This window comes from Diadema setosum, chromosome 19 (genome assembly GCF_964275005.1).
Source record: "Diadema setosum chromosome 19, eeDiaSeto1, whole genome shotgun sequence".
NCBI classification, from domain to species: Eukaryota; Metazoa; Echinodermata; class Echinoidea; order Diadematoida; family Diadematidae; genus Diadema; species Diadema setosum.
In genome coordinates, this window is record NC_092703.1 from 809,719 (window position 1) to 923,334 (window position 113,616).

At 39.1% G+C, this 113,616-nt stretch overlaps 6 protein-coding genes across 8 annotated transcripts; 3 read left to right on the forward strand and 3 right to left on the reverse strand.

Moving 5' to 3' along the window:
- Positions 1 to 33,654: 33,654 nt before the first annotated feature.
- LOC140242868 (uncharacterized) lies at positions 33,655 to 42,690 on the reverse strand. Its single transcript, XM_072322614.1, has 5 exons — positions 42,522 to 42,690; positions 37,321 to 37,387; positions 36,626 to 36,748; positions 35,496 to 35,595; positions 33,655 to 34,281 (listed from the first exon to the last, which is right to left on the reverse strand). The coding sequence occupies exons 1-5, from the start codon at positions 42,688 to 42,690 to the stop codon at positions 33,748 to 33,750; spliced, it is 993 nt and encodes a 330-aa protein (XP_072178715.1). The 3' UTR covers positions 33,655 to 33,747.
- A 474-nt stretch (positions 42,691 to 43,164) lies between these two features.
- LOC140242806 (uncharacterized) lies at positions 43,165 to 60,759 on the forward strand. 2 transcript variants are annotated; one of them, XR_011902153.1, is made up of 4 exons: positions 43,165 to 43,975; positions 45,350 to 45,422; positions 46,350 to 46,655; positions 60,026 to 60,759. XR_011902153.1 is itself a non-coding variant. In XM_072322562.1 (3 exons), exons 1-3 carry the CDS (start codon positions 43,317 to 43,319, stop codon positions 46,530 to 46,532), a joined length of 915 nt encoding a protein of 304 aa, XP_072178663.1. In that variant the 5' UTR covers positions 43,165 to 43,316; the 3' UTR covers positions 46,533 to 46,662. The 2 variants fall into 2 exon arrangements, 1 of the variants encoding a protein (XP_072178663.1); XM_072322562.1 differs by lacking the exon at positions 60,026 to 60,759 and having other exon boundaries at positions 46,350 to 46,662.
- A 2,520-nt stretch (positions 60,760 to 63,279) lies between these two features.
- On the reverse strand, positions 63,280 to 77,196 carry LOC140242869 (DNA helicase B-like). Its single transcript, XM_072322615.1, has 11 exons — positions 76,929 to 77,196; positions 75,704 to 76,183; positions 73,929 to 74,098; positions 73,015 to 73,555; positions 71,993 to 72,397; positions 69,994 to 70,167; positions 68,782 to 68,866; positions 67,361 to 67,565; positions 66,205 to 66,363; positions 63,618 to 63,833; positions 63,280 to 63,309 (listed from the first exon to the last, which is right to left on the reverse strand). The coding sequence occupies exons 1-11, from the start codon at positions 77,194 to 77,196 to the stop codon at positions 63,280 to 63,282; spliced, it is 2,733 nt and encodes a 910-aa protein (XP_072178716.1).
- Positions 77,197 to 83,300: 6,104 nt separating this feature from the next.
- Positions 83,301 to 94,391, forward strand: LOC140242870 (zinc metalloproteinase nas-6-like). The gene is made up of 8 exons (XM_072322616.1): positions 83,301 to 83,379; positions 84,061 to 84,294; positions 86,686 to 86,748; positions 87,267 to 87,470; positions 90,294 to 90,414; positions 91,460 to 91,580; positions 92,203 to 92,521; positions 94,110 to 94,391. The coding sequence occupies exons 1-8, from the start codon at positions 83,301 to 83,303 to the stop codon at positions 94,385 to 94,387; spliced, it is 1,419 nt and encodes a 472-aa protein (XP_072178717.1). The 3' UTR covers positions 94,388 to 94,391.
- Positions 94,392 to 96,674: 2,283 nt separating this feature from the next.
- On the reverse strand, positions 96,675 to 102,278 carry LOC140242657 (LYR motif-containing protein 2-like). Of its 2 annotated transcripts, none has more exons than XM_072322414.1 (3): positions 102,218 to 102,278; positions 99,731 to 99,871; positions 96,675 to 98,499 (listed from the first exon to the last, which is right to left on the reverse strand). In XM_072322414.1, the coding sequence occupies exons 1-3, from the start codon at positions 102,260 to 102,262 to the stop codon at positions 98,422 to 98,424; spliced, it is 264 nt and encodes an 87-aa protein (XP_072178515.1). In that variant the 5' UTR covers positions 102,263 to 102,278; the 3' UTR covers positions 96,675 to 98,421. The 2 variants fall into 2 exon arrangements, with proteins under 2 accessions (XP_072178515.1, XP_072178516.1); XM_072322415.1 differs by having other exon boundaries at positions 99,731 to 99,853; positions 102,218 to 102,269.
- Positions 102,279 to 105,582: 3,304 nt separating this feature from the next.
- Positions 105,583 to 110,822, forward strand: LOC140242255 (uncharacterized). The gene is made up of 4 exons (XM_072321999.1): positions 105,583 to 105,918; positions 106,710 to 107,114; positions 108,983 to 109,613; positions 110,548 to 110,822. The coding sequence occupies exons 1-4, from the start codon at positions 105,583 to 105,585 to the stop codon at positions 110,820 to 110,822; spliced, it is 1,647 nt and encodes a 548-aa protein (XP_072178100.1).
- The last annotated feature ends 2,794 nt before the right edge of the window (positions 110,823 to 113,616 follow it).

Below are 113,616 nucleotides of genomic sequence, written 5' to 3' on the forward strand. Positions count from 1 at the left end.
ACAGCGACAGTACGAAGAAGCTCGGGATGTCAAAATTCCTTTGCGATGTCACAGTTGCTTTGTTGTGGATCACAGAGTGCAAGTACGAAGATAGCGTGCGATCTCAGAATTGCTTGGTGACGTCATTATTGCTTTGTTACTAGTACATATCGCAAAGTGGCCGAATGAGGCACCAGGCAATTTAAGAAGATGTCATGTACTTTGTCAATGGCATATAATTCCCTATCGGTTATAATCTCCCAAACCAATTTAATCTCCCGGTTCTTTACGTTTTTGCGTCTTGTCGTGCGTATTTTGTATTAATGATGAACTGTTACAATTAAACTATCTCGAGAGTATTGTTCTATTTTTACGTGAGTCATGTCCTACAGTTTCGCTTTTTAGTTGATCATTCTTTTCTATCACTATATTAACTTCTCTTGCTTTATATATATATATATATATATATATATATATATATATATATATGTAATATAATATTTTATTACATTTTATGACGCGCACTTCTTACAAAATGCTAAACAATATAAATTCATCAAAGTTACTGGTTGGGAAATAGAGTAATTAAACTGAAAAAAAAAAAAAACAAATCCTCGAACTTTCACTGATGTGTTCTACTGATTTTGCTGCATTCTCTTAGTCCTTGTGTATATGAAGATGGATTTAACCTTTAAATGTTAGACGTTATCCATATCGTACTCGCCCAGACTTGTAGACTTTTGAAAATTTATTTGTATACAAATTAAATTAGCATTGGAATGATGTTCACTTTCAAATTGTCCACTGATTTCTATGTGCTTTTTTGTCAGTTTTCGCGCTGTTAAGTACATTGATACACTAAACCTCAGGACTTCAAAGAACTGTAAAAACTGTACGCATTTACCCCAACCCCTACACCATTCTATTTAGAGACAGAAGAAAATTGTTTTAAGGTAACAGAAATATGGAAAAAACAATATAAGCAAAGACATCTAAGATGATGACGATGATTTTTACACTGATAATGATAATGCAAAAGAGAATACTATTAAAAAACAAACAAAACAAAGCAAAACGTAACCCGGAACATGCGGGGGGGGGGGGGTGGGGGTGATAGCATGCCATCCTTTACCTTGAGTTGGGGTGTGAAACACTGTACAACCAAGTACATCAACAAGATGTTTTCAGCCTATACGAATGGTTATATGGTGTTACAAATCAGAATACTGAAGAAAATAAAATCGTCTGTCAAGACAGGTCGAAACTCGATTTTGCAACCACATACACACACACGCACACACACCAAATCTTAAATGAATTAAAATGGTTGTGTGAACATCCTTTTCTTAATGGTCTAAGTTGATACCATTATGATATCGCCAATTATACAACGGTCAAAACCCACTAGACATAACTTTCTGCGGGCAGACAAGAATTTGGACTAGTTTCCAGTGTGTCTTACCTGCTGGACACTTGCTTACGTTCTGCTGACGATCTAGTCACGGACGGCATATGGGCACTGCGAAGTACCAGCGTTACGTTTTACCTGTGTGGGAGTTGCTTGCGAAGTGCGGCCGCTACAAGCCTCCTACTGGTGTTCTGCGTGGGGAACTGCGGGCAATCCCCGCGACTCACCCGTAACAGGTTTTGACCATGCTCAAGGGCTTGTCACACCTTTGCGGGCAAGCATTACTTGTGACTTGCGGGGGACAATTTTTAAAACACGGAGATCCCGCAAATGGCACGCACCTGACAGAAGGCATACTAATCACGTATCTCGCCCGTAGTTGCCAGGAGGCCCGATTTACCAGCAGCCAAGTTTTCAGTATGCTCAAAACTTGTTCCGGTTGAGTTGCGGAGATTGCCAGCAGAAGTCACGCAGAACACCAGTAAGAGCCCCGCGTCTACCGCAAGTCACAGGCAGTTAACCCGTTTAAAGTACAGCAGGATGCCCACGGATCTGTGCCTATGCGCCGGACACGCGCCTTCTTATTTGCGGGCATTCTACGAGGGTAATACGGGTGTTTCACTGGCAAGGAACGGTGTTGATTTAACCAATATCCGTGTAGCTTGTCAGTTCTGCGGGCGTGCAGCAAGCAATAAGAGCAAACTGCGTGTATGCTGAGGGTCAGTTACTGCCTTTCTGCTGGTTAGTTGAGAGTCGACTGCGACCAAAATAACGACATTCTGTTAGACCTCTGTCATGTCAATCCTTCAGAGGTATTCCTTTCCAAGAGTTGTCAGCACTCATGCGCTACCCATGCGCCTGACACGCAGGTCACAAGGAGTACAGGCGAGTAGAACGTCAGTAGCATTGGTCCAGCAGGTAAAACGCATGCGAAACTTGCCCCAATCCTTGTCCGCCAGTAAAAGTAATTGTCATGCTGGAAAATCCCCATACACAACAAGCCCGCGCAGCTTGACAGGAAAGGTGTGACAGGGCCTTAAAAAGGAGACCCCGAACGATTTTCAGACTTTTACAATTGAACAACTATAGATTAGTTATACCGAGTATAGAGTTCAGAAATTATAGTGATTGGGTTGAGGAATAAGAACGTTGTCAAAATTTACATCAAATTGCATTGAACAAGGATGATGACATGGCAACCTCACCATAAGAATGCGTGAGTTAGGGCTCAGGAAAGTAGAACAAAAGAAGATGGCACGCATACATTCTACAAAGGTGAACTTTGTAAGCGAGAGGTATTGTAATGGAATTACACTGCTATATTTCTGAAGTAAGCCCCTATATGTCATCGACACTGTTTAGAGTAATTTGTTTCAGATTTTGCAGAGTATTGTTTCTCTGCTCATGGACCACAATAAATCAGACAAATCTATACATGGAGCTGTTGATTTGTAAACTACAGGATGTGAAATTATGAAATCGTCTGGAATGCCCCTTTTTAACTTCAAGCGGGTAAACAGAACTTGCCTGCGAAACTTGGGCAACTATACGAGCGAGATACGTTCTAGGTAAGTATCATGCAGGTTATCATGTGCGGGTCATTTGCGGGGACCTCCGGGTAGCACAAAGTGTTCTTCGCAAGTCACAGGCAATGCTTGCCTAGAAAAGGAGTGACAGGGGCCTTTAATAAAATACAATGTACATCATAATTTTAAAACCATCAGCGTAATGTTAATAGGTATCCGCTTAGGTTTTGATAATTAGCGTGCAGACGAATATGGTTGTACATATCTTGGTTTTACAAGACATTACAGCCATTAACACCGCTAAAATGTATTAGGTTGAAAACATTTCCAATAACAATATTATTGATAACACCAAGAAGACAAGCCGATATACAATGTAAGTGTCATCATTTATTTGTGATTATAAACATCTACAGCATGCTTTATTCTAACAGGTGAGGTGGATTGTTTCTCGGATTGTATTGTGCTGCGATCTCAGTTAAATTTTAATATCTATTCTTAAATATCCTAACTTTTCTCATTGCTATCACACGTCTAACACCATACTGATACGTTGGACTGATCAATTGATTTCATAACAGTCTGCATTGTTCTATAAACATTATGTACATTTTGTTTGCTCCTATCAAGCTCTTAACACTCTATACACCTGTAAAAGGAACTCCTCTTTGTTTCTGAGGAATATTGGGCCGTATGCATAAATGGTAGCAAATGCTTTTAAGCAATTGCTTCAAGCACAAACACAATTTTTCATTGCTTGTCAAGCAAAAGATCAAGTTTTAGCTTAAGCAATAGTTCAAGCTCGTTTTACAGAGTTTGAAATGAAAAAAAAAAACACCTGAGCAATTGCTAGCAAGAACAAGTAAAAGGTCAGTTTTATGCATACGTTTTTAAGCAAATGCTTGGTCTCTAATGCTGCGATTACACCATGTTTCCGCCGGCCACGGCAGCCTCGCTTGCTCGAAATGTTGTGTGCCGTGGGTAAAGTTGTTTGATGAGACATTCACCTGTTTTCCGCTTCGTATTATAGTCTTGTTCGTTCCAGTCCTCGATCGTCCCGGTAAACATATAGCTATCAGACGCTGTTCACACGGCGTCTGGTCAGGCTCGACCATCAATATTTTTCGTCTCGTCCCGCTACGGACCGCCTCCAAGTTTTGTTACGGCCTATTAAGTGCGGACGTGTTTCGTTGCGTTCATCCCATTTTATTACGGAATACAAAGTTTCTCATTAGCAACGGGACTGCCGTGAAAAAAATTGTTGACAATATAAAAATCTGACACGGCATCCACGGCAATCACGGCCTGTCACCTTTGCCTTTCCCGTCTCACCGCGTTATTTCAAGTCCATCCCGTTTTGTCCACAGTGGCCTGAAACGTGACTGCCGTGGCCGCCGGGAACGGAATTGCTAGTGGGCATCAAGCGATTGTCTGTGCTTGCTATAGCAACAGCTTTTGCTCGCAAGCAATTGCTTGTTTTTATGCATAGGCCCTACGGATTCAGGCAAAATGCTAGCACAAGTAATTGCCAAAAACACATGTACTTTTTATGCATACGACCAGCCTCGTTTATACATATTTTACTATGATTCAATGCATCGTATTGGGCGGTGAGTTGGCTCAGTCGGTAGCGGTTCTGCCTCATGATCACGTGGCCCGGGTTCGAACCCGAGTCTGGACTGAGCAATGTTGTGTGTAAGCATACCGTCCTCTCTAGCAAGAGGTAAAACACTCTGTCCCTCGGATAGGACATAAAATGGAGATCCCGTGTATGAGATAGTAACAACTCATGCACGTAAAAGATCCCGCTTCATTCATTCATCGTAAAGAGCAGAGTGTTTAACCCGGTGAAGTGGTCCCACCTCAAATCCAACTGGACCCCATAGAAGACAGCTTAACGTAGCTGAATATGGGCTATCCAGCCATCTTCTCAGATGGAAAATGAACAAACAAACAAACAAACAAACAAAGAAAAAACCTCTCCGCTCCTCCATATGACAGAATCTGTCTTCTTTCATTCATTTTGGTAATATCTTATGATTAATCCAATCAATCTAAGCTTGTCTGTGCCTAATAATCATTTTCTAGGTGAAAAAGAAAAACAGTCTACATCAGACAAAATGGAACGCGCACCTGCAATGATTATTACGTGTTTCAGCTCCCTAAAAGGAGGGGCTTAAGATTCTTTTGGCTGCTTCCCGAGTTATGCAGGTCTTTCAAACAGTGAAATATTAAACGAATCAAATTCATTAGATTTCGCGTCGTTTTCTTAACATTTCATTGTGATTTAACTCCAGTTATAGGTAATTATATCTGCTATCAACTAAGTTCGTCCTCGTAACAGTTGTCATTACGTGCACCTCTAAATTTATGCAGTGTTTCTTTACCTTCAGCACATTTTTAATATATCTTTTCCAAGATAAGATCGCAAAATGCATTCATCAATCATGAGCAGGAGCTAAGAGAAGTCTTACTCGTGAGTGCAAAATTTCACATTGTGTAATTAGAAATTCTTCTTAATAAAACACCGTTTGGTCATCACGGTAACTGTAGCCATTTATGAAATGACATAATTAATAATTACTTTATCCTGTGATTGTGTGAGAATTGCCATGTCAACAGTGACCACAGCTCTATGCCTAGTCGAATATTGGAAACCAATTTGTTATGTTTTGCCTCTTAATGTCACTCCGGGCAATGATTAACATTCTGCTGTTCCCTTTTAAAATAACGCAGATGTGCCTTTCAAATTACTTCACAACGATAATATCAAATCCCATGGCATGACATTCTTTATTTTCTCTTGTGACTAGCCACATTTTAACAGACAAAAGTTCGAGTACATTTGGGTAATCCATACCAGGAATTAATATGAACATTGAATATCTTGCAATATTCAGATTATACAGTAAAAACTCTCATGACATGTCAGGCTTCTCAGGAGCTGTACATACAATCATCGTTTTCGGTTCACTTGTGCACAGAGTAACACACACGAAATACCACATTGCTCAGTAGGTGAAAGAAATTGTACATAATAATGTGATGATAGTGATATTCCCTATGTTTATGAATTAGTAAGAATTCAATGTTTTTCAAAAATCAAGAATATATGTGTAGCATTCTATCATACATAAGATTATGGAGATCAATAAGTGTAAATAATCGGGTAAGAATGTAGATATGCTTGTTTCCAAAATACTTGTATACATAAAAAATCACTTCAATATTTATTGATACCTGATTACGAGCTTTGCCTTTCAGGTTATAGTCCAAGAGTATTAGTTTTAACCTGTACATTTTTGGTAACAAGCTGATTTTTTCAGGATAAGTCCAGAAAAATGTCTAGAATAACATACTAAAAGTCCTCATAAATCCTTCTTGAGCGTTTTCCGCAATCCAAGATGGCGTCCAAAATGGCCGACATTTCCAGAAATTCTTGTAACTTTTCAACCAGAGAACCCAAATACAAAATTTAAATGTCTAAATATATGTTTTAAATCATGAAGAACTCAATAAAATACAGATCAAGAGATTTTGATGCACGCAAGTACCGAAATCCAAGATGGCGTCCAAAATGGCCGCCATTTTCTGAAATTCTTATAGCTTTTCAGTCAGGTAACCCAAATACGAAATTTAAATGTCTAAACATATGTTTTGAAGCATGAAGAACTCATTGAAACACATATCAAGAGATTTTGATGCACGCAAGTACCGTAATCCAAGATGGCGTCCAAAATGGCTGCCATTTTCTGAAATTCTTATAACTTTTCAGCCAGGTAGCCTAAATACAAAATTTAAATGTCTAGATATATGTTCTGAAGGATGAAGAACTCAATAAAGAACGAATTAAGAGTTGTTGAAGCTCACAAGTACCGTAATCCAAGATGGCGTCCAAAATGGCCGCCATTTTCTGATATTTCTTTTTTCATAATTTTGCAAGTAGATGTCAACTATACACACTTGGAATGTCGAAATATACGCTTTGAGTCTCAAGGAACCAAATTCAGAGATTTTGAAACACAAATAAAGCACTTGAGCACTTCCAGAAATCCAAAGTGGTGTCCAAAATGGCTGCCATTTCCTGTTTTTCTCATAACCCTGCAACTACGTAATTGCGATACGCACTTAAATGTATAAATATATATTTTAAGACATAAGGAACCCAACGAAATACTTATTTAGAGATCATGAAGCACATAAGTACAAATGAAACCACGTGAGTTCTTCCCGAAAACCAAATGTTGCCCAAAATGGCCGCCGTTTGTTCATCAAAATTTGCTGTTTTTAGCCTGTTTCAAGAGACAAAGAAATTCAACATAATGTTCGAGATTCAACAACTCAGAAGGTCCAATGGAATCTTTCCCTTAAATGTGCACAAAACGGGTATAGGTTGGGTTGGATGCATCCCCCCCCCCCCCTTCTCCGTGGGGAAGGTGGTGGCCTGTACAATCATTATTTTCCAAATATTCAACCTGAAGTATTTGCACTTTGTCATTCAGTTGCAATCATAAAGATGCTAAACGTCCCTCGCTCGGCCCCTTTTTATAGACTTTGTACACTTTTGAGATTAACAAATTTCCGAATCTGTCATCAAAAAGTGTGCACTAGATCTTCCACTTACAAAATGCAAAAGTTAGTTCCCTCATATTGAAGGGTAATTTGCCCTAACTCTTCAACTGCTCACTTCCCCCAATGTATATTAAATTCCCCTTTTGATTAACAATTCCCAAATATTCAATCAAATGTGTGTAAATGATATAATGAATTCATTTCTATTCAAGTGTAAAAGCTCCCTCTTTTCGATGGGGGATGGGGATAATGAGACTATCATTATCTACTCTTCGAGAATGGATAATTTTCTCCATATAACACCAAGGGTGCATTAGGCCGTTTAATGACGATCATCGAAACGCAAAACTCCCTCCAGTCGAAAGTGACCCCCCCCCCCCCATCATCTACTAGTTCATTGCCTTGAATATACTAGTCTTTATTCTACTTACACTTTTTAATAGAAACAAAAATCTAGTATTTCATCAACAGAGCGCACCATAAAACTCGTAACCTGAAAAAAACAACAAATCTCCATTTTGTGGGAAGGTGCATCACCTCATACGCCTCCCCCGCATATTTCCATAAGTATTATTTTCTTACTTTTAGGACAAAAACAAATCTCAGATATTTCACCAAAGAGTGCGCTAAATCTCTGAATTTCAAATTGGAAAATACAAAAATTTCTGAGGTATGGGAAGGAGTATTCTCCTTTCACACTTCTCCCTCCCCGACACTTTCCTGAATATATATTTTTCCTCACGTTTTCAAATAGAAAACAAATATCGGGTATTTCACCAAATGGATGCAACAGCTCTGTGAAAATACGAAAATTTCCCTCGTGTGGGAGCAGGCAACCCTATAACCGCGCACTTCCATGATTGTATATCTTTTTGTTCCTTTTTTGATGGAAACAAAAATCTAATATTTCACCAATAGGGTGCATCACGATGTCTGAATATCAGGTCTGAAAATGCAAAATCTCCCTCATTTTTTTTTTTTTTTTTTGGGGGGGGAGGGGGAGGGGACCCCCCCCCCCCCACACCCTTCCCTAATCATATTGCCCATTTCCCTGAATACTACTTTATATCCAATTTCCTACTCTTTGATGGAAATAATTCAATATCTTACCAAACGCTTGCACTATGTATTTCACTTTCGAGTAAAAAAAAAAAGAAAGAAAAAAAGTCCCTCGTGTGGTGGAGAAGTATCCCCCCTCCATGCTCAAATAACTTTGCTTTTCAAAGAATTGTTTTTACTTCTCAAGTGATAACTGACAGTTTCAACTGGAACTCACCTCATGATAGACATCAAATGCATTGGTAATAAAAAGGGGCTAGCACTAAATTTTCATCTCATGTGCTTAAGGTTACGAAAATAGACCATGTGGTAACGGATATTGCCTTCTAGTAGGCTTTCTGTTTAGCAACAAATCTGTTGGTGAAACATTTCTCTCGTAACAAGGACACACTCCTTGACGTTAACATGCAAATGCTTTTATTTGTATACTTTACACATAAGAACTATATTTTAAATAAAATTTTTCTTATAAAATATATTGACATTTATTTACATAATTGTGAGATAAAATTGGGACATTTTGCACCCCATTTTCCATATAAGGAAGAGCTCGAGCGTTAAAATCAGCACATTCGTGTGTCTAAATCTCTTAATATGTATTTTATTGAGTTATTCATGTTTCGAAACGTGTAAAGACACTTATATTTTGTATTGGGTTCTCTAGTTGAAAGGTTATGAAAATTTCAGGAAATGGCGGCCATTTTGGTTGCCATATTGGATTACGGTACTTGTGTGCGTCAACATCTCTTAATATGTATTTTATTGAGTTCTTCATCCTTCAAAACATATATCTAGACACTTAAATTTTGTATTTAGGCTACCTGGCTGAAAAGCTATAACAATTTCAGAAAATGGCAGCCATTTTGGACGCCATCTTGGATTTCGGTACTTGCGTGCAACAGAGTCTCTTGATATGTGTTTCAATGAGTTCTTCATGCTTCAAAACATATATTTAGACATATAAATTTCGTATTTGGGTTACCTGACTGAAAAGCTATAAGAATTTCAGAAAATGGCGGCCATTTTGGACGCCATCTTGGATTTCGGTACTTGCGTGCATCAACATCTCTTGATATGTGTTTTGTTGAGTTCTTCATGCTTCAAAACATATATTTAGACATTTAAATTTTGTATTTGGGTTCTCTGGTTGAAAAGTTACAAGAATTTCTGGAAATGGCGGCCATTTTGGACGCTATCTTGGATTGCGGAAAACGCTCAAGGAGGATTCATGAGGACTTTTAGTATGTTATTCTAGACATTTTCGTGGACCTATCCTGAAAAAATCAGCTTGTTACCAAAAATGTCCAGGTTTAGGCCTTTTTTCACGTAATGCTCTTGCACTATTACTCCACAACGATAATATCAAATCCCATGGCCTGACGTTCCTTTTTTTTTCTTTTGATTAGCCACATTTTAACAATCTGAATCCAACGGTTCATAAATAAACATTTATGCATCTTACAATATTCAAATAACGCAGGAAAAACTGCCATGACATGTCAGGCTTGTAACGAGCTTTTCACACAATTAGGCCTATTATTTTCTGTTCACTAGCGTACAAAGTAACATACACGTACAATAAAACTTCTTAGTAGATGGAAGAGACTGTATGTATAAAGTGATAATGGTATCTGTCAAATGTGAATGAGAAAAAATTAAAGTTTTTTTTTTTTCAAAACCTAAGAATACATCATTCTATCATATATAACTGTGGAAATCAATCGTAGACGATGTGAGTACGTGCACATATTCATACACACAAATTATGCACTCTTACTTAACTTCGAATGTCGGTATAAGTGTAAATAATCGGGTGAGAATGTAGAAATGCTTGTTTGCAAAACACTTGTCTACATAAAAACAACTTGAATGTTTACGGACACGTGATTACGAATTTTGCTTGTATTTATTCCATTTTGAGCCAATAAGAACCAACAAATGAGCAAAGAACACACCCAATAAAACAAAACAAAAACACATACAGTATGTAGGAACATTGTATTGGGTCAAAGCAGGGACATTTATCATTCAGTTGCATTAAAACAATTTGACGCAAACATTTTCTTAATTTGAATATATATACGCAGTACCTGTTGCATGAAAGATTATAACCAGCACCAGCTGTTAGACGGTCTAGACGGTCTTGATGGTCTAGTGGTTAAGACCCCTGTCCGTCGATCAGGAAGTTGTTGGTTCGATTCCAGCTCGAAATTATACCCATGACTTTTTTTTTGAAATGGCTACTACTAAAACCATGAACAAGAAATTCCTTTTATGTAGGTAGATGAATAAAGTCACTTGTCAATCACTTACAGTAAAAATGATTAACTCTACCCAAGAATTTCATTAAGTTGAATGCTGACTGTCGCAAATCATCAAGTCTTCAACTGTTCGTAATGATTTGTTAAAACAATTTGACGCAATAATTTCATTAACTTTAATATATACGCAGTACCCGTTGCATGAAGAATTATAACCAGCACCAGCTGTTGGACAGTCTAGACGGTCTTGATGGTCTAGTGGATGAGACGCCTGTCCGGCGATGTCGTTAGTTCGTATCCAGCTCGAAATTATAGGTCTACCCGTGACCTTTTTTGAATGGTTACTACTAAAACACTGATTTTTGTAGGCCAATGTGTAGGACCAACTGTCAATCAGTTACAGTAAAATAATTAACTCCACCCAAGAATTTCAAGTTTGATGATAACTGTCGCAAATCAATAAGTCTCCAAATGTTTGTAATGATTTGTCTTTGTTTTGTTATCGAAATACTGTACATTGTATAAGCAGAAAATAAAATCAAGCGGTTTAACGGTATGTTGCTCCCTCCAAGCAACCGAGTCGTTGGTAAAGACGCCCTGATGTCACATCAATACTTTACTTAGCAGATCATACAAGAAAGAGAAAACTGTGGAGGTGATACAACCCACGGCGGACTCTTTGCTACTGTCTTTCCTTTAGAAAGGTCTTTGCCTGAGGGATTTGAGTATGAGCGACACTCGATCTCCTTAACTCCCTGATTAGTCAAGGGGTATTGATGCTTCAGTTCAGGCGATGACTAAAAGGGACATGACGAGGTAAGAAGTTGGTTATTCTAGAAAGGACGATGTGTAAATGTTGAATAATCTTCGACGATCCCATCCTGTCACTAGCCTTGTTCGATACCTGTCTGAGTAAGTCATTCGTCGTACGGAACGTCAGGCAACGTGTCGGCACTTCTTCGGCTATCTAGAAAACTTGAGTGTGTCACTCCTTGCCGAATTTCACTGAGACCTGTGACATAAAAAGGACCTATATAATGTTATTGGCGTAGTCATGGTCGGATACGACTGAAACATCATTTGATCCGGAGTATTGCAAATTCTCACTCAGATCCGTGACATAGAAAGGACTGTCACAATCGGCAAAGCTGAAGTCCCGGCCAGTTACGAGCGGAGGATGAGCGTTTGACAAATCTTTTAATCCAGCATCTTGAACTTTCTTACTCAGATCCGTGATATAGAAAGGACTGGGATAATTTGTGCAGGTGGAATTCCGGTCAGGTACGAATGGAGGATCAGTGTTTGACAAAACATTCGATCCTGGGGTTTGAAGATTCTTACTCAGATCCGTTACATAGAAGGGACTGTGATATTCTGCATAGGCGTATAAGTGCTGCTCTGGTACCTTGGGAGAATCAGCTTTGGACAAGGCTTTCGATCCTGGGTTTGACAATTTCTCCCTGAAATCTGTGACATAGGAAGGACCGCGACAATCTGCATAAGCGTAGTCCCGTTCTGATATGATTGGAGTATCAACATTTGACAAATCTTCCGATCCTTGCTGTTGACGCTTCTTACTCAGGTCGGTGACATAGAAGGGATTGTGAGAATTTTCTTTGGCGTAGTCCCGGTCAGGTACGACATAACAATGAGGGTTTGAATAATCATTCGATCCGGACTCTTGAAGTTTCTTACTCAAATCCGTGACATAGAAAGGACTGTGACAATCTGCAGAGGTGCAGTCCTCGTCAGTTACGACTGGAGAAATAGCTTTGGACAACTGTTTCGATCCGGATTCCTGAAGTTTCTTACTTAGGTCGGTGACATAAAAGGGACTGCGAGAATTTTCATTGGCGTAGTCCCGGTCAGGTACGCCCGGAGATTCAGCGTTTGACAAATCACTCGATCTTAAGTTTTGCAAGTTCTTACTGAGATCCGTGACATAGAAAGGATTGCGATAATCTGCAGAGGCGCAATCCTCGTCAGGAACGACTGGAGAAACAGCTTTGGACAAATCTTTCGATCGAGACTCTTGAAGTTTCTTACTCAGTTCGGCGATATAAAAGGGACTGCGAGAATTTTCACTGGCGTAGTCCCGGTCAGGTACTACTGGAGAATCGGTGTTCGACAAATCACTCGATCCTGAGTTTCGCAAGTTCTTACTCAGATCCGTGACATAGAAGGGACTGCGATAATCTGCATAAGCGTATAAGTCCCGGTCAGGTGTGACTTGAGAATCAGCGTTTGACAGATCATTCGATCCTCGATCTTGAAAGTTCATACTGATATCCTTGGCGTAGATGCGACTTTTATAATCTGCATAAGCGTAGTCATAGTTAGATACGACGGAAGAATCAATGCTTGAGAATTTTGTCGATCCTGGATTTTTACGGTTCTCACTGAGATCCGTAACGTAAAAAGGACTTTGATAATCTGCATACTCATAGCCATGGTCAACTGAAGAATCGGATTGTAAGAAAGAGGTCATTTCCCTTGAATGTCCAGCAGCAATGGGTCTTAGATATCCGTCATAATCTTCTTCTTTCTCCTCGCCCTGCTGATGATGCTGGCTCCTTATTGATCTTTTATTATCTCGCTTATCATCTGAGCGTCGGCGCCGACGAAATATGACATTACATGAGATCGCGGCGAATAGAAACACCAGACAAAGACAGCACACGACGACAACAACTTGCCAAGAACCCTTGATAAACTGAACAAAGTTTAATACTGTGGGATTACCTGCAGAAAAAATCGTGGGTACAGTGACTACTGTACTAGAGCTGTTCGTGCTAACAGTGTAAATTTCAGAAAGTTCAGTTATCGTGATCAATGTCAGTTGCATTTCATCAATGAAAGCCCACACTCTCAAAACTTCAGCACCAATAACCACGTCACAAGCAATCAAACTCGTTTGATTAAGATCTGATGTACGAATTACGGATGTATTTCTTTGATCTACCTTGTTAACGTCACTGTTAGCCGAAAGATGGTCACCATTAATGTACCACCTGAAGAATGGCTTTTCTGTGTTTTCGGAATCGAACAAACAAGTGCAAGCAAGAATACCGACATGTTCATCATAAATTCCAGAAAGCGAAAGATTCTGTGAGCCAAATTTATCGGAAGAAAAAGTCACGGATCTTGGATGTTCTTTTGAGGGTTCAAACTCGATGGAGCTCTGCACGTTTAATTTTGCTGAAGAAGAAGTCACGTAGTCATTGCCACACTCAGCTGTGCACGTGACATTGAACACTTTATCTTGTGATGGGAAAGGTCTTGAGGCGTTAGTGTACAAGTTAAGTTTGTCGGTGTCACTGCGGCAGCCGTAAAGGAAACCCTCAGGTTCACATGTCCACGAGTAGGAGCAGGACGACGATGACAATCCACGAACTTCACAAATGAATTCGGCAGAGTTGACCAACCCCTGGATGATAGAGTAAGTCTCTGGGTTAACTCTAGCTGAGTGAACAACATTTATCAATCCATGGACACACGGATTAGCTGGGAGTGCATCAGTATATGACGCCCCATAGCAGAATATAATCACGCCATTAAGCTTCGGGTCCCACGAGAGCTCCGTCGTTATATGTCTGTATCCACCTGAAAGCCAATTCAAAATCAAACCGAACCTAAGCAATCTTTCGACATATGATATTACACATTCTGTTTCCAAAATTACATTTCTTTAATGGGGGGGGGGGGGGGTATTACAGGGAATAGGTTGAGGAAGAATAGCAGAGATATATGTATTTTTCGGTGTGTGTCAGATGATTAAACTACATCTATTTCACTTTGGTAATTTATAGCTCATTGACGCAATACCCTTTGAAGATCAGGTAATAATGGTTAGTTATTCTACTCCACCGCAGCTCTAGTTATGACATAATAGGATGATGTTCATTTATCTTGGGCACTAACTCACCCTCATCAAGTTTCGTAAATTTCAGGAGCTTCGCCGGAAGATCTCTTGCGTTGTGAAGGGCCTTCCATCGGGGTTCAGGAATAGGGCTTATCCTCGGACCCTTGCAAGTGATTGACAGATCTCTGCCTCCTTCATACAGATGAATAACATTTCCTTGTCGAAAATTAGGTGATAGGCATGCAAGATTTTTATCTACTGTTTTTAAAGCTAGAGAAGCACTAGAAAAATTAACCAACGTTTCGGTATGTTCATGGTCATAGGCTTCGCAGAAGTACAGCGCTTGATGATGCTGTCCAGTATTTTCAATTGTCAACACAGAGTACACTGTTCTGTCCGTGCTGTTCCAGACGACAGAGGCATACTTTTCGAGATCAGTCCAACTCCTGTGCACGAAGTACCAGTCGAAGTCGTACACCGAGTCCTCATTTGTACGATGCATGGACTCCCATTTGATCCGGTGACGACTAATGTCGACGTTGCCAACCTGACAACCAAAGGTCACAGATTCCCCGAGAGAAGTAACCACACTTCTTGGCTGTTCAGTAAAGAAAACAGACGAAGATTCTAATCTCTGAGCAGCGGAACCCATTACAAGACCAAGGAAATAAAGGAATTTAAAAAGAAGACCTGCTTTCGGTGACATTTTCTGATGCCTATGGTATTAGTTGTCAAGAATTATATGGACTTAAAATATGACTGGATCTAATGCCTGACGCACACACCACTGGCTCTGTGACAGAGATGGGTAAACTGTCCGCATTTTAGCGTTACAAAGATGTACAGCCTCAAGAGCACCTCTTCATCAGCGGACGATGTAACATGCTATGTGGCAATTGGTTCTCTCCTTAATTGACCGTTGAAGATACCGTTCTCAGTGAGGGTTGTATTGAGTTTCACATACCTAAATGTCATTGGAAGGTTGACACTTCTGATTGCAATACTCTGAAATATTTCAAGGAGTTTCAGCAAGAGTAGTGATGGGACATGGCGATACAAAGCAATGTCCTCATGAACTGGAAAAACTTGTTTTGCCTCTAAGCTTTCATGTATAGCACCTCCTTTCACACCAACATCAAAAGATTTGAAACCATGTCAAACACAAGAGTTACATTTTAAGTGGGTTTTCGCTCAAGGATGCTCTACAGTTTTTGCTTTCTATATTGTCTGGTGAAACTGAAAGTTTTCCGTGGCAATAGCGAAAAAGAACGCAACAAAAACAAAAACAATGTGTTTGCTTCATTCTGTAGATCCAATGCAAATAATACTCGTGATCTATTGACCTATTGGTCTATTTGGGATTAAACCGCAGGAGGAGAGAGGGGTGCAGTTCTATTCAAACAGACATAGACGTGGTTACAATGCAGGCACGTGATCAGCGAGCGGTGGGTAGGCCTGATTATTCTATTTGGATTACTGCGCATGCGTTTTGAGTGTATCAAGTGAATGTTACTGGGGATATGTCGGGGTAATGTCAGGGTAGTTACCCTGGCTGTCTAGTGTAAAATCTGGCTAGAGTTGCCATGACAACGTCCGAGCAACATTTTGCGGGGACCATTTTAACAGCCAGTGGAAAAAAAAAATGCCTGAACGTTGTAGCGGTAACTATGGTTTGAAAGTCCTACGCGGGCGAGTCCTGTGCTGAGGGGCACGAGTACCATTCCTTGTCTTCTGAAGGATGTGTTCTCAAATCCATATTTTGTTTGTCGTCAATATCCGATTTGCTATCCGACATAGCAAATCGCAGTTCATACATTCAAAATCGGTTCCGAATGCGAAATCCGTGACTGAGACGATATTTTGATATAAAAACAACAAAATCAACAAAATCCGAACTTAGATGACAAAAAACAAAACTAATCACTTGACAAATGGATTCAATACCACTGAACATGCATTTCAATAATAGTTACGGTCTTCTGAATCTATTTATGAAATCCATTAGTTTTGTTTTGTTTTGTTTGGATTTTGTTGATATTATTGATGAAGACTTGTTTTACACATTCAAGTTCGACATTATTTTGGATCAACACTCGATCATAGGAACAGGTTAAGCCTACACAATTTGAACCGAAACAAAAGCCAACGTTTAAAAGCTTTAAAACTGCACTCGACAGAAAATGTTAATAGATTTACTTTCCTCAGTTTTTCTTTGCCTGCACTTCTCTCCTTATCTCCTCTCTCTCTCTCTCTCTCTCTCCACATTAGCACGTCTCGTCCTTAATACTCACACTCTCTCCTGAACCCTCCTTTGTTTTTGTCTCTTTCATTCTAGACTACGGCGATGTACTTGTATGGTAATTGTATATGGATATTCTTAATTGATCATGTTTATTTCTATCTAGAGGTATATATATATATATATATATATATATATATATACATATATGCCGTATATGTAGTTTCCTCACGTTTGTCTGTTCTCCGTGGTTTTTTTTTTTTTAAATATATAAATTTTGTTTTTCATTTCTGACACATTCATTTCGTATTCTATCCGCATGGAATCAAAGTATGAGCCGTGCTTAAATACAGGAATGAAATGAAATGAAATGAAATATACACTAAAGCGGTGTAGATTTTCGATGGACTTATGTGCGTGTGTGTGTGTGCAGGTGTCTAAACGCTGACTAACGAAACGTCATATAAAGAAACGTTGTTTAACAAAACTAGGGTCCGAGAATCGTTTCGAACTGTAACTTGGTAACAATTTACATGTGTCCGGAATTACCCAATGTAAGGCGATCATACCACTGTCAAACTAAAAGTATTCGCGATATGAAAGTTTCGCAAATGGGAGCAGACGGCCTTCTTCGTGACGTGAAATTTTCACGTTTTCTGGCATACAAGGTATAACAGTGTAGAGAAGGGCTTCCGATTACATTCTAATTTCGCAAATCTTTACTCCTCGCGAAATTGGCGAAAGTTCTGGTTTTACAGTATACAAGTAGGTATACACTTTGCCTTGATTTTTTTGAGGGGCCTCCAAAAAATATATCGGGTTGCGCCTTCAATGAATAGCACCATTTTGAAGTCACCTCCGCCTTAATTTTAACAAGAAACTCGAAATCATAGACAGAGTATATGTATTATTTGACAGAAAGGAAATATGAAGCAAGAAATCATGTAGTTGATGCGATGTTGTGGAAGGATGTTGTCAGAAGATGTCATATACTTTGTTAATGGCATAATATCCCCTGTCGGTTATATATCTTCCAACCCATAATCTCCCAGTAATTTACGGGAGGAGAGTAATTTCTTATTTTGTAATTAAAGAAAATATTACCCCAAACATTGCCAAAGCTGTTTTTTTTTTTTTTTTTTTTTTTTTTTTTTACATAATCCCATCTATAGTTGATCTACAAACTCGTAATGAATTTGAATTAGATCGTACTCGTCTTTGAGATTGATGTCTGTGGGGAAATCTATTTCGTGATCATTTATTATAGACGGTATCGTATACCTAGCAATACACAGGAAGTCACATGGTGTAAGTTTTCGCCAAACTTTGGCTATTTTATTATTACATTTTAGAATTATGTAACTACTTACTTTACACAAAAGTTTATAATACACGCATTTCCGGTATTGCAAGTACCAAATCTAAGACTGAACATGTTGAATGTTTTATTACAGTTGCTGAAACTTTTGGCCTTTTGTATAGACATGAAATGATTATTAAGTTATATTAACAAGAAAGACGACTGCCATGGACGTCATAATGCGGCTGCAATTCTATCTTAGTTGCAAGAAGCAGTATGAATAGCTTTACAGGTCGTGTTTTTTTTTTCATTAATTTTGAGCTTTTTTTATATGTGTGTAAGTGTGTGTTCAATAGCAGTAAAATTCTGTTGTGTCTTCTATTGTGTATATTTTTTATCAAGTCACTGACAATGTATATGCGCGTACAATGTATTCATTTGCGCAGATTAACAGGCCCTCATGAAGGAAAGCGCCTCCATCTCAACCGCGGCTGGGGGGGGGGGGGTCTGGTAGGTAAATAGGTAAGCATGAATAACAGATATAATGTTTGTACACAAAGATCAATAAAACATTAATCATACGATCAGGAATATGTGTTTAGAGACGAATAATGTTGCATATTCAAAAAATTCGATCTTCATTATATCCCTCCCATCATAAAGGGGAAATTAAATGTTGCAGATTTACCATTTCTGACAGAATAAAATCACAAAAAGGAACTTCCCTTATAAGCAAATCATGTAGGCCCACGTATAGACACTCGCAATATGACATTATTTGCATACATAAATAACTGTAATAGAATATTAAGCTGCTGTTAGCTTACATTGTTGTTGTTATCAAATTCTTATATCTATCGACGTTGAAATATTCCACTCACTGTGCAATATACACTATTATGTACGAAAGGTTTACCCTGGCTTATTCTCATTCCTGTTTGTTCGAGGGGCACTATCTAATACATAGCATGAACAGTTTGCAGTATTGGGTACAATAATTGTCACATGAAACGACAACTTAGCATCCCATCACACGGTAAACATGGAAATTGATGTCACCCCAAATAAAGTCATTTTTCCACTTTCTAATGCTCATGATTTGAAATTAAACAGACAGCGTCATTAATAAGCTGGAAAGGAAAATGATTAACCATGATTCCTCTTTCTTTCGGCTGCTTCGCATTTTGGGGAAGCAGAAAACAAACTAACTGACATAATGCACCAGAGCAATCTAACACACCGAAACATCTAAAATATAGGAATCACTTTCGCCGCTTTCTTTGATTTATCACAGATATGTTATCGACCTACTGGGAAATTTTAGCGACAGATGCAGATCAGAGTTGTATTTTTCGCCTCTCCTCCTTCCAAGCGACCGAGTCGTTCGCATAGACGCCTTGTTCTTTAGCATCAGTTTTAAACTCTTTTTGTGGTAAATACAATCTTCTAAGTTCAGTCGATTCCTGACGGTGTTCTTTAATGTGAGGAAGAGAAAAATGTGGCGGTGGTAATGCCCTCGGAGGACTCTCTGGCGGTACCTCTCCATCATCAAAGCTCCTTGCTTGACAGGTTTGAGGGTAAGCAGCACTCTCATTAAAGCTCTGATGAGACATGTGGTATTGGTCCTTCGTTTCTGATGATGAAGTCGAGGGGTTCCAGGACGAACTTGGAGGGTGGTCACTCCAGGAAGGCCGATGGGTGTGTCTACTGTGAGTATCGTATCCTTCCAATGACTGTTGGTGTAAGTAGGGGCTGGATCGGTCATAATAGCATTCATCAGTCAGAGTGCCAGCCAATGCGTCGGGGCTACTTCCTCTGTCTAAATTTGAACGTGACTCCCTCGGTCGATTTTTACCGAGATCCGTAACGTAGACAGGACCCTGAAAATCTGCGTAGGCGTAATCATAGTCAGATGGCGAATTGGCACGTGAGAAAGAGGTTGTTCCCGAGATATTGTATCCTGCCACACTGGGTTCTAAATATTCTTCGTATTCTTCTTCTTTCTCCTCATGCTGCTCATGGATATTGTTCCTTATTGAATTATTCTCTCGTATATTTTCAGATCTTTGCCGGCGGCAACGATATACAATAACGGGGATTATGACAATGCATAGGATCACGACCATTATTAACACCCCCGCGACAAGGACAACTTGCCAATAATCTTTGATAAACTGAATAAAGTTGACTTCTGTTTGCCTGCTTGTAGAAGGTATGGAAGGTAGTATGGTTGCTGTACCAGTCACGTGTTCATCTAGAGTTTTCTGACGCGATGTCAAATGAATTTCATCAACGTGCGCCCACACTCTTAGCACTTCAGCATCTATGACTACATCACAAGCAATCAAATTCGTTTGATTAAGGTATGATGTATGAATTACCGACAAATTTCCTTGATCTTCCTTCTGAACTTCACTGTTTGCAGGAAGTTGCTCACCATCTATATACCACCTAAACAACGGCTCTGTTGTAGCGTCGGAATCGAAAAAGCATTTGATCGCATAAACATCGCCATGTTTATCTTGAATTCCAGAAAGTGAAAGATTGTGAGCTCCATCTCTGTCTGATGAAAACGTTACGAATCTTGAATTCTTTCCCGACTGTTCAAATTCGATGGGGCTGTGTACGTTTAATGTTGCCGAAGACGTTGTTACGAAGTTACTGCCACATCGAGCTCTGCACGAGATATTCAATCGAGACGGTGACGTTGCCAGATCGTTGTTGTAGAGATTTAAAATATTGTTGGTGTCACTGTGGCAGCCGTGAATGAAACCTTCAGGTTCACATGTCCACGAGTACGAGCAGGATGACGATGACAATCCGCCAACTTCACAAAAGAATTCGGCAGAGTTGACCAATCCCGGGGTGATATCGTATACCGCTGGTTTCACTTTGGCATCACCGACAACCTTAATCAATCCAATGACACACGGATTTGAATCTTCGTACGTTGTTCCTTTGCAAAACAGAATCTCATCGTGAAGTCCTTCCATTGGTTGCAATGTCGTGTTTATATATCTGTAGCCGCCTAAAATGAATACCAAAATGGGAAACTGATTTTAACGAGGAATGAAGCCCACATACACATGCACATTGGGTGAATGCAGCATTACTAGGAGATCACATCAGTGATAGATCGGATAATCCACTCAAAAGTTATGAATCTAATAAAGTTTAGGTGTAGTCATCGTTGGATGAGAAGACTAGGCTTACTATTAGTTCGTGGTGTACACGTACGGAAAACGATATATAGAATAGAAATGTCGCTATGGCGACTGGCATGCCTCCGCCATAATGTACGATTCTCCTAATAGGTCTATAGTACGTCTAGAAAATGTGTGATGACAGTTTCATCTAAATGGCAAAATATTATGTTGACATGTTATAATGTCTTGAATGTCATCTTTCCTTTAACAAGGCTTAACTGGATAAATGGCTACATTTTGTACGACAGCATGTATTTGGGGGATTGAGGGACTTGACTTTTGAACCTCTTATAAGTCTCTATGCATTGTGTAATTTTCAAGGTACACAGAAACAGGGTAATTTCTGTATCAAATAGTAGATTGTAAGCATCTTGACCTGGCATTTGACCCTTGTCGAACCTTGACCTTTGACCCTAAGATCTTAGAATTTCCAAGAGAATCACTGTCAGACACAACATGCATATAGATTAGTTACATGATGATACCTTTAGCCACTTCCGAGATATGGAGGAAGAAGTGAACTTTTGCACATTAACTTGACCTTTGACCTTTTGACCTTTAACTTTTTGGCAAAAAACTTTCCAGAGAATCTCTATTGGGTAATACATGTACATACATCCAGTCTCAAGAAAAGTCCGGCAGGCATTGCATAAATATAATGGAAAAATGAGATTTCATTAGTTGACCTTGACCTTTGACCCCTGAAGTTTTTTACCTCATGAACCCCGAAATTCCCTAGATAATCATCACCAGTCAGTACATGCATATGTACTATATTCCATGAAGATACATTGAAACATTTCCAAGATATGGAGACAAAAAAAGGTTGTTTTTTTTTTGCAATTTTACTTGACCTTTGAACTTTCACCTCATGACCCCAAACTCTCACTAGAGAAACTTTATTGGTTAATACATGTATACACAAAGTTTCAAGAAAATACAGTCTAGCATTGCATAGATATGGGGGAAATGGTGAAATTTGGGGGAATTGACCTTGACCTTTGACCTTGAGCATTTACAGCCAAAAGTTGATAGGCACAACTTCACCTCCTCATACATATATCTGCCAAGTTTTATTAGGATACCTCAAACAATTTTTTAGTTATGCTGTCCACAAAATTACGGACGGACGGACGTGAGGACGGACAACCCGAAAATATAATGCCTCCGGCGACACTGGCGGAGGCTTAAAAATACTATACTATTCACAAGAGAACTACTTAAAATTCCATTTACTTCCTTCAAAGAAAAGTGCCAATTCCTGTAATTTCTCAGTGACGCTATAATCTGGAGGGTAATATCAAAACCATATCAAAACCCCTGCTTTCTCACAGAGGTACGTCAAGTGCTCTTTCATTATATGCCAGAAAAGCCGGAAAAAAAAGGTCATTTTTGTATTACAACCCCCCCCCCCCCAAAAAAAAAAAAAAAAAAAAAAAAAAAAAAAAACCCAAAAAACCCCCCAAAAACAAAAAAAACAAAAAACAAAAACTAAAAAACCAAAACAAAACAAAACAAAACTGAAGGACAGGCAAGTGAACGAGACAGACATAACAAGTACAAACAGCTCAAAGATTGTTAGGTGAATAACTGCTCAAGAGTACTATTCAGATGTAAATTTCACCGTTTTAGTGTAATATTTCATACAATGAAAGAAAAGCATTCTTGATTCCTGGGAGCTATCTTACTTTTGTCCAACCACCTGTATTCAAGCCTTCCTTCGATGTTTGTAGTGCCGTGGAGGGCCTTCCATCCGAGTTCAACTATGGGTCTTGGAAGCTTTCGAACCTTACAGCTGATCCAAACATCCCTGCGTCCTGGATACAGATGGATAACATTTCCCACTCGAGAAGATGCCAAGCATGTGAGACTTTTTTCAATCACTTGAAAGGACAGAGAAGCACTAGAGAAATTAACTAATGTTCCGGTATGCTCACTTTCATACACTTTGCAGAAATACACTCCTTGGTGATGCTCTGAAGTATCTGGAATTGTCAACGAAGAGTACCCTGTTCGGTTCGTGCCGTCCCAGGCGACAGATGTATACTGTTTGAGTTCATTCCATCTTTTCTGCACGGAGTCCCATTCGATACGATGACGACCCACGTCGACGTTGCCAACCTGACAACCAAAGGTCACAGATTGCCCGAAAGAAGTAACCACATTTCTTGGCTGTTTAATAAAGAAAACAGAAGGAGATTCCAATTTCTTAACGACCGAGGTATCCGAATCCGTCGGAAGAATTAAAAACTGGAAGACTTTCAGCAAGAGCAGACCTGCTTTGATCGACATTCTCCTCTGCATGATGTTTGACTGCGAAGAGAATCTCCCGTGATGAGTTTGCTCTTAGCAGCACATTTCGTCCACTGTTACAAAAAAAACACAGGCGGAAATTGATGCATTCATGAATGCAACACCATAGACTAAATACAGAGGAACATACACTGTATATTCCTGCGTTGCAGCGTTATATATATGATATAGGAAAGTGCGCTTCCGCATTTGTGAACGACCTTGTAATACATAATGTATATGATGTATCTTTCTTCTTACAACGCTCATTCGCTGTCGGATATCCTATTGCAACCATAAAGACTATAGAAGCCCACACCACTGCCGCAATTTTTTTGTATATAATCTTTGCGCCATCGCATTCAGTTTCACAAGGACAGCACCTTCAAAACGAGACAAAGAGCTAAATCCTATATTTAGTTCATCTGGTCATAAACTGTACACTGGTCGCCACACATCGTCAAAAACTGAAACTGAGGCATGACAGCCACCAGGAAAGATGATCGAACAAAAGAACAACAGCAAGCAGACCAAAATAAACTGGAAAGTGTTTCATACCATCAATTTACCAAAATCACAATCGATGTGGTTATTGTCAAAAAACGTATTCCTACTGATCCGTTAAGGCAAGAACAGTGTCTTTCACCGAGAACTGTCAGCTCTGACCACTGCTCCTGTTTTATCCGATTACAGGTCTAGTTCTGCCGTAGTTTATTTCAAAGGAAAGAAGAAAGTCGACCACATATTCCCGTTTATTACAGGAGTCTAACTGTGCTCCTGATTACGAAAAAAAAAAAGAATATCCGTAACATTTAAAGTCCATCTCAAAACGTTGCGTGTGACCTTCTTGTCGGAGGGTCTAAGTGGTATGAGGACATCACAAGTCTGTTCTTTCTGTCCGCCTAAAATCTAAACATCGAATCAATAGGCGTGTATTCCATCGGTACACTGTATTTGTTCTAACGGATTTAACTGTCAGAATGGACATGATTACAATTTATTCTATCACAACAATAGGATATGTAGGCCTGTCTCCCCACCCCCCCCCCCCCCCCATAAAAATGATTAAAAAACTAGAAATGTCGCTATGGCGACTGATGCCTCCGCCATAATGCATGATTCTCCCAATAGGCGTATAGTACTTCACAATGTGTGATCCATGACAGTTTCACATAACTGGCAAAATATTGAAATGACAGGTTTATCAGAAATGTCTTGTGGGTTTGTTATAATTTTCTAAGAGTGCAAGCACACATATTTGGGGAATTGAGATTTTTTACTTGCATTCTGACAGACCTTTTTATAAGTTTATGCATTGGGTAATTTCCAAGGTATGAAGAAAGAGTGTAAATGACAGTACAATATATATATATATATATATATATATATATATTTTTTTTTTTGGGGGGGGGGGGGGGCATTAAAACCTGGCCTTTGACCTTTGACCTTCTGGCTCGAAATTTCCCGGAGAATCTCCATTAGGTAATGCATGTATCAAGTTTTGAAACTACATAATGCAAGCATTGCATATACTAGTATATGAGATAATAGTAACATTTTGAGGAGTTGACCTTGACCTTTGACCCCCTGACTATTGACCCATGACCCCTAAATTCCCTAGATAATCCCTGCCAGTCAGTACATGCGTATGTACCAAGTTCCACGAAGATACATTGAACCATTTGCGAGAAAAGTGATATGGCTACATTTTCATCTAACCTTTGGACTTTTGACCTTTGACCTTATGACATGAAACTCTCTCTGCAGAATCTTTACACAGAAGTACATGTCAACACCAATTTTCAAGAAAATACCTTTGGGCATTGCATAGATATGGGGGAAATTGCAACATTTGTAGCATTTGACCTTGACCTTTTGACCTTTGACCTCTTGCCAATGTCACTAAAATCTACTCAACTAATTAGGCGTGTCTTCATCAGCCCGAAGTTCAAACTAGCGGGACATTTTGCAGTTAGCCCGATACAGCGAATGTGCGTCTTCATCAGCTCGAACAGCCTGCTTCGGGAAATTAGTCCGAAAATTGACGCATGCGCACTTTGCAATATTACTCTGCCTGGCTCGCGGTTCGAAAGTGGATTTCCCCGCTCAAAATCTCCTATATCACCGTATGTACGATTCTACAACCAGGGAGGTGAGCAGTACAGCAAATTCTCTCCAAAGGGATATTAATAACGCTACTCTTTCTTCTGTCCAGTGAGGTATCTTATATGAAATTAACGAATTGCAATGTTTAAACAAATCCAAAATGCACACAATCTGCAAGAATCTTCAGCTAAGGTATGAATAGAGTGGACCAGAAGAAGAAGTTTACCAAAAAACAAACAAACAAACAAACAAACAAAAAACCAGCTAGCATGCAAGGCACTGAGTTTTAATAGGGAGGTGAGAGAAATAACCTCCCTGGTTTTAAAGATGACAACAACAGTAGGCCTATAGTACACACATGTGATCCTTCCATACACCGTGCGTGTAATGTACTATACACAATCACTAGCTGCTTGTACATGCGCTTTCCATTGCCAGCTGGCGAACCAGAAGCGTGGAGGGATCGAGAAAATTTCGGGCTGATGGAGACGCACCCAAGATAGCGCGCTATTTCACGAATTAGCGCTCTAGTTGACGAACTAGACCAAGATTTTGGGGGAAATTTTCCCGATCAAATAGCGCGCTATCTGCGTCTTCACTACACAGATAGCGCGCTATTTTGACATCGGACTAGTTTGGTAACCGCAAGATAGCGCGCTATCTTGAAACTTCGGGCTGATGAAGACACGCCTATTGTCCCATCATACATTATCCTTGGACCAAGTTTGGTGAAAGCTGCTTCATCCAGTTTTGAGTTATCACATAAACAGATAAATTTTAGGACGTGACCTTGATCTTTGACCTTTGACCTCTGTCTGATTTCACTGAAAAAGTAATCAAGTAATTGTCCCATCATACATCATCCTCCAACAAAGTTTGGTGAAATTTGCTCCATCCAGCCTTGAGTTATCGCGTAAACGGATACAATTTCATGATTTGACCTTGACCTTTGACCTTTGACCTTAGCCGATTTCACCCCAAATCTAATCAAATAATTGCCCCATCATACTTCATACTTGGACCAAGTTTGGTAAAATTCCAGTAAATGTTACTCAAGTTATCGCGTAAACGAAAGCGGACGGACATACGTACGGACGTACGAACGGACGGACGGACAACCCGAAAACATAATGCCTCCGGCACCACTTCGTGGCGGAGGCATAAAAACAATCAATCAACCGACAAAGGAAAACAAAAATAATGACAAAGCAATTACTAATTAAATTCACTATTCAATAAGGAGACATTACAGGGTACTTTTCTGAACACTGTACCTAAAAAGTAATGTTTGAACAATTTAGCTGAATTCAGTCAATGTTTTTTTTTTCCTTCTTCTTTTTTTTTTTTTTTTTTTGGTATACCAGTACAGCATTAAGACAGGAAAAGTGATGGGGTTATCATCGAAATAGGCGGCTAGATCTTGATATGACAAACCTTCATATCAAATTTGAATAAATCCGTCCAAAAACGGGGTCAGTATGACGCACATAAAATAACATGCTGCTGCGGCGGCGGCGTAACACTCCTGAATCTACAGTATCTTCCGTACACGTACCGGGGATAGATCCTTGTACAATAGCATGCCGATAACATAATCGAGTAAGAAATACACTCACAATTCATGTAAATATGAAGCAGTACTTCCTGGTTTTCTAACCATGCTAATTGTATGTTGACAACCATCCTATTTTCATATTTTTCACGCTTGGCTTTACACTCTTTGATCCCAAGGACACTTCGTGCGGAAAGTTTATGAAGCAATACATCAGATCATTTTTATTCTAATGTCATGGATTCTATATTGTACCACGAAATGGTCATCTGTTGTTCCCAACAAAAGATGATGACTGGCGGGGGAGGGAACATGCTGAATGTTCTACCCGAAGGGTTTGAAATGCTATTGAGGGAGGTTAATTGTAAGTCCCGAGACAAGGTCGACATGGTCGAAGGATTTACGCATTGTATAGCCTCCCGAAATAGCATTTGAAACCCTGAGGGTGGAACGTTTGGTATGTGTATAATGTTCCCGACAACAAAAGTCATCATCTGTTATATAATATGGGTTAGTTAAATGCGTCAACGTCAACGTCAACCACCAGCACAACGCACTCGATCGCTCGCTCGCGCAGAGCCAAATTCACTGTGCGGGCGCGGTCCTAGGCCTTCTGTTATTTGTTACGTGAAAATGTTTTCCCATGGGAGAACATTTCAAAGAATGTTCGCCCATGGGCAAACATAACGAATGTGCCTCCATCACGTGACTGTGTTCAGCCAATCACTAACCGGTATTTGACTAACCCATTTATTATAAAGAGTTATGAATTGTGAAAAAATTGGTAACTCCTCTGTGTTCTTAGTGTTGAGCAAGTCTCCATTTTGAGCAAAGTCTGTCAATTCTTCATTCTTAAATAATTTTTCTTCAGACCTGTTCTTGGTATATAACATGAGTAATATCATTTCCAAGTTCTGTTTGTGCCCAAACATTCAGTAGAAAATCTTTCAATTCAGTCTGTTGTGGCAATCCAACACATCAATTGTCACCCTCAAGAACTGCATATGATATACACGGTTCTATGTTTGAAGACTCTTAAGTACACTTCACATGCTCAATGAGATTTGGGAGCTACAATGTGTGCTTACATAATTATACAGCCATATGACTGCAAACTATTAACCAATATATATTTTTTTTTTTCATTTGAAATAAACATGTGAACATGACAATTTTCTCACTTGCAAGTCGGGCCTAATGTGAAGCACAGTCTGTAGTCTTACATGAGGGTATTCATGTAGCAAGCTATTAGCATCTACTGAGCAAGACTGCAGCTAGACGAGAAATCTTGTGGGCCAAAGTATCTCATTATAAAAGACTTTGCCTGTAAACACATACAATACTTTGTGGACACTGAGCACATCTTGCACTTCAGTGAAACATAGAGACAAAACCCCTGACTATTCAGTTTACAATGTGAAACACAGAAATAACAGTCATGATGGTACAAGAGATGATGACAGAAGTTAATACTAATGAGGTACTAAGAAGGTGCAGATGATCGTGGGAAGAAGGGAAGTGGATGCAACACAGGCTGTATTGCTCCCTTTCTATCTCCAAAATTTGGGTGGAAAGGAGAATAATGCTTGACAAAACATAATCAGCAGATGTTGATCAATTTATTGCTTCTGCTCAATGCTTATTCCAATTATTACCATTTCTTGCGTTCTTTGTTTTCCTTTTTTGCAGCAGTGATCATGGTCTACAAAATATCATGGACCTGAAATATCAAAAATATTGCAGTATTGAGCAATAAATCTAATTTATAGAATGTATATCCAAACAAAATGTTCATGGTCATCATGCCACGTTTATGTAAAAAATTGAACACCATTTCAATTTCCAGTTGTTTATTCCATCTCCAACAAAATGAAAATACAGCTGTATAATGAAATGTTTAAATAAACACAATGACACAAAATACATACATTGTATGCTCATGGTCATCATGCCACATTCATGTAAGAAATTGAACACCACTACTAGTTCAAGTTGTTTATTTCATCTCCAACAAAATGAAAGTACACTGAAATGTTTAAATAAACATAATGACACAAAATCAGTACAACAATGTAATCAAAAACAAAGAAACTGTGAAATGAGATACAGAGATGTTTTAAGTTTTATGGCAAAGTCTGAAACAAAGTCATTTGAAATGGAGGGACTGCTAATAGGCAGGACTTCTAGTTTGCAGTCCCCTCCTAAAAGAAAACTAGATATGTCGCTATGGCGACTGGTATGTCTCTGCCATAATGCATGGTTCTCCAAATAGGTCTATAGTACAATGTCTTGACAATGTGTGATGACAGTCTCACATAATTGGCAAAATATTAAAATGACAGGTTTATTGTCACAAATGCATTGAGAGTTCACTTTCCTTGAACTAGGTTGATTTGGATGAATGGCTATATTGCCTAAGAGTGTAGGCATTTGGGGATTTTGAGGATTTTTGCTTGACTTCTGACCCTTTTTTAAGTTTAAGGAAGAAGTGAAACTTGGCACTTCTTCTTGACCTTTGACCTTTTGGCAAGAAACTTCCACGAGAATCTCTACTGGGTAATACATGCATGTACTAAGTTCAAGAAAAATCCTGCAGGCACTGCATAGAAAAGCGAGAAATACAATGTAGTGAAATTTTGAGGAGTTGACCTTGACCTTTGACTCATGACCCCAAATTCCCTAAATAATACACTGCCAGTCAGTACATACATATGTACTACGTTTCATGAAGATACCTTGAACCATTTGTGAGATATGGAGAAAAAAAATTTTTTAACATTTTCACTTGACCTTTGACCTCAGGACCTGAAACTCTCTCTGGAGAATCCTTATTTGGTAGTTCATGTATACACCCAGTTTCAAGAAAATACCTACAGGCATTGCATAGATATGGGAGAAATAGTGAAAATTTGAGTATTTGACCTCGACCTATGACCATGTGCACCCAAAAGTTGATAGGCACAACTTCGCTTGCTCATACATATACATGCCAAGTTTCATAGGATAACTCAAACGCTTTTATACCTTTTCCACAAAATTGATTACAGACAGACGGACGGAAGGACGGACAACCCGAAAACATAATGCCTCCGGCAACACTTCTTGGTGGAGGCATACAAAATCTGATTGCAAAACTACCAAAACTAGGCAAATTGCCTGAGAAAAAAGAAAAGAGAGACAGAATAACAAACACACACACATACATGCAGAAGCACACTTACAAACAAGAGGCAGCTCTCTTGTAAAAGAAAAAGAAAAAGGAACAAGGAAAAGTAGAAATTACGCGGTGCGTAATATATGTCCCCGCCGGAAGTAGCATTTTGTAGCCAATGTACAATACAGGTCTAAAATCAAGGTCAAAGGTCAAAGAAGTCAAAGGTCAACATTCTGTGAAGAAGTTTTGAAGCCCTCACCTAGTGTCATCACATAAAGCAAACGGAATCAAAATCGGGTTAGAAATGGCGAAGGAGTAGCATTTTGAAGCAAAATGTACAATATAGGTCAAAGGTCAAGGTCAAAGGTCACAACTGAAATTCTGTGTACAAGTTTCAAAGCTCCCATGTAGTGCTATCATATAAAGCAAACAGAATCAAAATTGGCTCATAAATGACAGAGAAGTAGCAAATTGAACATTTTGATCACACACGGACGCACACAGACGGACGGACGGACACACGGACACACACGTACGGAGCCCATTTCATAGTCCCCTGCTCAAACTCGTTCGGCGGAGACAATTAGCTAAGAGTGGAAGGAATGACAGGAATGGACTAAAGTGAACAGGGAAAAGGGAGAAGGGAGAGGAGATGGTGGGTTAAAACCAGTGTACTTAAAGCATGAGAAGTAAGGGATCATCAAGAAACAGGGAGTTGTAAGATCATCTCAAAAGGCAATAAACAATATGGATACATGAAAAACTTGAAAATTAGAGCTTATAAAAGAATTTCAACTTATTGTGGTGTACAGTATAAGAATTTCTCAAGAAATTCATTAGTTTTAAAGTAAAAGTACAGGTGTATTAGAACTTAGAGCTTCTTTTATACTACTACCAAGAGAATTCAAAAACTTACAGGGCTAGAAAAGAGAATATAGATTTAGCAAAATCAGTCCTAGTCAAAGGCAAGTGATTTCATTGGATTTCCAGTAGGATATGAATAGACAACTTCGTTTTTGATAAACATGGAATCAAATATAAGAGGGAGAGAATGGTTGGCAAGTCTGTACACACATTGTCCTAAACAGACCATTACTTCAGAATGGGAAAAATGCTTAAGCTTCTCAAAAAAAAAAAAATTAGGAAATTCTCATGAAATATCAATTTCGAATAAAACACAAGGGTGTCACAGTATTTTATAGTTGAACAAATATACCACTTGGCTCTGTAGAAGTGAAATAGCATGTACTAATCCTGGTCTTCATAGAATGTAAATAAATGTAACTTTAACATAACCACATCATGTAGTGCAACTAGTTGATAATTATGTGTGTTACAATTTACCAAAAACTGTATGATATAAAAACAACAAGATAGTCTCCTTTACCCAGGGCAGTCTTATCAGTGTTGATACTGTTCTACCAGAGGGCCCTGCCATATGATTATTACCATCCTGGCATTACGAGGTACCCACATATGCATCTGGGTCAAGAGGGTCATTGTGGATAAAAGCATCTTGTTGAATCTACTCCAGTAAATCCTTCAGAGCATATGCACAACTCACTCTCTACATGAATAGTTTTTGATTGTAAGCACAAATAACACTCAAGTAACTGATATAGAAATACACTCAAGATGCCTGTGAAATTATGTTACTACTTCCTTGTTTGCAATTTGACAACCATTTTCAGTTTTCCTTCTTGCTTTGTTTTACTCACGGAACCTTTAGTGAGGATAGCACAACTTTAAGAACACTTAGCACTCCAAATCATGACTGAAAACTATTTAGGACAAGAATTTTATTATGGCAGGAAGGATGTACATGTACTTGAATTATACTGAACCCATGACATAAGCATCTAGGTTTCCCAGTAAAACTAGCTTTAAGAGTGACATGGGAAAACCCCACAGACGTAGAAAAAAACGTAAAGGAGAGTGAAACCTGAATTTACATGTAGATTGGGGAACTCTTGCAATACAAGCAGAACACATAAGTAAACTTTGAGGAAATTGGAGGGGACTTCCTGGACTTTCTGTATATCGTGGACCTCACTTTGCCGTCATCGCCCCCCCCCCCCCCATAAAACAAAACAAAACTAATCTAAATGGCCACGACAGCATCTGACATGAACACACTTAATTATGCACTTGTTAATAGACTTGAAAATGTACTCACTTATAGCATTTTAGCCTAATCACTTCTGGTTTTGAGGAAGAAGATATTTTGAAGTATTTTCTACTTAGGGGATCTGGGTCCCAAGTGGCACATGGTGCCCATGTTTACAATAAATATTCTATCAAAAAAAGAAAAGAAAAAGTCTTTACAGTTAAGAGAACCTGGCTGTGTAATGTCCAAACAGTATAATGCAATACTCTATGGAATATTCACTTTACCCTTGATAAATTGGCTTGATGTAAAACACACAGGTTGTTTATACAAATTTAGCAAAAGGATAAGAACAGTATGAAATTCCAAAGTTTAGAGATACAGTGCAATCACATCACAACACCATGCTAACTATATATAGGGAATCGATGTTCAGTTGAACCTCTCGTATCCGGACAAGTCGGGACCGGGGCTCATCCGGATAAGGGATTTGGCCGGATACGGGAGACTCAATGCTTTATACATGTACATATACATACACATGTACTGATGTAGCCCATTGTAGTACCACATGTAGTAATGTGTATACTGCAACCTTTTCATTGTTACATTTGGGGATGTTTCAGGATGTTGAAATGTCTGAAGGTAAGCTTTGGAAGGAAATTTGATGCAATGTATGTTAATCATATTGGAAGTAATATGTAATTCATGTGTGTTTGGGTAGGAGTTCTCAAGGAGTTGGGAATCCCCCTTTCTTCCCGTAATTATTAAAAAAAAAAAAAATCACGGCGAGATTGCGTCCGGATAATAGAGAGATCCGGATAAAGGGAGGCCGGATAATAGAGGTTCAACTGTAATTGCAAAACATCTCATAAGTCAAGAAAAATCAGTTTTCTTTTGGAAAGTTACAAGCTTCTCCACCTTCAGAAGTATGTTATTTTGCCTGAACAATGTAATGAGAAGCATGTTCATTTTTCATCATAAATCAAAAACAACTATTTTTAAAAAAAACTTTGTGAAAATAACTGAAACACATTATTGTATTCGTACGGAACTGACAAATGCAACACAAACAACAATAAAACTAAAGCAACAACAAATGATTACCAACTGCAATCATGACACTAAGGCCGGCTTAACTTGGAGTTTGGTCTTTTCTTTATCGGAGACACTGTGCCTAAGCCTGCTTGTGATACGCCTTGCTTGCTCCCAGCATCATCACTACCACCAATCCCACGCTTACGGCTTCTCAACGGAGGAGTGCCACTTTTGGTTGTTCTCCCTTCCCTTGAATGTCTTTGATTATTTGTTTTCCTCTTTCGACTGTCCACCTCTCCAGAGCTGCTAGGATTAGTCTCATTACTAGACTCCAGACTTTCTGCAACAAGTTTGTTTGGAATGTGGTGTGTCTGAATGTTAGTAGTATGTTTCTTACTAGGACTTCCGTTCCTTTGAGAGTCTGCCATTTTGCTGCTTGTGAATTCCCCTCTGCTTTCTGACTGTCCATTGGTAGTGTGTGTACCCTCACGCATAGGGGTGGAACCAACCAGCCTGGCCATGGAAAGTCCCAATGTCCCTGCCTCCTCTTGATCTTCAATCTCCAGACACTGCTCTATGTTGGCAATACGTTGATGCATGGCACACATCAACACCTGCAGCTGTGAGGATTAATTCAAGGATAACAATCAATTATCGTTCATCACTCTTGGCTCATACACTTACATGTATGTGCTAATGAACCTAATAAGACTCACCACTCAACTGTCCATGATGATATTCAGCTCTCTTCCACTAATAAACAAAGAGCTGTTTCCTTTCCCATTACACTAGACCCTAAATATCAGATATACACACATCTGGGATGTGATGGTAACAAGAGGCATCCAAGCAACTCTAATCCTTACATTGTACCTATGAATACAGTCTGACAAGTTATCCGGCTGTGTCAGTAGGTGCTCATTGGGTTTTCATGAGTGACTTGGCCAAATGTGTGAGAAATAATGTTTATGTATACATGAGTACAAGTAGGCTGCCAACCCAGTAGTAGCTAGGTACAATGTAAGTAGTGCACACTGTAACAGTGGTGTAATCTAAGCTAGGAAACTTAAAATTACAGTAAATGTTACATGGAAATTAAAAAATGTTTTTGTAAAATTTATAGCATATTTCTGTTGGGACTTGGATTTATTACAGGTATATCGTGTAAGTTTTGTAGGAATTTTAATTGTGTTTGAAATCACTTTTTTTGGTAGGTTCAGTGTATGATCATATCTAGATGACAGAGGAGTCCACAGAAGAGATGGCAGCATAATCGAAATTGGACTGTACTCAGTCAGAGTTACCATAAATATGTGAAACTGTGTTACTGATCGAAACAGAATAAATGGTTGCTAATATATAAATCAAATCCTCTTATTTTTTGGTTTCTCTCTCTGATTTTGGTACTAAACAGTATAACCCTAACCCTATAATGGCTATATTATGATCAGTCCAGAGACAAAACCAAGAAAACATGGACTGATTTTTTGGACTGAAATTACAGCTATATCTGTTTATGAATGACTGCATAAAAGTATCAAAGTACTTTGGGGGGAAAAATACAAGATATTTATAACAGAGATAAACTGACATTGGGATTGTTTCCCCTGATCTCTAAACTTTGGTTGCCATGACAGAAGTGTGTATCCACACATTTTAAGAACACTAGATGGTGCTATTACACCACATTAAGAAAGGGCCTGACGGTAAGTCTGGTTGTGGCATGACATAGATGCCACACACACACAAAGTCACGTTTGTGATTCTTATGAAGTCTCATAACATCTTTGTGTTTGATCCTACAGATAAGTCACATGAACTTCTTTCAGCTCACCTTGAGAGTAGTTTCTTTCAGTGCTTTCAAACTTGTGCTGCTCTCCACAAGGTTGTCAGAAGCTGCCATGGCTGCAGTATTTGCTGATCCTACCTGGTACCTACAAAAGACCACACAATGCACCTGATATCAAGACGTCACATTCAAAGAGGGTTTTTTTTTTTTTTTTTTGAGAAATTTCTCTTCGATTTCCATCAGCAGATGTAAAATTGTTAGAAGGGAAACTCCATAATACCTACAGATATAACAAGATATCTGACATTGAGAAAATTTTTTTTTGCAGTCCAGATTTTCTTCCATATGTGTCAATTAACATTATTCCTATTATCAGCTACAATGATATGACTGCTTTGATAAGTAAAATGTCATTTACTGATTGAATGTGATAAAGCTAGAAAAAAAAATCCCACTGAACATGTGACCATTACAAAGTCCAAGAGCCAACATGCCCAGCACATTATACCCTTGTCCTTTGTCCGCACCGTTGCTTGGTTGTATACAAAGCAGTGTTCATGCTAACATACATGGTATGGAATATATGGTATGGCCCATGCAACTCTATCCACAGTATTGAGATCTACACAGGCCTGTGTGCTGTGATGCCACATGATTTCGGACCACAGACCTCAATGTGCAAGGATTATTCCCTTGCATACAATTTGCTGTAACTTGCCAGACATTTTACCAAGCATTCTACAGACCATCTTACCCTAAAAGTTTGATGCGATCACATTATGTGAGAATGCAACACACCTTTTCCGGTAACACAGACAACAGTACTATTTGTGGAATTAGGAAGACTAGTTAATCCCTATTCACTTACAGATAGGTTCAGGATAGCTACAGAGCACTGCCACTATAACGAACTTGGGTACAACAAAATTTTGTCACAACAAAAGTAAAAATTCAGGCCTCATACAGGGTAACTATTATATATATCTTCATAATATTTATAATGAAAAAAAAAAACAAACAAACAAACTGCCGGTAATGGCAGTCGCCTGTTCTGTATGATGATAAGCTAACGAAGCAATGCCCTGGATTACTGATCTCATACACTTGGGTAATTTAAAGTCAGCATACAGTGTATTTTAAACTCCAGGATCTATCAAAGGCAAAGGGAAACTTACACTGAGACACTGTCTACACTCAGAGTGAATGCATCCCGTAGGTCATCCAGAACTCTGGGTGTAGTCTTGTAAGACTTGCCCACCACAGACTGGCAGCCATTACAGATGAGGGGAGTGTATGTACTGTGTAGAAACACATAATAAGGGAGAAATGTTTAAGATGAATTATGAAGTATGTGACATTTATTCTCAGAGTATCAACCATCTCTTCACTCTTCTGCAGATGAAAAGACAAGTTCACCTTTAATATGCATGTGGGTGAGAAAATACAGCAATATAACACATCAGTAGATGATTGAGGAAATCACACAATGTTATAAATTTTTGAAGTTTCAGTGCCATCATCACTAGATGAGAAGACTACTACAACTTGTTGTGTGTTGTTCAATTTGCGATCCAACTGTGATTGGTGAAATTCACAAAAATTACCCCCTCTCAAAAATAACTGCTTATACAGTAAGTGACCCTATTCAAATCGATGATTATTGCATCAAGTTGTTTGTGATTGCAACTGATTTACAAACTGCCATTTCTCAATGCAAATACACAATTATTCTAGTGTTTTTATCATGGCTGTAATAATTGAAAACACTTGTATCATCCTTGCATGTCTATGTCGATGTAGGACAATTTGTCAATCAGTAGTAATAACTGACCTTCCTTGATCAATTTGTCAATCAGTAGTAATAACTGACCTTCCCTGATCAATGCCATCTGTGGATGTCACCAACTTTGTAGATAACTCCACTGATGATGTTACACCTAGAGTGCAGAAAGAAAATAACAACACATAGTTCAGAGTATTAAAGAATGAGATCGTACAGGACTGAAAACTTTATAGCTTTGCCTAAATGGGATGAAACCATATCAGCTGATCACAGAGAAAAGTACAGTAGTTTGTAAGAATTGAATGGTATAATTTCAATCATTTCACTTTGGGCTTAAGTCATATAACACAGCATTGAAATGATGCTTAGATTCTGTCATTATATTTGAGCACCTTGTCCACATGACTAACATTGATTACTGGGGAATGACCTTTGGTGCATAAACATAACTTCTGCTTATAATGTAATACAGTTGTCTTAATATCCAATGCATGGCATTTACCTCTTCTATGATAGATGTAGTTTCGTTTCATACATAATAACATACCTTCTACTCATTTCATGTTCCACATTTAAAAGTTTCTTCAAATTTTGTGACAATGAAATGTAGAAAAACATGTACAGCATCCCTCATAAATACAGCCCAACCTCTCTCATCCGGCCTCCCTTTACCTGTATCTCTCTATCAACCGGGTGCAATCTTGCTGTTTTTGTTTTGCTTTGTCTTTTTTTTTAATAACAATTACGGAGGCAGAGGGGGATTTCAAATTCAAATGAAATTTCTACGCACGCTACAAATAAACCTATGCTTTTGCACATGGTCGAAAATTTACATGGAGGTTTTTTAAATTCCTCCCTGGTTAAATACCTCAAGAACTCTTGTGAGCTGACAGTGCAGTACAACTATGAAATGTACAAGTAAAACTTCATACAACTATGACTCATGAGTGACACTTGTCATACACATACTCACTCACCTGATCACCTAGGGCCATATTCTGGGAGCTAATTAAATGTCTGATTAGCACTTAATTACCGAATTGGTATTCTGAGAGCATGATTAAGTAGGGGATATATTAACTACCATAGCAACAAGCGTTTTGGCGGGAAGGACCTACGCGTTTGCGCGTATCAATGCGCGTGCACCTCTGAGAGGACTTAATCACAGAGTTAATTACGAATCGGTATTCTGAGGGTGTAATTAAGTATGAAAGTTAATGGAAAACTTAATGATACCAAAGAGTGTCATTAACTACTCCGATACCACGCATTACATCGTGTTTTCTCTACCACAACGATGCTTACCGTCTTCGGTAACCGAGGAGCGGTTGAATCTTGTTATCATGGTATCCGTAGAATTCAGAGAAAAAAAGCAATATAGCCGATCTTCGAGGAATTTTGTCATTTTATATGAGCAAAGAGGTTGAGATCTTTTCGTGTGCGTAGGTGAGGGGTTGTAATCAAATACCGGAGTGTGCGCACGGAGCTCTTGGGTTGTAATTACAGGGGGCGTGCAGGAGCGCGCATTGAGGGCATATTTGCGCGTGTAATCATCATTTTGGTTTCTAGCAACGCGTCTGATTGGATGGAATAACAATTAGATGGGAGGGACCTAAGATAATTACAGGGGACTTAATCATACCTTAATTACATCCTCAGAATACCGATTTTGCCCATGATTAAGGGCCTATTAACTTCACGACTTAATCACGAAGTTAATTACAGACTTAATTACGACCTCAGAATACCACCCCTGCCTAGGCCTTGCCAAGGGCCAAGGTAAGTGGCCTTGCACATCTTCATTTGACTTGTTATGATAGTGTAATCTACAAAATAAACTAGAGAAATGCTGAGAGCCCAGACCTTTGCCAAGCAGCTCATCTCCACCACTGTTCTTGTTCTTCCAAAGAGATCTGTGATTTCCAAACATCCGTATGCATGCTGAAATTGCCCAATTTCCTAATGTAGAAGCCTTTCGTTATGTCATCAACTTCCAGCTGCACGGCGTGCCCCACCCTAGCAGAAACTGAAGCATGCACTTGAATTGCATATGCAAACCTAAAAAATGCGCAACTTGAACTCTTAAGTTCATTGACCCCACCTGCCAAAATATCGAAGATCACTATCAAAATTTAAACATCTGATCTGTTCCTTCAGCTGACAGTGCAGTGCAGTGCAGTTGCCTGCGTATTGGAACCGACTACGCAAATTGTGACCTGACCTGAAAGCAGTCAGCACTGCAGCAGTTAACTAGTGTATGTGAACAAAATGTTTTCGCCTCCTCCCAGATTCCTACGGGCCGACTGACCCTGTCGTCAGAAATTGTTTCAGCGCCATCTCCATCTGTGGGATCATTCCGAAACTGACTACTAACGGTTGATCACAGGGCTTGTGCCAAAAGGGTAGGTTGGGTGGTGGCGCGTCGCGTTAATGGGAACACCATCCTTCGTCCAAAGCCCCCCCGGTTTTGCCGAAAGGGTGCGTTGGGAGCGTTGGGTCGCGTCGCGTTGACTGGAACCCCACCCTTCGTCCAAAGCCCCCCCCGGTTTTGCCGAAAGGGTGCGTTGGTACTTTTTCTCATGTAATATTAAAAGACGAGTTTTGAATTTATATTTAACCTTCAAACAACCATTTCAAAGAGGCTATCGTCCGGATTGGTTTACACTCTATTACCACTTGTTCTACAGCCAGTTGGTCTAATAGACTGTTTAATATCAGTTGGTCTAATAACCAGTTGGTCTAGTCATCATTTCGTCCAATTACTGTTTGGTCTAATTGTTATTTGGTTTAATTACTATTTGGTCTACAGTCAATTCGTCTAATAATAGCCATTTGGTCTATTTTTGGTCTATTATGAGTTGGTCTAATTCCATTTTGTCTAATCATCAAATGGTCTAAAATAAAACCAAATTTGTCCAATATAAATTTGGTGTACACATCAATAAAACGGGTCCCCCCCCCAAAAAAAAAAAAAAATAGCCCAGTTGGTCATATAGACGAAACGATGATTGGACCAAATGGTACCTGATTAGACCAGGAGGCTGGCTATTAGACCAAATGGCAATAAGATCAATGGTTATTAGACTAAATGGGTGTAGACTAAATGATGATAGACAGAGGCTAGACCAACTGGGCAATGGACCAAAATTAATGTGTACACCAAATTTATATTGGACAAATTTGGTTTTATTTTAGACCATTTGATGATTAGACGAAATGGAATTAGACCAACTCATAATAGACCAAATCGGTATTTGATGATATAAATTGGTGTTAGACCAAAAATAGACCAAATGGCTATTATTAGACGAATTGACTGTAGATCTAGACCAAATAGTAATTAAACCAAATAACAATTTGACCAAACAGTAATTGGACGAAATGATGACTAGACCAACTGGTTATTAGACCAACTGATATCAAACAGTCAATTAGACCAACTGGCTGTAGACCAAGTGGTAATAGACTGTAAACCGATCCGGACGATAGCCTCTTTGAAATGGTTGTTTGAAGGTTAAATATAAATTCAAAACTCGTCTTTTAATATTACATGAGAAAAAGTACCAACGCACCCTTTCGGCAAAACCAGGGCAGGGGGGCTTTGGACGAAGGGTGGGGTTCCAGTCAACGCGATGCGACCCAACGCTACCAACGCACCCCGGGTTTCGGCAAAACCGGGGGGGGGGCTTTGGACGAAGGCTGGTGTTCCCATTAAATGCGACGCGCCACCACCCAACCCACCCTTTCGGCACAAGCCTGATCACAGTGAGCAGTGGCTAGTTATTTTCTTAAAATTTTCTAGACTCTATGTCCTAGTAAATATCTGTAAATAAACTGTAGTGTATTATAATGTAAATAGATCTAGCACAGTCTGCAAGAATCTTCCGCCTATTGACTGATTGAAGGAGGCAGACTTAATCAGAAGAAGAAGAATCATCATCATCATCAGAAGAAGATGATGATGATCCATATCCAGATCTAGACAGAAAGATCCGTCTGTCCGGAGGACTCTTGTTATATTTTGCCATTAACGCTGTCCTCCCACGGAGGGGATCCGTGAAGCCAGACGCAGGGGTAAATTACAGAATACCAGCAACCAATCACGGAGAGCGCAAATCGCTCTGAAAAGAGCGTAATTACGCTTGCTGATAGCAACCATCAAAAATATTAATCCGCTCTGCGATACGGTCCGTGATTCGGCTGTCGACGATTGCATTTGTTTACGTGTGTTTTCTTTGGTCTGTGCGGTGAGAGTGTGGTATTCATACGTGGTTTTCGGGGGTTTCGGGGGTGTCCCCCGATAGCGATAATAATGTAGTTCTAGATCCTGACGATGCTAGTCTAGACTAGCCGTTAAAATTTACCCGAATTTACGATGTATACTCACGTTTTTTAGGAGTTGAGGGTAGTCCGTATCGTAGAAAACGATAGAAATTTAGGTGAGACTAGAAAACAATCACTTATCTAATTGCTGGTGGTAGCTTACAATAGAGCTTACGCACTGTGTGGGTGCGCTTGACAGCCCACCATATTGACTCTATGCATGCATGCATGTGCAGTACACACATCATCCACACATAACAGCTAATGCGTACGTGTGGCAGTGGTAGCGCGTATTGAGTCTGCACAACGCGCGCATGTTTACTAGTACAGTGTACAGTACGTATAGCAGTTGAGCGCGCACAAATACGCGTATACGCGCTGCCTTGCCAAACTAGTGTAGTGTGTGATTGATCGTGATGACTTGTGTCGAAAAGAGATGAAGGAAGAAGGGCTGCCAGCTGTGATGACGTCATCACGATTAAAATAGTTCCGTCAAAATCGGCTCGATTTTCTTCATCGTCGATTTACTCGAGTTATCTTGATTTAGAGCAGTTTTCCTCCGAAACCACTCAATTTTCATAAAAATTGTGTGCTCAACCTACTTTTTGTCGGCCGTTCCGTTCCCGGGCTTTTAGGGGGCCCCAAACGTCGGGAAAGACGAATTTCGGGCTGAAATTCATCTCTAGGGGAGAGCCGCCGGAGGCGGGGCCGAAGGCCCCGTCTCCGGCGGCTCTTATACGCACCAATATGCTAATTTATATGACGCAAAACCGGTATTCTGTAATTTCCCCAGACGCAGTCTCCGCGGAACATTCCCCGACGGACAGATACAGACCGATCTTTCGGTCAAATCCAGATCCAGCTACCTACAGTAGGACTGCAACGTGGCAACAATAAACATAATATATGGGACTACGCTAAGTAGTCCACAGTGCATTAAGACCAACCAGTTGCTATTTACTTACGATCCAGAGTAATTGCCTTCAGGTCATCATTAGCAGCCACAAAGGCTAATGAATCGCTCAATATCGTGTTACATTGCTGGCACTGGAAAACAATAGGTAAATCGTTGCTCTCCTGTCCAGCGATATTTTCGGGCTCATCAACAGCTGGCTCCTCGACGACACCGTCCATGCTTTCACTCTCAAATTTCGCTCGCTCGATCAAATTGTAAACAGTGCCAGTACTAGAGCGCGCGCGCGTACGAGCGCATAGTCTCAAAACCAGAACACTTTTCTTAATTTTAAAGGTTTATTCATCTAATTGCACCCTTTTCACAATCAAATACTTGTATCATCACAAAAATTACCAGAGGTATTCGCTCTTTTAATTTTCATTGTGATTAAAAAAGCTGAAAATACTTACTTTTAAAACGAATGTAGCCGATACAGCGGATAAGAGATAGACAAGAGACTACGTCCATAAACAATTTGTACAGCACATGTTGGGCATAATCTGAGTATGAGAGGTGTCAGAACTATACCTTCTGAGACTGTAAATTCCTGATTATAAATTGCCTATATATTTCATTTCGGAAAAAGTGTTTGTGAACGCTGGAAGACCCAGCTTTTAGCATCTACCTTTGCAGCGCAGGACTTATAGCTTGGCAGCAGTAAGTTTAATGCGTTAGAAACAGCCGGCAGCCCATATCGCTGCAGCGATCCGGCCGGCGGAGGTTTGGTTAGCTCAGCCAGAGAATTGGGGGAAAGGCGCTCTCACAACCCGTAGGCCGATTTCTGAAGAGTGGGGGCTGTGGAACCATGGCACTGGTATTCAAATTGGCGCACAATGCGAACACTGCTACCTCTCTAAGTGCAGTCATGGGCATATTCCACCGGACAATTTTGACGAAGTGTGTTATAATAGATCGACTAAGATTCTCTCCATGTTTATGCGGCCTTGCTTGCACTCGGAGTCTCGGTCAAGAATGTAGAGAACAACCGCCGGTCGTATCCACCAAGCCAAGCTTCACATCTTTTGACTCGGCGGAAATTATCAAGCAGCAGAAATTTATATCACGTGCACAAGCTGTTAGTGTTACATTCATGCCGTCTCTCAGTCGTGCCGGTATGAAATCATTGTATGGGATTCAAACTAACTTGGGCCAGTATTCTCACTCCTTGTCCACAAGAGCAGTGTTAGTGCAGCCATGTCAACTGAGGCATTATTCCATGAAGAAATCCAAGTCCAAAACATCCTTTAAGTCGAAGAATAAGGCTCGCAATCTTGAAGACCAAGACTCCAGTGATGAGAGTAGCAGTGAGGATGAGGAGGAAGAGGAGGAGGAGGAGGAGGATTGGAAACCGGATGATGATGATGAGGTGGATGAGGCCAAAAGGGACTGGAAAGATCTCAAGATGAGTGTGCCTTCCCTCAGGATTGATGCCATCTTGAGTGCTGGTCTAGGAATTTCAAGAAAGTGAGAGTCCCTAAGTTATCCATGTACCTAGATTGCAACAAGACAGCAACAGTATAAAACAGCTGCTACAGCAACAATATTGTCATTTAAATACCATCATCACCATTTCCAACGTGATAATGTAGTGTATTATAGGATTGTGACGTAGATGCGCCTGTTTTATATCCAATGTGACATATTATTTAAGCTTTGCAGCGTTTACGTGAATGTTACCACAACTTATGTTGCGAAATATTGTATTGCATTTAATGTTGCATATGACTAATAGCAATTAAAGATGCACTAATAAAGATAATATAAACTTCGTTTGAATAGAAATAGAAAGTCGGTTAAGTGAGAAACAGTGAGGTGACAAGACCACAGTATTTACTTGTCTGCAAATGTATCTGGATTTGAGTTGATTAGCTGGGATTAAATGACCATTTTGCATCCATCAAAAAAACTGATGAGCTTCCACTGAGCTACGCCTGCCCTAGTGTATAATTGATATGTGTGTAGCATATGACTCCTCATGAGATTCCCTTCAATAACTGCATTGTTTTTATAAAGGGCTATCATGTTGTTATGTAGAATGGTTCTTCATACATATTGATATCATTTTAAATGTTTGTTGAATTTATACAGTGCACTCCTGTTATAACGAACACGGTTATAATGAAATTCCAGTTACAACGAAGTAAAATTTAGGGCCGCGGCATTGTCAACTCTATGTATTTTTATTGTTTATTCGTTCGGTTATAACGAAATTTCGATATAGCGAAAGAAAATTGCCGGTCCCGAGGACTTTGTTATAACGGGAGTCCACAGTACTTAATTGTTATATGAGGTATATCATCTACCTGGTGCAATGTTGTCATGTTGATAAGAAAACAATGATCATTACATTCTGCTAATCATGAAGATTTGCATCACATTTCTCTGTGAAATTTCAATTATTTGGTTGGTACAGAACATCAACTTACGATACATATCTAAATGTATATCATCGCTACATGGTAATTTAAGCCTTGTGGTGTTTAACAGATGATATCAGCTTACCATTTTCATTCAGTGTTGAAGACATTCAGAGGAATAGAAATTGCAATACAAATGTACTGACTTTGTTTTCATGTTTTTTATTTTTTTGGGGGGGGGGGTCGGGGTTGGGTATTTTTAGTTGAGATCCAAATGGAACTGTTCTACATGACCTTACTTTTCTTTTCGATTCCTATTCATATGTCAAATTCCCATTTTCCCTGCATGTTCATTTACTATACAAGATCTTGTCCTGGACAATGTAGGTCTTTATTGATGTAACGATTCTGTTACTGTATTTCTATTGTGTTGTTAAATGTCTTTGAATGTTTTCATTTGTTGTTTGAAACACTTGAACAGGAAGGTGGAAGATGCTTTTCTCAGTGCAAAGTTGAGGCACAATGGACAGAAGGTCACAAAAAAGAGCAAACAGGTGAGGCTCTGATTATCAACTTTGGTGTGCTACCAGAGTGAACTGCCTGATACTATAGGTGTGTTAATAATTGAAAAGGGGACTCTATGACACACCTAAACACACTATTAAAAAAAAAAGCATTCTAGAAAATCTGCTAGAAACACAATATCTCATTCATTTTATGATCCCAAACTTTACCATTTTATAATGTAGATGAAGTTTTGTTCTTTCAGAAAATATGGAAAACTAAAAATTGTCAAGGTTAACCCATTTCACCAATTTTGAGCCCTGACACAAAATCAGTGTTTGCGGCTTTTTGTTGGTTTTGTGATGCACGGTCACAGACATTGTAGGCCTACATATATGTATATGATGGGTGAAGTTGTGACTTGTGCATGTTTTGGATTAAAGTGAGGAAGAGTTGCGCAGGGTCCGCCGTCAGCCTCATCACTCTCTTGTCCTGGCCCATCTATTTCCAGCGGCAAGACTAAAGACAGCTGGAGATAAGTCAGGATGCAAGAGAGTGAGGCTGACGACCCTACACAACTCTTCCTCACTTTAATCCAATTCACATGCAAGTCACAACTTCACTCGTCATATATGTCTGTGACCGTGCATATATAAAATTCTATACCAACAAAAAGTTGCACACACTGACACAAAATCAGTGTGTGTGACTTTTTGTTGCTTTTGTATACATACACACACAAAAAAAAAAAAATTAAAAAGAATTGTGTAGGGCCTAGATAGTGAAATTTGCAATTATTTAAAAACTATGTTGATTTGATATAGACACACATTAACTAAGGCATACATGTTGAGTAACAGTTATTTGTTGACTTGCAAAGTTTTGATTGTATGCAGTTCCCCTTAAATCTATAATAAAAGAGGAGATAAATGAGAGGGATATTTTAGTTGCTGTTTCTTATGCTATTTTTTTAACAGGTGGTTGAGGGTGACATTTTGGATGTGGTCCGAGATGAGAAAGTGGCTCCCAAGGATGACGACCAAAGAGTGGTAGTCATGAGAGTAGCTGTGATGAGGGTCAAAGATGAAAGGTCAGCCTCGGATCGCATACCCGTCAGGTTACGGCGATGGAAGCGACTGGAACTACCCCACAAGAAGTGATACCGTAGATTCTTGAGACTTTCATCTTCTGGAAGTGCAGTTAACTTTGCCCTTGTCATATTCATGGCAAAATTCAAAGCATCTGCCTGGAGACAGAATTAAGGACAGACTTGGCTTCTAAAGGTGAAGATGGTGGATTGAAAATTTTATTTTTGAAAAGTTTATCTGTTGTTCCTTTGATTTTGATGTCTTCTATGCAGTCACATAAATACACATATAGTATATTACAAAGCTTTGCCAGGTTTTAATTTTCGTGAATTTGGGGAGTTGGGTGCTATTTGTGAATTTACAAACGCACAAAATTGATTCTAATCCGGACATGAATATGACCTGCATGCATATTATACATTTCTCTTTACTCCACAATTGCCAATTTATCCACTCACTAAATTTTGGAAAGTCACAATTTGAGAAAAAATAGACTCACTTGCTGTACAGTAATTCAAAAGTTTGTGAAATGTCCATGTTTGATGTGCTGTGGAATCACAATTCCGAAGTTGCCATCTAAACATTAGGAATCATTATTTATCTGCGTATTTCACCATGTGTCAGGTGTTCTTTGCCAAGAGGTATTGACCAGGCATTTTGTCAAAATGTAATTCTGCGTACATAGGAAGATTTTACTGCAACAATTGTTTGATTCACTTCATTGAATGCTCAAGCAGTCCACTGGGTTAACAGCCTGTTACCAAATACCAGGAAAGTATTATTCTTACATAAAACTCTTATATCTGTCCTGTTATGCCTGCTTTGCTGAGCACTGTGAACTCCCAAAGAGAAGGTGCACAACCACTGGACACCCTCTCATAAAGATGATCTGAGATTTGATCACAAATGGCTAGAATTTGTTTGTTGTCAAAGCCTTCATTCACAAAATTCTTGAGTTGCCAATTGTAAGTTTTGTTAACCTGTTGAGGACGGACTGATTTTTGCCACAATCCGCATTTCCCATAGATGCCTGCCAGAGTATACTAGGGACTCGTCCTCAGTGGGTTAACTACTGATAGAATGTGGACATGTGTCCCTAGAGTTTTGATTGGGAGTGTGTGAAAATCACAGGATTTTGTTTTAATGTTTAGAAATACACTGTAGATGTAATGTGCAGGAGTGTTGGCACGCCATGAAAAGGTGGATGGAAATGTTTGGTATTGATGTGAAGTTTTATCAGGAGAGGGTCTGAGGAGGAGGATTAGAATGTGTGCTGTTACATTATGTGAATGATAAATTCTTGACATTGTCGGGAAAAAATAAGAACTTCAGAAAGCTACACTCAATATGCATTGTATTCACATGTTAAATCCCTCTTGGACCTGCTTTCTTTTAAACGTTTAAATATGAAGATATTTCCTCTTAAGAAGTACACAGGAACAGGCGTCCTCAAAAGTGGAAATTTTTAAGGTGTTGAAATTTTTTGCGCAATATGAAACTTGTGCAACAAGAGATCCGGGGGTCTTGCGCTCACCTGAGTATCGCAAGTTCACCTTTCATGCAGTAACTAATCTAAATTACACATAGCTCTACCAAAATTTGACCAGGCATTCTCAAGTAGAAGATGGAAATGTACAATTAGGGCCCAAATTTGGATTCCCCCCCCCCCCCCAACTCATAGTATTAATTTTAGCTCTATCACCTCTGGTTCTAAAGAAGATTTTTTTTTTCTTCTTAGATTCCTTAATTTGGGGGGATTGGGGGCCCCCAAAGGGATGCTACCTAGTACTGCCAAGTTTGGTGAAAATTCATCATGAGGTTTCCAAGAAAAACATGAAAATGCACAATTTAGGCCCCAATTTGGACCTCCCCACCCCTCCCCCCTGCCCCCAAGGGGGGCTCCCTTGGATCTGCTATGAGCAAGAAACTACAGTCATTAATGTACTAACTCATAGTATTAACTTAGCTGTATCACTTCTGATTCTAGAGAAAATTTTTAAAGAAATTTGATTTTGGGAGGTTTGTGCCCCTTGGGTGCCTCCAGGTGGGACAGGGTGCCCGTTTGAGCAAATTGTGATCCTATGCCCCTAGGGATGCTACCTGCCAAGTTTGATGAAAATGTATCATGGGGTTCTCAAGAAGAAGATGGAAATGCACAATTTAGGCCCCATTAGGACCCCTCCCCTGGGTCCTGAGGGGGGCACCCCTAATTCCGCCATGAACAGAGCTACCAAGTCTCACGCATTCTGCGTGAGACTCAAGCATTTAGGGGCCGTCTCACGATCTCACACATGGCACCCATTTTTCTCACGCATCGGGCAAAGTCTGCAACTTGGGCCTATAAATAAGGAGCATAGCTCAAAAGATTAAAGTGATAGTTGCAATTGAAGGTATATTTCCCTTTTGTCTCTCAAAATAAGTACAAAAATAGTCACTTAAGTATGCACCTGATCGCACCATTAAGAGCTAAAAATTGAAAAAGCTCCCTACCGTGGGAGGCCACCGGGGGAGAAACCCCTCCCACACCCTCGCTTGCTGGCACATTCGCGCGCCGAGATGCCGAGCGATGTCGAGTCATGAAAATCTCACTCATAAAAATTTCTTGAACTTGGCATCCCTGCATGAATGAGCTTGAAACTACAGTCATCAGTGTACTAACTCATAGTATTAACTTAGCTGTATCACTTCTGGTTCTAGAGAAGAAGAATTCTAACGATACCTTAATTTTGGGAGGTTTGGACCCCCACCCCAGGCGTGGGGCATGGTGCCCCGTTTTAACAAATTGAGATCCTAACCCCATAGGGGTGCTACCTGCCAAGTTTGGTGAAAATCCATTATGAGGTTCTCAAGAAGAAGATGAAAATGTATAATTTAGGCCCCCATTTGGATCCCCTACCCGCCTTAAGTGGGGCACCCCTGGATCTGCCATGAACAAATTTGACTCTACAGTCATTAATGTACTAACTCATAGTATTAACTTAGCTCTATCACTTATGGTTATAGAAAAGAAGATTTTTAAAGATTCCCCTCCCGGGGCCCCCTGGGTGGGGCATGGTGCCCTTTTTAACAAATTGAAATCCGAACCCCCTAGGGATGCTACTTGCCAAGTTTTGTGAAAATCGGTCTTGGGGTTTTCAACAAAAAGATAAAAATGAAAAAAGTTTATGCATGACGCACGACAGACGGCGGACAAAGAAGGATCACAATAGCTCACTTGAGCCTTTGGCTCAGGTGAGCTACAAAAAAAAAGCATGCCAATATACATGTTGTATTTGCTTGATATATTTTGACCATTATGAAATGTTTTCATTCTGCAGAATTACAACCACACAAAATCTGTGTTTCCCAGCCCAGGGGGAAAACCTACTTGTGCAAAATATCCACTTTTGCAGTATTTTATCTATCACTTTGAACTGAATGTATTTCAGTATGTGGAATCCATTTGCCATGTGTTAGTTGTGGCTACACTATGTTTGACAAGACTTAGGCAAACATACATGTACTTGTTAACAAGAGCAAGATTAAAGGTATGCATAAGATTTATTGAACAGGTTCATGTAGTTAGAATGAAGGTAGGTTTTGGTGTGTTCCACCTTTTTTGATCAAGCACATTGATACATAATGATGGAAATGAAAGTGAAACACAGTATACTGGGTAGAACAAGAATACTGTACATTGTATACTGCATATGAGACAGTGAAAATACAGTGTATACAAAATGTATGCCTTTAATAGTACATGTACTAAAGAATATTATTGTACAGTTAGGAAGTAGTGGTGTCACAGACTGTAGTTGATCTGTCTTGATCTGTATTGATGACCTATGTGATGTTGTGTCTTCCATACTTTATTTATCATCATGATATCCAAACAGAACACACAACAATCGATACATAATAAACATATGCTCAGCTCTGTCTTTCCCTGTTTGCGATTAACTTGTGTAATTGATTCATGCTTTAGTTGTGTGTATGTGTGATTAGGAGTGAAGAATGTATGTGGGTATTACACTTGAGTGTATGCATGCATGAATTAAGTTATGATATACTGTACAGCGTATGTGTTGGACATCTAAAAAAATCTGTAAAATCCCATGAAAACCATGAGGTTCACTATGAGAGCCTCATTTCACAGGCCTTTACCAATATCTACTGCCTTGGATTTGCATAGTGCCTACTGACCTTGAAAATGTTCAGAAGACAACTGAATGAACAGTATTACTCAGTGTCTGGATATAAACCTACCAGGTTCATAGTCTCTTGGCCAGCACAACTACCGGTACATTTGTATGTACATGTACAACTCGGTCTCGGGGGAAGTGCAGTGGACCCTTGTTATGAAGAGCTCATAATATACATGTACAACAAAATACTCTTAGAAAAAGGTGGTTTTACTGGTCCCACTCTTCATATTTCTTTGTTTTCATACCTTGATAATAAGGTGAGAAACGGCATATGTGCGTACTAGGTAACAACACTAATCATCTTGGGGTATGTTTCATGAAGTCATCACATAAAAGTCTTCACATAAATATCAGAATGGCCAAAGTCGCTTACATGTATGATTTTTGTAGCCACATTAGACTTTAAAATCCATTTCAAGAAGTCTCTCATAAGTGTCTCTTATGAAAGAAAAGTCTCTGATAAGATTTTCACGGAACAGACCCCTGGTTTCTAGGTCTTCATTATAACATACATACTGTAAAAGTGGCCATATTCTTGATACATGTACTGTATGACCCTTCTCAGCAACATTCAGTCCATGTTTGTTATGCGATATGGGTGGATGAATAAGACTGCTATGGCAAATTGTAGAGCTCATGTACACTACTATTGGTACTGTACTTATATATTTGTATTTAAACACAAACACACACACTGTCCAATGACAGACATTCAATCATATTTCAGACAACAGTGCCATGAAATGCTCAAAACTTCAATATAGAAGTGTTAAATTTTACTCTACAATGTATTTGCAAGAAAAGCTTTCACTACCTCAGTGCTTAAGTTAAAGAAAGATAGTTTTATTGTGAAGGATACCCACTGTTTTATCAAGGACAAAAACTTCTATACATAATGTTTGAATTTTTATTTCCAAGATATGCTGATCTACATAAAATTGAATGCCATATACATACAACATGTAGTACAGCCATGTGATATTGAAAAAATCATTACAACCCATCATTGTAAAGTACAGTGTAGTATATGATGATGAGCAAATGTAAACTACATTGCACCATACTAGAACAAATGTCTCAAAGGAAAGTGATAATGCAAATGAATTCTCAGTTGCTAGACGCTTATAAATGGTTGCCCCTAGCCACACACATCATACAGTCCAAAACACATGACCTGGGTAAGAGACACAATGTAAATGGTCAAGATCAGCGGTGATAACTGATCTTGTTAGTGGTTCTGCTTTGGATTCTCATTGAAAATATGTGTTGTAGCACAGATATATTTGACCTGATCAGGATTTGTGGAATACATTTGAATACTTCTATTGCACATGTATGTAACTTTTTGAATCACTCAAAAAGTTCATTAGCACACACAAATAGAGATGGCCAAAGACATCCACTGAATTTGAATAAGAGTGGCAACAGCCTAGCTGTGTGAAATGTATGATTACACCACCTTCATGTAATCTTGCCTACCCTGGGGTATACATTTAACCATAATACTGTTTGTGAACATGTACACACAACATACATGTACTGCTTTACTTGAATCACTGTTACCACGTCTGATCCATTCAGCCAGTAAATGCTTCCAAGTTTCAAACCAGAATAGAATGCTTGATTGCAACTATATTTAATAGTTTTCAAATGGCATAGATAGAAATAACTGTGTCAATAAAATATACCGCATTTCTTTTTCACTACAAGTATGGTGCTATTAAAATGACGGTGCAGAATATGACCAGCGATATTATGCCACTAGTTTGAATACATTGCACTAGTATACACGTACACTGTACTGTAAAACCAAAAATATTTGCGGCATAAAATTCTTGCCAATTGGAGCCGATGGTCTTTTTCGCAACATGACATTTTTGTGATTTACCACTGGCATTCAATACACATAGCGTAGACAAGAATATTCATGTGCAGTTTAATTTCACAAATTTTGGCTCCTTACAAAAACTTGAAAATTGCTGGTTTTACAGTACTATGGAGTATTCTACGAGTGGGTGAATGATATATGAATATTCATGTGCAGTTTAATTTCACAAATTTTGGCTCCCTACAAAAACTTGGAAATTGCTGGTTTTACAGTACTATGGAGTATTCTAAGAGTGGGTGAATGATCTATGAATAGAAACCTTCTGGGTGGCAGTATATAAGAAAGAGACTTGATACAATGATTTTTTTCCTACCAAAACTTTGTGAAATCCTCACCCCAATTTATTTGACTCTAAAGTATTCTGAAAGAAAACAGAGGAAATGAAAAGTATTTGAACAGATCATAGAAGATTTCCCAGTACTATTGAAATGTAAAATCTATTCAAATTCAACATTTGTACATATAGTTCATGATCTACATGTACTCTTACAGTAGAGTATGATGTTCTATTCTGTCCAAACACCATAAAATATTAAAGCATAAATTCAAAGTTCAAACACAGGCACAACAATATCTAATATGTATACATGATGTACATAATAGCTTAAGTATACGTGTATATTAAATGATAAAATATTGATAGAAAAAACAGATTATATCCAAATAGAGTTCTCAAAAAATTAAAATTTCATCTTCCACCATTTAGAATTTGTTTGCAATACAGCCAAAAGTTTGACCAAGAAACTTGTTTAGCTGACTCGATTTGCCTGGAGAACAAGATGCTTTGAGGTATTACAGGTGTAAAATTATTTTGATTGTACAACATGACTTTCATTTCTGAAGCGCCCTCCCCATTCAGTGGTAGGTAGGTAGACCATTACATGACAATTGATCGTGCCCTAGCAATCATATCTTACCAGCTGCATGCAAATTATGCAGCAGCAATGATCTGATATGCACTGATTTCACATGTTATTCACACATTATTTGACACATACATGTAATTGTATGCATATGGGTACATTCTGGAGCAAAAATGAATAGTTTTGCAGGCATATGAGAACTATATTTTCACTTATCTAGTATAAGATTACAATCACAATTCATACACATGATTACAATTATTAAGACAATTTTCTATTGTCTGAAAGAGGCCTGATTTTCTACATTCAAGCATCTGAACATTATGTAACTCAAATCAAGACCACAATCATGATTCATACCTGTACACATGATTGCCAAAGATAACATTCTGTGTCTGAAAGAGCTCTCATTTTCTATATTAGAGCATCTGAATGGTGCATAACTCAAATCGAGATTACCTCACAATTTATTAACATGACTGTATCAGTTTTTTCTATCATCTGAAAGTCTTCTTAGTGGTGCAGCAGGAATGTGACATTGTTGATTTCTTCATCAAGTCCTTGTGATGTTTCAAATTTGGCCACACATGCACTGTACAATACACTAAATCTGGCATATTGGTCAGTTACTGCAAACTAATGCTTGCAGGAACTTCCTGTAAAATCTGTTGGGAGAGTGTTCAATTGCCACTGACAAAATGTCATTCATACACCTACAGGTGCTGAGATATTTAGATCGCAGCATACTCCCGAAAATATGCAATAGTCATACCCTGTGTTGTGCTCTATACAATGTACAAAAACAGCCTCAGTGTGCCAAACTTAAATAAAGTTGTGCAAAGTGCCAATGAGCCTTCCTAACCTGATACGCAGATTATAAAAAGTGTACACACATGTATAATTCACATTTACTATTATATCACATAGGCTAATGCACAGAAAGGTAAGACAGTATAGTTCACAAAATAAGAAATGCATATTTTCTTCACACTACAGTGCACTCCTGCTACAATGAACATGGTTATAATGAAAATTTTGTAACAACAAGGTAAAAATTCAGGTCCCAAAACTATTGTTTAAACATCATTAAATACACTTCACTTCTCGGCAATAATGAAATTTCAGTATATTGAAATAAAAATGCCAGTCCTAAGGACTTTGTTGTATAGGGAGTCACCTGTAAATAAAACTGTATTCAACATGTACATGTACATATTGAAAACACCTAAAACAATTTACAAATTGCTTACTAATGGCCAAAGAAATCTTAATCAAAGAGTTTAAAATATCCTTTGGAAATCTAAATATACCATTTCAAATGAATAATTGCAATATGTTCTAAAATGTGAAAACAAAAAAAAAATAAACAAAAACATGGAATACAGCAGATGTGACTCAATTTGTATCCATGTGTCCTACATTTCACTTTGTACTGTACACATACAATATCTGATATCTATCTTGCATATTAATGAGCACAATTGTTGTAAAATGACATGTCAGACAAATAGAATTGCACAAATAAAGAAAGAATTAGAATTGCAATGCTGCTTTATTGCAGTAACATTATCTACACTGGGTAATTTACCATTAAATGCTACCCTCCCCCCAGCAGAAAATAGTGCTAACTTACTGTTCTACACATCACAGCATATATGTACACTGTATGTTGTCTGGAACATTCTATGTGCGAAATGCTCCACTCATCTGGAGGGCCACTTCTAAAGTCTTGTGAATGCACTGCAAACTTGAGAAGTAAACAGCAGCATTTTTGTAAATCCTCATGGTTAGACGATCAAGGTGAAATAGGTATCCTGACTTAACCCTAAAAAGACTGGGGGGGCCTAAAAGGCCCCCCCTTGACATTTCGCGCGATTACTCTGCAACACGCAATGCTCTCGCCGCGATGCTCTATGACTTTTTTCTTTCAAGTTTCCCGCACATTTTGACACCAAATTTGTGACGCCCGGGGGTACGGTTCTGAAGTTACATAACTTTTTGTACATGCACGTGAGGCCGAAAATGGCTCAAAAATGTGATTTTGTGTACAAAGTCAATGCAAATTGAGTTTTTTCACATGGTTCATATAAATATGCTTATTTTTACTCTCAATGGCTAAAATTAATTTGTTTTAGGAGTATTATGCCTCAAAAAGTGTCTGCCACAAATTTTGTTAAAAAACAACAAAAACAAAAGGTCGAAAAAACAAAGAAATAATTAAGAAATTCATAAAACAATAAAATAACTAAGAAATTGATTTTGATACCGAATTTTTTTTCAAGTACATTTGCTAAGAATGCCACAAAGAATAATTAGACCAAAAATGAGCACTTTTGGAGCTTTATTTACTGATTTAGATCAAAGAGTCTGATTTCTCGCATAAATTAGCATAATTAATCAAAATAAAATAAAAGAAGACTATTTTGGAAAATTTAAATATACGATCTTGTAGATTACATCGCACACTACCATTGTGCAAATTTCCGCGGCAATCGCGCGATCCACGGCCGAGATCTTAAGGGGGTGCCCTTTAGGCCCCCCCCCCCCCCCCCAGTCTTTCGAGCTACCAAAATAGTCCAGTCTTTTTAGGGTTAAAATTCTTTTTGTAATACACTAAGTTGTGATCCTTATGAGCAGTTGAAATAGTTAGCTACGATATGTCAAAATTCAGATTTTTTTATTCAAAATACATTTTCATGAAGTATTTATAACATAAAGCTGATATTAAGATTCTGCCAACATAGTAAAATGGACACAGAATTTAGGATAATGCACAATGAAGGCATAAACTTGATAAAATATTTGCTTGATTGTACAAATTAAAAGAGCTATTTCTAGTTAACTACATGTATGCACAGATCTAATAGAAGTATACACCAATATTTTTACAGAGTTCTGCAGCAGTAAAAGTGTTCTGCAGTCAAATGAAGCAATTATCCCACAACAGCTCAAGAGATCACAGCTTTGAAAAAACTAGAAATGTCGCTACAGCGACTGGTTATACCCCCGCAAAACAACATTTCATAAGCTTTGGTCAAAACAACATTTCATAAGCTTTGGTCAAAAAACTGAGGAAGTAGTTAAATCCGCAAGATCTTTCCTTGATCTTCTGCCATTAATATGCCGTTACCATGGCAACGTACTTTCGGGTACTGTCGAAAAATGCGTCTTGCACATCTACAACCAAAGGCACACATCTGTACCAAGTTTCATGGAAATTGGGCAAAAACTGAGGAAGTAGTTTGCAACACAAAATTTTCCATCATTTTGGCTCATAATATGTGAGCTGTTACCATGGCAACATACTTTTTGTCACTGTCAAGAAATGTGTCATGCTGACCTATATCCTAAGACAAACATTCAATATGAATTCCATGAGAATTGGAAGAACACTGATGAAGCAGTTTTGCCATGAAGCATTTTGCCCTACATTTTACCAATAACATGCCGTTACCATGGCAACGCACTTTTTGCCACTGCGGAAATATGTGTCTTGCACATTAACATATTCAGATGAACATCTGTACCTAATTTCATAAAAATTGATCAAAAACTGTGGGAGGAGTTCGCGACGCAAGATTTGTACCCATTTTTGCCCATAATATGCCGTTACCATGGCAACGTACTTTTGGGTACTGTCAAAAAATACGTCTTGCACATCTACAACCCAAGGCACACATCTGTGCCAAGTTTTATGGGAATCGGTTGAAAACTGAGGAAGTAGTTCGCGACGCAAGATTTGCAACGGACCGACCGCCCGACCGCCCGACCGCCCGACCGACCGACCGCCCGACCGACCGACCGCCCGACCGTCCGCTGATTCCTATATACCCCCTTCAAACTTCGTTTGGCGGGGGTATAATTACATTAATTGCACAACTGTTGTAATATTTCACTAATCTTGCTTTATTCCCAAATACTAGGAATCTGGATGTATTCTTTTCTTCACGCAAAAATATTCCAACTTTAAATCTCATGAATCATTTCATGGCATGTCATACAGGCAAACCTTATTTCATGTGTTTGCCATGATACAACCTGATTGTGAAAACAAGGAAGCATACAAGAATTGCATCACTTTAGAGTAATGGGATAATCCAATGTGACATGATGTGAATCATGTATTTAGAATGATAGAATTATACACATCATTATCGTACATTTCAACAATGTAAAATCAATATAGAACATTCTGTGAAATCAAGAACAACACAGATTAGACTAGTAGAGTAGGTTGTTGTTGTTTTTTTCCACTTGCTACAGGAAAAATTATCTTTCCCGCAAACGGGAAACACATATTAAGTGTATGCCCCTTGTCTTTTTCAGAAGTACTCTGTATAAGATGGAAGAGATTCCCCGAGTAAGGTGAATCTCGGAGATTGGTGATTCACACTGCAATGATCCCATGACACCTAGGGTTGGCCTCTAACATGAGGTCATGGGGACATGTAGGAGAGACTCTGATAACTCATTCTCACTGTCGCTGTCAAACCATCCAAAGTTTTCTTCTTTCTGGCCACTGCTCAGCTCACGCCCCAAGCTTTCCTCAGTCTGCTCACCACCATTTTCCTGTGCCGGGTTGGGGCTTGAGTCATAGAGAGGAGAGATCCTGGATCTCTCTCTGTGCCTCTTCTTCCTCGAAAGCCTCAACAAGTGGGCCTTCATTTGCTGAAGAGCCAACAACTTCTTTCTCCACTCATTATTATCATCCTCTAGTGCCGGCCAAGGGTTGAAAGTGCCAGGACTCTGGGCTGAACTGCAGGTAGGCTTCTGCACACTTCTCCCTCTGGAAAAGCTGGATGTGGTGTTGGGCTTCGGTTCTACATGCAAACATTGGATAGCTTGCTGAGCACCATTCTCCTGCATCGGTCCAGGGGCTGGCTTCATGGACCCTTGAGGTCCATGGACCCTTGAGGTCTGTTTCGAATGCATGCTCCATTCCGCACGCACATCATTGTCTCCTCCTATCAAGCCAGGGTTAGGATTACCAGAAGTTGAGCTCCAGGTTTTCTGAACATTTTTCTCCCTGAGTGGCTTGCCTGGAGGGTTTGACGCTGGGTCCTCCAACAAACCCCTCTTTGCTCGATGAGCATTAATCTCTGGTGCAGGTTCTGGGTCAGTGGTGGCTTGATGTGCAGAGTTTTGACGTCTCTTCCTTGATAGCCTGGTTCTTCTGCCTGGGACTACAATTAAAGAAGGAAAAATAAAAGTATCTACTGCACTTGTCTTTGTCCACGATGACGCCTAAACATTCAGTTTTCCAAATATCTGGAGTGTCCCAGTTCTTACTGTCAAACACAAACCATCAATGAGTTGCCTTTGTAGTGCAGTTGTAGCAATGATTACAAGCCTACTGCCTTTCCTCCAAAATGTCATTTTCCCTGTACAATGTGCCTGAGAGACATGGCACATTGTAGTCTGCACAAAAATATTTCTGAATCTCTCCCATGTATTCTGACGCTTGTAAGTTTTCATCAAACAAAGAAACCACTCAAAAGGATAACTGTTGTATAAGGAAAGACATTTAAACCTGTCGGTGATGGACAGTCTTCTGGTATGAAAATATTTTCACTACATCTGAACAGATTTCAATATGATGCATCATGCGTTACCCCGGGGTACCGTAGTACCCCGGGTAACTGCGTTGTGAAGCGCCACCTCACGTCCACTCGATTACAGCCAGAGAAAAATGCATGCACTGTGTGTGCGTGTACATAGCATTCCCATGCCACTGTATGTTATACTATGCGTGCATGGAAGCTGCGATACCACTAGCGTGTGCTTTAGTGCAGTGCAGTGCAGTGCAGTGGCTAGCGCGCGCTAGCTCCAGCACCAAAATAATTTCCTCTTTTTGGCACCCAGGGTACAACCTTTTAAAAAAAATAAGTAATTCAACAAAATGGCTGATTTTTATTTGGTACCCCGGGGATACCATTTATGTCATCATATGATGAAATACAACAAATACCAGATCAGTGAGACCTTCCATGAATTAAAGAAATGACAGAGTTTAGATCATTGAAGTATGAGTAAACTTTCCAACATGGAGTTCCCAAGCCAATGCATTTGCATAAAACCATGGTTATACATCCAGTAACTGGGTTGTTGTGTGCTGGCACCCTATAATATTTTTCGTTTTGAAGTGTTCAGCAAAAGTAATTTTCACATACAACTACTGTAAAAGTGGAAATTTTTGTGGTGTAAAAATTGTCACGTATTTCGCGTAACCAGAAGCTAGCGTGAAAGTAAAAGCAGGCGAATATTTTTGAATGTCATATGTTCCAGTAGTTAATGTCCTGATTAGATGGAATTAAAAATATGTGAAATACATCTTACCCAGCTGAGCGCAAGAAATTACTCACGCAAAAATGCACACTTTTACAGTACAAATTGTAGTTGTAAGTGTATATACATCCATTATCCTCAAAATCACTTCGATCAATCACTATAATAATGATTACTATTATCATTATTATCATTATCATTATTACCATTACTATCATTATTATTATTATCATTACTATTATTATTATTATTACTACTACTACTACTACTACTACTATTATCATTATTATTATCATAGGGTCATCAAATCTGTTTTCACTCTATGTTTGTTTGTTTTTTCTACAGCATTTGAGCAGATTGTTGATATGAGTAGGACCCTCAAAACATGAGCAAGGAACAAACACTATACTCTGGAAGAAGAAGCACAAAGGATTAACTTACCACCTGGTTTCTTGTCTGGAGCTTGGTCCAGTGAGGTGGGAGTCACTAGGGGTGGTGCAGGACCTTTCCCTGAAGACATGGGTGATGTTGTCAGACTACCAGGTTTGTCTTCTGGAGCTCCTGGAGCAATCACAGAAGAAGAGGAAGATGGTGCACATGGTGCAGTAGTTGTTGTGAGTGATCCGAGAGACGATGGTCCACTGGACTTGGACAGAGCTGGTATTTTGGGTCTCTCACAACCTGCCCCAGAATTCACAGAGGAAGCTGGATTACCCTTGCCATGATATGACTGCTGGTCTAGTCTGGGGGCCACTGGGTTCCATGTGGAAGAAGATCTTTGCTCTCGATCTACAGTGACATCAGCGGTGGTCTTGGGCTTGAGAAACACACCTGATGCTGATGATGAACAGGATGGGACAGCAACAGCTTTCATGAGACCTCTGCTGCCTGTGATCGCCGAGTCTCCGTTCACCTGACTCTTCAGTGGGGGTGCTGATGAATGTGAACAATGTGGAATACAGGTGGTCCATGTGTATGTGGTCAATAAATATTTGAAGTTTAAAAGCAATAAACACATGTATATTTAGAGTGAAATCACTTCAACACCTCCAATTCTCACATTACCCGTGTCCAACTCTCTTCCCTCCCAGTGCTCTTTGCCCCTTTCATGCCAAAGCTATAGTGCTATCTCATTACCTCCGCCAAGGGAGGAGGTATGTTTTCGTTACCGTTGGTTTGTTCATTAGTTGGTTAGTTTGTCCATGTGCAAAATAACTCAAGTAGAAATGTCGCTATGGTGACTGGTATGCCTCTGCCATAATGCATGATTCCCCTAATAGGTCTAGAGTACATGTGGACAATGTGTGATTACATTATCACAAAATTGGCAAAATATTAAAATGACATGTTTGTCACAAATGTGTTGAATGTTTACCTTCCTTGACCTACATGTAGGTTTAATTGGTTGCATAGGAGAGCATGTGTTTGGGGATTTAAGGACTTTAACTTTACTTTGACCCTTTCATAAGTTTGTGCATTGAGCAATTTTCAAGGTACAGGTGTGGAGAAAAAGTGCAATTTCTGCATTGAATAGTAAATTGTTAGCATTTTCATGCGGCCTTTGACCCTAAAATTCATAAGAGAATCACTGTCAGGCAGAACTTGCATAAATATGTACTAAGTTTCAAGATAACTTGAGCCACTTCTGAGATATGGAGGAAGGAGGTTTAGCACTTTCACTTGACCTTTGACCTTTTGACCTTTGACCTTTTTTTGGGGAAAAAAAGAACCTTCCCAGAGAATCTCTATTGGGTTATACATGCATACACCAAGTTAAAAAAAAAAAAATCCTGCTGGCATTGCATAATGAGGGAAATAGTAAAATTTTGAAGTTTTGCCCTTGACCTTTGACCCCATGAACCCCAAATTCCCTAGATAATCACTGCCAGTCAGTACATGCATACATACTGTGTTCCATGAAGATATCTTGAACAATTTCCATGATACGGAAAAAATGTGAAATTTTAAAATTTTTACTTGACCTTTTGACCTTTGACCTCATGACCCCCAACTTTCACCAGAGAATTAATTGGGTAATCCATGTATACACTAAGTTTCAAGAAAATATCTTCAGGCACTGCATAGATATGGGGGAAATAGTGAAATTTTAAGTATTTGACCTTGACCTTTGACCTTGAGCATGTGCATCCAAAAGTTGATAGGCACAACTTTACCCCCTATACACATACATGCCAAGTTTCATTAGGATACCTCAAAAGGTTTTTTAGTTACGCTGTCCACAAAATTCATTACGGAAGGACGGACGGAAGGACGGACAACCTGAAAACATAATGCCTCCGGCACCACTTCGTGGCGGAGGCATAAAAATAGTTTAACGGATTGGGATGAAACTTGAAGGAAAGGTTGAGAATGACACAAGTACCAAACGATTAACTTTTGGTAGTGATCCAAAAACTTTTGGGGAATTTATGAAGGATTTTTGGTATTTTGGCAGGTAGGGTCAATGAACTTGCGAGTTCAGGCTGCGCATATTTGAGGTTTGCATGCGCGCACTAAATGCCTTCTCTAGTTTCTGCTAGGGCGAGGCGCGCCATGCAGCTGAGGGTTTATGACGTAACAAAGGCTTCTATATTGGGAAATTGGGTGACTTTCAGCACACTATAAACACTTTCAGCATGGGTGGAAATCACTGATATCTCTATGGAAGAACAAGATCAGTGGTGGAAATAAGCTGCATGCTTGGCGGAGGTCTGCACATTCAGAGTGCTTCTCTAGTTCAACATGTCATTACCATGGTGTCATTATCATGGTGTTACATACAATTCACAGTTGTTTCTGATTGAAATATTTGCCTTGAAGAAGTTATATCATAATGTCTACACATTTACCAACTACAGATCCAATTTGAGATCCTCAATCACGCACAAGACAAAATATGATTTTTCAGTTATCAGTAAGTTTGATTAAATCTGTGCTTTTGCTCATTCAGAATTCCATGATTGACTTATATCAATTCTTTGGAGGAGGAATTCCATTCCATTCCATTGTATGAAACATATCAGGAACAAAAAACAAACAAACAAACACACAAACAAACAATAGACAAACCTTTCATGACACATTTCCCTCTGGTCTGTGAGGTCTTGTTCCATGCACTGCAAGATGGAACAGAGTTTGCCAGAGGTGACGGGTATCTTCGCTGGAGAAACAAAAACAAGAAATACATGAATACTTTTAGGAATCTTTGTGTGAAATATCTGGTGGGAAAAGATAAGATATGTTTGGTTGAGTCTTTGTCTGGCTGCTATTAATATGATTTCTCAGAGAAGCATAAAGAGTGGCATAACAACATCCTTCCCATGTAATATGAACCAGAAATGGGTGTGGTGTCATCTCTCAGTTTGTTTGCTCCAAATTTGACCTTGATTCTTTGTGACATACACATTTACTATAACAATGACAAGAATGATAACTCATCATTACGATTATCATATCTTTGATGGGGGTTTATACATCTTTATGTGCTGAGGCAATGATCTATAACTACCCATCATCAGTTACTGGTAAAGTCCTACAAGATTGACTGTATGTGTAGTCAGCCCGTAAGTTAGCTAGCCCACTCAACCTAGCAATGTCCCTCAATTCAGCAGGAAGACTATGGTGACACACTAAGAATGTATTAAAAAAAAAACCATAATTCTTATCTTCAAACACATTTGCCAATGAGCAGAGAAAGTACTGCAGTAGACATGCCAATCAGTAAAAAAAAATCACAGCCCAGTAAGGTTTAATACGGAAGTGCTGGGAACTCTTTCTTCTCTTTCTAACACACACACACAGTCCCCCACCTCCAGTGCCCCCCCCCCCCCTTTAGAGAGAATATGCCTACAATGTATCATACTTTTTCAGTGTAAAAAAAAAACTATGGATATGTGCAATGAAACAAAACACTCCTGATAATTTGTTGAATACTCACTCGAGGGGGCTGCAGCTGTGTCAGCAGCTCCGAGAGGAATTCTTGAAGACTTGTGTTCCTGGGAATCGGTTGTTGGCGCAGAACCCTACGAAGGAGGTCCTCGTTGCCTACAATGAAGCAGCCCTTGCGGCCACGGGTGATGGCTGTGTAGAGGTGCTTCCAGTCCTCATGAAAATTGCCACTCAAAACATACACCACATAGTCAGTTTCAGACCCCTGTCAAAGTGTAAAGAGAAACAATATTCCCCTTAGAGAACTTCTTACACATAGGGTAGATGTCATGTAAATGATATGAAATATAAAGAGGACATGGCAATAAAAGCATGCTAAAAACTATGGTATGCCTCCATTAGGGTGGATAATTCTATTGATTTTAATCTCTCATAAGTCAAATTTTCTCTAAGTCGAAGCTATTTCTTCCTGACAGTCCAAATAGATTTGACTTCTCAAAGGCAAGGTTAACTGTATTTGCAAGTAAAAGGGCAATACACTTCACATGCAGCGAATTTCTCACCAACTGTGGAGATAATACTGTAATATATTTGCAGCATGAAAATTTCGCGAATTGGAGCCAACAGCCTTCCTCGCAGCATAAAATTTTTGCGACTTACCACTGGCATCCAATGCATAATGTGTAGGCAAGAATTTTCGTGTGCATTTTAATTTCGCAAATGTTGCTGCTCGCGAAATTAAAATGCACGCTAGCATTCCTCGTTCCACAGTATTGAGGCCCGATTTGGGCTAAACCAGAAATTTTTAGAGCACTTCTCTTGCAAGCGCCCCTGTATACTTCAAGTGATATCGATTGTTTTTGGATGGCCTGTTGGTTGGTTTATGATGACACACACACAGCACTGTATAAATGTACCAACTTTTTTTATCACAATCTAGCTAGTACATGTAAATGCACAGTACACTTATTCTCAGAGTGTACATATTCTTGCATTCTGCATAGCTGTCGCAATGCGACTCCTCCACTTCATGCCTTATTATGCCATATGGTACCAAATATGCTGTACGTCATGGCTCGACAGGAACTTTAGGGCATAAAGAGTTGTATAATGTAACAAGGGTTCGTTTTGGGGCTGCCTACTAGCTATGGATTAAGGAAACAAATAAGTTTGTGAGAAAACACAAAATTTGTGCAAATTCTGACAGGATTTCACAGTGCACTTGATTTCATTGCGCACCGATATTTCCGCATCATGTGCAGTGCACACACAAAATCTGTACAATCAGTTTTGAAATGAATGAGATATCAAAAAAAAAACTAGAAATGTCGCTACAGCGACTGGTATGCCTCCACCATAATGCATGGTTCTCCTAATAGGTCTATAGTACAATGTCTTGACAATGTGTGATGACAGTGGGTTTTATTCTGCAATTGCATTCGCTACGAGGTTTTGGTATCATACATCAAAGTAGAAATTCAAATGTTGATAGTTGTAAAATATTTCATTATGCATGCTACATGCAAAACAAGCATTGACACGCTTCATCGTGCTTGAGACTGGAGAATACGGTTGTGTTGCAATTATTTTCGATTCTATAAGTTCCGTGCACATCGCGTTGGATACGCGGATGAAGTGCAAAGATTGTGAACATTGGCCTCAGATTGATATTTGTACACACTTATAACTCCACACGTTCAAACCTTCATTGACATAATGATTCATTATAGCATCACTTAAACTTCATTTTGTCTTCTTCTCTTCAACTCAGTTAATGGCAATGCCATGTAAGAAAGGCAAAAACTATGACAGCTAACGTTGGCTAACGTTAGCTAACGTTATTCTCTACTCTCAGGCAGTTCTGCACTAACGTTAGCAAACATTAATTTTGATACTGAAGCATGTCAATTCGTTCTAGAGCATACATAAACATACCGCCGCCGCGCTTCTGAGTTTTCCGTTCCGAAAGCAAAGAAGAAAAAAATCACGATCGCGAATTTGCTTTTCGGAACCGAGAAAACTCTAACGTTAGTACACGAGTCCGGTGCACAAGTTTCCATCGAGCCAACACACAAACGAGTTAGCTGCCAGCTAGCTAACCTAACGTTAGCTGCCAGTTTGGCAGCTAACGTTAGCCACAGTATCGATAGCTAACGTAAGGTATCAATCGCTAACGTTAGCTTTCGTTAGCTAACATTAGCCAGGACATTTTTCACGACACCAACGTTAGGTGAAACGTTAGGTGAAACTTTATTGTGACAGATACTGTAGTAAAGCAAGCTTCCTGCTAAAGCAGTTCCGAATCATAGGACAAACATAGATTTTTTGTTATATCACTTGTTGTCAAAAATGTCAATTTTCAAACAGTCTTGTCTGAAATAAAATATTTGTCAGAGTTTAATATTTCTAACTTCTTGTGTTGTCATGCATTACTTGAATCACAGATTTTGGAAACGACTATTTAATCTTAATGTGAATTTAAGACCTCATGCACCCATACGACAACCAAGAACGTCTGATGACCTTAAATTCTGTTTCATCAACAAAAATGGCCAAGGGTGTGTGATATCGCTAAACAATGCTAGGAAGTCATATAGTGAGAAATGCACACTGTTATGAAATAGAATGATCCTGACCTGGAACGTGTGAATGGTCCTGGCCCAAGCAAACTGGACTTTTGCTTTCCGCTTCATGTCTCCAAAGTCCACCACAAACGTCTTTGAGTCCTCATCGTCCATTGACAGAAGGGTTGCAATTTCTCTTCTCTTTCCATCACTTTCCTCCACAGTTTTCATCTTCAATGTGCCAAAGAGACAAGAGTCAAGTCATAGATTTATTAATAATCATAGCACAGGACTATCTTCAAGATAATACAAAAATATCAATGTGAATAATGCATTATAGCAGAAGCTTTTTATAACATGGGTGGATGTGAGAAACGAGTTTAGCGCAAATGAAATAGCCTGGTCACATTTAAGTAATAATGTTTTTCAATGACCTCTGAATAAGAATTCAAATACATAACCAAAGCAAAAGTTTGTGAGTTTAAATTTGAGGACTTGTGCAAACATTTGCTACATGTAATTCATGATAAATTTCTGAAAGTATTCATTCTAATTTTTCAAATAAGTTTATTTTTCTCAACTTCCAACATAATAAATTGCACATACAATATAGACAAAAGAAAAGAGATGTCAATACAAGTAATCATTATTTCATGAAACAGTGGCTGCTCTCAATATATCAAATTCATTAGGACTAGTAGAGGAATTACTTATCATGATGAAAATTTGTTATATAGTGTATCAGTACAATGCTAGTCCATTGTATGACAGACTCTACTTCCTTTGCGATAACTGAGCACACCTTGCTATCAACAGACTGCTTTATTTTTGTATCATACCACCATTACACACAGACGACAGGTTATTTTGAATTAGCACAATGTTCACCATTATCATGTGTATTTGAGGAGTAAACTATGGAAGTCTACTTCATTACATCGCAAATGCATTGTGGTTGTCCAAGCACATAATCTGTTGCCATAGATTTTTCTGAAATGGATGCTAAAGAAATGTTTCACCGACTATACTTTCATTGATGAAATGTGGCATGAAATGAACAAATGCTCTAAATAATTTTGGCCAAAATTCAAAAAGCCAGACAGAAAACCATATAGATCACCTTACAGTATATACAGCACTGATATTCATAATCATGGAATATTTCTAGAAATCGTGCAGCTGATGTGTTAGGCAGGAAAACGGTTGAAAAGAAAATGAGTAATCTTACGTCTTTGATGAAGAAAATATCACCGTTGTTGACCCGTCTCTCTTTCCATTTCTGTGTCTCCTCACATTGCTCCTGTACTGCAGTATTCTTCTTGGCACATATCTTATCTTTCGGCTGGTAAACCACAGAGTATGTTTTCTTGTCAAATGTCTTGTGATCAGCGTAACACTGGCAGCATGTGTCATTGATGCATTTGACGCATTTCCTGACATAGCACACGAGAAGAGGACCAATCAACAAAGAGAAACCTTTCATACATGCATGTTTTGGCTTCTTCTTTTTTTGATATTAGGGAACATACTGAAAGCTGAAAGGCATAATTTACCATTTGCAGATAAAACAAAAACCCAGCATTAGTGCTTCAAAATAGTTCTAAAATGAGAGGACAAAAACAACCATAATACCAATGTAAGAATTTGAATCAGTATAATCGATGCTAAGTATTGTTAAATATACAAAATAAGAACACTAGTTATAATGAGAATGTTTTCAGACTAAACCGTCTACAGTTATGGTTAAATGAGAAAAATAGTGATATCTCCTTATATTTTAAGCTTTATTGTAAAAATCTTATATGTTAGGATGTTTTGTGATACAACTGACCTACATATATGCATCAAATGTGATATCCTGGACATTTTTTTTTTTTTTTTAAATCACTGCTCCCAAAGGTAAATTGGACCCATAACTCTTTGTATGCCATGGTATGAACCTCCTGTGTATTGCATTATTCTGAGACCACAACGCATGAGCACTTCTGGAAAGCACTGTTTTTCAAAACTAAGTAACTTTTATCCCAGAAATGCAGTACAGCAAAGTTGTACAGAAAATTGTAAGCTTTGCTGTGATGTAAATTTGAAGACAAAGCTATGGGTATGATGCTTTCAAAATTCAAAGTACTGTGGCACATGGTGATTTATCAAACGGTTTGTGTGCAGTTGTGCTTTTAAGCAAAATGTGACAAGATAGCAAGCCATCAACCGAGTTCAATGTGTGACATGGCACACAGAGTTAAAGAACTGATTTGTTTAATACTTGTAGTGGTCTCAGAGTGAGAACCAAGAAAGATGTACATAGAGAATGGAGGAGTTGTCATGGTTTCATATATATTATTTCTAATAGGTTTGGGATTTGTAAAATGGCATCAACTTTAGGGAACAAATTAGTGCAGAAAGACATTTCAGTTTTCAAACTGAATATATTCTTTTTAGAACTGAATCTGTAACACTGTCAAAACTATTGCATGATACAATCCAACAAATGATTACAAATCCAAAAGGATTTTTTTTTTCTCTTTTTGGTAATTTATTATTTTTTTTAACAACTGGTACCTCTGTTACTGCATCTTGCCTGGAAGATGTCCACAGTTTTGCTACATTTTGCTAGCCCATCACTTTATATGGTGTGATGTGCAAACTCACCCAACAAATGCGACAATCTGAGAACGTTTTGGATCCTGAAGCTCCTCTCTGCTGGTCACAAGCTGCCGGATCACAGCATCCACATCTGAATTTAGATAAGGTAAGAATGTACAGGGGAAAAAAAGGCATTGTATCAACCTGTCTACAATGTTTAAAGAATTCAAGATCCTTGCAATCCTTACCATAAATCATTGTTAATATTTTTCAGGGTTATATGAATTACAATCTGAAGACAGATTCAGTATTAAAAGGGATTGACTGGTTTAGGAAATATGAATATGACTTAGAGTTCTTACACATCAGTGTCAGAATGATATACAGGTGTATTAAAGCCAGTTTGCAGTTCTACTTTGCGCATGAGCAGAAAAAGGTAATTGGTACCAAAACGCATGATGGCTTTTAAATTCATGGAGATAAGCATGCTCTGTGATGTTATGATTATTCATGCAATCCTTGTACATGATACTTGCCAATACCCACTGACTGAGAACCTGGTATTTGGCAATATAAAACATGCTTTAATGCATTCAATAGAAAACAAAGAGATGGATGCTTCCCCTGACGGTTGTTTGACGGACCATTCTGGTCACCTGGTCTCGCTATGCAAGATCATTTTTTGTTGAACACGAATTCCATAAATTGTTACGCCGGGCAAACTTACCGGTACGCTTTGAATATGAGTGAAGTACCTAACCCACTAAGAAAATAGAAAGGTCATTTGTACCAATGTGCACATGAGCTAATTACAAACTGGCTTATTGTCTGCATACCATAATGAACAAAATTGTACATGATTTATCAAACACAGAAGCTTACAGAAAGTACACTTCAGCAACTGAATCTAGTAGTTTGTATCCAACTGAATACATCGACACACTGCTGATAACTTTCATTCAGTTTCTACAAGCCACACAAATTGAATTTACACTGTAGTGGAATTTGAACCATGGAGCTGCAGCAGCAAGAGGATTCATGTCAAATTTAGATGTTGGGAAGAAATTCATGATATTAAAAGTATATTTGGTGACCCATCACTTCGAAGATATCTATTGCAAGAACAAAACGTACTCTAACATGAAATATTTCAATCAAGTTTTGATTTTAATAGAAAGTAAGGGGAATGATGCATTTAAACATCATGAGTTGAAAGTGCTTATAAATGAACAGAAAATGTGTTTTATCTTTGGCTATGAGTCATCTTGTCTCACTCACCTTCTTCCCTTTGGGTATTGTCCAGCTCCACCAATTCAAACTTGTCCTTTTCAAACCTGGGGTATTCCTGGTTGCGTTCAGCGATTCCCTCAGCATTCTCCACAATAAGCCTTCCACCTGCATCTGTGCGGTGGTTGGTGGTCAGGCGAGTAATGTAGTCAATGCTTCCTAAGGCTGACAGGAGAGAAATAAGCAGAAAAACTTTCATTTCTATTGTCTCTATTACTGTAAAAGTGAAATTTTTCGCATTGTTGAAATTTTCGCCCATTTTGCGCAACCAAAAACTAGCACAAAAATAAAAGCGTGCAAATATTTTTGCTTGCCGTAGGTTCCTTGTGGGATGTCTTGATTCCGCGGAATTAAAAACAGGCGAAACTCTTCTTACTCGTCCAAGTGTGAAAAATTAGTCGCACAAAAATATCCACTTTTACAGTAACTGAATTTAGCCTTGTCTGAGTATGGTACCATGACAAAGTCTAAAGATGTACATGTACTGAGAATGAGTATCTCATTTATCAGCCTGAAAGTTGAATTTACAGAATAACAGCTGGTACAAATGTTTACAATGGCACATATTTCAGCTTGGAGTTTACAACAGAGAGATTGAACAATTAAAACAAGGCGTCAAAGAATACACATACCTTGAGCAAATTAGTGACACTACGTTCTTTGATTGACAATGTAGTACACTTTAACCCTATTTTAACGGGGGGGTCAAATTGACCCCCCCTCGACGTTTCGCGCCACGATTCCGCAACGCGCAAAGATTTTGCCGCCGCATTTCATGACTTTTATTCATTGAAGTCTCCCGCATATTTTGAGACCAAATTTGCGATGTCCAGGTAAACCATTCTGAAGTTACGTAATGTTTTGCATATGCATGTAAACCCGAAAACAGCTCAAATTCATGGAATCGTGTGCGAATCCAATGCAAATTGTGTTTTTTGGGTTATATTGATACAAATTAAATTATTTCAACTTTTAACCATTGAAATTAATCAATTCTAGTGTAGATAAGCTTGAAAAAGTGCCTGCAACAAATTTTGGCAAAAAACAAAAACAAAAGAAAAAAAAAAAGGTCGAAAAAACAATAAAATACATAAGAAATTAACAAAACAATAAAAAAACAAAAGAAATTGATTTTTGATTTTGGTATTTTTTTACAACAAAATTGTTTGATGCATCTTGACGAATTCTGACACACAAATTCAGCAATCCTTCAGTCTTTTTAATGGAGTTATAGGTGAAAATGTGATTTCATGCAGAAATTTGCATAATTTATCTATTAAAAATAGAAAGTTAATATATTTCTATTGTATGACCATGTAATCTTGTAGCTGACATCTGGCTCTATCTTTAGGAAAAATTTCGCGGCGATCGCGGGCCGAGATCTGAAGGGGGGGGGGGGGGGGGGGGGGTCAAATTGACCCCCCCCCCCCCCCCCCAGTAAATACTTGGTCTCAAATAGCCCAGTTAATATAGGGTTAAATGTGTTTTTTTTAAGAAAGTGATAGAAAAAGCAGTAAGTAATAGACGAGCGTTTCACAATATTTCCAATTTTTGTTTTGTTTTTTGTTTTCACTGTTTGGCAGAAGGGGTACATCAACATTGTGCTGAATATAAAGAACTCTGTACAAATAAACTTGTTCTACCTGCATTTTAATATAACCCTTGATATCCTATGGGGTTACAACCCTCAAACAGAACTTCCTTTGCTTGCTGTGAATTTCCACTAGCGTAAAGCTGAATGCATTACTGTATAAGCTGATATTTCCAAGAACAGATATTTTCACAAATGAGGTCAAGGACATTTTCGCAAATTGGTTACAAGACTATAGCAAGTGCGCAATGGCTGCATTTATGCGTGTTTTTAAATTTGCTGTCTAACATTTATTTGCGTAATTCACAAAAATTAAACACTCCCCAAAATAATAGCTTATACAGAAAGATTCTTTCCAGCAAACCAAACTGATCTTGCCGTGAGTGTTTCCTGTCTCACCTTTGACTACATCCTGGAGGAAATTACCAGGTTGAACCGATGGAAGCTGATGCTCATCACCAAGGAAGATGACTTTCTGTAGGCTGTACCCGAGGAGGCACCACAAGACGCGGGCAAGAACCTGAACGGGAACCATGCTACACTCATCTACAACCAAGACCTTCACCTTGGCATACGGGAACTTCTTGGGATCAGGATCACAGTTGGACTCGGTGTACGTAACACTGTGGAGGGTCTTGGCTTTCATTCCAGTCCGACGGGCAAGAATTGAGGCGGCTCGGCCCGTCGGTGCTGTCAGGAGGACAATGGGCTGCTCGACGGGATCCTCCTTTTTAGCCCCTTTTTTCTCTTTACTCATCGATTTCCCTTCATCATCTGATTTCTCTTCCACTTCTGCCTGATTTTCTACCAAATCAAACACAAATAATACAATCGCATTCACAAAGAATTATGAGAAAGATACACAGATGGCAATTCTTAAAGAGCAACAGAGAGGCACAAAAGTTACAAGATCAAGGGGACATGCCACCCCTATTAAAAAAAAATTGAAACAGTTTATTATGCTTCAGTCAGGGTTTTAAAACACTGAAAGTTTATAAATACAACTTCAGTTCAATTCGATAGATTCTGGAAATGCAAAATGGCTAGTATTAAGCATGAAACTTATGTTGAGAATTCCTGATTAGTCAACACTGCTCTGTGATTAGCAAAAAATTATGTAGCGTATGATACAACTCATGAAGAATAGAAAATACACTAACATCCCCATTATAATTGCAGTGTGCTTTCACTCGCTTAAAACATTATAAGGAGAACAACAATTCTAAATGTTTAACCATGTATCAAGTACTGGAGAGGATCTACGGCTTGGAAATGAATGTGGTACGAAATGATCGTAAATAATACCCTATGAGTATCTTGCAATTATCAAGCCCAAGAATAAAATGATGCTGCAGCATTCCTTTGCAACATATTATACCCCTGGGCTGTACAAGGAGTTTAGAGGCAAAAGATTGACTTACCAGGTGTCCAGCATTTGGGGAGCTGGCGCAGGACTGAGCACGCCACATGGGTCTTACCGCAGCCCCCTTTGCCCAAAATAACAGAAAATGGCTTCTTGCGGATGCTTGTGGCTGCCTTCTGCTGCAACGGGTCAAAGTTACACTCGCTGTCATCTCCATCCGGAATGACATACGGCTGTAGCTGGTGATATCTCACCAGACGGGACAGGGCATTTGCAATACTCCGCTCAGAGTTACGGTACTTCACCCAGTGCCACTTGTGACTGATTACCTCAATGACATTTCTCTTCTGCAGCTCATTCAAGGCTGAAATTCGCTCCTTTTCTTCGGGTTTCTGTAGACCATAATTCCTTTTCATGTAGACATGGTCAGCTGAGTAGTGGTGGACAAAAGTGTGACCGTCCTGGTGACACTTGTCCTTTACAATGTTGTAGTATTGCAGGGCAAGCAGCATCCTATCGCTGAGCCGAGGAATGATACCAGCATCTACAAAGCCTTGATAGTCGGCTTCAACAAGCCGCCAGCCATGCTTTCTCATTGTCTGAGGAGAACATTGAAGATAGGAATTTGGATCAACTTGACGAAATAACAGCTTGAGACAGTACAGAAGCAGTATCTATCAACTTTAAATTTGCCAACTGTTCTTCATGTAAGGAATTAATGTAGAACGCATTCAATCTATGGGATACAAGTAAGGTATAGGCACTGAACCACTGAATTACTCCTAACTTCATTCATCTAAACCAAAACTGATTTGAAAAGGTTTGTATCTACATATGAGCAAATGACAAAAACTATATATAAAATGGAAAGAATCATCAATATACAATGATAGTGAAAAGGGGGATGGAATTAAGCAAGCTGAATAATGTTATTGTGGGCAGGTAAGTGACACAACTCATCAATTTTCTCACCGTCTCAAAACCAAAGTCCTCAGGTGACTCTCGCAACACTTTATCAAGGACTTCAAGATGGGTGATGTCTTCAGTTGTGAGTATCGAAAAAGTTCTCCTCTCCACCAGCCGAGGTAAAACTCTGAACAGCTCAGGGTACTTGAAGCAACGGTATATTGCTCGCAGATCATCTACATGTAGCAAGTGCAGAAAAGAAAATATGTGCACATAAATTATGTAAAGGATCGTTGCAATTCCATACCACGTTCAAATCAAATTTAAAAAGTAATCAAACAAAAGAATGGTAGTGTCACGACGCTAAATTGTCAAGGCTTGAAAAATGAAGCTATGGAATCTCACTTTTTTTTACATAATTTTCACCACATTGGAACATCGGTCATAACTGCATACAGTATGTGCAAATCGGCTATGATGCTGTTATCAACTTGAAAACTCTCCCATTCATCACGTTTGAGGTTGAATGTCTAGCAAAATACAACATTCCATTAAATAACAAAAGCTATTAAATATTGATGCACAAGAAAACTAAAGATTTGAGTGTTGGTGGGATACTCTGGATGCCACAATACCATAATGCCACAAATGTGATAGTTGCTGTACCTAGATACCTTTATACATACATAGATCATGAATACATACAAATGCCCTTGCTTTATGACGAATATTGCTGAAATTTCGGTTCTCTTCTCTTGCTGGGAATTTGAGCAATAGGCTTGTAATGAAAAACAAGGACACATACAACATATGTGACCCGCTACAACAAAATGATCCTAAAGTCGGGCGAGGTCGATTATTTGAAAATTGCATGATATAATCCCCTAATCTTTCTCCTTTAAATTGATGTATAACACATTTTATAAAAATAATCGGCTGCGGAGATATCGATGTTTAAAAGAGAGCATGTCGAGACGTCTTGAAAAGCACTGTTTCGAGAAAAGCGCCCTAAAAGTCTTCCTTTCGACACAATCACGATCAAGAACACGCAAGTTAGTTTTCACCTCTGGACAATAGAAGGTAAGCCCTAGCAACCCCCGAAGAGTTCATTCAAGCACATCAGCATCGGCGGTCTCCTCATCAACCAATCAGTGACCAGGATGTGAGAAGCGGCTGAGCATAGCACACCCCGCCCGCACGTGCACCAGTCGACTGGGCAGTGTGCGAGCTTCACGCTTCGGTTAGCAGCAAGCAGCAAACTGACCAATGAGATCACTCTGGTCGTTGTTAGGGGCGGAACCTATCTGTGGCGCTCAATCCAAATTTTCGAACCAGTTTCTGCTTCGTTGAAACGCCAAAAAACATGGCTCAGAAAAACGCTATTTTTAAATCTTTCCTTTGATCATTCTGATTGAAAATTTTGACAGATGATAGAAGACATGTTAGACTCCAATAATATATCAAAATCAGAAAATCGTAAGTTTTGACCAATTTCAATGCTCTGACTTCAAACTCGATTTTCACGGCTTCGACAGTGCGCGACTTTAGGACCTTTTTGTTGTAGCGGGTCACATATGCATGCACACAATGTAACAAGTGTGTGCTTGAGCACACCTTGATATATAGAACCCAACCTTTGTGTGTCATTTAAGTATTTACAGCAAGTTTATGAGTTGGAGGAGAACTAAGTCTACACTTCTTTCTTCCTTTACTTGTACAATAACAATTTTCTTGGATGTGGGGTATTAAAAGGACAAGACCCTCATAAGAAGCTAAATGCACTTTCCTTTGTGTTTGTAAGTATTTCATTACAACAGTTCTGCCGTCATGATTTTATGTACCTGCTTGCTTCTTCTTCTTCTTCTTCTTCTTCTGCTTCTCACTGCTACTGCCGTCATCATCCTTACGTGGTACCTCAAGAAAACGTTTCATCACAAAATTTGCCAGGGACCGTAGGGCTAGGTCATCCTCTTGCTCCTTGGCGGCCTCAACTGCTTCGAAGAATGCCGCAAAGCTCCTCAAGCTGTTGCTGCGTCTGAGGTAGTCAAGGAAAGAGGCCTTCATCTGGTTTTCGGCATTCTCTGGATTAGGGTTGGAGAAGACTCTGCTGACCAGAATTGTGAGAAGGGTTTTCATGTCACCCTCATTTCGGAGAGAGTAAGTAGGGGCGCTGCAGGGGGATTTAATGGTGTAACTCTCCATGCCTCTGATTCTGTCCTTGACGGCATCACAGGTGATACACCACCACGGACCATCAAAGATGAATTTCCCTCTAACCTTCACACGACTCGTTCCATTACAAGTCTTGACTTCCATATGACCTGTATTTTTTCATGATGAAAAAGACAGTGTCAAGCATTTTCGTTTAAGTTCAATGATAAAAGTCAACAGTGGATAGAAGATAGGGCATAGTAAGACATGTTGAACATTAACATTCAGGTCTTCCCTATACACATGTACTTTATTGTCTTCCTTTGTGCTAGTTCACACATGCCACCGTCAGAATAAGATTCCCTTCAGTGCAATTAGTCCAAAAAATAACATTCTCATAAGTTTCTTTTGTGATGGTTTCCCGACTCTCTTTTAGGAGTAAAAGAGAATACTGTACTAGTAATACCAAATCTGCAAAGCTTAAAAAAGGCTACATTCAATACAATAACACACTTACAGATCTTAAAATTAGAGAAACAAAGTGATCCCAGTTTACTTCAAGTTTTAAAAGTCATACCCCTTTTGCAAACATCAAATTATTCTACATGCTTGAAATTTCAGCCATACACCTCAAAACTTTTTCGTAGCCAGAATACGAGTTAGAATTTCTGGGAACCCAAATGAATTCACTCAAAATCGTTAGTGTTAGTTTCCTTTCTATGACTTAGAAGTGTCTAGTTTTAATATTCTTGATGACAGCTCTGAAAAACCGAGATGTCTTTAATAGATTAACCAGCTTTTGAAAGGAATTCAATTTCAAGGTTGATGATCATACACTAACTTTCACATTATGAACAAAATTTTACTACTCCATGCCATGTCATGCTGAGTGAAATAAACAAAACTCATGCTCACATTTCTTTGTAGGACACTGTCTTTTCCTCCCATCTGCAGCACCTGCTAGGATAGCAGTCTGATCCTCCATGTCACAGTCCTCAAACTCTTCCTCCTCCTCCTTGTTGCTCCCATCATCATTTTCATCTCCTCTGTCGTCCTCCTCGATGAAATCAATCAAGTGACCAATGAGAGTGACCCGTTCTCCTGCACGAGGTGTACAGTTCCATCCTGGGCTGATGTGCCTTGAAGAACGACGTTTTCCTCCACGCTGTCGTTTGGGTGGCATTCTGAGGCAGTAACACACTCACATACAGTTTGTAACTTGAATGTAAGTAACAGTTAGAGGCCTTCAAGGTGTTACCACAGCCTAAAAAAAAACATAAAAACAAAGGAATACAGCTTGAATTGAGGTAAAAACAGGAAAAGCAAGGGCAGAAAGATTACATGCCAGTGATCGATGAGGAAATAAAAGGTTGTAGGCCTAAGTCACTCTGTTATTTAGTGATACTGATGTTTGTTTTTTTCTGTGTCTCTCCACAACGAAAGCATCAGCACTTCTTCTTTCTCATGTTCTTAATGAAGAAATTCTTGAATGATTTTCATCCCGCACATTTCTACCAAATAGTGAAACACATCATTGAGTTTCCTACTAGGGTTCTACTAGGGCCTACTAGATTTAAACGCTACTCTATGATACTGCGACCGGCAGCCCCATTTTTACGCTATGGGGCTGCAGCTGGTCGTATATACTCTATGAATGATTAGATATGAATTAGTAACACTTAGAACTAGTAGCTGTTAGTTTCCAATGTTGGCAGCCCTGGGTCAGGCTACAATGTTGTAATTTGTATGCTACCCAGTCCACAGAGCTAGAGACTGCACTCGCACTGTGTACACACGCCGATCAGTATCACAGTCAGTTATCTCATTCATTCTCAATAGACTCTAAAGGAGTTGTATGTAATACCCCCCAAAAAGCCCGAAAATCTCGGAAACTGCACTGCTTACCTTTTCACTTTAACTCTGCACAGAATACATTAGTCTCTTGAGTGCAGCAGACTGTACCACACTATGAGCAAAGATCTTAGGATCTCTGCTATTAAGTATTATTATCTCAGCTTTTTTCTTGCTGGTGTCACATACACAACTAACGTGTACGACGTACCTTGGCCTAACTATACACAGCCCAGTCGCTGTACATGGTACGTCGCGACAGGCTGTTTTCGCATAGCGTAACAGTGTCTGGTCGGGCTAACCTTGGCCTAGCCTACACGTGTGTATGCCAAAGGGCAATCCGACGTGTGTCCCACGTACAATTGTACGTACAGCTGCGCTGCTGCTCCTCTCTAGATATCCTCTCCCTTGTGAATTGTCTACGTTCTGTACCACAAAACAGTACAGCCTAGCCAAGCCAGCTACACAGCGTAAAGCGAGCGGCACATGAACGACCGATCACATAGGTCAAATTTTCGCGCGGGTTGTCTACGTGCGAGTGCGTACGCCATGACGACCACTCGCTCGCCTCGTAAACACGTCCAGGGGGGTGTTTCATCAACGTTTGTCGGCGCTGACAACTTGAATCACCGTAGTAACAGTCAGTGACCAGAGCATCTCAGCCAATCAAAACCAAGGATTTTGCTGAAATTGGTCAGCGCCGACAGTTGTCGGCGCTGACAAGGGTTGATGAAACACCCCCCAGAATCGTCATGTACATACACACATGCGTACGTCTATAAAGAAAAGGTTCAAGAGATGGCGCCACAACAGTTTCGAACCCACACTTTGATGCTATAACTCGATAATAAAGTAGGGCATCTATTTGTGTAAAACTAAATCTGCATCACAGAAGGGAAGATGGTGATATTGTTGATTCGTGGGACGTCTCATTGCAGAATGGCAAGTCATTCTCCAAGGAGCATCCAAGGAGCATAATTGTCACTCTGATGAGCGACTAATCTTCCACCATCCGTGATTCGATGAGCGGCACAATATAATAGATTACAGTAAAAACACGAAGATGCATGCTGAATTTCAATGAAATATGCATAAAGATAAGTTGCAAAAATATTGATTGATGAAATAGAAATCAAAATTACTCGACGATACATAGAGGTCAGGGTGAATTAGATAGGGCCCGCTATAATAGATAAGCTTTTGTGTAAAAAACTCTTTGTTCCTTACTTTTCAGATACTAGAAAACGTCAAGTCAAATCGAGTGAAACGAGATTCTTTAAGACAGAAAGGTAAAATACTCAAGGTAACTAAAGTCTAAGCTGCATGGTGCACATGGACCATCGTCGGGAGGCTGTCACTATTATAGGTCCTAGGTGATAATCTGTCTAGAGTCGTTATAGATAACGCGTTATAAACTAGACAGTATCCGGTTTAATTATTGTCATGTAGGCCTATAGCAAATAGTTGAACACTATTAATCTATAAAAGTTCCGAGATGATAATGTTTCGCATTATTATGAAAGCTACGGTTCAAAAAAAAAAAAAGGAAAAAAAGAGGTTATCATTCTTTTCAGCTGATTCCAACGATTGTCGATATTATGATTAGCCTATCATTGTATGATATTATGTTCAATAATCATCAGCATCTACCTTTGATATAAATTACTGTGTTATTGGTGGTGGTATATAGCTGGTATCATTATCTCACAGAGTATAGTCACACCTTACAATGTCGTTGTTATTTTTTTTTTATTTTAAGGCGTGTGTCATTCGGTTGAGAATATTTACGCCCAAATGTAAACCAGGAAATATAGCTTTAATTTGATCTAGACACCTTGATTTTTTTTTTTTTTTCATCTCCAATCAGGACCTCTATTGACTCTACAGGAAGTGTCTCGCAAGCTCCGCTGAGTGCGGCCACCAGCACTCGCCTCGATCCGGAGGACGCGCTATTGTTTTTCTTTGTTATGATACTGTTTAAGTTGAAACATCCTGTCTTATAGTCAACTAAGACCTGTGCTGTACAGCTTGGCCTGTATTGTCTGTTATAAAACTGACCTAATCCAGCCGTTGTTATTCTTTTTTTTAAATACAGAAAATGTACGATATGCCTTGCTGCCATTCCTCTGAAGACCATTCTTCTTTATCATGCTTATACGTATCTACTTCCCCCTATAGCTTTACTTCCGGTTCCCACAAGTATTTCCTGTTCTTGGAATATTGTATAACTTTGTATAGCGTATGTGGATTTGATCATAGCAGCGTACTTGAATCACATGATAATGGATTCCAGGGGAAACGGAACCGTGGGGGCCGGGGGTAGGAGTTTGCAGCCCCCCCCCCCCCCAACACTTTTGAGGGTTTAAACATGGGGAAACGGTAAAAATGGCAACATCAATGAATTCCGAAAGTATATATACGCTCATCTTACCCGGACTTTGTTTGTTTGTTTGTACTTTTGGACACCTCGTCCCACAGCCCCCCCCCCCCCTCCAGCCCTAAAAATGTTCCACGACCCCTGGATTCTATATTGTACTGCATGCCCTTGCATCTCTAGTGTTTGACAATTATTGTTTGTTTTAGTAAATTATTTTCAAGCCCATTTTGCTCACGTGGTTAAATTGATGCTGGGGGGAACAGTATCAACCACTTCTCGTTCCTCTCAGTTTTCTTGTCCTGCAGAATTTCTCAGTTCTTTGCAAATTTAATGTCTTGCTTGCATTGTTGAACTATTCTTTTCCTTATGTTTCCATTTTGAAAGCAATCATAATTTGAAGAGCTGGTTCGCAAAAACCGATAAGTCCATTTTTGAAGATTTTGAAGTACGGTCTCTGTTATAAAGTACAAAATAATACCTTTTAAATGATATTGGTCACTACATAATATAAAGGTACATTTTTGAAGTTATAGTCAAAAGAAGCAAAAACGTTCTTATTATTCTCTTTATTTTTGTTGACCTTTAATCGCAAATATCTCCATTTGGCAAATATGGACTTATCGGTTTTTGCAAACAAACTCTTCATTTCTATACATTTTCTATACGCTATATATACTGCATTCGTTCATCCTCATTTCATTCATTGTCATTCATCACTTTGAATGCCTGAGAAATGGCAATTCATTGTCTGAGTCACACGAAGCCACAATGACCCCACAACTGATAGTCCCTATATACATTACCTGACAAAACTATGCTGATACCCTGATTGCATATAGGAGTACCGAAAACTTAATTATAAATGATTTACAAGGATAACTAGTTTTCCATGGATCACAAAATGACGCCATATTGGGTCTGAATCTTAATTGTTTATCATTCATTAAGGGTACAGATTGAATTGGTATAGAACATGCATGGCTCGTATAACTCTTCAGTATAGTTAGCAACAGTGACCAAGAAAGTTATTGATGTTGTTTTGTCTTGTCTGAATGTATATTTATCAAAGCATCTCATAGTTACACCGTCAAAATAAACACTGTATTTTCTTTCCGAAGTAAGCGCTATATTCTCAGTCTAATTTACTCATTAGGTGTAATGATTAATGTAATTAGCTCAATCAGTGTTGTTAAGTCACAGTGCATGTCACTATGCTATCCTACGTCTCTCTGTTTCAAAGCGAGTATCCCATTCACTGTTTTCAACTTTTAATCATTCTATTCAACTATATTTTTTGTCCATTTTATCTGTATGATAAACTTTCAAGTTTGATATTCACTGAGTATCAGTTGGTAATTCATCTTTTCGTTTATCTTTGTATCATACTTATATAATGTGTTCATTTTTCTTTCCCATAACATGGTTGTATACCAACAGGAATAAAGTCATTGTTAGAAAACATTTTCTGCTTGGAAAATTAAACAGTCTGATTCTCTTCCTCCACCCAAAAATTCATGTCTTTATGTTATGTCTAATTTTTTTTTTACAATAATGTCACGATCCTATATAGTAAACATTGTAAATTTGGCTTCCTATTCTTTACACTCTTTGAATTATTCAAAAACATAGGACCTACAACACTGTCTCAGGTGTTCTTCAAATAATCCACCTGCTCTGTTCCACAATCATATTCGAGGGTTATTTATGATGATAGGTTAAGGGTCAAGTATAACGGTTCGTGGCAGAAAATGTCAAACTCGGGGCGGGGGAGGGGAAGGAAATTGTCATGAAAATATCACTGATAACAGGCATAGATAAACCGTACTGGACTCCTATTGAAAAAATGCGCTCCTTTTTTTTTCACTGCGACTTTTTGTTTTTGCCACAAACAATTAGGTTGCCATTGACAAATCTATTTTTTTAAACACTTAAAACATTTCAAACTGTATTGCTATTCCGCCTGTGCTAATAGATCACAGTGCGCTCAAACGCATCGAGAAAATGTTCTTTTTTTGTGTGTGGTAAATCATAAAATCCTGTTGACTGACAATTTTATTATCCACCTATAGCATTATGGGTCTCTCAAAATGTGGCTCATCATCTAAACTCACTATACGTCTCGTTATGACATCATAACAGAAAGACTTTCGCTATAAGAAAAGTATTGTTCCTTTAAGCTTGTGGCTGATAAACTCTCACATGCTGGCTTGTAATTCATCCAGCTGTGTACCTAATACCTACCATTCTATTGTCATTCCGACAGTGATTTGGCAGAGCTTGGGCATATCTTAGTTTGTGTTTTTTTTTCCCTTGGTTACTATTATTTTTTTCGAATAGTGATCGTTATGATTAATATGTTCATATTCAAGTTCAAGTTCAAGTTCGAATTTAATATTAAATTAATATCAATATCACTTTGATATTAATATCACACAATAGCTCTTTGTCGTTTTGAAAATAAAATCTACAAAATGCTACTTTGGGGGATGACGTCATTGAGTAGGCGAAACTACAAATCTTGTGGTATAATGTTGCTAGCCTCATCAATGCAGTTGGTTAACTTGATAGTGGCATTGCTTGAAAGCAAGATTTGCACCTCAGTATATAATAATCCCCTCAATTTCGACGAATCGTTTATAATGATGTCCACATTTCCTATACGAACGTGATTGGACAATAGCTTGCTGTTTGTGTGTGCTGGTATTCTCTGCCCTCCCTTTATTGAGTCCTTTCCTCTGTTATATCTGCACAGACTAGAAACTAAACAAAACATCCCGTCCCTTTGAGCTTTGACCTCCTCTCTTCTCCAAACCTGGACACAGCAGGGCAAACAACGGTCACGAAAAATCCCATCAAAAACAGCTGCATATGAATTTGAAGTATGTACTAAGGCAAACTTGGTAAATCGCTCTTTTTCAACATCATCGTTTTCTCCATTGAGAGGGACTATCGCAGCACGGTTACACGTTTACTCTGGGTTTGCGCTCGTAGCGATTGCAAGTGCAGCCGACTTCTGAGTCTCGTTACTGGAGGTCCATGCTGTTCTCCCTATCTCATAGATGGTTGACGGAGATCTCAAGTCAGACGATGACGTGATCGCTATGTTCGGTTCTGTCACGATGATCATCGAGAGCGTGGGTTTGAAATAGTGCAGTGACATTAGCTCCCTTCGAAACATCAGTCAACGCTTCGAAGGAAGCCCTAACCTAATTTTCGTGGCGATCATTATGTTCAGACGAGTTTCCGGGCTTCGCATTCGACTTTGATGACAACGCGTCAATTTCTCACCAAATTCAAAATACAGCTGCTGTGAGTTAAAGTCCGCATTCAATGAGTCAGGTAAAATCATGGAAACCATAATCTAATCGTCGGGAAAATCCTGGATTCTTATTCTCGAGAGGTAAAAACAACATTTCCCAACGAATACAATGTTCAGGCGAAGAGCGTAATTGTCAGGTGAGAATAGTTGGCAAACCTTGAGCATGACATGTCTGTGCTGCTCGCCGCTAAGAGACTATATAGCATAAATATGACATGCCATCAGTCACAGAAGAGTCAGTGTTACCATCCTGCTTCGGAGAGTAAGCAGGTTGCCAATGTAAACTCGAAGTTCTGAGTGTCATTACACTTTATTCAAAATTTACCGTTGAAATCACTGTGCACCGTTGAAAAGGAATCAAAGAAAACGAGGATTTCATCTTTCTCAAGGATCGTTGTGGATTATCATGATAACTGTGAAGGAGATGGTTTCCTCGAGGAGAGGATGGTTACGATGCCTTCCCGTGAAACACGGACTGCTTCTCCTACCAATCTTGGTAGGCGTCGTCAAGCCTCTTCCAGCAGGGATGCACCGATCTGCCGACGAGGCGTTGGTAGCAGGTGACTTAGTGCTGGGCGTGGAGCTCCACCCGGAAGCTGATGGTTCACACCGGATGGCAAGGGCTGCTCCTGTTGTACCGAGGAGGGGAGGAAGTGATGGAGGTGATGGGCGAGTCTCGGAGGCGGAGGATGATGAAGAGACGGTGGTGAGAGAACCATGGGAGATCAATCAAGGTAAGGGGTTGGAAGAACACCTGCTTGCCTCAAAGCTCGTATTAAATAACATGAAAACTTTTAAGGTAACGATGATGAACATGCATGCTATGAATGATTGTATAAGATAGGGTCATTTCGACAATGACACTTTAACGGGTTACTATCTATAGAACATGCATTGATTACGGTATCAATTATTTATTGATATACTATTCCTTTTTGTCACTGCTACGTGTATCACCATAATGTCAACTGTATTATGCTCATAATCATAATCCTGAACAGAGTGTACTGGTCTTACTTGGTGTACTAACGTATATTGGTGATTATGATGATATTATAGTTTGGATAATGATAATATTGAAACCATGTGCATGGCTTGAACGCATACAGGGTGTTAAAGTGATGTCACCGCCTCTTACGTCTTTCTGACGTGACTTTGGTTTATCTACACTCTACCAAGGACAACATTCGCAACATAGGTGTTATCCTTAATATAATTCACTTCTCTAAGGTTTTCTGTGTCCTGAATTTGAAAAAACAAAACCATGCAGTTCCAATCTGCAGTTATTCCAACAGTCTTGTCTACAGATCCTGTATAGGTTACTAGCAGTATCGTAACATAAATCGGGTTATCAGCTTCGTTTCCGACATGTTATCAACAGCTCATGATCAATGTGTGTTGCATCCATCCGAATTTAGGTAACGCCGACGTTATGACGTCATTGTTACTGACGAAATGCAGGGCCGGCGCAGCGTTTTCAAAAGTGTGGGGGCCCACTTCCGGGTTTCATGAGCTAACAAGCAAAAACAAAACAAAACAAAACAAAACAAAACAAAACAAAACAAAAAACAAAACAAACAAACAAAAAAACACGTCGGCTCATACCTCATCTCTACCCGTCCACTTCCGGGTTCTTCCGGGTTAAAAAAGTGTGGGGGCCCGAAGTGATGACACCTTATGTATTCCTTTGAATGGTGCACAAAAAGTGTGGGGGCCCGAGCCCCCACGGCCCCCACGGTTGCGCCGGCCATGAAATGTCCCTATGAGGTTCATTCACAGACAGTCATATTATTTAATACCTCTGCTCGGTCTTTTTCTCTTCCTTCTCCTGATCATCTCTATATCATTTTCCCTTCATTCACAGCTACTGTCTTCTTCCCACTTTTCTCCTCCTTCATTTAACCTTCAGATGATTGTTTGCAAAGCAATCGTCTTATTTCAACCTTTCCTACAATACATGGGCAACTTTCTGAAATCACGAGGGGGGGGGGGGATCTCTATGATGCTATGATAGGATGTTTGCAGAGAAAGGTTGAGGGCGCCACGCAGAGAAAGAATTGATAGGAAGATTGTACCCCTTGTCAAATGTCACGACCGCGCCGACAGCGGGTTAGCGTGGGAAAGATTAAAGGCCTGTCAACAGTTTGCACAACATAGCGAACTCGACCATAAATATAGGCAAAGTTTGTTTTTTTCATCAATAGGGGGATTTTCTCAGACTTATGTCAAGTCAAACGTACAGAGCATATTGTTTTAATGTCAAGACAGTTTATCATTCCCATCTACTCTTCTTCTTCCCAATGAAGTGGGTATCTTTCTCTTATGGGACCGCCGAGTGCGGTTCATTCCTCACTGAATTAGACCAACCTGGTGCGACATTATATACAAGATGTTTTCCCTTTTGACCCAGGTAGATATGCACCTGACTGTATACTCGGTTATCATGCCTAAGGAGAATGGTAGGGCTCAGCTCTTGGAGATCAGTGATCGTACTAAGAACATATAGCTACCAAATCCTTGTTATGCTTATAGAAATAGTGGCGGATCCAGAGGGGCGCACCGGGCGCGCTCACCCTCTTTGGTTAAAACCAAAGAAAAAAATGGGGGGGGGGGAGGGGGCGTGTGCCCCCCTTTAATTTTGCAAAGGCGCCTCCCCTTAATACGGAACTCCTTGATCTGCCCCTGTAGACATGAAAGATGGATTCTGTTCCCGGCTGCAGCGAGGTCAAGTAAGACCATCGGTGTTCTTTCATTCATATCGTCACGTATGAATACTTCAGCCACTTATCCCTCCTTTGAATTCTTGGAAACACTCCATGACGCAGTGGTTCATTTGGAGAGTGGACAATGCCCAATGCCCACTGACCACACTCGCCACGTTTCTCCATTTATCTCTTTGTTTAGACTAGGCCCCCTACTGACTATACACTTGAACACCATATTTCATTGTGTTGACAAAGAAAGGTGTAAATGCACAATGATTACATAAGATATCTCAAAATCACTTTGAATTTATGTCTGCATTTTCACATGGAATCATACACGAATTAACAGTGCATGACTATTGATTATTTTGACTGCTTTACTTAATCTAACTACATTTATTTTGTCTCATTATTTCCCAGGATTATGTCCACCACCGCTAGCTCATCTATGTCGTATCAGTGTACCTGGACCAAATGGACGAAGTAAGTATGATATTTATGTAACTTTATTCAGATCATTCCTGTAGGCCTATACATACATCTATAATACCATGCAGACGGGGTAAATTGTGATTAAACAGCTCTTCGTTCTTTGAAGAAGAATGTGGCGTTTCCTCGTCGTCAACAAGACGAGTTTATACGAACATAGAGAATTATTCCCTTGCCAATCAATAGAGAAAAACCATGTATGTGTGTGTGTGTGTGTGTGTGTGTGTGTGTGTATGTGTGCGTGTGTGTGTGTGTGATTTGAGCTCAACGAAAGAAGCTACAAAATGTACTTATTAGGTACTATATATACTTTACTTGTACTTTGTGAATGACAATAGTTTTCCATTTTTTAAAATGCTCTTGGCATTTTCAATCCACATTCAATGTTGATTCATAATTAGAAATCATGACAACTTTGAATGAAAGTTGCTGTACGTACCTTGTGACTATTAAAGGGTTTAGAAGGAGGTTATCCACAGCGTCTCCGTGTTTTATTTCTTTCGTACACACAGTGCAAGACACTTTCGTCACGCCTTTCTTCGAAGGCGATATCGTTCTCGACTGGGAAGATAGACGACGTCAGGGACTCGCCAATATGAAGGCCTCGTCGTTGCGTATCCGCGATCGCCGTCCGCGTAGACGCAGGGCAATCGTCAAAGGCAACAATTTACGCTGGTCGAATGGGGTGATCCCGTACACAATCGACGAGGAATTTAGTACGTGGAATTAATGAATCAATGATAACGATGATGAGGATGATGATGATTTTATTTTATTTCATTTCCGTTTAATTTCAACAGGGTAGCCCTTTCAGTTAAAAAAACTGCTCTACCAAGGGGCCCTGCACAATAAAAAGATACAAAAACATATACAAATGTATTCAAATGCACAACGTTACAATCAAAACAAACGTAAACATATCAACCAGATAGCAAAGAAAAAAATATATATGTAACAAAAAGTATACTATGATAAGAATACAGCATGAATAAGAAAAAAAAAAAGAGGAACCGAGAGAATATAAAACGCGAGTTAAAAAAACAACTATAACAACAACAACAACAACAGAACAAATAATATGTCAGCTCCCAGTGTCACAGAAATGAACATAATATGTATTGCACTCTGTTTTTCCTAGTAAAAAATTACAATAGGGTTAAAACTTGAGAGATAAAATTCTACTCTGTTTTTTAAATATGGGAAAAGATGACAAAACTGGCATAAAACGAGGTAAGTCGTTCCAAAGGTTTGACCCTTGATAATGCAGAGATCTTCTATAATATTCCCTACGGGGTGTATTGATTTTTGGTGGGCAAGAGAGTGCATATCGAGTTCACAAATTGACATCACGAAAAACAACTATTTCTTATAAATACACTGGCACCATATCATTGATCAATTTATACATAATAAGATACGTTTGGTATTGCCTCCTTTGTATAATCGTTTGCCGGTTTAATTGTCTTAAACGATTATCTAACCACATTTCAGAAATTGTAAATACATCAAATGGATTTGACATGAGATACTGACAAATGTCGTCGACTTTACCCCTTAAACTTCGAACATTAAGGTGAGAAATATTGAGACCATTATTACACCCAAATATGTTTTCTTCAGTATGATAATTGTGCGGTGGGGACGAGTTTACTGTGGTCCGAATTGACTCGGTCTGTTTCTCATGGGATACATTGAAAAAGGGTAATTCCTGAAAAATACAAAGAGAACAAATCCAATCCTTCTCACTTTGAAAGGTTTTAGTGATACTCCACATTTCACGTGACACCAGTGCAAACATTTAACGCAAAGAATACTATTTTGATTATTTGTAACTGACTTTTCACATAATTATGATACATGGGTATATGTGACTAGAACGAGGGTTCGAGTTCAAAAGTTCAACGTTCATATTGTATAATGAGACGAGGTGTAGTTTAACTTGGTGTGAATTCTCACTTACGCTTGCTTCTTACTCCTTCGGTTTGGTCCAGTTTCTCGATGTCAGCAAAGGACGCGATTGACACTTTCTTGTTGTCGTGTGTGAGAGATGTTATGCGACCGTCCGATGTCCACACTTTCTTGACTCTCTCGTGCTCGCGGAGGTCAGCAACGATACGTTGGCGCTTCGATGTCAGGTCTTCATGGACGTAGATGTTCGATCCTTTGAAGTCCGCTCGTTTTCTGTAGATGGCCATCCTCTTGTTGTAACTCGTGAATTTCATGATGATCGGGCGCGTTTTCGCTCCATCCCAGTCTCTTGGCGTGACTCGATGACTGCGGTCGATGTGAAGGGGGGTGATGTCGATGTGAAGCTTTTCTCGCACTTTGTCAACAATCAGCTGATCGGTGTTTTCGTCCTTCAGCTCTGTGATGCCATGGAAACGGAAACGCAGACAGTTTCTGCGAGTTTATTGTTCCTGTTCTTCACAGATTTGTTCCAGACGATCGATCTTTCCCTGAAGCCGGTTGACAGTCTCGGTCGGTGACGCAACCTGCTGTTTTTGTTGGTGAAGGTCAAGTTCAATGGCTTTGTAGACATCCTGCGTCACCTGCTCCGTGATTGCCGCAACAATAGATTCCACAAGTCGGTTACGCGTGTCGGTCTTATTCAGCGCTGTGTTGACTTGTTCTTGCATGGATGGTATGCATTAGAACCGGGTCAGGTGACTCTAGATCCGATGTTTGGCGGGAATCTCTTTGTGGGTCTTCGGATGATTGACCAGCAGGGCTACCAGATTTTGTACCCCCATTGCTGGCTGCTGCCCATCCCGACGTTTCAGGCGACGCGGTTGAGGACTGTTCGGCGTGATTTTCCTCGTCGTTACCTCGAGATTTCCCCTTCTGTGTTGTCGCAGATTTACGGTTCGGCATGATCGTTTGATGGCAACTGTAGTATCCAATATCCACTGTCAGTGGCAGAGACCAGTTATTTCAGCTCGTGATGACAAAAGAACATGTAATTTCGGGGTAAAATACTGGTCAAAAGAGCACGAAAACGAGTACGTGTTGTCACAAGGCTTGATGATGACGAAATACTGATAATTGAGGCGTCGATAATCACTTCTATAATTTCTCATTGTATTCAATCGTAGGATGCAATACACTGGAGTAGCATCACTGCTATACATAAAGTAGTTTGGTAGCAGCTGCAGTAATGATGGTATATAAGGATGATAATCTTAGTTAATTTGGAGTAGAAAATACTTGTAAGGAATCTATAGACAAGTCAAAACGATAATCGAATTAAGAGTAAGAACGAAGGTCGTGTTCAAAAAGAATAAGAAATAGCGAATTAAGAAGAACAAGACGAGGAAAGAGGAAGACATGATTAAGAGGAAGAAGAAAAGGAAATAACTAAGAAAGATAACTGCAGGTGACATAATGAATAGCATAACGTGCAGTCACAGCTAAAATGTCATATATGTTCACATAGGATTATTATGATTACTTTATATAGCTTTTTACGTAATGTATACATGGATGAGGATGTACCTCATGGTCTTACTTATATTAGTTTCATGTCCTATCTGTGTTTGCAGGTAATGACGTCATCAGACTACTCAAGTCGGCCATGAGGCACTGGCAGAACCGAACGTGTATCCGGTTTGTTCCGAAGAAAAGATCCGATCGGGATTATCTGCGATTCGGCTATTTCCCCGGGTAATTGTTGTGAGTTTTAATTAGGAAGCTGTAGAAGAAATGAGATAACCTGGTTTGATCTGAAGGGCTGAAGCGTCAATCCGAGTCATGGCAAACTATTTCCAATACGCTATAGAATAAGATTGCAACATGCACGCCTAAACTTGCCGGATAACGTCCGACGGAGAGTAGAATATTTCATCTTTTCGCCTCCTTTCGCATGCTATTCTTCAAGTTGTCCGTTTCTCGCACGCAAAAATTATGCGTACTCTGTCTGGCGATCAAGGCCCGTTCAATCAGGCGGTTTGTTCATGTACAAAACTCGGAAATGACTCCATCGGAGAAACGCATCCTTTGGTTGTGCGGATGTTATACACTGGTCTTGGTATCCATGGTAACTGCACTTTGTTCGTTGATGCCCGGCTCCTTAGGGAAGCTCAACAGGAAAAGCCTGACACTTTGTTTTCTTGTGTTTTGTTTGTTTATTTTGTTTCTCTGTTATCACTTGTATTGCTTTGCAAATGCCGAATAAATGATGATAATAATAATAATAATGATAAATGCCCCCAGCGGAGACTGAATAGAATAGGGGCCGAATTATTGCTGCTCCCTTGTCCATTCGTATTGAAGATGAACGAAGACGACTTTTATAATCGGATGATTTTCTTTCGAAAAGTTAACAGTGTCCGATAAACGGTTTCTTAAAAATGTAAGAATCTAGGCGTAATATCATAAACGTATGTTCTATACTATACGTATACTTTTCATTGTCTTGTGCAACGTTAGTTTTATTTTTTTTTAAGCCATTCTGAAAACTATAAAGTAGGAAAGCAAAATGTAATTTTGATATTCGTGCCTAGTTAATGTTGCATCAATTAATTGTATACACATTGTCATAGACTTTCCTTCACATCAGGGCTCGTGCATTTCAGTAATGATGACACTTAACACAAGAAGACAAGTAAAAAAAAAAAAAAATCTTTGCTTTGTAATTAGATGATGATGTGATCGGAAAATGATGCTTATGTTTTTCGTGCTTCTTTGACCCCCCCCCCCCCCCACCCAGATGTTGGTCATTTGTAGGGAAACATGGCGGTGAGCAGCTGATTTCCATGGGTCCTGGGTGTAGTGTGTTTGGAACAATCGTACACGAGCTCGGCCATGCCATCGGCTTCTGGCATGAACAGGTAAGAAAAAAAAAAAAAAACTCGTGCATGATATCAAAATTTGACGAGCTTTCTAGTTTATCACGGAATTCACTTAGCTTCACTTAGTTATTTGTCCATGGTTTATTCATTTACACTGACACGCGTGACTACGAGAATAACATCTTGATTGTGAAAAGAGCAACAATGCATCAAAGAACTTACGCAACGTTCTACGTTAGTTTTCAAGATTGCTGATGAACCTATTGACGTGAACTCGAGACTAGATGCGTATTGTCTTCTCATAATAAGTTCATAAATTGGCGGATTTAGAACGCGATGGTCAAAGCAAAAATTACACGAAAGGTCTCAGTGGTTGTACCACTCGTTCTCTGCTGTTTGTTGTGGAATGTTTCGTCATCGCTTATCAGCCGAAAGCTTCCGCTGACAATGTGGTCCATGATCTCTTTGGTACAATATGAGGGCGACAAAATTACCACATTGATAGCCCAAACTGTTGCTAAGTGACGAAATCCAGCGTCAGCGACATTGCAGGTCACTTACTCAAATTATTAAGGACTCGTGTACATTCTGTTATTCATTGAAAATTATCATTCAATGGAGGTTACTCGCTATCATTTTAAACCTGGTGATCACTCGACAGGGTAGACGAGATCGAGACATGTACGTGCAGATCGTACATCGTAACATCGCCCCGGGAACGGAGGAGAACTTCGGCAAGATCGACGCCGTGAACGTGACGTCACAGGGTTATCCTTACGACTTCGATTCGATCATGCACTACTCCTCGACGTCGTTCAGCACGAACGGCAAGCCGACCATCAGAATGAAAAAGAAGTATCGCCATGTGCTGCCCTTGTCGCGGCTGGGTCTCCACGAGGAGGGCTTGAGCGATTTGGATGTCGCGCAGACCAGAAACATGTACCACTGCAATCAGAAGGACGCGAGGAAGAGGAAAGGAGGTGACGTGTGGTAGCCTTAAAGCATGCATGACTATTGAAAATATATTAAAATTGCTATAAAACATTTGAATTTGTTGACGAAGGTCATTTTCCGCGCTTACGTGTGCGTGTTGTTTCCCATGTCGCTGTTATTTTTTTGTTCTCGTTACGTCACAATACACGCATAATAATAATCATGATAATTATATACCAGTAATCGTTGTAGTAGGTGTGGATGTTGGGCCAAAGCTGGAATTTTAGCAAGGCTATTATATAGAAGACCATATAAGATACTTCAGGAATATTATAATATTCTAACGATTTTGGCTCGTCATTGTATCCATCGAACAGAGTTCGGAGGATACATGGATTTGGCCTTGTCGCGCCGCGTCCGCGTCCGTCTTATACATGAAAAGGTAAATCCAATAGGGTCTGCTTGTGAGCGCTCTACTGGCTGCAGTTCTTCTTCGATCATCTTCAAACTTGGCATGAAGGTGTATTATGATAAGACAAAGATGCCTATGGTTTCTGGTGATGGCGCCCTCGCTTGTTCCATTTTTATACATGAAAAGGTATATCCAATAGGGTCTGCTTGTGAGCGCTCTACTGGCTGCAGTTCTTCTTCGATCATTTTTTTCGATCATTTTCAAACTTGGCATGAAGGTGTATTATGGTAAGACGAAGAGGCCTATAGTTTGTGGTGATGGCGCCCTCGCTTGTTCCGTCTTTATACATGAAAAGGTAAATCCAATAGGGTCTGCTTGTGAGCGCTCTACTGGCTGCAGTTCTTCGATCATTTTCAAATTTGGCATGAAGGTGTATTATGGTAAGATGACGAGGCCTATTGTTTTTGGTGAGCGCGCCCTCGCTTGTTCCGTCTTTATACATGAAAAGGTAAAATCAATAGGGTCTGCTTGTGAGCGCTCTACTGGCTGCAGTTCTTCGATCATCTTCAAACTTGGCATGAAGGTGTATTACGATAAGACGAAGAGGCCTATTTTTGGTGAGCGCGCCCTCGCTTGTTCCGTCTTTATACATGAAAAGGTAAATTCAATAGGGTCTGCTTGTGAGCGCTCTACTGGCTGCAGTTCTTCAATCTTCAAATTTGGCATGAAGGTGTATTATGATAAGACAAAGATGCCTATGGTTTTTGGTGATGGCGCCCTCACTTGTTCTGTCTTTATACATGAAAGGTAAATCCAGTAGGGTCTGCTTCTTGATGCTGTGGGTTCGGGGGATACATGTGCTCGGCTGCGCGACCCGCCGAGCACGAAATTTCTAGTTATTTATCCGCTTTTGTGCGAACCAAAATCATATGACCCCCTAACTTGATGATGATGATGATGATGATGATGATGATGATGATGATGATAATGATGATGATGATAATGATGATGATGATGATGATGATGATGAAACAGCTTTTATAGAGGGCCATTTATCTAGTAGAAACATTCACAGGCGCCCGGCTCCCAAATTGTGTCACACATCATTCACAAAGTTGCTGGAAAAGATAAGTCTTCCGTTCAGATTTAAAGATCTAATTTCCATTACAGAACCGCCCGAGTATTAGTGTATGATTATTTTGTGTCAATCCCTTCCGTCACAGATCCATGTTTCCAGAGCGAGGCGGGAGACGGTCGTGAATACCGCGGAGATGTCGATTACACGGAGAGTGGCGTGACCTGTCAGCGGTGGACATCGCAGTACCCACACGAACACGGCTACGTCACGGACGATGATGAGCGAAACGAGAGACGCGGCATAGGAGATCACAACAAATGCCGAAACCCTGGAGGGAGACGGGAGCGGCCGTGGTGTTTTACCACGCTCAAGAAAAAGATCTGGGAATACTGTGACATCAAAATCTGTTCGACTCAGAATTAACGGAGGAGTGAATGGAAGCAGGCCTACATACTATGCTCTTCATGACTCTTTAACGAGTCCTGCGTTTGACTAATTTGCATTTGTTGCCACGGAACTGGGGGAGGGGGAGGGGAGGCTATGGGCTGCACTTAAAGAAAAAGAAAACGAACAAAAATTGAACAATGAACAATGACATAAACAAACAAATAAACAAACAAAGTAACACATGACTCCGGAAGGTTCCGCCCGGAGATTCTTGACCCCGCATCGGCCCGCGACCTCTGCGTTGCACATTCTACAGCTGAGTAACATCATCAGGGGCGGATCCAGGGAGGACCGCAACCGGCGCACGCCCCCCCCCCCTTTATTTTTTGTTGAAACAAAAGAAATAAAAAGAAAAAAAAATGGGGGGAGGGGTGCGTGCGCCCCCCTTTAATTTTGTAAACACGCCCCCTCTTTACGGAATTCCTGGATCCGCCCCTGATCATGAATGCAATGTAGGCCTATCATAGCTTCTAAGGCGTGAGATAATGAAGAAAACAAGACACTTCACGTTTTTATGTAGTCATTCAGTCTTTTGCAAAAAGTAAGGAAACAACTGTGTCAGCTGTGGTCCGAATATCCCGTTGCTGCAACAATATTTGAATCATCAATATTGAAATCGTTCATCTTTACCTTTGGTGGGGCCAATCTCCATGAATAGGTACAATTGTACTTTGTATTATATACGTGTACGCACACAATAAAAAGGCCGATGGATCAATTCAGACACATCACAGCAAAGGTGCATAAATGGCGTCTTGGCCAATGAAAAATTTGTTTTGCCGCTCGAGCCTTGAGACGGCTCCGTGTTCTCATCCCATGTATGGATAACATGGGAGGGAGCTATACATGTATTACAATTTGTAAGTTATTTGTACGTTCATGGGAACACACGCAACCATAGTAGAGCTGTCAACTCTTTGTGAATACAATGTATTATCATTTGAAAACACCTTTCATGGAATAGAGGGGGGGGGGGACATCTGCAACGTATAAAATAGTATGCATAGAAGTGTTTATAATTCATTTCATATTCTGAAAGTATATTGTATTCTGTAATTATTATTATGCAGTTTTCAATTAATTGACTAACATTTGAAAAACACGATTCAGTAAACTTTCCGAATAATTCCAAGGTATGTACAGTAAAGTTTTGAATTAATTTTCTTTAACGTTTGACATGAGTGTTGTCACGTAGAATAATGTGAGCTACTTGGCTTGTAGCGCAGTAAGGAGGCCAGTAGAAGTACTCTCCCAGTGTGAAACAAAAAGGAATATCAATCCCGGAATATCCAGCTATGAGGTCGATGTCGGTGATATGACTGGAACTCCTGCTTCCGTCAAGTCATAAGAAATATACCCAACTATCAACTAATTAACTTATCTATATAATATATAAATATATATCTATATATTAACTAATTAACTTATCTATATAATATATAGATATATGTTAATTAGTAATATATATAATATATATAATTATATATAATTACAAAGCGTACCTCAGATGGACCTTACATTGTACATGCCTCAGAAACTTATATTACGAGGTCTATTGCAATAGTGGGACATGTCCTTCTAAAGTTTAGACCAATATTTTTCAACATAGAACAATTTAAATTGGGGCTGAATTTAATACAAAAGACAACCTAAAAATAAAGTCCACATAATGTGCCTTTTTAAAGCAAGTCCATCTGAGTTGGGATTTAGGATTATATACATATGTAATATACATATGAAGAGTTTGTTTGCAAAAACCGATAAGTCCATATTTGTCAAATGGAGATATTTGCGATTAAAGGTCAGGAAAAATAAAGAGAATAATAAGAAATTTTTTGCTTCTTTTGACCATAACTTCAAAAATATACCTTTATATGTAGTGACCAATATATCATTTGAAAGGTATTATTTTGTACTTTATGACAGAGACCATACTTCAAAATCTTCAAAAATGGACATAAGTTTTTGCAAACAAACTCTTCATATATACACCATATATAGATATATTATACGTGTATATAAATATATATATATATATATATATATATGTAATATACATATGTATATATATATATATATACATGTATATATATATATATATATATATATATATATATATATATATCATACCAAATAGCTACAGAGTAATTTTTCTGATACATGATATTTTGCATATTTGATATACATATACACCTTGTATGTATATAAGTACACTGAACTGAAATGTGCACATGTGTATGCGTGTGGGTGGTATTAGGGCAAGTACATTGCTGACTGTCAATTTTTAATGATAAAGGCATCTTCAGGACATTTTTCATATATTTCTCACATTTTAAGCACTTCTTCACAACTAAAACTGAAATGATCAGACTGCAGTTTTTTAAAAAGACATCAGTCTAAGCATCATTAACAAGATTTCAATTAAAAACACATAAAAGTGTTTTATAAAATAGTTTTAAAGTGTGTAGGTCTTTATTAGAACCCAAAGACTATCATTCCTTGGTTAATTTTCAGGTGTATACTATTCTTTTAACCTCACTGACTAAAAGAAATAGAAATAGAGAGAAAAGGAGTACAAACATATTTAAGAATAACAAGCTTCTTTTTGTGTGAACCACAAACATATATATGTAAGAAAGCATTAAGTAGACAGGACAAATAATCTGACTTTGAAATTGAGAATACAGTACAAGTGTATATGCAAATTACGACAGAAAAGGGATCTTGTACAATTAATTCATTTGCCATTCTTTATTTTTTTCAAAGAAAAAAAACAAGTTTTCTTGTTTGCTTGACATTCCTTTGAATCATAGCATAAAACAGAAATGCAATTTGGATTTCCCATTTCATGTGTACATGCACTCATTCTAAGTCTGGAAAAAACAAAATGAACAAGCAACTTACAAGGCCTATGAGAATGCATGCATTATGAGCTCAGATAATAGAACAGAATTCAAGTGGTCCACTTAACTTTGATAAAGACATGTATTTATCTTGCAGTGTAAATCTACAGTATTGTGAACACTCCACTATGGTAAAAGGTGTATACAGTGGATAGGGCAAAAACTTCAATGGCCTTTGTTGTATGTGAGAGAAAGTTGGAAGACCAAATTTTCATTTGTATTCATAGAAAATCTCTTTAAAATATTGAATTCATGTGTAAGTGCATTGCACATAAATGACATTAATGTTACATTTTCTACATGTACTACAAATATAGTACATATTACTATCAATTATGCATCATGACTTGTTTTGTTGCTGTGGCTAAATTCTTCCAAATGAACACACATTCTGTAACCAGTTTTGTCATTACAGTATACAAAATATTACACTTACAAAGACATAGAGTTTAAGATACCATAAGAACTCCCCACATTAATACCTGAATCTGATAAGTTTGCATAATAACAATGACAATGAGGATCATTACTTGATCAAGAATTTAAACATGACTAAAAAATAGGTTTGCTCTCTTCAAAAAAGCCACTCATGGTAGTTTCAGGTTCTCCAGTTTTTTTGTGTCTCCCAGCTCCATTTCTTGAAGTTTGGGGAATGAAACCACCAGAAAACATAATCACTACAGCTGGCATCCACCTGGTCCAGTATCAGCTATCCCTGGGTTCTCAATACCATAGTCACACACAGGAGGCTATCAACAAGTACATGTACTGCCTTCACATGTACTCTTGAGATCTCAATCAGATGTCATTGTAAAACACACCCACATGAGACTTTCAAACAAACTGGGAAGTTCATGGGCATACTACTGTAGTAGGGTACAGTAACTCTCAGGCTACAATCAAGTCAATTTCTCACTTTGTGCCAGTGGTTGTGTAATGAAGTCCAGTTGAAGGTGATATTGCACCCTTCACCAAATCAGATATCATTCCATTTCATCCACTGACATCCGAAAATGGTCATTTTGGACCATTTTACACCTCATTCCTGTGAGTGATGGGTTAACTCAAGTGTCCAATGAGCACAGTAAATCTGGCCACTATCCTTCGTCACCTAGTCATGTTCACAGTCTTTTGGAGTTCCCTGAGGGACTGGCGGCCTTGTGTTAGAAGCATCTTAATCACCATCTATTACAACAAGAGGAAGAGGTTGAGACATTCAGAAAAATAAAATATCTTTTACTGTATGTACACTCCTGTTACGCTGGTCTACAACACAACAAATACATGTACAGTAGTAGCATTTTGCGGACATATGATAGCTTACAGATTTTCTTCCCTAATTTGAAAACATAATGGGAAGAGACTGACTGGTATTGATATCTTATGCTGGGTGGCATTAAGTATTTCTTGGCAACCGTTTAGATGTAGGCAAGAAAGCAACTTGTAGAATCTCACCATGGCAGCCGTTTGGGGAAAAGGAGGCATACATTGTAAAGGCAACTTCTCAAAAGATGGTTGAATACTTTCTTTGGAATAAGAAGGTGACATATGTGTATTGTATCAAAACCTTACAGGTGCATGGTGGTCTCAAACAAGAAATCCAAACCAGTTGAGAAGTGGTCTTCTTGCCTTCTCATCCTGAACAAGGCACCTGTCCCTTTGTGGAAAGGAATGTTGAATTGTGAGTTTGGAGAAGATGCCTTTTTCCCTTCTTTGTTTGTTTCAGAGTTTTTAAGGTGGCAATAGCTGCGTTTGCACTTTTAAACAAGTTACTATGACACCCATGTGAGTTGTGAGATGTTGCCTTGTCACTTTCTTGTTATTGAGGAAAGTCTTCAAAATGGCACCTTGACATGACAATTTTCAGTCCATGTAGAATAGACACACTACACATCAGTTTTTGCACTAACATGAATCCACACTATGGAGACTGGCAAGATAATGCCACCAAGTTCTTCAAGATCACTCGTACTGTCTTGATGAGATGGTTGTCGTAAAGTTCTGTTTAGCTATACTGTAACAGCTAACATTCCATTGGCATCCATTCACTGACCATTTTGAATTGTATCAGAAAAATCTGTTGAAATGTGCAGTCAATACTATAACATCTTGCATGAAAATTGTATTTGGGGGCTATCACTGATATAGACAGTAAGATGGTTTTGTGCTACAAAATACGTATGAAGAAAAGATGCAGGTTGTAGCAGAAATATATGAAATGAAAGAACAAGCTGTACATTGTATGAATATACACAAATTATATTCAAAGATGTGTTTTATGCGTCATATAGAAAGAGCACACATTTTCATTCGTTTTTTTTTAATGCAAAAGGGTGCATCTGTGTTTAAAGATACAATAATGAATATCAAAATCATCTACCTTTAAGAGTTATGTATTCCTTAAATCATTTCCTACCTCATTAGTGTGATGTTTATTTCTCTTAAACTCCTCTCTGGCCCACGCCTTGACATCTGATCTCTGGGCATCATCAGGCATTGCACGCAGAGCTCTCATCACTTCACGGTACAGGGATAAAACCTGCTGACGAAGCATGAACTGGGTACAGACAGAAACAAACAGTGATGATTGCTTCTCACCCCTGACATAAGATAAACTAATGTCTTCTTTGTGTCTACCAATGTGCCTTGATTCAACCTACTGGCACGTCTTTGATTATAACCCTTTTCAGGAAACAACAGCACTTTCCACAGTCATTTGTTTGTAATGTACTGTGGATGCCATATTGTCAGTAAACTCTGTTTCTACTTTCATCAAAACATACACTGTACTTATCACTGGAGGTAAAATCTACATACATGTGTACTTACATTTCATTTCCAACGTAGACTACACTGTAGTCTTACTCTACAATTAAAACATCATGCAAGCTTGGAATAGAATTCTAAAACAACATAAGACAATCAACTTTTCAGTGCCAATAACAGAAGTTAATGTACACATAAAAAAAGAAGAAAACAAAATTCATACCATGTGACTATGACTTTAATTGAAATCAGGTCCATGTTTAAATGTACTAATCCTGGCAAAAGAGCTCAGCGCAAAACGAAGAGTTTTTGTTGTAGAACCGTGCTTGCAGTTGTATAGGCCTACCTACACGTACATGTTGGTACCGTATACGGCATATTTCGCTGGTCTAAATTTTCGCTAATTGGGAATGCCCGACGATTTCGCCAGTGGTTACATTCGCGATCGTGTAGTCTTGTACTGAATGGAGGAATGTACATGCCTACATCACATCCACACCTGATTCGGGATCAGTTAATATTTTTGTGTCTTTAATTTTGCGAATAGCACCTGACTTGCGAAATTCACGAAAATAAAAACCTCACGAAATATTCGGCGTGTACAGTATCTCAAATAAAAAACACAAAGCAGGCCTACTGCTAAACTGTGACTGGATAGCATCATGCGTGATGTTGAGCATGTACAATGTAGGCACCATCTACTGTATTACTGTATTAGGCCTACACTGTAAAAGTGGAAATTTTCGCGATGTTGAAATTTTCGCGCATTTTTCGCAACCAGAAACTAGCGCGAAAATAAAAGCCCGCGAATATTTTTGCTTGCCATATGTTCCTGTGCATGACGTCTTGATGCCGCGGAATTAAAAACACGCGAAACTCTTCTGACCCAGCCAAGTGCAAAAAATTAGTCGCGCGAAAATATCCACTTTTACAGTAAGCTGTTATTTTTGCATACAGATATTTTCGCGCATTAGCGGGTCACAGACATTTTCGCGAGATGTTGTTTTCGCGAATTTACACCTTTGCTATCTTACATGCATTGTTACCCTAGTGCATGGTGACATTTTCACGTGTTTTTAAATTCGCGATCCAACTGTTTTTCGCGAAATTCATGAAAATTAAACCCTCGCGAAAATAACCGCCTAGACCTATAAACAGTTAATCTTTGAACGTTACACAGCAGGTACACTGTAGCTCTTGACTTTTACTTTAGCTTGACCAAACTAACGATGCGACAAAAACTGCACTTTTTATAGACCCAGTCAATTAGTATTACACATAAAAAGGCTCAGTAGTACTAACCATGCTATTAAACTATACGCCCACTAACACACGTTAGAATGTGGTGATGTTGTTTCAAAGGCAAAATCGTGAAATAGGCCCCACCGCAGTGCGCGTGCACCCATGCGTTAGCAAGCAAGGGTAGGTCCTAGGGTTAGGGTTAGGGTTAGGGTTTAGGGTTAGGTAGGGTTGTATTTATGGTTAAATTGGCCGTTAAATTAGTCGAGGGACATTAGGGAGTCCTTCTGTGAAGAAAGAGAGTACGAAAGATGCTATGCTGTGGAAATCGGCCCCACCGCTGTATCAATTTCGCGTAAACGCCGTTTGGTGGGGCCGCATTCATGAGTATTATACTGTGGAAAGAAGCCCCACCGCCGTGCTTACCTACCGATGAACGCCACACGGTGGGGCTGAATTCACGAGTAATATGCGAGCCGCCGTAGTATTCAGTAGTGACGGACACGCAGTGGTGGGGCCTATTTCACGAGTATGCCGTTTCAAATACGTAAAATGTCGTAATTCACATGGATGATGTGGATGTAAATTTACGTGGAGCATGACATTGATTGTCATCGTATGGCCATGTATATGGGCCTATGCCATGCCATATATACCCATGCTCATGCCAATTGGTCGTTATTTTGTACTCTGTTATGAACATGACATGAAAAGGCACATTGTGGGACTAGCTGCAAAACACACGAGAGCGAAAATAGAACTTGGGATTGGGGTATCTAGTTCTGGACGAATGAGTGCATGAAGATTAGAATATAGAATGGAAAATATTTACTAAACAGTCATATCAGATTAATTCAGAGGCGGTAAAATACGAAAACAAACTGCGTTGAACTCATACCTGCTTCAAATTCATAGCCGTAGGAGGGATCCTGGAAGCTGCCATTTTGAATAGATGACATAACCACTCTGAAGAGGGCGCCCATCAAAATGCTGTCCCAGGTGATGAACCATTGTATCATCCATCAAGACTGGTTGAATTAAATTCAACCAGAAAATTTTTCTTATTCTTCTTATTCAAAACCGTGACCCAAATAGCAGACTCATTGACTATCAATACTCCCACCAGATTCGACAGCGTGAAAAATGGGATTGTGCTACAGGCGGCCCAAAATTATATGTTCAATTGGCATTAAATTCTGTATTCATGACATACAAGGAAAAAAGAAAAAAAAAATCTCTCCATATCAGGATCAGGTCACACCAAAAGAAAGAAAGAAACAAACAAACAAACAAAGAAAATTAGAAGAAGAAGAAGAAAGTAAAAAGGTCTTCACATCTTTGGCTGCCAATTCTCCCCCAAATTTGGCTGACAAGCAAAACAAAACAAACAAAGTTATTATTACTATCATTTATTCGACCAGGTAAAGAATATAGGATACATTATCATAAACACAACAAACATGAAACAAAAACCAGAATGAACATTACAAAGGAATACACTGTAAAAATGTACATGTTAATGAAACCAACAACAACAAATAGGTTCTCATTTCTGGCCATCAACTCTGTCGACAAATACAAACGAACAAACAAACAAAGATGCGTACTGATTTTCGACAAAACATAAAAAACAACCAGAGAAAGAAGAACCTTTCAGAAGAATCCATCTTTTGTGACAATTATCAACTCAGCTACCGAAGATTCCGTACATGCCATTGGCCTATTTTTCCTTTGAAAGTTCAGCAATATTCTACTCTCATTTCGACAACTTTCTAAACTGTGCAAACTATAGATCACTGCATGTTTATCATGTTTTTATTTTTGTCTAATATATAAGTTACAATATAAGTTAAGTTTATTTAAGAAAAGGCTACCAAGGTCTTACCAAGAGACTTGTGTGTCACAGAAATAATTCTGACATACTTTTGTTGACCTTTGACCTCTTTCATGGGTTCTATATGAAAACTATAAAAATAGTAAAGCATAAACTATGAAAAAAAAAAGCGGAAGGGCGGTTTTGGGTATAGTTTAGAGAGTAATCTGTCGGACGGTTTCAGGCAGTTCATTTATACTTATGGGTTACGCTAGAACTACATGCAGTATAAACGAAAGTCACAATTATGTCATGCATAATGCTACTTCATGCTGAAGCGTCAAAATTTGTGCCAAAAAAGCATAATTATGCACATTCTAGTAACGTTGAATCCCATATTCAATGTCATAAAATAGCAAAGCGATATATCTACTTTTGATGCAGCTGTCAAATACGCCATTGCATTCTCCTAGTGAGCAATGGTAATTGAGACAGAGACCACTATTGAATTGAATCTATTGTCAAAAAATCTGAGCTATCATAACTGATCGAATTAAGATTATTGTTTGTTTGTTTCTTTTTATTTCAGTCTGAAATATATTTCATCATGCAGATTTGAATACTCAAGTGAGATAAGCTGTTTAGAATAGAAAAGACAAAGTGAAGAAAATGCGCCAAGTGGCCTATCATCAGAAGAGACAAAATAATAATTTTCGCATGGTTTTCCATGGGGCACGGTTTTACAAAAGATATCTACACTCACGAATACAATAAGTTACAATATAAAGAACCTTGAAAAAAATCCCCACACGGATCCATTATGGAACGGCACAATAATTGTACTTATTGGACAGCATAAGATTACATAAGATTGATACTCTGTCATCAAGTTCACAAGCATGGCAAAATAAGACATAGAAGAATAAAATAACTTTCCTTGGTTTATCAATATATCTAGAAAGTCTAGAGTATTAATTGGCAGTGCAAGGATTTCTTCCCGTATGATCTCAGGTCACCGCATTATAATGTCATTGATCGCCTTATCTTTTAGATAGGTCTCAAGATGGTTTGAATTGCCGCAATTACTTGAATTAAATTGATGACAGAAAATAAAGGAAAGATGCGTTAAAGGCATTACGAAAGAGCATGAAAATAAAAGCAAATTATTGCTTACTTTTTCTTCGGTAAAAGTTATTTTCATGAGCCATCAGAAGGTACTAAATGTTGTTGTTTTTTTCTATCCTGAAGACGATAAAAAGAATACTTTCTTAATAAAATCCTTTAACGGAAACTATAGTACTCACTTATTTTTTTTTTTCAGTCTTAAATTTTTGTCACTAGCCCAGACCCTCCCCCTTTGACAGACATGTACACGTGATGATACAGATCATTGTATTTATCTTACAAGCTCTTTGGAAGTATGCCCACTGCATGATCGTAATCTCCAAACGGAAACAGGTAGTGACAGTTACTGTTCAACCAACGCTAATAAGAAACTGCAAGCAAAACTGACTTCTGAATAACGAGCCGCAAAAACACATTTATTTTGCTCCGTCATTACGATTATCAAAAGTAAGAGCATCATTCACACTTACGAGATGGCCTGCCAGAAAGTATCACCACAGCAACCAATTTATTCTTTTCTTTTCCGTCAGTGCACTTTGCTCGCGTATGGATATAAGACCTACTTGTGTGTGTTTGTGGGTGTATGCGTGTGTGCGTGTATCTCTGTATATGTCTTTGACACATACCATTATCATTGCTTTTGTCCAAGAAACAGACAATACAAGTAACAGCTTAAGATACAATACAAAACACATAATGTTTGATACAACTACATAACACATAATTTGATACGTAAGGGTGGCACAGGACAATCAAGGAAAGGAATGGTACCATTTGGCCTGGACTTTGTCATTTTTATTCACTGCAACTGTGTGACTGTCTTGAAAACAATTATCATTCAGGTCCCACAATGATTTCTTTTTTTTTTTTTCATTTATCTAATTGCAACTTGAAACTGACGCAAGAGTTCTACACATCTTTTTCTCCCGCTGAGAAATTTGAGATGTATGAGAGCAGAAGGAGGAAGAAGTGCTATTTGATATCTTCCTGACGTGTGGGAAGTCAAAACTGAAATAATGTTCCGGGAATACACCATGAAGTTCCCCGATGATATATCAGTGTGATGATCCGACTGAACAATAAGTGAAAGTAACGTGGGCTGTGAGGCTGGTAGGACAGAATGTTGGCGTATCACACTCACTTCTAATTTCATCGCTCTCCGAGAAGCATTGTGCGAGAGCGAAAGACGGGCTGGAAACGCTCCGATCTCATTGGGAAGATAATCGAAAGTGAGGATCTACGATCTTGCCGAAACGCAGAATTAGCCAGCTTTGGTGACGAACATGTAGGGTATTTGACACCTGTTTGAGATACTTAATATTGTTATGGCGATGTACACTTTGGAGCAGGACGTCGACCTCATGACGGATATGTCAAGCTTTGCCAGTAATGTCTCTTCTGATCACCATCGTCACGAATTGTGGGCTGAGGTCCTTGAGATCACCACACTCGCCATTATCATGCTTGGCGCGATAGTAGCCAACATGGTTGCCATAGTAACCATCCTTCGCGTGAGGCTTTTGAGGAAGAATCCACACAATTTACTAATCTTGAACTTGATGATCACGGACCTGGGACTTGCGGTTACCAGCATGGTCTTCTCAATGGTGTCCCTCTTTGACAACGGTCAACTTCTCACAACACACCGTGTCTTGTGTGACGTAAGTGAAAAGATTAATGGAGAGAATGCACATCGATTTCAGGAGTTTTTATTAGGTTGAACAAAAGGTTGGTAAAACAATCTGTAGTGCATGGATATTTAGTCTATGTGCTTGTGTGAAATATAATGTTCCGTTACATAGAGATTAGTGTTTCTGTGCTAGCCGCATCACTTGTATTGATCATGTTGATGGCGTATGACACACGATAGTTTGGCCGTGCGCGCACTGTAATGGACTGTGATAGAAAGCTACATTTTTCTTGAAAGTTGGAAAACGTTACGTAATTATACAGAAATGGCTACCGACTAAGATCAGACATGACTATGAACTTCCCAATCTGTTGTTGCGCTATCCATAAACCAATCGATGTATTTACCTGGTGATGAATAAGAATTTGACCCTTATTGGTCAGAGGAATAATGATAATAATAATAATAATAATAATAATAATAATAATAATAATAATAATAATAATAATAATAATAATAATAATAATGATAATAATAATAATAATAATAATTGGATTTTATGGCGCTTCATACTGGTGTTTCTAATCGCACTGGTGCTATTCATACAAAATGACTGGAAAACACAATAGCATTAGCAAAACCAACATAACAGTAACAAAAGGGCGAAGAAGAAAAAAATACATGTAATAGGCCTACACTTCAGAAACGTGGACACATTGTCTTGGTCGAACTTGAAATTATCTGATAAATTCTTGAAGTTGCTTTATTGAAACTTTATTTGTTCTTTACATCTTAACATTCGTCTCATTCATTACCATGCAGTTTACCGGATTTTGGGGAGTGTCTTTGTCCGCATCTAGCTTTGCTACGATCACCTGTGTAGCGATTGATCGGTACCTGTCGGTCGTCTGGTCAGCGCGATTTCCGCCTAACCACCGCCGTTCGTGCGCTATGATCGTCGCCATCTGGGTGGCTTCCTGCACCTTTGGATCGGCCCCCCTCTTTCGCTTGCACTCCTCCTTTGAGTACGAAGAGGACACTCACCACTGCTCGCCCACTTGGGATGGATGTTTCTTCTACGTCATTGGTTTCGTCATTAACTACGTGCTGACGATCCCTGTCATGATTGTTTGTTACTTTGTCGTGTTTTACACCATCTGGAAGAAACAGATTAAGCTGCGAGCTCACAGTACAGTTAAAACACCAGTCAGTAGCAGCTTCACTGAAGTAAGTCTCTCCACTGTTGTCATGACACCAAGCCACCTGCATATATTCCCGACTCTTTGCAAATTGCACCCCGTTATACAAACTTCATTATAACAAGGTGTATACACAGTTAAGTTCCACTTCTTCATCACAATAAAGCTCCATACTATATAGTATATTGGCAGACCCAGTCACCACTTCAGGTTTGTCCATGCCATTCCTATGACAATGATAATAATAACAATGATGATGACGATGATGATGATAATAATAATAATAATGATAATAATAATAATAATAATAATAATAATAATAATAATAATAATGATAACAATAATAATGATAATGATGAAAATAGTAACAACAACAACAACAATAATAATAATAATAATGACAATAATAATAATGATAATAATAATAATAACAATAATAAAGAAAAAGTAGAAGAAGAAGCACGTGAATTTTAATTCTTTCGATCCACGAGCCGGTACATCATGGGTCTGGAATAATGTATCTCATCCGAAGTCACTGCACAAATTAACTATCGACATGCCAGTCTTAATAAGGCTGTTCTACCGGTATTTAGGGCAATGCTATCTTTACAAATATAAAGGGTCCAAACTCAAGGGCGGATCCAGGAATTCTATAAAGGGAGGCGCCTTTACAAAATTAAAGGGGGCACACGCCCCCCCCCCCCCCCGTTTTTTTTTTTTATATTTCTTTTGTTTAAAAAAAAATAAAGAGGGGACGCGCCACTGAAACTTCTGTAACTCCATAATATATATTGCACACCAGAAGCCTCATTTTTACCTCCGCCAAGTAGGTGTGTTTTTGTCGGCGCTAGTTGGTTTGTTTGTATGTTTCTGGAATAACTCAAAAAGTTCTCAACTGATCTTAATTTTCAGGAAAAATTATTGATAACGACCCAAGGAACAGTGGTTGTTGATTAAATTTTGGCAATAATGAGTATCATAGTCGGGATCCAGGATTTTTTTTTTTATATTTGAAGGACTCCTTATCATTAGAGATCTAGGGCCATTCTTAGCATATCTTTGATATTTCAATATGATTCCCAATGCAAAGGGAATGTTTTGATTTTCAAGGAATTTTATAATGTATAGATGAATATAGGACTAATAATAAAGGTTGGAAATCGCAATATGGGTGGAAATGAGCTGCTTGATGTGGTCTGCTGCACGCTCCCAGTGCTTTTCCACTTGTACACCACATCCAGTGACTTTGTCACAGAAAGGTTTGACACTCACTTGACACGCTCGCACTGGATGATGATAAAAATTACCCCAGTACTCAAGCCACTCCATTGCAGGGGGGGGGGGGGGGAATTCGAGGGTTTCTTCCAAATTCCAGGTTTCGTTGCAAAAGCCATCTAACGTAACTATTCCAGACAATAATGACTAGCAGAGTGGAGTTGAATAAAAATGCAACCCCATGATCACCAAATTCATACTTTTATAAAAGCTAGAGCCAAAGTACATGGTGTAACAATAAAGATCATTACCTTATTCAATACATATACAAATTAACACTTATGGAAACCCTGACCAACAAAATGTATGTAGTAAATATCTCTCCATGCTATATTCCAAGACAGCATAACACACCCACGCTATGTCTGTTGAGATAGGATGAAGTGTGCGGAAAATTACGGCAATGACTGAGCAACAAGTCAATATATAACCATATCTCGTGCTATAAACTTTGCCATTCACGCTCAGCAATCTATCCACCAGTGATATGTTAATTTTCACCAAAATGTCTGTAAGTCTATCCGTAAATTTGTTGATTGTGATCGTCTTTCAGTGAGCTTCAAGAGCTCCGTGACACTTTGGGGGTATTATGAATTTGAATACATTCTTATTACCACACAGAAATCCGTCGAGGACACAGGAGACATGACGTATACTCCGCCTGTTTCCACAGTGGGGAGCTCGGGAGAGGCCTTGTCGTCGACAGTGACCGTACCATGGAGACAAGTGCAGATGAAGAAGTCCGTGTCGCTATCTATGTCGAATCTGGCCGACTTGAACACCAAGGACGAGTTCGATTCGCGACGCGACAAAAGCCGCTATTCAGATCGTCAAGGGAATGTGACTTTCTCCAATGTCGACTTCGCGTTTACGACAGGGTACGACAATGGAATAACAGACGACACTTTCGCTAAAGACCGCTCAACCATTCCGCAAAGACCCGCCGACAAGTTCGACGCGAGGCTCTCGAATTTGGCGTTAAAGTCAGTGTCTTTGGACGTGCGAAGAGGGCGCTCTTCCGTTGCTCCCCTGCCTGGGAAACTTGGTCGATCGAAGTCTTTCTTCTGCCTCTCGTCCTCCCGAAGGCATCCCAGCGAGGCAAAGACAACAAAATGTCAGCGTAGCGCCTCGACCTACCACCGACAACGGCTGCAGGGAAAGCTGTACCAGAGAGCGGTGACGAAACGCGGGACGAGAAGAATCAAGAAACGCCTCACGAAATTGCGTGCTGACAAGCAAGTTGCTCTGACGGGTAGGTTGGGCTGTTTGGAGGAAAAGGTTTAGAAATGAACCCTTTCCAACTTACTGATTGGAAGAACTGAGAGTGTAAGAGAGGGAGATAGATAGATATAGAGATAAATAGAGAGGGAGAGAGCAGGAGAGAAGATCTTGTCACATAGTAGCGCATGAAAAGATAAAGATAGGAATATTAAATTTGGAACCTCGGCATATAATTCGAGGATATTGTAACCCAGGTAGAAATTCCATTACAAGCCATATAAAGAATTCTTGTGATTCCATTAGAAGTCTAGTGGTTGTGTACTGTCTTAATGGTTTCTGAATAGAATTTTACATTGATATCAATGTGACAAACCGTTTAATATAATTAGGTAATAGTAATGGTCCATTAAAATGTCCAAATTGCAATTTCTACATCATTTTGATCTGTATTTTAATTCTTCTGTAGGTTTCTTTATATCGTTTGCTACAAATTTCTTATGGTCCATTAATTGGCCTAATGGTTTTCTAATGGGCCAGTAAGCTGCATTTCTATTACAAGGTTTTCTAATGGTTCAATGGGCCAGAGTTCAGGGTTTGCTGTTTGTCAGTGCGTTTCATTATGCTGTATGTCTCATAGTTTCCAAATGGTTTTCTAATGATCCAGCTTGTACGTGCTTCACTTTCCATTATTGAAACCATTAGCCCTATGGTTTTCTAATGGTTGATTCGAGTTCTAATGGTCGAAATCCTAACGGAATAGTGACTTGGGAATGAACCCGTTGAGGACGAGTCCCGAGTATACTCGGGCAGGTGTCTATGATAATTGCGTGTTGTAGCAAAATCAGTCCGTCCTCAACAGGACGTTGAGGACGGACTGATTGATGATCTAATTTGGACTGATGGACTGATTTGATGATCTAATTTGACAAATTGATGATCTAACTTGCGTGATTGATTCCCCTCAGGTACTTTCTTGATCCTGTCCTCGCTGGTGTGCTGGACGCCCTATGCCGTCATCCGATCCTGCTTCATACCTCTGACCGTCTCCCATTGGGCAGGTGTGGCGGCCATGTGGATCAGCTTCACCAACTCTCTGCTGGATCCACTCATCTACGCCCTCATGAACAGGCGAATCAAGGCGCGGCTGAAAGCAGACTACCGCGCTATCCGTAGTAAATTCAGCTGCTGTATTTCACAGCGGAATGAAACCAAGAAGGCGGGTAACCGAGACGGTAAATGATTTGTCTTTTCGGACCGCTGGCGTTGACATTATGTTCGTATAATAGTCATCGCAAAGATAGAAATAAACATTCAGCATCATTCACAATGCTGTTTCAGAGAGGAACAGGCACAGAGAGAGAGAGAGAGAGAGATACAGATTATAGATAGATAGAGAGAGAGAGAGAGAGAGAGAGAGAGAGAAAAAAAAAACACGCAAGCTGACGTTGTCGATCCATAGTTGGGAGAAAGAACCATCTTGATAATCTGGGTGCCAAAGTCAGATTTGGGGCCTTACCGTGTTTTCAAATTTTTTTTTTCTTTTTTTTTTCATGGTTGTATCCTATTTCGAGTGCGCTGAATTCAAATCTGGATGTTGCAACTTTTGCATCCTTCTAGATTTAGAGATATTCAAGATGACCAACGAAATGATTACCAAAATGACTGTCAAAATCTGAAATCTGTGTTCACTACCCTACGATGAAAAAAAAAGAAAGAAAGAAAATGGTCTTGACTCAACTCCATATTAAAAGGCCTTTCAAAATCTAACATTTTACATTCTTATGGCAAAAGATTGATTGTGCTCTATAGTGATTCGAGAGATTGAACCAAGGGTGAAAAACCAAGACCAAAAATATGAATTTTTATATATATTTCACTTCAGCGAATTTGACATTTTTGTTGAATCAGCCAAAATGGTATCTAAAATGGCCACCATAATCATAATTTATACTAAGATTTCCCAATAATGAACATGTCTCATAACATGATATAACACTGCATAACCCTATCTAGAAGAAAGTCTTGACATTTCCGGACTCAAAGATGATATTATTACTGATACATTTTACTATATCCACAAAAAAAAAGTAAAAAGGGACGAGCTTCCAACATGACGCCATTTAGTAGAGAAAACCCTCATCACTCAATCCTTTTTCATTTCCCTCTATGCTTCTCCGTACTACTTAACTGCCTATCACTATAATCATTATTATTTTACGCTAAGCTGGTCTTCTATGGGGTCAAGTTGGATGTGAGGCTTGACCACTTCACCGGATTAAACACCCTGCTCTTTGCGATGAATGAATGCAGCGGGATCTACAGTAATAAATGCCAAAACCTATTTAGGAATGATCAATATCATCACGGCTGTGCTGGTTATCTTCACTGACATTTCCATAGCCTACGAACATAGTTTTCAAGGAATAACTGAATCAATGAAGTTAAGTTACATTCTACTACTTGCCTTTAAATTCCTTTATTCGTGATGTGATTTTTGAGCGAAACGATAATGTGTCATAGAGTTCATGTGAGAATGACCAGTGTTAAGAAAAGGAAAACCATGCATGAAGTGGATATTCAGGCAGGAACAGTATATTCTACTACACAAAATTGCGAACTCATTTTATTAATCATACAGCTTTTGTTTGAGGTGTATATTAGATCCGTAACTTGAAATTAAAGAATTAAGAGAGGGGCAACTTGAGCCTTGCTGTATATGCGTTTAGTATATGGGTGGGGTGTGGCACCAAAGTATTTACATTTTGCGCCTATGCCGTAAATGCGGAGAGAATAAATTGGGTGGATAAGCGTGATATGCTTATGCAATCCGCGCGGCCTATAGAAAACCCGGCTTGCATTTCCATAGTCCACCCCAGTCTTTTGAAATTCAATCCTCGACCATAGATTACTGAAAGAATGCTTGGTGTCAAAGTTCTTTTCAGCGACGGGTAAGGTCTACCAACAGTTGTATTGAAACTGCCATCACTATTCACAACATTTTGTTTGCAAAATTAAGGGAACTCTGGGATTATGGTTTCGAGGGGGTTAATTCTTCACTCTGTCGATACATTGTGGGCGTTTAATCTGGACAATACGGGTTTGGTCTCCAAGTCTTTTTCGCATCGACCAAAATACTTGGTTGTGCAGCTGTTTGATGGACGCTGTCCTCTCTAGATTTTAGGAAAGCGGCTGGCAAGAAAAGACTAGGCTACCGTGGGAATTATTCATGCAGAACAACTAAAAGCCAATAAAAGAGATGCACACCGCTGTTTTGTATTGAATTACGGGAACTCTATAGGATTGTGGTTTCTTCTGTTGTATCCAACAAAAGTACACCAGATACGCAATATTTCACTATTCATTTATGTTCCTATCAATACATGTACAACAAAAAGTCAACATAATAAGTAGAGACTGTATGATTGGCGCCGAAGCCAAATTTTCTTGGATGCAAAGGTGGCACGCAAGTAAGCTATGCACTATTTTCCCGCGCGGGAAATATCTTCTTGTTGGAGTATCACTTTCGGTGTCTCCAGCACCCCCCCCCCCCCATCCACCAATTCTAATGGTGCTATCAGAATATAATACAAATTTCTTGAAAATTTAAGCACGAAACGAGTTTCAACATTAAAACAAAAAAACAAAAACAAAAACCAAAATTCTGACATCAGCTGAAAGAGAGTAACTTCACTTCTTGAGATCAGCCATCTTGGCGCCCATCTTTATTGTCATTTTGTATGTAATAAAGTTATCTCTCATAATATCCCTGTGTTGGGAAGTGTCAGACTTCCATCTCTCAAAGAGGATGCTATATCAACCTTTTCAGTATTCACGTGAAAACATCCTTTCAAAAATCATTTACTGGGATATCTTGGTATAGAGTATGTGGGAGGCAACCGGATACCATTCTGGCTGACTTGACAAATTTGCTCAACTGGAATCTAAATAAGACACAAATTATTTGCTCTATCATTATTTTTGAATCACTTTATCAGAGCATAATTTTTCACTATTCACAAGGAAATTGAATATCT

Excerpts from the sequence above, each read along its gene's own strand:
- LOC140242868 (XM_072322614.1), bottom strand. The coding sequence starts at position 42,690 with ATGGACGGTGTCGTCGAGGAGCCAGCTGTTGATGAGCCCGAAAATATC. Across the intron at positions 37,388-42,521 it reads GAAGGCAATTACTCTGGATC|GTGTAACATCATCAGTGGAG; the intron begins GTAAGTAAATAG and ends TCTGCACTCTAG. Across the intron at positions 34,282-35,495 it reads TGAAAGAAACTACTCTCAAG|CTGCAGGTGTTGATGTGTGC; the intron begins GTGAGCTGAAAG and ends TAATCCTCACAG.
- LOC140242806 (XM_072322562.1), top strand. The coding sequence starts at position 43,317 with ATGGCACTGGTATTCAAATTGGCGCACAATGCGAACACTGCTACCTCT. Across the intron at positions 43,976-45,349 it reads GGTCTAGGAATTTCAAGAAA|GAAGGTGGAAGATGCTTTTC; the intron begins GTGAGAGTCCCT and ends ACACTTGAACAG. Across the intron at positions 45,423-46,349 it reads TCACAAAAAAGAGCAAACAG|GTGGTTGAGGGTGACATTTT; the intron begins GTGAGGCTCTGA and ends TTTTTTTAACAG.
- LOC140242869 (XM_072322615.1), bottom strand. The coding sequence starts at position 77,196 with ATGCCACCCAAACGACAGCGTGGAGGAAAACGTCGTTCTTCAAGGCAC. Across the intron at positions 74,099-75,703 it reads GAAGAAGAAGAAGCAAGCAG|ATGATCTGCGAGCAATATAC; the intron begins GTACATAAAATC and ends TGCTACATGTAG. Across the intron at positions 66,364-67,360 it reads ATATTTTCTTCATCAAAGAC|ATGAAAACTGTGGAGGAAAG; the intron begins GTAAGATTACTC and ends GGCACATTGAAG.
- LOC140242870 (XM_072322616.1), top strand. The coding sequence starts at position 83,301 with ATGGTTGACGGAGATCTCAAGTCAGACGATGACGTGATCGCTATGTTC. Across the intron at positions 90,415-91,459 it reads CGATTCGGCTATTTCCCCGG|ATGTTGGTCATTTGTAGGGA; the intron begins GTAATTGTTGTG and ends CCCCCCACCCAG. Across the intron at positions 92,522-94,109 it reads CGCGAGGAAGAGGAAAGGAG|ATCCATGTTTCCAGAGCGAG; the intron begins GTGACGTGTGGT and ends CTTCCGTCACAG.
- LOC140242657 (XM_072322414.1), bottom strand. The coding sequence starts at position 102,262 with ATGGCAGCTTCCAGGATCCCTCCTACGGCTATGAATTTGAAGCAG. Across the intron at positions 99,872-102,217 it reads CGGCTATGAATTTGAAGCAG|TTCATGCTTCGTCAGCAGGT; the intron begins GTATGAGTTCAA and ends GTCTGTACCCAG. Across the intron at positions 98,500-99,730 it reads ATAAACATCACACTAATGAG|ATGGTGATTAAGATGCTTCT; the intron begins GTAGGAAATGAT and ends TTGTTGTAATAG.
- LOC140242255 (XM_072321999.1), top strand. The coding sequence starts at position 105,583 with ATGGCGATGTACACTTTGGAGCAGGACGTCGACCTCATGACGGATATG. Across the intron at positions 105,919-106,709 it reads CACACCGTGTCTTGTGTGAC|TTTACCGGATTTTGGGGAGT; the intron begins GTAAGTGAAAAG and ends ATTACCATGCAG. Across the intron at positions 107,115-108,982 it reads TCAGTAGCAGCTTCACTGAA|AAATCCGTCGAGGACACAGG; the intron begins GTAAGTCTCTCC and ends ATTACCACACAG.